The sequence below is a fragment of the Hemitrygon akajei genome, chromosome 11 (assembly GCF_048418815.1).
Source record: "Hemitrygon akajei chromosome 11, sHemAka1.3, whole genome shotgun sequence".
NCBI lineage: Eukaryota > Metazoa > Chordata > Chondrichthyes > Myliobatiformes > Dasyatidae > Hemitrygon > Hemitrygon akajei.
In genome coordinates this window covers 167,030,250-167,174,428 of record NC_133134.1, presented here as the reverse complement: position 1 = coordinate 167,174,428, position 144,179 = coordinate 167,030,250, and the positions used below count along the sequence as shown (strand labels likewise).

The 144,179-nt window shown below is 43.0% G+C and overlaps 1 protein-coding gene and 1 long non-coding RNA gene across 2 annotated transcripts in view; one reads left to right on the top strand and one right to left on the bottom strand.

The window, feature by feature from the left end:
* Window positions 1-12,851, bottom strand: part of LOC140735207 (uncharacterized) — a 14,425-nt gene extending 1,574 nt beyond the window's left edge. The window contains exons 1-2 of the long non-coding RNA XR_012100725.1: window positions 12,663-12,851; window positions 2,147-2,449 (exon numbers count right to left, since the gene is read on the bottom strand). This is a non-coding gene — a long non-coding RNA (uncharacterized lncRNA). The remainder of the gene's footprint in view (window positions 1-2,146; window positions 2,450-12,662) is intronic.
* Window positions 12,852-56,857: 44,006 nt separating this feature from the next.
* eif2s2 (eukaryotic translation initiation factor 2, subunit 2 beta) lies at window positions 56,858-143,680 on the top strand. Its single transcript, XM_073062181.1, has 9 exons — window positions 56,858-57,008; window positions 63,105-63,288; window positions 70,813-70,907; window positions 102,904-103,039; window positions 106,290-106,390; window positions 114,558-114,706; window positions 127,541-127,597; window positions 138,088-138,173; window positions 143,006-143,680. The coding sequence occupies exons 1-9, from the start codon at window positions 56,994-56,996 to the stop codon at window positions 143,179-143,181; spliced, it is 999 nt and encodes a 332-aa protein (XP_072918282.1). The 5' UTR covers window positions 56,858-56,993; the 3' UTR covers window positions 143,182-143,680.
* Window positions 143,681-144,179: the final 499 nt, after the last annotated feature.

Here is a 144,179-nt window from a genome sequence, read left to right as displayed (position 1 = left end):
CTTGCACCTTTCTGTATATATGTCCATGATGATGGGTAGGCTGCTGTGGGTGATGCATTGGGCAGTTCTGACTACCCATTGTGGAGCCTTCCTGTCCTGTACCATGCAGTGAAAAAGTTTGTTAGGATACTTGCAACTGCACATCTGTAGAACTATGTTCAAAGTTCCAAGTAAACGTTATTATTAAAATGCATATATGTCACCATATACAACCCTGAGAGTTATTTTCTTGTAGACCTACTCAATAAATTTATAACAGGATAAGTGAAAATCTGCCCAACTAGGGCATTCAACCAGAGGGAGGAAGACAACAAAATGTGCAAATACAGAAGAAATAATCATCATCATAATAATAGCAATAATAATAATAATAACAACAATAATAATAATAAAAAATAAGCAATAAATATTGAGAACATGAGATGAACAGCCCTTGAAAGTGAGTTCTTTTCAAGTGGAAATATTTCAGTGATGGGGCAAGTGAAGCTGAGTGGCTCAAGAGCCTGATGGTTGAGGAGTAATAACTGTTCCTGAGCCTGGTGGTGTGACTCCTGGTGCTCTTGTACCTTCTTCCTGATAAATGTGTGTACAGGTATGCAATTTTATAAACCTCTCCCTTTATTTTGCTGTTATTTTTAATATCTCATCTTGGCCATGGCCATGAACAATTTCACATGTTGAGTTTTTATGCCTAAAATGATTGTGTCCTCTGCAGATCATGTATCATTTCTTTAAATACTAAGTTGTCTGTCGATTGTCAAACTTTTCAACACGTTTTTCCAATAAACCAGTCAGTTCCCCCTCATACATTCATAGGCTCTTTCATTTAGATTTAAAACCCTTATTTTATATTGAACTACATCACTTTCAAACCCATGGTAAAGGTTGATTATATTATGATCACTCTTCTGCAAAGACTCCCTGTGTCATGGTTCTGGTTGGCTGTTCCCCTTTAACACTCCTTTCTCCCTGATTATGCTCTAATTTCAGTTATTAGATTTCCAATTGCTGCTAGTTTACTTAATTACTGTACACCTGGTTTTCATCAGAGACTGTGAAATAAGTACGATGGCGTCATTATCACAGGTTGTCAGTTTGTTGGTCTATTCTCGTGTGATACTTTGTTCCCTTGTCTGATTAGAGCCATTAGTTCTAAGTTCACCTCAGTTTCAAGATAGTCCCTGTAAATATGTGAGCGATGATAAACCTGATTCTGATATGGATCTCTATTGTGGACTGAGAGTGGGAAGGGGGCAGGGAGAGGGAGCACCAGAGAGACTCTGTAATGATCAATAAACGTGTTGTTTGGAATCAAATGGCCTTGTCTGGTGTCTCAGGTCTGGGTATTTTTGCATCCGTGCCACACCCCACCCCAGCAATCCTTCTCTGCCATCTGTCCCACACCCCACCCACAGTGCTCCACCCTCACAATTCCCAACACCCTTTGCTCCCACCAGATTTACAAACTTGCTCTCCACTCCACATTGACAAACACAGTACCGTACTGTGCAAAAGTCTTAGGTACCCTAGCTATATAGCTATACTTTTGCACAGGACTATATATATATCTTTTTGAAATTTATAATTTCATTGCAATGTACCACTGCCACGAAACAACAAATTTCATGACATATGCCAGTGATGTTAAACCTGATTCTGATTCTAATGTAGTATCCAAGAATGATTATGGATTGCTGAAGGAAAATGAAGAAATACTTTGCTCCAAATCCGAGTCCGCTGGAGGCAGGAATCTTAGTGTGTGTGTGTGTGTGTGTGTGAGTGGAAGGGAGAATGGGGGCTTGTTTTATTGTTGTTTGTTACATTCTGTGTTGTTCTGCCAAGCATGGTGGGCAAACTATGATGGCGCTAAAATGTATGATGACCCCCCCCCCCCCCAACACACCCTCAGCTATTAATGCAAATAGTATATTCCACCGCAGGTTGCTGGCACTGTAAAGTGTTATGCTAACAAATATGCTAGTTTACTTTATGACTTGCTCCTGAGGATGTCAGAGACTGTTGAAGTAAATCTTTTGATCTGAAAATAGTACATGTCAGTCATATCTAAATTAGCCATATGATCTCAAAATAAAGTATTCTCAAAAGTTAATGGTAAAGAAAAATAATAGTATCTGCAACTAATTACCTTCTCACTTGTTATAAGAGACAGCATCACGGTAGCATAGTGGTTAGCACGACACTATTACAACTCGGGACATCGGAGTTCAGAATACAATCCCAGTGTCCTCTAAGGAGTCTCTGTAATCTTTCCCTGTGGAATGTGTGGAATTCCTCCGGGTGCTCCAGTTTCCTCCTGGAGTCCAAGGACATACTGGTTAGTAGGTTAATTGGCCATTGTAAACTGTCCTGTGATTAGGCTAGGGTTAACTTGGAGATTGCTGGGCAGCACGGCTCAAAGGGCCAGAAGGGCCTGTTCCACATTGTATCTCTATAAAGAAAATTAAATTTTAAAAAGGCATTAGTGGACAAATAGTGTCTGTTATAATCTAATAATGTACAGTGTCATATCCAATAAAACCTTCTAGTCTAGATGTGCAACATGCTTCTAACCAAATAACAAACAGCATGAATATCTTGATTATGTGTTCTTTGCTTAATATGTATGGTCTTACGAAGGCCCTATACAAATGCAAGAAGACTTCCATGCTCCAGTACTTAACTCCTCTTGTAATAAAGACCATCTGCCATCTGCCTTTCTAGTTGTTCAGCCTGTCCAGCCTGTGGAATGCAATTGTTCCACTTCTTTCACCTTACTTACTCAACTAATAATATCCCAAAAGAAACTTCAGCAGAATGGGCTTTGGAAAGTTTGGAGAGGCTGCAGAAGAAGTTTTTTTTGTATTTATTTAGAGCAGGTGTTCCCAGCCTAGGGTCCAAGGATGCCTGGGTTAATGGTAGGGAAATGTCCTTCCAGCCCAATGGACCATGCCGTCAGCAATCCACCAATTTAACCCTAGCCGAAATGTAGAACAATTTACAAAGACCAATTCACCTACTAAGCAGTACGTCTTTGGAATGTGGGGGTAAACCGGAGCAGTCACAGGAAGGATGTACAGAGGACACCAGAACTGGACTCTGAACTCTGATGCCCCAGACTGTAATAGTGTCACGCTAACTGCTTTGCTACTGTAGCTCTCCAGGGTGTGGTCTGATTTGGAGACCATTAGCTACAGGAGACTGGATAAACTTGGAGCATCAGTGGCTGAGGGCACGGCCTGTTAGAAGTTTTGCAGAATGATGCGATGCAAGAGTAGATAGGGTAGAGTCAGAGGCTTTTCTCCCAGGATTAAATGCCAAAAGCTAGGAACATGGGTGTTGGGAGTTTAAAGGAAATTTCTGACCATAAGACATAAGAGCAGTAAAAAGCCATTCAGCCCGTCAAATATGCTCTACCAGTTTATCATGGCTAACTTATTTTCCCTCTCAGTCCTGTGTGGTGTTATAACACAGACAGGTGACAGTGAAAGAGGGATAGTGAATTAAATAAGGTTGAAAGATTACAGTGAATACTTACAAGGATGTTGTCAGGACTTGATGACCTGATTTATATGGAAAGGTCGACCAGGTTAGGACCAAGAACATAGAAGTTTTGAGAGGAGATTTGCTAGAGTTATACAAAATTATGAGAGATATAGATAGAGTAAATGCAAGCACGTTTTTTCCACTGACGTTGGGTGAGACTAGAACTAGAGGTCATAGGTTAATGATGAAAGGTGAAATGTTTAAGGAGAATCTGAGGGGAAACTTTTTCACTCAGAGTGTGTGTTTGGAATGAGCTGCCAACGCAAGTGGTGGATGCAGGTTTGATTTCAACTAATTAGAGAAGTTTGGATGTACACGGATGGGAGGAGTATGGATGTTATGGTCTGGGTGTGGGTCAATGGGACCAGGGAGAAGTTTGGATGTACATGGATGGGAGGGGTATGGGGTCTATGGTCTGGGTGTGGGTCAATGGGACCAGGGAGAAGTTTGGATAGGTACATGGATGGGAGGGATATGGGGTCTATGGTCCGGGTGTGGGTCGATGGGACCAGGGAGAAGTTTGGATAAGTACATGGATGGGAGGGGTATGGGGTCTATGGTCTGGGTGTGGGTCGTTGTGACCAGGGAGAAGTTTGGATAAGTACATGGATGGGAGGGGTATGGGGTCTATGGTCCGGGTGTGGGTCGATGGGACCAGGGAGAAGTTTGGAGAGGTACGTGGATGGGAGGGGTATGGGGTCTATGGTCCGGGTGTGGGTCGATGGGACCAGGGAGAGGTTTGGATAGGTACATGGATGGGAGGGGTACGGGGTCTATGGTCCGGGTATGGGTTGATGGGACTAGGGAGATTAATGTTCCAGCATGGACTAGGTGGGACAAAGGACTTGTTTTTGTGCTGTAGTGTTCTATGTCTCTATGAAAACAAGCTGCTTGGAGCAGTCATGTGGATTGAACATAAGTGCCTCTCAAAGTGATTAGATTTGCTTTATTTATCACGTGTACATCAAAACACACAATGAAGTGCACCACCTGCATCAACAGCCAACACAGCCCGAGAATATGCTGGGGGCAGCCCGTAGGTGTCACCCTGCTCCTGGCATATGCCCACAATTTACTAATCCTAACCTGTACATCTTTGGAATGTGGGAGAAAACTGAAGCACCCAGGGGAAACACACAGGGTCATGGGGAGAACGTACAAACTCCTTATAGACAGCAGCAGGAATTGAACGGGTCACTGGCACTTTGCTAGCCCTTCCATTACTGTCATGTGTTGTAAATTAAAATGGCAGATAACCAGCTGCCCAGAGTCACTAAAGTACACTGAACATAAATGCTTGTCAAAGTGATCAATTAGTCTGTCTTCTTGTTTCACACCTCTATGAATTCCCCTGTGTCTAGGGCCCAATTTGTCCTTAACAATCTTTTCCTTTTTATGTACCTGTAAGCAATCCAACAGTCTATTTATAAACTTCTTGCTTGTTGCAACATGAGCCTGGTCATCGAGTATAGAACATAGAATAATACAGCACAGTACAGGCCCTTAGCCCACAAGGTTGTGCTGACATTTTAACCTACCTCATGATCAATTTAACCCTTCCCTCCAACACGGCTCTCTATTTTTTCTATCATTTATGTGCCATATATAAGACTCTCCTAAATCTCCCTGATGCATCATTTGTTTTGAAGTAAAAATGCAGACTATTGTGGTAACTCAATGTCACCTAACCCTTCTACTGGTTCTCCAGAACTTCACCCTACCCTGACCCGTGGATACCATTGAATTGATTGCTTCATGCCATCTTTGATTAGGATCACATGGGGATCTCTGTCAGACAGATTGTTCAGGGTTTTCATGTGGATTTAGCTGTTCCCTAGTCACTAGATTGTAACAATGAAGCCTTGTGTTAGTACTACACTTTTATACCACCGCCTCTCATACAATCCCAGTGGACTTCAACCCTTGGGCTGCTATGGACTCCTCGAATCAATTTAACTTGCAGCTCATAGAAGGTGAAAATGGAACTCCTGAGAAATAAACTAAACACAAAACAGGTTTCTGGCTTGGCTAAAAATAAATTCAAGCCCTTTGAAGAATTCAGGATCATACTAATTATACTGGGTAATAATGCTGAAATCAGCCTCTGAACTGTTCAATGTCATGTCAACACACAAAGACGAGAAGCTCAGAATCAGACTCTCATGATTAAATTTCCAACCTTGACTGGAAATTTAACACCTCTAAAACTTGAACTCACCTAAAATCAGCTATGAAGCCAAGCTCTACTCTCTGCTATTAATTGTCGTTGGCATTTGCTTTAAATTCCTGTTGATATTTTCAAGCTTCTTTAATGAGCTGCCTGGTTCACCTTCAGATCTGCCTGACATTTATGTGACATGGGGAGGGGAGAATTTGAAGAAGAACACTGAAGCAGGCTGGTGGGAAATGCCTTGGCAAAGTTAAAATGGGAATATTGTTTAGAACAAAGATGACATTGATACACAGGTCCCTATAGTTCAGCACCATTACAGCTATGGAAATGTCAGAACAGAGTTGGAAATAGACTCCTTTTTGCAATAGAAGGACATTTAGCAATTACTTAGATTGTGCTGTTGTCTGAGGAACAGCGCACAAGTAAAATTGTCCGATTCAGAATCAGTTTAATATCACTGATACATATTGTGAAACTTGTTAGTTTGTGGCAGAAGTACATTACAATTCAAAATAATGAGAAGCTATAAATTACAGTAAGAAATATATATTAATAAGTAGTGCAAAAAGTGCAGATAAAAGGGAAAACTATCATGACGTAGTGTACATGGGTTCATTGTCCATTCAGATATCTGATGGTGGAGGGGAAGAAGCTGTTCCTGAATTATTGAGTGTGTCTTCAGACTCCTGTACCTTCTCCTAGAGAAGAGGGTGATGGAAGTCTTTAATGATGGATCGCCTTTTGAAGATGTCCTCGATGCTGGGGTGACTAGTACCCATGATGGAACTGGCTCTGTTTCTCTGATAAGGGGGAGACTAGTGCCCATGATGGAGATAGATCTGTTTCTCTAATCAGGGAGAGTCTAGTGCCCATGATGAAGATATCGCTGTTTCTCTGATCAGGGGGAGTCTAGTGCCCATGATGGAACTGGCTCTGTTTGTCTGATGCTGGGGAGTCTAGTGCCCATGAAGAAGATGTCTCAGTTTTTCTGATCAAGGAGAGACTAGTGCCCATGATGGAGATGGCTATATTTCTCTGATGTGGGAGAGATTAGTATCCATGATAGGAATAGAATGCGATAGCAGATAAATGAGTGGCTGAAGAATTGGAGCAGGGGGCAGGGATTCAGATTTCTGTATAATTGGAATCTCTTTTGGAGCAGGTGACACCTGTAGAAAAGGGATGGGTTGCACTTGAATCCAAGGGGGACCAATATTCTTGTGGGCAGGTTTACTAGAGCTGTTGTGAGTGGTTTAAACTAATATGACGGGGGATGGGAACCAGGATGATAGAGCTGAGGATCAGCCAGCAGGTTTACAAGTAGATGATGGGTGTAACATGAATGTAAGGAAGGATAAGTCAATGATTGGGTAAAATTGCAGACAGGAAAAAAAGTTAAATTGTACCACAGAGGCATATGTCATAAAGGCAAAGAAAGCAGGACTGACGGTTCTGTAATTAAATGCGTATAGCATTTGAAATAAAGGTGGACGAACTCATGGCACAATTAGAGATTGGTCAGTATGACAATGTGGACATCACTGAGTCGTGGCTGAAAGAAGGTCATAGTTGGAAGCTTAATATCAAAGGATATACTTTGTGTCGAAAGGACAGGCAGGAAGGCATAGACAGTGGTGTAGATCTGTTGGTAAAGATGGAATTACATCTTTAGAAAGAGGCGACATGGGATCAGAGAATGTTGAATCTTTCTGGGCGGAGTTAAGAAACCGCATGAGTAAAAAAAGCATTATGGGAATCATATATAGGCATCCAAATAGTAGCCAAGATGTGGGGCTGAGATTGCAAGGGGAGCTAAAAGGTATGTAATAAGGGTATTGGCACAATTGTAATGGGGAACTTCAATATACAAGGGGATTGGGAAAATTAGGTTGGTGTCAGATGGCAAGAGAGGGAATTTGATGAAAGCCTACGAAATGGCTTTTTAGAGCAGCTTGTGTTTGAGCCTACTTGGGGAAAGACTATCTTAGATTGGGTGTTGTGTAATAACCCAGATCTTACTAGGGAGCTCAATGTAAAGGAACTCTTAGGGGACAGTGATCATAATATGATTGAATTCATACTGCAGTTTGAAAGGGAGAAGCATAATCCACATGTATCAGTATCACAATGGAATAAAGGGAATTACAGAGGCATGAGAGAGAAGCTTGCCCAGCTAGATTGGAGGAAGATACCGATAGGAATGACGGCAGAACAGTGATGGCTGAAATTTCTGGGAATAGTTCCCTAGGCATAAGATAGATACGTCCACAGAAAAAGAAGTTCTCAAATGGCAGGGGTAGGGAACTGACTGACTAGGGAAATTAAGGACTGCATAAAAACCAAGGAAAGGGCATACAAGGTAGCAAAAGAGAGTGGGAAGTTGGATGATTGGGAAGCTGTTAAAATCCAACAAAATGTAACTAAAATAGCTATACGAAGGGAAAAGATTAAATATGAGGATAGTCTAGCCAATAATATAAAGCAATATACTAAAAGTTTTATCAGTTATATAAAGAGTAAAAGGGAGGTGAGAGTTGATAATAGACCACTGGAAAATGATGCTGGTGAGGTAATGGGGGGCAATGAAATGGAAGATGAATCTAGTAAGTACTTTGCATCACTCTTCACTGTGCCAGAGGTCCGTGAGTGTCAGGGAGCAGGGGTAAGTGCCATTGCTATTACAAAGGAAAAAGTGCAACACAAACTCAAAAGTCTTAAGATGGATAAGTTAGCTGGGCCAGAAGAACTACATCCCAGAGTTCTGAGAGAAGCCTTTTCTGCTTTTCTGGTTAGCTGCCAGTGACTAGTGGTGTTCCTCAGGCGTCAGTATTGGAACCGCTATTTTTTACATTGTTTGTCAATGATTTAGGTAATGGAATTGATGGCTTTGTGGCAAAGTTTGCTGATGATATGAAGATGGGTGGAGGGGTAGGTAGTACTGAGGAAGCAATGCAATTGCAGCAGGACTTAGACAAATTGGAAGAATGGGCAAAAAAGTCACAGATGGAATGCAGTGTTGGGAAATGTATGGTAAAAGGAACATTAGTACGGACTATTATCTAAATGAGGAGAAAATTCAAACATCAGTGGTGCAGAGGGATTTAAGAGTTCTCATGCATTTAAGAGTTCTCATTCTCTTAGGATCTACAAGTATTTGGATGGACAGGGACTTATTAGAAACAGTCAGCATGGCTTTGTGCATGGTAGGTCATGTTTAACCAATCTATTAGAGTTTTTTGAGGAAGTTACCAGGAAATTGGATGAAGGGAAGGCAGACCTACACAGAACTACATAAAGTGCACAAAACAGTGCAAGACAGTTGGATAATTAATAAACAATAGACACAGTAAAGGGCAAATTACAATATAATTATAAAGTATGTAAATATAAACAATGTTTTAGCAAGAATTGAAAAAGAAATGAGCAAAAGTTGCAAAGGGAGTGGAGTGGTGTTCAGGAGTGTGTGTGTGTGTGTGTGTGTGTGTGTGTGTGTGTGTGTGTGTGTGTGTGTGTGTGTGTGTGTGTGTGTGTGTGTGTGTGTGTGTGTGTGTGTGTGTGTGTGTGTGTGTGTGTGTGTGTGTGTGTGTGTGTGTGAGAGAGTGAGTGAGTGAGAGACTAGACTCTTGGAATTGAGGAGTCTAAATGCTTGGGGGAAGAAACTGTTGCACAGTCTGGTCGTGAGAGCCCGAATGCTTAGGTACCTTTTTCAGGACGGCAGGAGGGAGAAGAGTTTGTATGAGGGATGCGTGGGGTCCTTCATAATGTCTGTCAAAAAATTATTTAAGATTTTGTGAAATCTTGTCCAATAGTTTTTGTTTCTTTTTGATAATTGTAATATTTTAAAAATACATTACATAGAAAAATACTGTGAACAGATAAAGGAGAGATCTAATTGGAACACACTTCCCAAGAGATTTCTAGAGTAGACTGGATCCTTGGCTAGTAAATAATGCTTCCAATCCCCGTTGGCAAATTGCAGTTTTTTATGAAATTTTAAGCCTTTGCAAAGTTTGGAGAACTGGCTAATTGACGGACATCAGAAGTGAAGTTATTGCCATTAAGTGAACCCCTACTGACAAACGACGGAAGTTTGGAATTCATGCAGCAAACAGCGAGGATCTGAACTTGCAGAACGGCGGTTCGGAAACGGGCAGTAAAGATGAATGGTGTTTGCAATGAGAGAGAAAACAGATTATTGTTGCAGCGGAATGACTGCGGGGACTGAGTCCTTAAGGTCGGGGTCGGTGATCGCAAGCGGGCTTCTAGATCCCGAGAAACCTGCTAAATTTTATTTGCCAGTGGTGACATAATTCAGCCACATTTCCGCCTTGCATTGTTGGTCCCACATCTTATTGGGGAAAAAATTAATATTCAAGGCGAAGCAATTGTCTGTTAGTAAATTCGTTGTCAGAGGAATTCCGCAAATATTGTAATATTATTACCTAACTCAAGATTCAAGATTGTTTGTCATTTCCAGTACACAAATGTAAACGTGTCTGGTATTATTCGTTTGATAAAAGCTCTAACTACGTTGGCTATTGGATTATATTTGCGTCCTGTGCGACCCATTCCCCACGGCAAATCAACGAAATCAGGAAAACTCCGCAGCTCCTTCCACCGATGGTGATTTGATTTACTTTAAATGCACAATAAATTCGTGGGCAGCACCAAAAGTCGGTGACTTGCTGTAATAACCGCTAATTCTTTCTGAACGAACGAACAATCCACAATATTAAACTGCGTTAAACTGAGAGTCTGATTGTAAAGCGAATCCGCTCTTCCGTCTAACCTGGAATTGAAATTCACAACTTTGCAAATCTTTGCTTTCTCTCCCGACCTCTCAAATAACTTAAACCGCGAACAAAGTGGACTCAATAATGAGAATATGAGCGGGACTGTTTTCTTCGTATTGTTTGTCTGTTTATTTATTTTTGGGTTTGCACAAGGGTTGCTTGCCAGTCCTTGTGTGCAGTTTTCCATCGATCCGCCTCTTTCTCTGCCTGCTCTACTGCGAATGTCAGCTGCAGTGACATATTCGCACCTTGATAATAAATTTATTTTGAACTTTGAAGCTTATCAATTTAAAATATCGATTTGTTTAGGAATATAAGGACGTGTGTTACGCTTTTATACAGTTGTTTCACGGAACGAATTAATGGTTTTTTTTTGCCTTGTGCCTCTATAATTAAAAAGAGTTTCCGAGACAGGGCGACAAAAGGGAATTTGTTGTGCATGGGTTTAGAAATTCGAAATTGCAAGGCCGAGCTTTCAGTGTAATTCAACAAAGAAGCTAAAGGCAGTTTGCGATGTTCGCAAATGTTTTAAACGTTATTTTTAAAAGAGTAAGGTTTGTTTGTTGGGGAGACCATAGTGGGGTGTGTCAGGAATGGACAGGAGGAGGAGTATAGGAAACTGATACAGGACTTTGTGATATGGTGCAACTCAAACTACCTGCGTCTCAATATCACCAAGACCAAGGAGATGGTGGTGGACTTTAGGAGATCTAGGCCTCATATGGAGCCAGTGATCATTAATGGAGAATGTGTGCAGCAGGTTAAGACCTACAAGTATCTGGGAGTACAGTTAGACGAGAAGCTAGACTGGACTGCCAACACAGATGCCTTGTGCAGGAAGGCACAGAGTCGACTGTACTTCCTAAGAAGGTTGGCGTCATTCAATGTCTGTAGTGAGATGCTGAAGATGTTCTATAGGTCAGTTGTGGAGAGCGCCCTCTTCTTTGTGGTGGCGTGTTGGGGAGGAAGCATTAAGAAGAGGGACGCCTCACGTCTTAATAAGCTGGTAAGGAAGGCGGGCTCTGTCGTGGGCAAAGTACTGGAGAGTTTAACATTGGTAGCTGAGCGAAGGGCGCTGAGTAGGCTACGGTCAATTATGGATAACTCTGAACATCCTCTACATAGCACCATCCAGAGACAGAGAAGCAGTTTCAGCGACAGGTTACTATCGATACAATGCTCCTCAGACAGGATGAAGAGGTCAATACTCCCCTATGCCATTAGGCTTTACAATTCTACCGCCAGGACTTAAGAACTTTTTAAAAGCTATTATTAATGCTTTATGAGATAGTGATTTAGATGCATATCATATTTTTTACTGAGTTAAGTATTGAATGTAATTAGTTTTGCTACAACAAGTGTATGGGACATTGGAAAAAAGTTGAATTTCCCCATGGGGATGAATAAAGTATCTATCTATCTATCTACTAAATTGACCATATATCACATCGAATCCTCAATTCTCAAACACAGGAGATTTCGCGGATGGTGGACATTCAGAGCATTCTTAAAGTTCCGTCGAAAGGAAAATATATTTGTCAGGACATTTTCAAAGTTTGATTCTCATTTATGATCAGCGCATTGCTCGCGGCGGCAGTCAAACTACTCCAATTCTCAACGTTACTTCAATATGATCATTCAAAAGTTTTAGAGCTTCACTCCTGAAGCAATCACCTTTATTGGTGTAAATCATCTTTCACTTCAATTCGGTAGTAAGTAGTAAATATATCGACTACTACATCGGGACGGTTTATCCCGGATAGATAATACCCCTTTGCAGTCTATGTGAATTGTTTAACGATCTGCGTGCGTTCTTTGCCATGACCTTTTGCTGTGCAAGAGTTCGCATAAATAATAAAAAGTCCAAAGTAAATGTATTATCAAATTACATCTATGTCACGACATACTCCCCTGAGATTCATTTTCTTGTGGGCGTTCACAGTAAGTACAGAGAAACAACAGAATCGATGAAAAACCTCACACGGCAGAGACGGACAAATGTGCAAAAAGACGTCAGACTTTGCAGGTACGGTCAGTAACCGGTATTACAGATAGGACAATTCATAATAACCGTCCGGATATAATAACACAGGATAAACAAACAAGAACAACTTATTTAATTGATATCGCCATTCCAAACACACACAACTTACAGAAATCAATAGTGGACCCTGGTCCCACGGAGAGTACTGCGCTCAGTTCTGGTCGCCTCACTGCAGGAAGGATGTGGAAACTATAGAAAGGGCGCAGAGGAGATTTACAAGGATGTTGCCTGGATTGAAGGGCGTACCTTATGAGAACAGGTTGAGTGAACTCGGCCTTTTCTCCTTGGAGCGGCGGAGGACGAGGGGTGACCTGATAGAGGTGTATAAGATGATGAGAGGCATTGATTGTGTGGATAGTCAGAGGCTTTTTCCCAGGGCTGAAATGGCTAGCACGAAAGGACACAGTTTTAAGGTGCTTGGAAGTAGGTACCGAGGAGATGTCAGGGGTAAGTTTTTAACGCAGAGAGTGATGAGTGCGTGGAATGGGCTGCCGGCGACAGTGGTGGATGGAGACAGATACAATTGGGTCTTTTAAGAGACTCCTGGACAGGTACATGGAGCTTAGAAAAACAGAGGGCTATGAGTAGCCCGAGGTAATTTCTAAAGTAAGGACATGTTCAGCACAGCATTATGGGCCGAAGGATCTGTATTATGCTGTAAGTTTTCTATGTTTCTATGTAAGTGGAAAAATACAGAAATATGCTGAAGTGAAAGAGGAAATTGAAAGACTTTGGGACATGAACAGAGTATGCATTGTCCTGATAGTAATATCTACAAGTGGCACTACACAAAGGCATTAAACAATTAGGGCTACACAGTAATATTTATGTAAATCTTCAGAAAGCCAGAACACTAAACATCACTAGAATAGTATGGAAGTTCCCAGCAATTGACAAATGAGCATGATTGGCTATGCCCGTAACTCAGGTTTTACCAGCTTGAGCTGAGAAAAAAATAAATGAATAAAACAAATAATTAAGCAATAAATATTGAGGTAACACTTACAAAACGCTGGAGGAACTCAACAGGCCAGGCAACATCTATGGAGACATTTATGGAGACAGTCGACATTTTGGGGATTTCTTGCATCTGCAGATTTTCTCTTGTTTGTGAATAAATATTGAAAACATGATTTGTATTGTTCTTAAAATGGAATTCATAGGTCTGTAACTTACCTATCGTAATTACAGGCATTGCTCATGTTCAAAGAGAGATTTTGAATCACCCCAACAGGTCAAAAGTTAATGTGTTTTTACAGAAAGGCTAATAATATTATGAAAACATTTTTGTTACCTTTATTTTCCATTTCTCACTAATCAAACTTGCATTAAGGTCAGCCTAGTGTGTGTATTCTGATAAATTGCCACTGACTTTGAGGATGCCATTTTAAACTGTCGAAACCCTTCCGTGCAAGATTTGACCTTACAATTTTACGATAGACAGCATCACATTCTCAGGCCAGGCCACTCAGGGACTTGTGATCATGTTATTTTGTGACTGTATGTGCTGGATTGTACTGTGTGACTGCATCTACTGTTTTTTTTGTACCTGGGCCTCTGTTTTGTTTAGCTGTATACGTGCATATGGTTGAATGACAATTAAATTTAAAATTGGGTCACCATGCCAAATTGGCACTTTGAATGGCCTGTCTAATTAGTCACACACACACTGCACATAAACTCTCATTTTCTGCATACCAATTTAATTTCCAAATGTTTGAAATTGACACATATAATGTTCTTTTATAAATGCCACATGTATAGCTCTTGGAACTGATTAAGCTGAATACTGTGAAAGTCCAGCTTGCTTGTTTTGCTTCAGTGTCTTCTGCGGTGCTTTGTGAAAAGCATGTAAACATGGCTCAAGTCTTTGCAAGAGTCTACCCAAATGCACCACCCCCTCACCCAACTCTTAGATTATCCTATACCTCACTCAACAACATTTTGAACAAATATTCTTTACAGACATAGAGTCATAGAACACTACAGCACAGAAACTGGCCCTTCAGCCCATTTAGTCCATGCTGAACCATTAATCTGCCTAGTCCCATCACCCTGCTCTACAACACAGCCCTCCATACCTTTCCCATCCATGTACCTATCCAAATTTCTCTTTAAGTGTTGAAATCAAATCTGCATCCACATGAACAGCTCATTCCACACTCTCACCATCCTCTGAGTGAAGAAGTTTCTCCTCATGCTCCCCTAAAACATATCACCTTTCATCCTGAACCCATGACCACCTGTTGTAATCTCACCCAACTTCAGCGGAAAAAGCCTGCTTGCATTTACCCTATCTATACCCCTCAGAATTTGCATACTTCCATCAAACCTCCCCACAATCTTTTACATTCTGGGGAAATACAGTCCTAACCTTTTCAATGTTTCCTATTAACTCAAGTCCTGGCAAAATCCTTCTAAATTTTCTTTGTACTCTTTCAATCTTATTTATATCTTTTTTGTAGGTTGATGACCAAAATTGTGTACAATACTCCAAATTAGGCCTCACCAACATCCTATACAATTTCAACATAACATCCCATCTTCTGTACACAGTACATTGATTTATGAAGGCCAATATGCCAAAAGCTCTCTTTACAACCCTATCTACCTGTGACACCACTTTCAACAAATTATAGATTTGATTTTCCCAAACTCCTCTGTTCTACCACATTCCTCGGTGCCCTACTGCTCACTGTCTAAGACCTACACTGGTTGAACCTCCCAAGTTGCAACATCTCATACTTGTCTGCATTAAATCCCATCTGCCATTTATCAGCCCATCTTTCCAGCAGATCTAGATCCCATAGCAAGTTTTGATAGTCTTTCTCACTGTCCACTACACCCCAGTCCTTTTTTAAAAATAATTTTTTTATTGAATTTTCAAATGGTTACAGAAGGAAAAAAAATTATCAACCCTTCCCCCCTCCCCTTAACCCCTCCACCCCAACATATCCCTGTAGAAAGAGGAAAAAAAGAGAAAAAAAAAGAAAGAAAGATTACCTGGATATCGGAAGATCCCCACATGCTCCACAGAGTTCATAATAGCTTTAGTATATATATTTATTTCTTTCCCCAAATAACCAATAATTTATCTTCAAAGCACCTATATATTTAATCCTATCTTTTGTAAATAAGGGCGCCAAATTTTCAGAAATATTTCATATTTATCTCTTAAATTATAAGTAATTTTTTCAAATGGAATGCAGCTAAAAGCTATATCTATTTTCATTTTCTTAATGTATGTTAAAATTCTTTTTCTTTTCACCAGTCCATTAAGCCCATTAACATTAAAACTTTAAAAATTCAGTAAATTAGTCATTATTTTTAACAGGGTTACTCCAGTCAATAATAATACCTAACTTTTCAACTTTCGTAGTACCTTGGGGAATCTTTTTAAAATTCTCCGTGTTGCTACGTGTCTCCCCCCCCCACCCCGATTGTCCAGGCAAAGAAAGAAAGATTAAAGAAAAATAGATTATAAAGAAAAAAATAACAAAATACCCCCCTACTAATGTTGTGAATAAAAAAAAAACACAACATTACCCCCCTCCATTGTACGGGTCATGGCAATCACCATGATTACACATGTGAATCCCGCAGCAATCGATCCAAAGTTCCCCCAGCTCCCCTGTAACATAAAAAAGTATATATAAGAGAAGAAAAAATAATATCACTACTCTCGATTAATATTTCTCAAATTTTTACCTTTCTCCCCCGTATCATATAATTAAGAATATATTTAAATATTCTTCTGTCCTTAAACATCCATCAACTCCATTCACTGTCCTTGTCTTCATCTTTAATCCGTTTCACTTTTAAATCTTTGGCTGTGGTTAGCAAATATTTGGGAGTTCTTGTGCAAATTCTGATAATCAGTAAAAGATCTTTTTCCGTCATCCAAAAAAATTATCAGGGTTGCCGGGTGGCGCAATATAAATTTATAACCCTTTTCCCATAAAACTTTTTTCGCTGGGTTAAATTCCTTCTTTCTCTTCAAAAGGTCATAACTTATAGCAGGGTAGAAAAGAACTGTTTTCCCTTCTATCATCAATGGCCCGTTTCTCTTTCTGGCACGTTGGGCAGCCGCCTTCAGGATCTTTTCTTTAACTTGATATCTTAAGCATATTATCAACATTGATCGTGGGTTTTGATCAGCTTGAGGTCTTGATCTTAAGGCTTTGTGAGCCCTTTCAATTTCAATTAACTGGGTTCCTTCTTCCATTTCCAAAATTTCCGGAATCCATTTTTGAAAAAAAATTTATTGGATCCTCTCCCTCTATACCTTCTTTAAGTCCAACAATCTTAATATTATTTTGTCTGCTAAAATTTTCAAGTACATCCACATTTTCCAACAACCATTTTCTTTCTGATGTCCAGTCAGAAATATTATCTTCCATTTTATTCACTCTATCGATGGTGTCTCCCGTTGTTTCTTCCAAGTTTTTAATTTTCTTGTCCATTTTGTCCTGTCTTTTCATCATTTTATCAAACATAATCTTCATATTTTTAATATATTTTTTATTACTTTTAATGCTTTTAATTCATGCATTATTTGCCCCAAAGATTTTTTTATGTCTCCAATATCACCTCCAACCTCTTCCTGTTGCTCTTCTTTGTTTGTCTCTTCATCTTCATCTGATTTATCCAGAGAATCTGATTCCACCTGATATTCACTTTCACTTTCAGTTCCGATCATAGCTGGGATTTGTAGTTTGGGTCGCTCGTGTTTGCGCATGCGCAAATTGCATCCGCAATTCCTGTTGCTCTTTTTTTTGTAAACGGTTGATGTTGCTGCAGTTTCCTGTTCTGTGTCGCCGGAGGTAAAATGCACTTGAGCCCGAGGCTCTTTCATGGCGGCCGGCCTTGATTCTTTTCCAACTTGTGTTGTCTTCAAAGTAGTAGTTTTCTTCTGCTTCTGTTTAGGAGACATATCTTAAGACAATCCTGAGTAGTTTATAAGTAATTTTTAAAAAGTACTTACTAACTTTTCTTCACTTAAACATTATTTTACTGGTTTTTTACGGGAGAGCTGGATTTCCACGTCTCGATCCTACGTCATCACGTGACATCCCTGCACCCCAGTCCTGTTGTCATCAGCAAATTTGCTGATCTCGTTTACTACATTTTCATCCAGATCATTGATATAGATGACAAATAATGATGGAGCCAGCACTGATCCCTGTGGCACACCTCTAGTCACAGGCCTCAGGCTCCAACCGTCTACTGCCTCTCTCTGGTTCTTCCACAAAGCCAATGTCGAATCCAATTTACTACCTCAGTTTGAATGCTAGGAGACTGAACCTTCTTGACCAACCTTCCATGCGGGACCTTGTCAAAGGCTTTGCTAAAGTCCATGTAGACAACATCCACTGCCTTGCCTTCATCAACTTCTTTTGAGTTGCACTTCGCTGAAATCTCATTTCAGCTTTCTGGAAAATCATTCAATGAGTTTTGCAAAATTTAGCAGTAAAATTTAAGTCAAAGTTAAAGTAAAATTTATTATCAATATGGTGGTATTGCGATCACTCGAGTCGCGAATGATGTTCTCCTAAGGGTTGTCTATTGCTGTAGAGGCCGATCCGGGATCCAGCCCTGCCCCCTTGACCACTTGCTGATCACAATGGGATGTCAGGGTGAATTCCCCTAACAGAGAAAACCTGTGCATGACTTTGTTTAATGTGAGGAGGCTGATGCACGGGCAGCCACTGCATGGTCATTGGCAGATTGCGGTCGGGGCCCAGTGGCACAGAATGCAAGTTGACTGGGGACCCTTCACTGCCATTGTGATGTGTCATCATCTTCCACCAGCTCCTCCAGTGAGGCCTCAGCTGGATCCCACTTTGCCTGGAAGCTCTACCTTGACCTTAACGCCACATGTGACCCTATCAGGAGCTAAGCACCAGATGGCAAAACTCCAGACAGCACCGTCCTCGGGATCTCAGGAACTTGCACCACAGCATGGTGATGATCCTCAGAGAAGAATTCCTGAAGTATGTGTACGTCGACATATGCCACCTTGAGATTCATTTCCTTGCATTTATTCACAGGAAAATAAAGAAGTAGAATAACATTTATGAAAAGCTATACATGAACTATGGCTGATGAACAGTCAATGAGCAAAAGAAGACAAATTACGCAAATAGAAAAAGTAATAGAACACAAGTCCCTAGCGGGCTGCCCCCTGCATACTTGGGTTGTGTTGGTTGTTAATGCAAATGACACATTTCACTGTGTGTTTTGATATACAATGATAAATAAAATAAATCTTAATGTGAGTTGACTTTCACTGTTCAACAAAATGAACAAAAATCACAGGGATTTTTGCAATTCTTCAAAAATCTTCAGGTTTGGATCAAGCCACTTCTGAGATTAGTTCTGAAGGCCAATTGTAAACTACCAAGTGGGAAATTGCCCTGTTTCTGATTAAAAGAGGAATATGAGAATATTTGGATGATAAGATCTCTTTGGTTCCATTTGTTAAACTATGATACTATGTTGACACTGAAGTTAGTGGGAGAGAAGGTTCTACTAAACATTGGTTTAACTGCTCAGAGAAGGTTCCACTGATCAGTCATATCAAGGGTTAACTGCGAGCTGGGCAGCTCACAGCACCTAAATTATCATTAGTCATTAACCTGTCAGTGCAGAAAGGTAATTTCAGTTTTCTTCTTGTTAGCAGTTTTCATTTCACCGCCCCCTCCCTGAACAATCCCTGAATCTCCAAGTAGGACTCACTATTCAAACAAGCAATCAGCAAAAATACTTTTGTTGAAATGTAATTTTCATTTTAGCTCCACAGGGTTTTGTCTGTAAATGCACAGATTCAATTCTGGGGTGCAGATCAGTTTCAAGCACTGTTGCCCCCTCCTCTGCCCACTCCCATAAGCTTGCTGTCAAATAAAACAATGAACCCAATGGTGTTCCTGTTTAAATGTGAAACACTGCGGCAGGATCAGAGTAAAACTGGAGCCGGACGGAAGCTGCTCAGAAAACAGCAACCTCAGTTTGCTTGTTGCTTTCTGCAAATTGCCTTTTCGATTCATCTTTTTGCAAACTGCACTGCCAGGACCCACTCAGACCCACATGCACCTGGAAAGTATTTGACAGAGCAGGCTATTCACCCCAACAAAAATATCAAGGAAGCATTTGGCATTGTTTGTGGGAAAACACAAGGTAAATAAACATTGTCCTTCAATCAGCTTTCAAAACAAAAGAAGATATGGAAAGGTGGATGTTTTGAAGACACGGTTCATTTGAGTGGTTTGCAAATTGCATTCTTCATCTTAGCCCCTCACCTGTAATGGGATACAGGCTGCCGACAGCAGCTCGCCAGAGTCCTCTGTCCCGGGCTGAAGGTTGATCGGCCCTGTGGCTTTCACTTTCACCACACAACATATACATCTTCAAGCGAAGATCCTTTCTCTCCCAGGGATGAGAACTTTGGAGCTTCTGATGACATTTCTGTAACTCTGGGTTTTTACCCAGATGGGGTTCGTAGCCCCAAGTCCAACCATCTTCCTTATGCAACCAGGCTTGGGACTGTCCATGATGGAATTAAATTGTATTGAATGATTTTTTATTATTGAAGAGCAATATTGCAGCCTTGACCAGAATCCAGTTGAGATTCTCTCTTCAGAAGGATTGGATTTAAGTCCCAGTGCAGGGGTTTTAACCTGGGGTCCAAGGATCCTTGGTTAATGGCATGAAAAAGGTTGGGAGCCCATGCTCTATTGTAAAAGCATAAACACAGACTAACTGTCGGAGCAACGTAGCTCAGTCAGACATCTCGACAGGGTGCAAAAAACAACTTGTAACCCCTCCAGTGCAGAAATCTGAGGTGGCTAACATGTTGAATTGACTTTATTATTTATTCCCTCACATACATGAGGAGTAAAAATCTTTATGTTAAGTCTCCGTTCAAATGTGCAATGTTCAATTATAGTAATTTATAATAAATAGTATGTACAACAGGATAGTCAATATACATAGAAATACAGTTGTGTCAGCATGAGTTAAGCAGTCTGATGGCCTGGTGGCAAAAGCTGTCCTGGAGCCTGTTGGTCCTGGCTTTTATGCTGTGGTACCATTTCCCGGCTGGTAGCAGCTGCAGAGTCCTGCAATTGAGAGATGTACAGTTCCCATACCAGGTAGTGATGCAGCCAGTCAGGATGCTCTCAATCGTGCCCCTATAGAAAGTTCTTAGAATTTGAGGGGTCACAACAAACTTCTTCAGCTGTCTGAGGTGAAAGAGCTGCTGTTGTGCTTTTTTCACCACACAGCTGAGGCAGAAAATAAACTCCCTTTCCTCTGGCTGGGCAAAAGCCCAATCAAGATCAGTGCAGTGCAGAAATTCTGAACATCTTTATCTGATCAAGGTAATAGAAAGAAAGAGTACGAAATATTCGGTGGGTCAAATCACCTCAGGAGATGGAAATGTTAATCATTCAGGTCAGTGGCCTTCGGTCAAAACAAGGGTAACAGAGATCTGTGGCTCCATCCTGATGGGGGGGCTGAATACTCTGGACTGATTATTGAAAGCCAACGATCCCAGGTTTGGTCAGACTGCAGATAGCCAAGCAACACACACAAAATGCTGGAGGAACTCAGCCGTCCAGGCTGCGTTTCCAGAAAAGAGTAAACAGTCAACGTTTCAGGCCGAGACTCTTTGGCAGGACTGGAGAAAAAAAGCTGAGTAGATTTAATAGGTGGTAGAGGGGAGGGAGAAACACAAGGTGATAGGTGAAACCAGGGGCAGGGGGAGGGGTGAAGTAAAAAGCTGGGAAGTTGATTGATGAAAGAGATAGAAGCCTGGCGAAGCGGGAATCTGATAGGAGAGGACAAAAAGCTATGGGAAAAAGAAAAGGGGGAGGAGCACCCAAAGGAGGTGGGAACATAAGGTGAGAGAGGGAAAAGGGGAATGGGGAATGGTGGTGGAGGCATTACTGGAAGTTTGAGAAATCGAAGTTCATGCCATCAGGTTGGAGCCAGATGAATTATAAGGCGTTGCTCCTCCAAATTGAGTGGGACCTCATCGTGACAGTAGAGGAGGCCGTGGACTGACATGTCAGAATGGGATGTGGAATTAAAGTAGATGGCCACAGGGCTGAATGGAGCACAGGTGCTTGGTGAAGCAGTCTCCCAATTTATTTCAGGTTTCACCAATACACAGGAGGCCACACCGGGATCACCAGGTACAGTAGATGACCCTAACAGACTCAGAAGTGAAGTGTCGCTTCATCTGGAAGGACTTTTTGTGGCCCGAATGGTAGTGAGGGAGGAGGTGTAGGGGCAGGTGTCGCACTTGAGCTGCAAGGTTAAGAGCCAGGAGGGAGATCAATTGGGGGGGGGGAACTAATGGACAAGGGAGTCGCATAGGGAGTGATCCCTGTGGAAAGCAGAAAGTGGGGAGGGAGGGGAGAGAAAGATACCCTCTTACATCTACCTGGACTATACCTCTTCCCAACTTGTTACTTGTAAAAATGCCATCCCCTTCTTTCAATACCTCTGTCTCTGTCGCATCTGCTTTCAGGATGAAGCTTTTCATTCCAGAACTAAAGAGAAGTCCTTCTTCTTCAAAGAAAGGGGCTTCCCTTCCTCCACCATCAATGCTGCCCTCACCCCATCCTCCCACCACCCCACCAGGGATACAGTTCCTCCTGTCCTCACCACCACCCCACCAGGGACACAGTTCCTCCTGTCCTCACCACCACCCCACCAGGGATACAGTTCCTCCTGTCCTCACCACCACCCCACCAGGGACACAGTTCCTCCTGTCCTCACCACCACCCCACCAGGGATACAGTTCCTCTAGTCCTCACCACCACCCCACCAGGGATACAGTTCCTCTAGTCCTCACCACCATCCCACCAGGGATACAGTTCCTCTAGTCCTCACCACCACCCCACCAGGGATACAGTTCCTCTAGTCCTCACCACCACCCCAGCAGGGACACAGTTCCTCTAGTCCTCACCACCACCCCACCAGGGATACAGTTCCTCTAGTCCTCACCACCACCCCACCAGGGACAGGGTTCCTCTTGTCCTCACCACCATCCCACCAGGGATACAGTTCCTCCTGTCCTCACCACCACCCTACCAGGGACAGGGTTCCTCTAGTCCTCACCACCACCCCACCAGGGATACAGTTCCTCTAGTCCTCACCACCACCCCACCAGGGACACAGTTCCTCTAGTCCTCACCACCATCCCACCAGGGATACAGTTCCTCTTGTCCTCACCACCACCCCACCAGGGATACAGTTCCTCTAGTCCTCACCACCACCCCACCAGGGACACAGTTCCTCTAGTCCTCACCACCACCCCACCAGGGATACAGTTCCTCTAGTCCTCACCACCACCCCACCAGGGACACAGTTCCTCTAGTCCTCACCACCACCCCACCAGGGATACAGTTCCTCTAGTCCTCACCACCACCCCACCAGGGACACAGTTCCTCCTGTCCTCACCACCACCCCACCAGGGACAGGGTTCCTCTAGTCCTCACCACCATCCCACCAGGGATACAGTTCCTCCTGTCCTCACCACCACCCCACCAGGGACAGGGTTCCTCTAGTCCTCACCGCCACCCCACCAGGGATACAGTTCCCCTAGTCCTCACCACCATCCCACCAGGGACACAGTTCCTCTAGTCCTCACCACCATCCCACCAGGGATACAGTTCCTCTTGTCCTCACCACCACCCCACCAGGGATACAGTTCCTCTAGTCCTCACCACCATCCCACCAGGGACAGGGTTCCTCTAGTCCTCACCACCACCCCACCAGGGACACAGTTCCTCTAGTCCTCACCACCACCCCACCAGGGATACAGTTCCTCTAGTCCTCACCACCACCCCACCAGGGACACAGTTCCTCCTGTCCTCACCACCACCCCACCAGGGACAGGGTTCCTCTAGTCCTCACCACCATCCCACCAGGGATACAGTTCCTCCTGTCCTCACCACCACCCCACCAGGGACACAGTTCCTCCTGTCCTCACCACCACCCCACCAGGGACAGGGTTCCTCTAGTCCTCACCACCATCCCACCAGGGACACAGTTCCTCTTGTCCTCACCACCACCCCACCAGGGATACAGTTCCTCTAGTCCTCACCACCATCCCACCAGGGACAGGGTTCCTCTAGTCCTCACCACCACCCCACCAGGGACACAGTTCCTCTTGTCCTCACCACCACCCCACCAGCCTCCATGTCCAGCGCATAATTCTCTGAAACTTCTGCCACCGCCAATGGGATCCCACCACCAAGCACATCTTTCCCTCCCCCTACTTTCTGTTTTCTGCAGGGATCGCTCCCTATGTGATTCACTTGTCCAATCTTACCTCCCCACTGATCTTCCTCCTGACACTTCTCCTTGCAAGCAGAACAAGTGCTACACCTGCCCCTACACCTCCTCCCTCACTACCATTCAGGGCCCTAAACAGTCCTTCCAGGTGAGGCGACACTTCACCCGTGAGTCTGTTGGGGTTATCTACTGTATCTGGTGCTCCCGGTGTGGCCTCCTGTATATCGGTGAGACCTGACATTGATTAGGAGACCTTCTTGCCGAGCACCTACGCCCCATCCACCAGAAAAAATGGGACCTCCCAGTGGCCACCGATTTTAATTCCACTTGCCATTCTCATTTCGATATGTCCATCCCTGGCCTCCTCCACTGTCACAATAAAGCCACACTCAGGTTGGAGGAGCAACATTTTATATTCCATCTGGGTAGCATCCAAACTGACAGCATGAACGTGAATTGCTCGAACTTCTGGTCACCACTCCCCGTTCACCACTCCCCATTCCCATTTCCCTCTCTCACCTCATCTCCTTGCCTGCCCATCACCTCCCTCTGGTGCTCCTCCCATTTTTCTTTCTTCCATGGCCTTCTGCCATCTCCTATCGGGTTTCCCTTCTCCAGCCCTGTATCTCTTTCACCAATCAACTTCCCAGCTCTTTACTTCACCCCCTCCCCCTCTTGCTTTCACCTATCACCTTGTGTTTCTTCTTCCCCTTCCCTCACCTTCTTACGCTGACTCCTCATTCTTTTACTTCAGCTCTGCCGAAGGGTCTTGGCCTGAAAGGTCGACTGTACTCTTTTCCATCGATGCTGCCTGGCCTGTTGGATTCCTCCAGCATTTTGTGTGTGTTGTTTGGACTTTCAGCATCTGCAGATTGAAATAGCCAGGCTTGGTGCGGGGAAATTGTACCTGACACTGTCAGAAAGCAGCAAAGAATTGCAAAGCCAAAGGTGTCAATGCCGGAGGGTGGCAGATCATTTCCCCACTGTAACTCAGGTTCTTTCTCCATAAATGCTGCCTGACTTTTTGCATATTTCCAGCACTGCTGCATGTTCTTTGAAAGATTAGCTTTACTTGTCACACGTACATGGAAACATACAGTGAAATGCATTGTTCTTGTGTCAATGATAAATACAATCTGACGATGAGCTGGAGGCAGCCTGTAAGTGTCAGCATGCTTCTGGTGCCAATGTAACATGCTCACAATGTATTAAACCTATGCCTTTGTAGGAGGAAACTGGAGCACCAGGAGGAGACCTACATGGTTACGGAAGGTCATGTACAAACTCCTTACAGACAGTGGCAGGAATCAAACCATGATCAGTGATCGCTGGCGCTGTAAAGCAATTACGCTAATCACTAGGCTACCGTGCCAACCCGCTTGATTTCAGTTTGGGATGGTGCTCTAGTTCTTCCTATGAAGTCCGCTCTTCAGTTGACTTGATGCAAAATTAACTTTCACATCAAGTCAACCACAGCATGGTAGCGTAGGGGTTAACACAACGTGTTCAATTCCCGCTACTACCTGTTCTTCCCGTGACTGCATGGGTATCCTCCAGGTGCTCCGGTTTCCTCCCACAGTCCAAAGGCTACTTAGTAGGTTAATTGGTCATTGTAAATTGTCCTGCGATTAGGCTAGGGATAAATTGGGGCATTGCTGATTGGCACAGCTCGAGGGGCCGGAAGAACCTATTCCACATTGTATCTCAGTTAATTAATTAACTAATTAATTAATTCAGCATTCTGCGCCAAAGCCCTGAGAATCTTCTGCCAAAGATTACAAAGCTCTTTACCACGGGATCAGACAGGGGAGAAAAAAATTGTTGAATTGGATATTTTAAGTGGAGTAGAGACAGTCAACTGATTTTAAAAAATGCAGAATTGATCAGAATCAGGTTTATTATCACTGACATAAGCTGTGAGATTTGTTGTGTATTTCTTTAGCCGCAGTACAGACCAAAACACAAAATAGACTATAAAATTACAGTAAGAAATATGCAATCTGTGTTGTGTATATACAGTAAACAGTACAAAGAGAAGAGCAAAAATAGTGAGGTAGTGTATATGGGTTCATAGACTGTTCACAAATCTGATGGTGGAGGAGAAAAAGCTGTTTCTAAAATGTTGAGTGTGTGGCTTCAGGCCTCTGTACATCCTCCCTGATGGTAGCAATGTGAAGAGGGCAAGAGAATTCTTAATGATAGATCCCATCTTCCAGATGCTTTTTGAAGATGTCCTTGATGCTGGGGAGACTGGTGCCTGTGAAGGAGCTGGCTGAGCTTCTGCAGCTTTTTTCTGATCTTTTGTAATGGCCAAACAAATCTCTTGGGAGGTACTCGGAGGCAATTTTAAATAATTAGTTCCTGAAGTTCATTTTAAAGGCATCATTTAAAGCAAGAAAATATGTCTTCCTTGTTGCGTGTTATGACCTTGTACAGTGTAGCCCAGCCCTTGGGACTGTTCAGTATGGGGCGAAAGTATCCATCAAGCCTTTGAAAATGACTGAACAAGTGAAACTGGGGTTTTTTATGGACTGTTATAAACAAAATGTTTTCAGAGAAATGGCAACTGTTATCCTCTACTGTTTATTATAAATGCTTAGGAGACTATTTCTTTGCTTAAGTAACTGCAGATGTGAGTGACTTCAAATATCAGAGTGGATGTATTATAAGGAATGAGGTTTATTAACATATAGTAAGGCAAAACACATTAGCCCTGCTTTTTATTTTGTTGAAGTTTATTCACCTGGGGTCAGTAATTATCTGGTAACATGTATTGGGATCACAATAATGAGATATGCATACTTTTAGTAATGATAACTCCCAGCTGTAAGATCTGGGTTCGATTCCTGCCACTTCCTGTAAGAAGTTTGTACATTCTTCCTGTAATCTTGTGGGTTTCTTCTGGGTACTCCAGTTTCTTCACCCATTCCAAAGACGACATTTGCGGCCTGTGTTGGTTGTTGATGCAAATGACACATCTCAATGTATGCTTTGATGTACATCTGACAAATAAAGATTTAGATTGAGAAGCAGCATGGCTACACTTGCAGCCTGCCCAGCACAATCCTTGCTGACTGATTTTATGGAAATAATCCATTTCACTGTATGTTTGAAATGTTTGTAATAAATAAAACTAATCTTTATATGTATTATTATCTGAACTTTCTAACAGAGAATTCAGTGAGAACATAGTTAAATGGCGCAATATTTTATGTCCAATAATTTAAGGAGCAGATGATATATGCAGAATAGTTCTCATTTTTGTTGAAAGTGTGCATTGCGGAAGTGGATTCTGTTCATATTTTTAAAATATGGCATAACTGGGAGTTTAAAAATTGGGTGATTTCTGCAAAATTTCTGAATGTTTAAGTGCTATTTTCCCTTCCAAAACAAGTATTTCGAACGTAGCCACCACCCAGTAAAATGAACAAGACCTTGCGTGATTGAACACACAAAACAAAGCCTTCTGGCTTTCATGAGCCCATGAAATGACCATCTGTAGATTGGTCATGATATTGTGCTTAATTGACTGCAGCTGAATGACGAAATGGGTGTCAGCAGCAGCTTCTTTTAATGCCAATCCGCACTGAGATTAAAATGGGAAAATTTCACTAGTCTGTAAAAATGGGAACTTTAACTTTTTTTAACCAGGTTTGGCAGTATTGCAATTAGCCTGATGTTTTACCATGCCAACAATGAGAGTTCAGTTCCCACTGCTGTCTGTAAGAAAACTGTTTACTCTCCCTACTTCCTCTGAGCCTCCAGTCTCTTCAGCAAATTCCAAAGGTCTACAGTTAGATTGAGTAGTTAGCTGAGAATTAACCGTTTAGACTGATGTGTAAAGTGGGCTATTGATGGATTCCACTTTCTTGAGGCATCACCTTTCGAAGATGTCATCAGCAGTGGAGAGGCTAGTGCCTGTGATGGAGCTGGCTGGATTTGTAACCCTCTGGAGCTTTTTCCAATCCAGTGCGGTGGCCTCACCATACCAGACAAATTTCTGGTTAGAATGCTCTCAAAACTTGAAAGATTCAAAGTAAATTACTTGTCTAAGTACATATGTGTACAACCTTGAGATTCATTTTCTTGTGGCCATACATAATAAATCCAAGAAACATGACAGAATCAATGAAAGATTGCACCCAAAAAGATGGACAACAACAACTGTGCAAAAAAAACAACAAACTGAGCTTAGAAGGCGATGGCGCCTAATGGTGAGTCCTTTGTTTGCATCTTTGGAAACAGCTCTATTTCTATCTTTAATATCTCTATTCTTCCCTTTCAGGGTTCTTTTGAAGACCCTGACCTGGAGTTACACGCTGACTTCAGTTCTTTACAGGAATGGGACCCGCTCTCGGGGTCTCACGACTGGCCGCTCTTCGATATACCAAGGACGTGTCTGAGAAGACTAGCGTGCCTTCAGAGTTCTGGGATTTCATGGCTTTGAAGGCGGGCAGACTCGAGGTCGGTGCCTCTGCAGGAATTCGGTGTATTGTGAGAGATGGAAGGCCTGAGAAATCAGTTTGTCGTGGGAGACGGAAGGTCATAAGCCGCAAGCTGGCTGCTGGCTGTGTGCCCAGAGACCTGAGTCCTTTGGACACAGAGCTCGGAAAAAGTGATGCAACAGATTTTTAACATCATAAACCAGTGTGTTGTTTGTTATGTCTGCCCTCTCACTGTGAAACAGAGCCACCCCATTTTCCCTTATTAGGGAGAGAGAGAGAAAGCCTGTGGTATGTCGAATTACCAGGTGAATGATTAGTTTCTGGGGCACTGCAAGTCTGTGTCTTTATTGTTGCTTTGCTGCACGCTTGAGTGCTCAGTGTGGGGAGCTGATGAATTTTTGCTGGTGAGGGAGGGGGGATCGTTGATTTGCCGCTGCTTACATGTGGGGGGGGAGCTGGGGGGTGGTTGGGGTTCTAACATTTAACTATCATTCCTTGGGGCACTCCTCTGATTTTGTGGATGGTTGCGAAGAAGAAGAATTTCAGGGTGTATATTGTATACATTTCTCCGACATTAAATGTACCTTTGAAACTTTGAAAATACAAAAGGAAAAAAAATGATAATGATAATAGATAAACAAGCAACAAATATCTGTAATACATCTGTAGAGATTTGATCGAACCTTTAGTGACATACCAAATGAGAGATGCCCTCATTGCCACATTTGAGATTTTGAACGTCCTGGACAGGTTCAGTGCTGAGAAGTTGCTCCCAATAACAGGAAAGCCTTAAACTTAAAATAGGATTTCTTCCCTCAGAAGTTTGGAGATCCTTGGCTTGTCTTTCGAAACAACATGTATGACCCATCTTTGAGACGACAAATAAAAACAAGGGCTGAAGCCAAAAAAGAGCAGAGAGAAAACTGTTAGTTTTATTTCAGCTTCCTGAAGAAAGAGAAGATAAATATTCAAGAAAAAGTAAAGAAAGATTAGCTTTATTTGTCACATTTGTTATTTCTTCAGCCGCTTGAAGGGGGCACGACTGCGCAAGCACGTGGAGGTCGGCCAGTGAGAACAGCGGGAAGAGTTTAAAAGGAAGACAGATTTACAGAGCAGGTGTCGGAGGAGCAGACGACAGAGTAGTGGAAGAAAGAGTAGGAAGGCTTTGGCTCAATGGGGCTTTGATGATAAGGGGTTGAGGCCAGGTAGGTTATCTGTTTAAAATAAAGACAAAGAGTTTGTGTGTGAGGTCGGTTTTCTGTGCTCGGTGTCAGATGTGGGAAGTCCTGGAGACTCCCGGCCTCCTGGACAACCACATCTGCACCAGGTACGTCAAGACTGCATTAGGGAACTGGAGCTGCAACTCGATAACCTTTGTCTGGTCAGGAAGAGTGAGCAGGTGATAGAGAAGAGCAATAGGCAGGTAGTCACACTGGGACCACAGGACACAGAGAAGTGGGTAACAGTCAGGAGAGGGAAGGGCAAGAAGCAGGTACTAGAGAGCACTCAGTGACTGTTCCCCTTAACAATAAGTACTCCTGCTTGAGTACTGTTGGGGGGATGGCCTACCTGGGGGAAGCAACAGTGGTCACACCTCTGGCAGAGAGTCTGGCCCTGTGGCTCAGAAGGGTAGGGAAGGGAAGAGGATGGCAGCAGTGACAGGGAACTCTATAGTTAGGGGGTCAGATAGGCGATTCTGTGGATGCAGGAAAGAAATACAGATGGTAGTTTGCCTCCTAGGTCCAGGATCTGGGATGTTTCTGATCGTATCTGTGATATCTTGAAGTGGGAAGGAGAACAGCTAGAGGTCGTGGTACATATTGGTACCAACGACGTAGGTAGGAAAAGGGAGGAGGTCCTGAAAAAAGACTACAGTGAGTTAGGAAAGAAGTTGTGAAGCAGGACCTCAAAGGTAGTAATCTCGGGATTACTGCCTGTGCCATGCGACGGTGAGTATAGGAATAGAATGAGATGGAAGATAAATGCGAGGCTGAGGGAGCAGGGATTCAGATTTCTGGATCATTGGGACCTCTTCTGGGACAGATGTGACCTGGACAAAAAGGACGGGTTGCACTTGAATCCCAGGGGGACCAATATCCTGGCGAAGAGGTTTGCTAAGGCTATTGGGGAGAGTTTAAACTAGAATTGCTGGGGAGTGGGAACTTAACTGAAGTGACAGAGGAAAGGGAAGTTGGCTCACAAACAGAGAAAGCTTGGAGACAGTGCAAAAGGGAGGATAGGCAGGTGATAGAAAAGGGACGCACTCAGTCTGATGGTTTGAGATGTGTCTATTTTAATGCGAGGAGTATCATGAATAAAGCGGATGAGCTGAGAGTGTGGATCAGTACTTGGAGCTGTGATGTTGTGGCCATTACAGAGACTTGGATGGCTCAGGGGCAGGAATGGTTACTTCAAGTGCCAGGCTTTAGATGTTTCAGAAAGGATAGGGAGGGAGGCGAAAGAGGTGAGGGCGTGGCACTGCTGATCAGAGACGGTGTCATAGCTGCAAAAAAGGAGAAAGTCATGGAGGGATTGTCAACAGAGTCTCTGTGAGTGGAAGTAAGGAATAGGAAGGCGTCAATAATTCTACTGAGTGTTTTTTATAGACCACCCAATAGTAACAGGGACATCGAGGAGCAGATAGGGAGACAGATTCTGGAAAGGAGTAATAATAACAGGGTTGTTGTGGTGGGAGATTTTAATTTCCCAAATATTGATTGGCATCTCCCTAGAATGAGGGGTTTGGATGGGGTGGAGTTTGTTAGGTGTGTTCAGGAAGGTTTCTTGACACAATATGTAGATAAACCTACAAGAGGAGAGACTGTACTTGATCTGGTATCAGGAAAAGAATCTTGTCAGGTGTCAGATCGCTCAGTGGGAGAACATTTTGGAAATTCTATCTCCTTTACCATAGCATTGGAGAGGGATAGGAACTGACAATTTAGGGAAATATTTAATTAGAGTAAGGGGAACTATGAGGCTATCAGGCAGGAACTTGGAAGCATAAATTGGAAACAGATGTTCTCAGGGATACGTACCGAAGAAATGTGGCAAATGTTCAGAGGGTATTTGTGTGGGGTTCTGAGTAGGTACGTGCCAGTGAGACAGGGAAAAGATGGTAGGGTACAAGATCCGTGGTGTACAAAGGCTGTTGTAAATCTAGTCAAAAAGAAAAGAACTTACAAAAGGTTCAAAAAACTAGGTAATGATATGAATCTAGAAGATTATAAGGCTAGTAGGAAGGAGCTTAAGAATGAAATTAAGAGAGCCAGAAGAGGCCATGAGAAGGCCTTGGCGGATAGGATTGAGGAAAACCCCAAGGCATTCTACAAGTATGTGGAGCAAGAGGATAAGATGTGAAAGAATAGAACCAATCAAGTGTGACAGTGAAGAAGTGTGTATGATAGCGGAGGTACTTAATGAATACTTTGCTTCAGTATTCACTACAGAAAAGGATCTTGGAAGGCGAGGGAGGAGATTGCTGAGCCTCTGGCGATGATCTTTGCATCATCAATGAGGATGGGAGAGGTTCTGGAAGATTAGTGGGTTGTGGATATTGTTCCCTTATTCAAGAAAGGGAGTAGAAATAGCCCAGGAAATGATGGGCCAGAGAGTCTTACTTCAGTGGTTGGTAAGTTGATGGAAAAGATCCTGAGAGCCAGGATTTATGAACATTTGGAGAGGTATAATATGATTAGGAATAGTCAGCTTGGCTTTGTCAAGGGCAGGTCATACCTAATGAGCTTGATTCAATTTTTTGAGGATGTGACTAAGCACATTGACGAAGGTAGAGCTGTAAATGTAGTGTATATGGATTTTAGCAAGGCATTTCATAAAGTACGCCATGCAAGGCTTATTGAGAAAGTAAGGAGGCATGGGATCCAAGGGGACCATGCTTTGTGGATCCAGAACTGGCTTGCCCATGGAAGGCAAAGAGTGGTTGTAGATGGGTCATATTCTGCATGGAGGCCGATGACCAGTGGAGTGCCTCCGGCATCTATTCTGGGACCCCTTCTCTTCATGATTATTATAAATGACATGGATGAGGAAGTGGAGGGATTGGTTAGTAAATTTGCTGATGACACAAAGGTTGGGGGAGTTGTGGATAGTGTAGAGGGCTGTCAGAGATTACAACCGGACATCAATAGGATGCAAAACTGGGCTGAGAAGTGGCAGATGGAGTTCAACCCAGTTAAGTGTGAGGTGTTTCATTTTGGTAGTTCAAATATGATGGCAGAATATAGTATTAATGGTAAGACTCTTGGCAGTGTGGAGGATCAGAGAGATCTTGGGGTCCGAGTCCATAGAACACTCAAAGCTGATATGCTGGTTGACTCTGTGGTTAAGAAGGCATATGATACATTGGCCTTCATCAATCGTGAGATTGGGTTTAAGAGCCAAGAGTTAATGTTGCAGCTATATGGGGCCCTGGGCAGACCCCTCTTGGAGAACTGTGCTCATTTCTGGTCACCTCACTATAGGAAAGACATGAAAACCATAGAAAGGGTGCAGAGGAGATTTACAAGGATGTTGCCTGGGTTGGGGAGCATGCCTTATGAGACTAGGCTGAGTAAACTTGGCCTTTTCTCCTTGGAGCGATGGAGGATGAGAGGTGATTTGATAGAGGTGTACCAGATAATGAGAGGCATTGACAGACAGACAGACAGACAGACATACTTTATTGATCCCGAGGGAAATTGGGTTTCGTTACAGTTGCACCAACCAAGAATAGTGTAGAAATATAGCAATATAAAACCATAAATAATTAAATGGTAATAATAATAAGTAAATTATGCCAAGTGGAAATAAGTCCAGGACCAGCTTATTGGCTCAAGGCGTCTGACACTCCAAGGGAGGAGTTGTAAAGTTTGATGGCCACAGGCAGGAATGACTTCCTATGACGTTCAGTGTTGCATCTCGGTGGAATGAGTCTCTGGCTGAATGTACTCCTGTGCCTAACCAGTACATTATGGAGTGGATGGGAGACATTGTCCAAGATGGCATGCAACCTGGACAGCATCCTCTTTTCAGACACCACTCTCAGAGAGTCCAGTTCCACCCCCACAACATCCCTGGCCTTACGAATGAGTTTGTTGATTCTGTTGGTGTCTGCTACCCTCAGCCCGCTTCCCCAGCACACAACAGCAAACATGATAGCACTGGCCACCACAGACTCGTAGAACATCTTCAGCATCGTCCGGAAGATGTTAAAGGACCTCAGTCTCCTCAGGAAGTAGAGATGGCTCTGACCCTTCTTGTAGACAACCTCATTGTTCTTTGACCAGTCCAGTTTATTGTCAATTCGTATCCCCAGGTATTTGTAATCCTCCACCATGTCCACACTGACCCCTTGGATGGAAACAGGGGTCACCGGTGCCTTAGCCCTCCTCAGGATAGTGATCAAGTGGATAGTCAGAGACTTCTCCCCAGGACTGAATTGGCTAGTACGAGAGGGCATTGTTTTAAGGTGCTTGGAAGTAGGTAGAGAGGAGATGTCAGGGGTAAGTTTTTTACGCAGAGAGTGGTGAGTGCATGGAATGGGCTGCCGGCATCAGTGGTGGAGGTGGAAATGATAGGGTCTTTTAAGAGGCCCCTGGATGGCTACATGTAACTTAGAAAAATAGAGGGCTATGGGTAAAGCCTAGGTAGTTCTAAGGTAGGGACATGTTCGGTACAGCTTTGTGGGCCGAAGGGCCCACAGCTATACAAGGGTATACAAGAGTTTGGTAAAACCACATTCGGGGTATGCCCTGCAGTTCTGGCTACCTTGCTATAGGAAGGATGTTGTTAAACTGAAGAGGCTGCAAATAAGATTTACGACAATGTTACTGGGACTGTATGGGTTGGGTTATAAGGTGAGGCTGGATAGGCGGAATTTTCTCCCCTGGAGTAGAGTAGATGGAGGGGTGAACTTAATGAGGTTCAATTAACCATGCTGTATGTTTTCTGTTTTTATGTATGTCGAAACATCAAAACATACAAAACATGACTGTTTGCTTCAATGACCAATGTCCGAGATGCCTGTGTACAGCCTGCCAGGTGTCGCTACGCTTCTGGCATCAAAATAACGTGCCCGCAACTCACTAACCCTAACCTGTACGTCTTCGGAACCAGAGAACCCAGAGGAAATGCACATGGTCACAGGAAGAACATACTTATGGGAGTTTGAACTGTAGTCTTATAGCTGATAGTTCCACTATCTGCTACACTATCCTGACATCCTTAGTTTGGCAGTGGACTAAAGAATGCCCAGGAATATATAACAAATAACAGTACAAGTAACATTGTCACCATGTTGCTTAAAGATAAATATAAACACAAAAATGTATGCTGTGCAAAAAGGAAGAGGAAATGGGGTTTTAAAATTTGATTGAGTGCAGGAGTTAGGACATTATATTACAGCTATACAAGAGTTTGGTAAATCCACATTTGGAGTATGCCCTGCAGTTCTGGCTACCTTGCTATAGGAAGGATGTTGTTAAACTGAAGAGGGTGCAAATAAGATTTACGACAATGTTACTGGGACTTTATGGGTTGGGTTATAAGGTGAGGCTGGATAGGCGGAATTTTCTCCCCTGGAGTAGAGTAGATGGAGGGGTGAACTTAATGAGGTTCAATTAACCATGTCGGGCATAAATAAAGTGAATTTTAAAAGTAATTTCCCCCAGAGTGAGGGAGAGAGAACCAAGCAGGCATGAGTTTAAAGTGAGAAAGTGAGAGGAGAGGGATTTTAAATGGAGCAGAAAGGCAATTTCTTCTTGCAGGCAGGGTGGAATGTGAGGGTAGGGGGTAGATGCTGCCTGAGAAGTGGTAGAAGTGGTAGAAAGTTGTAGAGTACAGTTATTGCTTTAAGAAGGCCTGTAGTGTTCTCACATAGGTATAAAAGAACTCTGAACTAAACACCAAGCTTAAACCAATCAATGAGGCGGTCCCAGTAATATTAACCATTTACTGTTCACTCTTCCACATTAACGTATGGTGAAAACTGTTGATAAAGCAATACAAAATATATATAGTATTTGTTTCCTTCTTGATATCACATTTACATCATAAATACTTGCAAAAGTAAAACTACAACAACTATATTACATTAAAGTGCAACATACAGTCAGAATCTACCTACGCCATCGACTGCTTTAAGTACACTTCAACATAAACTATCCACAACTCTTTAAATAACAAAAACATAAACCTTATCAACCGTCATTACTTTTAACAGAATCAGCGTTAACATTTTTAATTCAACATATCAATTATCTCATGAACTTACGGCGTTGCTTCACTGATGTTTCTAGTGCGTAGAAAGAAAACTTTTCTCGCGCTGATCCTGCACATGTGAGCCAAACCAGTTTCTCCAAACCGGTATTTTCCCACAAGACGCGGCGAAACCGGGTGTGACGTCATTGCATGCCGCGATATATCACAGACAACGAATTTACTTTAAACAATCTTAACTTTAACTAGAAAATGATAACAAACGAATTACTAAAGCGAAAATATAATAAACTAAACAAATGCCATAAAGGCAACACACTCCCCGCCTGACCTTCGTAGGGTCACAATGAACATAATACAAACTTCAGTCTCTAAATCAGTCCTTAGGTAGAAGTAGAATGACTTCTGTAACTGGCCTTTGGTAAATTTTCACATCACCTTGGTCAGAAGTTTTCAACTCAATCTTCCTGATGTGTCCATCCCTACTAGGGAATGTGGCAGTGATTCTGGCCATTGGCCAGCTGTTGCGGGCGATTTGCTTGTCCCTGAGCAGGACTAAATCTCCAGCTTGAAGATTCCTGCAGGGTTCTGTCCACTTTTGTCTGTGTTGCAACAAAGGTAGATATTCATGTCTTCAACGAGACCAGAACCGATTTGCCAGAGCCTGGACCTGTCTCCATTGCTTTGTGTACAAATCCTTATCAGAGAAGTCCCCAGGTGGAGGGGGAGCTCCTGCCTTCTGTGTAAGGAGCATTGATGGCGAGAGTATGAAGGGGTTTTCCGGGTCTGAAGACACAGGTAGGAGTGGTCGTGCATTTATAATGGCTGTGACCTCTGCCATTAGTGTGCACAGTACTTCGTGGGTCAATCGGGTGTGTTGCTGCAGAAACATTGAATCAAGAATTCTTCTGGCGATAACAATCATCCGCTCCCATGCGCCTCCCCTGTGAGAGGTGTGTGGTGTGTTAAACTCCCAGTTGCATCCCTGCTGACTGAGGTACTTTTGCACCGTTTTGTCCATCCCCAGCTCCTTTGATGCTCCAACAAAGTTCATGCCGCAATCAGACCTTAACTGTTTTGCTGGGCCTCTTAGTGCAAAGAAGCGCCTGAGAGCGTTAATGCAGCTGGATGTATCCAAAGATTCGATTACCTCAATGTGTACCGCTCTTGAACTCATGCAGCTAAAATTGATGGCCCACCGCTTGCTCTCTGCTTGTCCTCCTCTAGTGCGTCTCGTAGTGATAGTCCAGGGACCAAATACATCGAGCCCCACATATGTAAAAGGAGGGCAGGCTTCGAGGAGTTCTGGTGGTAGGTCCGCCATACGTTGAGCTTCCAACTTGCCTCGCAGTTTCCTGCAGGTTACGCATTTATGGAGTACTGAATTGATCAGTGTTTTACCTCCCAAGATCCACAGTCCCGCTGCCCTTATTGCTCCTTCCGTCAGGTGGCGGCCCTGATGCGTTACCTGTTCATGGTGATGGTGAGTGAGCAGTAAGGACACATGGCTGTCTTCGGGCAGGATTACTGGACTCTTTTCTGCAGCTGGAAGTTGGGAGTGTATTAACTGGCCTCCAATGCAGATGATATCGTTCTTCAGGATCGGGTTGAATTTCCTCAAAGGGCTGTCCTTTGGTATTGGTTTATTAGCTTGGAGAGCTGAAAACTCCCTTGCAAAAGCTGCTCTTTGAGTTGCTTTAAAGATGACGTCCTTTGCCTGGGCCAATTCAGCCGCAGTGCGAGGTAAGTTACATTTGTGCCATAAGAAACGGAGGAAATTGCGATGGTCCTCCTGTACTAAGAAGCAATGGAACATCTGCTGGATGTCCGCTAAGATTGCGACCTTCTCCTTCCGGAAGCGCAGCAGGACCCCGAGAAGGGTATTGTTAAGGTCGGGGCCTGGAAGGAGCACGTCATTAAGGGAGATACTAGCGCACTGAGCACTGGAGTCAAAGACCACCCTGATCTGATTGGGCTTTTGTGGGTGGTAAACCCCAAATGTTGGGAGGTACCAGCACTCCTCGCCTTCCCTCAGTGGCGGTGCTACTTCAGCATGTCCATTAGCGAAGATCTTCTCCATAAATGCTACGTATTGTTGCTGCATCTCAGGTTTCCTTTTCAGGGTTTTTTGCAAGGACGTGAACCGCTTGACTGCCTGCTCTTTGTTGTTTGGCAAGCGCTGGCGTGGTTCTCTGAAAGGTAGTGGGGCAACCCAATTATTTGCTTCATCTCTGAAGACCTTGGTGTCCATTATTTTTAAGAAAATGGCGTCTTGAGCTGATGGAGCAAGTTTATTATCATGCTCAGTTTGAGCGAAGACTGACTGACCCAGTGTCTTGTCGGTTACTTTACATTTGTTAAAGCCTTGTCGTGCTTCCTTGATACACATGAAACTGGTGCAGGGTTGAAAAATTGAATGGCAGCCACTCTCTAGCACATTGGTCTTGAGTGTGTTAACTGTCGGTTTGTGTACATTGCCAAGGCACACCTCTCCTATCACCACCCAGCCCAGATCCAGGCGTTGCGCAAAGGGGGCGTTGTGTGGTCCATTGACCTGCTGCCTAACCTTGTGCACCTGGAGAACATCTCTTCCTAATAGCAGGAGTATTTCTGCTTTTGGATCCAGTTCTGGGATGTGTTTGGCGATGTGGTGGAGATGTGGCTGGTGTAGCACTGCACTTGGCGTCGGGATCTCAGTGCGGTTATTCAAAATTTCATTGCACTCTAAGAGTGGAGGGAGACAGATGACAACTTTACCATCCAGGGACTCGAGCTGGAAGCCTTCTGCCTTCCTTCCATAAGTTTCCACGCTGCCTGAGCAAGTTCTAAGGTAGTATGGGAACTGATTACTCTCAATGTTGAACAAGTCACAGAACTCTGGTCTGACTAGTGAGCGATTGCTCTGATCGTCCAGAATTACATAGGCTTTGATGGCCTTGTCTTTGGCTCCCTTAGGGTACACCTTAGTGAGGCAGATCTTTGAACAAGAACGGCTTGACTGAGCTTGACCGCAAACTTCTATGCAGCTGGAGCTGACAACAGTTGTCCTGGAGTGAGCCTCTCCCTCCCCGCCGTCCTGTTGTGAGGGTGAAGGAGCTTTGTCGGTTTGCAGTAACGGGCCGGGATGCATGGCCCCATCGTGATTAGTGCTATTACATTCCGGGCACTTCACGGAGATCATACACTCTCTAGCAAGGTGAGAGGTCGAGGAACAGCATTTAAAACATATTTTTTTCTCCTTGAGAAGGGCCATCCTCTCTTCAAGGGGTTTTTTCCTAAACGTTCTGCATTTTTTGAGGGGGTGGGGTTTGTTATGCAATGGACAATTCTTGCTAGGGTCATTGTTAGTTGTGAAGACTTCAGTTTTACACACTGAGACAGGTTTATTAATGTTGAAATTATTCGAAGTGGATTTAACTGGCTTGGTGTAAATTGTACTGCTACCTGGACTCATGAAGCTAGGGTCGTTTTGCTTCTTCACCTCCTTGCACACAAACCTAGTGAAATACTCAAAGGGAGGAAATCGACCATCGTTCTCTTCCTTGTACTCTGAGCCAACAGACACCCACCTTTCCTGCAGCCCAAATGGAAGTTTGTCCACGATTTGTCTAATCCCGTATGAAGTATCTAGGTGTAATAGACCAGTTAAATAGCCATCTTCTTTGGCGCCTTGAATCTCCATGAGTAAATCTCCGAGTTCTCTTAACTTAGTGTGGTCCTTGACTGACACCTTAGGAAAATTTTCCAGACATCGGAATAGTGCCGATTCAATAATTTCGGGGGCCGCATAGCCCTCCCGAAGTCTCTCCCATGCTTTGCGTAAGGCTAGCTTGGGGTTGTTAATGTACACTGAACGTATGTGTCTCACCTGTTCGCATGATTCTTTTTCCAGCCATTTCGCCATAAGATCCAACTCTTGGGTTGCTCCGAGCTGGACTCCGTGGATAGCGTTGGCGAATGAGGAATACCATGCACGGTAATTTTCAGGTTTATCATCGAACTGGTATAGTCCTGAAGTGACGAGATCTCGTCGTGCTAAATACTGTGCCATGGGTTCAACTGCAAGTGGCATGCTGGCTGGGGGAATATGTCGGCGGGTATATGACTGAGGGTGTACATCTGTTCTGGAATTTGCTGTTCTGAATTCAGCCTTTGCCTGTCTTCTCGCCAAATCTGGTAAGTTTGGTGTCGAGAAGTATTTGTCATCAGCCCTTTCATTCTTGAATTCATTGCGGAGTTGCAAGGGTAAATTGTCTTCCTCGGATGGATGTGATGCAATTGGGCCTCTCTGAGACTCCTCATGAAATGGGACGTTAGCATATAAGTATGGAGAGGAAGAATGAATCTTCAAGTCCATTTGAGATCGGACATAGTCGCTTGTGCGTTCCAATCTGATCTTTTCTGAAGTAGATTTTACGTCATCCAGAACATGCATTTCTTCAGCATTTTCTATTATCTCTGCTTCCACCCTGGCAGCTTCAGCTTCTCGGTGTAGTATCAGCACTTCTAACTCTGACTCTATCCTTACCTTTTCCATTTGGTTTTTGGCTTCTCTGGCAGCCGCTTCCCTTTTCAATTTTGCTTCTTGTTCGGCGTACAACACTCGCACCTTGGTGGCTTCTGCCTTAGCTCTTGCATGGGCAGCCTTACTTGTTGATGCCCTACTGCCCCTGGCGCTGGATGGCAGCGACTTGATGCTGGATCGAGTTGTCATTGCAGCACTTGAAACACCTGGTAATGCCGCCTTTTCACTGTAGTGTTCTCGCACAGGTATAAAAGAACTCTGAACTAAACACCAAGCATAAACCAGTCAATGAGGCGGTCCCAGTAAGATTAACCGTTTACTGTTCACTCTTCCACATTAACGTATGGTGAAAACTGTTGATAAAACAATACAAAATATATATAGTATTTGTTTCCTTCTTGATATCACATTTACATCATAAATACTTGCAAAAGTAAAACTACAACAACTATATTACATTAAAGTGCAACATACAGTTAGAATCTACCTACGCCATCGACTGCTTTAAATACATTTCAACATAAACTATCCGCAACTCTTTAAATAACAAAAACATAAACCTTATCAACCGTCATTACTTTTAACAGAATCAGCGTTAACATTTTTAATTCAACATATCAATTATCTCATGAACTTACGGCATTGCTTCACTGATGTTTCTAGTGCGTAGAAAGAAGACTTTTCTCGCGCTGATCCTGCACATGTGAGCCAAACCAGTTTCTCCAAACCTGTATTTTCCCACAAGACGCGGCGAAACCGGGTGTGACGTCATTGCATGCCGCAATATATCACAGACAACGAATTTACTTTAAACAATCTTAACTTTAACCAGAAAATGATAACAAAAGAATTACTAAAGCGAAAATATAATAAAAAATACCATAAAGGCAACACAAGGCCGTTGGACAATTTTTAAAAGAGATACAGCATGGAACACGCCTTCAAGGTCCAACGAGAGGCACCGCCCAGCAATCCACCGATTTAACCCTAGCCTAATCACAGGACACGGACAAGAGAAAACTTGCAGGTGCTGGAGATCCAAAGCAAACTCACAAAATGCTGGAGGAACCCAGCAGGCCAGGCAACATCTGTGGAAGACAGTCAACATTTCATGCCAAGACCCTTCAGCGTGACAATTTACAATGATTAAACTAGCCAGTTTGTCTTTGGACTGTGGGAGAAACCTACAAAACCCAGGGGAAAGCCATGCGGTTCACGGGGAGAACGTACAAATTCCTTAGAGATGTTGCCGGGATTGAAATCTGATCTCCAGAGCACCCTGAGCTGCGACAGCACCACACTAGCTGCTACACTACCGCGGCGTGAATAGGAAAGGCTTAGAAGGATATTGACCGAACGGAATGAAGCAGCACAGACAAATTAGGCTGAGGGACCTGTTTCTGTGTTGTATAACTCGGTATCTCTAATTAGCTAAGCAAACAGAGGGCTTGAGAAATTTCTGCAATTTAAATCAAAGAAAATAAGATATTGTCTAAGTACATAAAGTGTACAGAGATTATTTTTAAACATGTAGCAATGTTCCCTCTAATCTTTAGAAGTCAGTGTGCACAAAAATCTTATGTTGTGCAAATTTTTTTCCTGTGACAAAAGTATGTGCACACTGAATGCACACATGGTACAATTTATGTAGGTTTACAAAATACTTGAAATAAAACTGCACAGAATAACAACAAAATAACATACATATTTAAGTCACTCAGTTATTTTTCTCTCTCCTGTCTTTGGCATTTACCCATTCTTTGTAAGCTCTATCTAGACTAATAGAACTTCCATCCAATTGATAGCTTTTGATTCATTGTTCAATTTCTGAATCTAGTCAAGACTTTCAAACATCATGGGGACCATTTTTGAACTATTTTCCAAACCTTTGATTTGCTCTTAAAGTACAGATGTTGGTTGATAACATATTTCGCTATATGATAAGGATTTTTTCCTTTTTTCTTTCTTTACCAAACACGGTCTTGGTAGTGAGATTAGATTCTTTTGTTTGTATAATGAAATTATCACATTTCAATAGTACGATTTAATTTAATTTACATGAATATAGGGTAATGAGATTCCAAGTGTGATTCAAATATAATGTGCTGTAGCGGTGTGCTACACGCAGCACTGAAATAACGACACGGAGTCGGTGAGCTGCAGTTGCAAAAGAGGTTTATTCAAACTTCGCGGCCTCGCTTTAAAGCCTTCCTGATCCCGCCATCCCTGGGCGGGAATGCTGTAGGGAGCGCGTATTCACAGTCCCGTCCCGCGCGCGGGCTTTTCCCCTTGCTGGTGAAGCAGGCTTGGCGCCCTCTTTGGGACCGGCCTCAATGCCGGCGCACGCCACTTTGTGAGCCGGTTCAAGTGCGCTGGGAAGTGGGTCGCCACAGTACTTGATATATTTAATCCTTTTTTTGACTTATAATATATCTTATTTTACCCTGTATTCTTCTATATAAAAAATTAATAAAAACTGTCTAACTATTACAGTATTTTCAGCTAGAAAATCATGATATTTTAGACATAAGGCATCAACTTGTTCATTGCCAAATGTGAAGTCACAATCTGCAATTGCAGAGAAATCAAAAGCTGAACCATTCTTGTACCTCATCTTCAGGAAAGCTTTCTTCTAAGTGAACACAAAGACAATTTATGGAAGTCAACAGCGACCTTGTATCTACTGTGACGTTTTCTTCACATTGTTGGCTTAGCTTAGACTTTGTCACTCCACGAAATATTGTCTCCCAGATACTGCTTTCTTATCTTGTTAATTTTGCTTCTCGGCCCGAAACATCAACAGTGCTTCTCCCTATAGATGCTGCCTGGCCTGCTGTGTTCCACCAGCATTTTGTGTGTGTTGTTTGAATCAATTGGTGTCAGGCTACTCTTGCAGAATATTGCAGTGCAGCCAATTCATCAAAGACATCACTTAAAACCTGTAAAGCTACTTTGTATGTGATGTTTATCAATTTCTTCTGACAGTATTTAGCCATAGGGTCATTTGACTGATTTTCTTCAAAGTATGTCATCAGTGCCTGATAATTTTTTATGATTGCCTGCAATGCAAAGTGTCTAGATAACCATCTGACTTCATTAAGTGGTCTGAAAACAACAGCTTCATTTTCAGAGGTCTCTGCAATTTCTTTAAACTTCGCATCTTTTAACTGCAGATCGAGAAAACATTGTATATTTGTTCTCATGGACTTCTTTCCATGCATTACAAATCCCCAGATCTTCAAGAAAGGTGAGGTGACGTAAATTAGGGACGCGCATTGTGGGTTTTGGAAAACCGACTAACTAGTTAACAGAAATATCTAGCTAAGAGATTATTTTCAGTATAATTATTAATTACTACATTATTTTAGGTAACTAACCTTTTGTGCATGCACTAATTTCCTTTGTGCGCTGGTTGAAAGTCGTGTGCGTGTGCACAGCCTTAGAGGGAACATAGATTAGGAGGGAGTTTTGTCACGTAAGTCTACACTTTACAGAAGAAGAGTATGTTTCAAATTCTGTAAAGTATATGGCAAAAATCTACCTCTCCAAAACATCCTGGTGACATTCCCCACCACCATCAACAAGAGCATCCTCACATCAGCCATTACTGTCAGGTTTGGTGCAGCATCCTCTCACCAAGAACAAAAACTACAGTGAACTGTCCGGTCAGCAGAAAAGTCACCAGCTGCAGTCTACCGTCACTACAGGACTTGTGCTGCAGACACTACCCACTCTACAAATTACCTTTTCCAAAAGCTCCCTTCTGAAAAGCATGATAGGGCTACTGAAACAAAAAACTTCACGCCACCTTAAAAGTTTCTTCCCCTGGGCATTTAATCTGATCAACCATTCTAGTTGCCCCTCCCTCACCCCTCTATCTATTACCCCATCACTGCACTGTAACCACCTTATATGATGCTGTTTACATTGTAAATACATACAGCTATTGATATACTGTACAGTATTTATGCACATTTTATTCCATATCCATCCTTTAGCCTTTATTTTTATATAAATTCTTTATTCTATATAATTGTTGAATGGTGTTGTTTTTTGTTGTGTGCCACACCAAAATACTACAACAAATTCCTAATGTATATGGCAGATAAAGTTGATTCTTGATGTATACACTATTTCATTAGAAATTCGTAGTTTAATGAGGGAGTTGCAACTAGTTGAAAGTAGATAAAACCAGAAGGTGTCGGTTCTGCTTTGTAACTTCAAAACATTAAACTAATTCAAAGGAAGACACGGGAGTCGGAAATGTGAGTCTAACTTCGGGTTTACTTCAGGTGAGAAATGTACGCAATTTGTGTATTTTTACATATAACTCATAATTAATTAATTAACCCATAATCAATTAATCAAAGCTTAGTCAACCAAGATTACTCAAATATTAAATAGACAACAGTGTGGATGATGTATATTTTAGAGTTTAAAGAAACAAGGAAGGATGTTGCAGAGGCTCTAGTCGCCATTTCGCTCATGTCTCTGGTGGATTAAGGCCTGTTATTGTTGGATTGTCCTGAAGAAGAAAGGAAAGGATAAAACCAACAAAGCCCAAATGATAGGCCAATTATTTAACCTTCTTATGGCGCGAGAATCATTGAAACTATTTGCAGGAACACGATAAACTTTTATTAAGAAACTGGTTTGGTCAGCATGGTTTTGCTCAGGGGAGGTTGTGTCTGACTAACAACTGATTTTTTTGAGGGGGTAACACGGATGTTTAATGAGGGAAGTGCATATAATGTCCTCTGTGCATATTTTTGCAAAGTTTTTAAAAATACCTCACCTGTGAGTAAAGTGAAAGCTCCTGGGATCCTTGGAAAAGCATAAAATTGGATCCAAAATGGGCTCAGTGGCTGGAAACAAAGTCTCATGGCTGTGCTGGAGACCAGAAGGCGACTACTGACAGGGATCCGGACCTTGGTTCCCTTGCTCAATGTAAAGTGCATATTGGATTTTGATCTAAATGCAGGGGGCATGGTAAAGAAGGACAAGTTTTTGGGAAAAAGTGATCAACTACATAATAGTGGGGAGAAATAGGAACAGGAAACACTGAAGCATTTCAACAGTAGTTCAATTGTATTGCTGTTTTTGAGTTTAAAAAGTATGAAAGCATCACAACAAATGGACATTCTTTTGGAAATCCCTTAATGGAATTTCTTCAAACATAAGGTACAGTAAGTTTTATTATCTTAAGAACCAAGATAACATATAATATCTACCAGTGCCTTGCTTAATCCAATATGCTGTGTATGACAAATGGTTCCAACAGACAGACAGACATACTTTAATGATACCGAGGAGAATTGGGTTTCGTTACAGTCGCACTAATCAAGAATAGTGTAGAAATATAGCAATATAAAACTGTAAATAATAATAAGTTAATTATTCCAAGTGGAAATAAGTCCAGGACCAGCCTATTGGCTCAGGGTGTCTGACACTCCAAGGGAGGAGTTAGTTGTAAAGTTTGATGGCCACAGGTAGGAATCACTTCCTATGACGCTCAGTGTTGCATCTCGGTGGAATGAGTCTCTGGCTGAACGTACTCCTGTGTCTAACCATTTCATTATGGAGTGGATGAGAGACATTGTCCAAGATGGCATGCAACTTGGACAGCATCCTCATTTCAGACACCACCGTCAGAGAGTCCAGTTCCACCCCCACAACATCACTGGCCTTACGAATGAGTTTGTTGATTCTGTTGGTGTCTGCTACCCTCAGCCTGCTGCCCCAGCACACAACAGCAAACATGATAGCACTGGCCACCACAGACTCATAGAACATCTTCAGCATCATCCAGCAGATGTTAAAGGACCTCAGTCTCCTCAGGAAGTAGAGACGGCTCTGACCCTTCTTGTAGACAGCCTCATTGTTCTTTGACCAGACCAGTCTATTGTCAATTCGTATCCCCAGGTATTTGTAATCCTCCACCATGTCCACACTGACCCCTTGGATGGAAACAAGGGTCACCGGTGCCTTAGCCCTCCTCAGGTCCACCACCAGCTCCTTAGTTTTCTTCCACATTTACAATGGCATTGTTACAGTGAAACTGACTGGCGTCCCTGCATCTACAAACACCTTTGCAGGGGCAATGTAGCTCACATGGATGGTCCAAAAGATTTGCTTACAAGTCAGGCAAAATTAGATCCGATTAGATTAGCTGTGTTTGTCACATTGAAACATATAGCTTGTGTCAACGACCAACACAGTCCGAGGACATGCTGTGGGCAGCCTGCAAATGTCACCACATTTCCGGCACCAATATAGCATGCCTGCAACTCACTAACGCTAACCCATACATCTTTTTCGGAATATGGGAAGAAACCCACATGGTCACGAGAGAACGTACAAAGTCCTCACAGACAGTGGTGGGAATTGAACCTGGATTGCTGGCACAGATTCTAACTACCACAACTCCTCTTATCAGGGATATCCTCTCTCTTCTACCCAGATTTCTTACCATATGTTAGGAATTTTCTGTGGTGTGTTGGTCAGGGTGAGATGAGCAGCAAAAAACAATTGTAATGAGTAAGGTATTATATAACAATAGGTGAGCTTGCCGCTATTACAGCACAGTTTTGAAGTTCAATTCCAGTGACGTATGTAAGGAGGTTGTCGGTTCTGCTGTAATGACCTGGGTTTCCTCTGGGTGCTTGGTTTCCTTCCACAGTCCAAAGACATACCGTTTTGTTGATTATTTGGTCATTGTAAATTGTCCTGTACGTAGGCTAGGGTTAAATAGATGGTTGCTGCACAGTGTAGCTCATTGGGCCAAAAGGGCCCATTCGAGTCATAGGAAACTACAGCACTGAACAGGCCCTTCAGCCCATCTAGTCCAGCCAAACCATTTAACCTGCCTAGTCCCATCGACCTGCACCTGGACCATGTTCCATGATGTATCTCCAAATAAATAAATAGGTCAGAGATTAAAATACAGATATGGAATAAATTGTGCAGAAATACATAAATGCCAGCATGTATTTACAACACAAACAGCATTATAAAAGTGTTTGAATGTGTTCACAGTGACTGAGGTAATAGATAGAAGGTGTAGTGGTTAAACCAAACCTTACCACTGATAGACTGAGCCAGGGTAATCGACACCATGTGATGTGCTTCCAAATAACAAATTTCCAAATCAGAAAAAGGATGGCTCAATCCTTTATTATGAAATCAGCAAAGACGAATGATCCTGTAGTGATAAAAAGCTAACAAAACTAAAGTAGTGACATAACGGTCTAAATTGCAGTCAAATAGCGATATTAGTGTTTGAATAGCATAAGTAAGCATTCCAATTAGCACTCCAATTAGTGATCTAGTTAGCATTCCAATAACCTTGGCCTACTGTCCTGTTTATTATTCATTGTAATGCCTGCACTGTTTTTGTGCACTTTATGCAGTCCTGTGTCGGTCTGTAGTCTAGTGTAGCTTTCTCTGTGTTTTTTTACTACGTAGTTCAGTCTAGTTTTTGTACTGTGTCATGTAACACCATGGTCCTGAAAAACATTGTCTCATTTTTACTATGCACTGTGTTACGTTCCCCAGTAACCGGGTGACTGACCAGCAAAGATAGAGAGGTCCGCTGAAGCCTGGTGCTACTATTTTCAAACGTTTTTATTTATAAAGGGGCACAAACGTATGGTTAATAAAAAACATTCAGATCATATACGTCGTCACAACTCAATCTAAAGCACAGGTATAGTAATAATCAATCAGAAATAAGCTCTATCGTTGTCTAGGGGTAATGTATATATTGTTCGCTGTATATCTGAAAGTCTCTTGCGGCCACTGCAGTTCCACCAGCTGCCGTCTGTTGTGGTGTCGCGTTGGTGCACTTTTGTTAGAAAGAGAGAGAGAGATTGAATGAAACAGTTTCCCGACAGGTTTTCCAACCTGTAGGAGTTCGGTTCGTCGGAAGTCTCGTTGGGGAATGGACTCTCATCTGTGGCCTCCCCTGTAGCTAAGCCATTCTTCCGTGGTGAGGTCGCCAATCCCAGGCAAGGAAAAGACGCACACGAACCCCGCCACCAGCTGTCGCTATCAAAACGCTGTCGCAGGATTTCTAGCGTGTCTACTGGTGTGTCTGAGGCCCCGCCTCGGCAGCCCACCTTTTATCTGGACTGGCAGGGTTGTCGATGTCCATCAGGGTCGGGGGGACGAGGCAATCGTTCCCCCATCACCCATCTCACCTTGCCCTGAGGGTCTGCACGTAGGCCAGTTCCTTATTCCACAAAGGTGTCTCCCAAGACAATGGCTATGTCCAAGGCTTTTGTCTTGTTGAGCGACCAGCCCACATTCCAAACCGTAAGGCTCTCTCTCTTTCTCTCTCTCTTGCGATTCTCACAAAGGAGGGGGCTGAGGTCATAACAACTGTAACAGCAGTTACGGTCGAAATGACAATAAAAGTTGACTTGACTTGATTAGTGGTCAACAAAAAATATCATTTCCCCAACTCACTGCCCCAACTAGACTAACTGACTAAGCGTGAATGCGTAACTATACCCATTTGCTTCTGCCACGCAACAACTCTCGTGACAGATTACCATAATAATTGCACCACAAAATACCACACAGATGGAAAATAGATACTATACAGGGCTCCTATGGGGGGAGGGGAGGCTAACTCGAGTGGTCGATCAGATTAACCACCTGGGGGAAGAAACTTTTAAAATGGCGTGAAGGTTTTGTTTTAATAGCCCTCTAGCACTTTCTGAAGACTAACCTGTTTTCTCTCTTTCCCAGCTCTGATTTCAAACCTGAAATATACACGCAGTGGCCACTTCGTTAAGTACCTCTTGTTCCGAATAAAATGGGCATTGAATGTATGTTCGTGGTCTTCTGGTGCTGTACCCATCCACTTCAAGGTTCGAGATGTTGTGCATTCAGAGATGCTCTTCTGCACAACACTTTTGTAACACATGGTTATTTGAGTTACTGTTGTCTTCCTGTCAGCTTGAACCAATCTGGCCACTCTCATCTGACCTCTCTCATTAAAGGAGCATTTTTGCCCACAGAACTGGTATACACTGGATGTTCAAAGTTCATTGTGAATTTATTATTAAAGTACACATATGTCATTGTATACAACCCTAAGGTTCATTTTTACAGGCATACACAGTAAATCCAAGAAACATAATAGAATAAATGAAAGACTGCACCCAATTGGATGGACAAACAAAACAGACAAACAATGTTGTTTGTTTTACACACTATTCTCTGTAAATTCAAGAAAATCCCAAGAGATTAGCAGTTTCTGAGATACCCCATCTAGCACCAACAATCATTTCACAGTCAAAGTCACTTAGGTCATATTTCTTCCCCATTCTGACATTTGGACTGAACGACAACTGAACCTGTTGACCATATCTGCATGCTTTTATGAAAAAATTTGCTGCCACATGATTGGCTGATGAGATATTTGTGTTATGTGAAGATGTACAGGTGTACCTGATAAGGTGGCTGATGTGTGTAAACTCTGCTCTTGTCTCCTCAGATGCTGAGCAATTTCCAGCATTTTTACCTCAGATTTTCAACACCTGCAACTTTTTCATGAAGAGCGGAGGAAAGCTGGTAGATCACGAGGAAGAGATATGGATGGTCCAGTCAGTTGGCAGAAAAGTGGCAAATGGAGCGAAATCCAAAGATGTGTAAGGTGGTGCAGTTGTGGTAGAACGAGGCCATGTAGCAGACAGTTTGCAATAGGAACTGGCAAGTTGAGCAAGGAAGGAAATGTGAGATTCAGGAGTTTCACGGTTGTTTAATGTAATTTCCATTACACAAGTGTAACAGAAAATGAAATAATTGTTATTCTGGATCCGATGCAGCACAAAAAAAACTATAAGATAAAGAGCACATTAATATTAGAGGGTGGAGATGTTGATCTGCCTTACTGCTTGGGGAATGTAACTGTTTTTGAGTCTGGTGGTCCTGGTGTGGATGCTACGTAGCCTCCTCCCTGATGGGAGTGGGACACACAGTCCGTGAGCAGGGTGAGTGGGACCTTTCACGATGTTACTGATGTTGATGCTTCAGGTCGAGACCCTGCATCAGGACGTTGGGTTCCGATCCAATGTTTTGATTCAAACCTTCAACAGTTCTTTTCTAGTGCCTACCCAGAGATGCTGCTCGAGCAGCTGAGGTCCTCAAGCAGACTGCTTGTTGCTCTGAATTCCAGCAGCTGTGGTCTCTTGTGTCTCCAAGGGAAGATAGAGTGAGTGAGAAGATAGTGAGGAGTGCGTGGGATTCTTCTCTGAGGGTCGTCACCTTGTCGTGGTGGAGAGGCTAGAGTGATCACTCTACAGTGGGATCCAGGAGAACCCACTGTGCTTGCACAGATCCATAAAGGTGAGAGGTTAGCTTTACTTGTACAGTACATCGAAACATACAATGAAATGTGCCGTTTGGGTGTGGGGGGGGGGGGGGGGGAAGAGAAAAGTGACTTTTTTGCATTGTTCTGCTGTATTGTGGGCATGCAATGCTGGCACTGAAATATATGTCGAGATGTGTGGGCTGCCCCCAGCACGTCCTTAGATTAACAGAAATTATATATTTTACATTTCTGTATGTTTCGATGTTTCTAATCCATAAATACATCTGAAATGAATCTGAGGGACACACACAAAATGCTGGAGGGACTCAGCAGGCCAGGCAGCATCTATGAAAAAGCACACAGTGGACATTTCAGGCTGAAACCCTTCATCAGGACTGGAGAAAAGAAGTGAGGAGTCAGAGTTAGAAGGTGCGGGGGTGGGGGGGGGGGGGGGAGAGAGGACCACAAGGTGATAGGTGAAACCAGCAGGGGGAAGGATGCAGTAAAGTGTTGGGAATTCAATTGGTGAAAGGGATATAGGGCTGGAGAAGGGAGAATTTGATAGGAGAGGACAGAAGGCCATGGAAGAATGAAAAAGGGGGAGGAGCACCAGAGGGAGGTGATGGCCAGGCAAGGGAATAAGGTGAGAGAGGGAAAAGGGAATGGGGAATGGTGAAGTGGAGGGGGGGCATTACTGGAAGTTTGAGAAATCATTGTTCATGCCATCAGGCTGGAGGCTACCCAGACGGAATATAAGGTGTTGTTCATACAACCTGAGTGTGGCCTCATCGTGACAGTACAGAAGGCCGTGGATGGACATGTCAGAATGGGAATGGGACGTGGCATTAAAATGGATGGCACCTGGGAGATCCAGGTTTTTCTGGCAGATGACGAAGCTGTCTCTCAATCTTCGTCGGGTAGGCTATTTGTCGGAGGGAGACTATTTTCATCAAGAGATTGCTTGGTACCTTGAAAAGAATGTACTGCCCGAGAGAGTGGTAGAGGCAGAATTAATGACATCATTTAATTGGCGTCTGGACAAGGACTTGAAATGCCTGGGTGTTGAAGGCTGGAGGAGGCTGAATGAATATTGAATTGAAAAGCTAGAGGCTTATAAGATATTACTCAGATCACACTTGGAGTATTGTGAGCAGTTTTGGGCCCTTTTCTAAGACAGGATGCGTTGGCTTTGGAGAGGGTCCAGAGGATGTTCACGAGAATGATCCTGGGAAAGAAAGGGGTAATGTACGAGGAATGTTTAATGGCTCTGGGTCTGTACTTGCTGGAATTTAGAAGAACGAAGGGGAATCTCATAGAAATGCATGGAATATTGAAAGGTCTAGATAGAGTAGATGTGGAGAGTCTAGGACCAGAGGGCACAGCCTCAGAATAGAAGGACATCCCATTAGAAGAGAGTTGAGGAGGAATTTCTTTAGCCAGATCTGTGGAATTTATTGTCATGGATGGCTGTGGAGGCCAAGTCATTGGATATATTTCAGGTGGAGGATAATAGGTTCTCAATTAATAAGGGCATCAAAGGTTACAGGAAAAAGGCAGAGAAATGGGGTTGAGAAGGATAATAAATCAGACATGATGGAATGGAGGAGCAGACTTGATGGGCTGAATGGCCTAATTCTGCTCCCTGTCTTATAGTTTAATATACTTTGTAGATTGTCTCTGATTGTCATGGATGATCAGCATTGTTCTGTTGCTGGAGGTACACCCTTCTGTTAAATGAATGAGACGTTCAGGGTGTTAAACTGAGATACCATCTGGATTCACAGCTCAAAAAGAGCAACAGGGACTGTTCTTGGTGGTTTTTTTTACACATTATTTAAGAGCTTATTTGGTTATCATCTCATTTCTATTTTGGGTGTTTGCTGTGTACGATTAGCATGTGGTATTTCCTAGAACTAATAATGTTGGCACTTTAAAAGCACCAGCTATAATATGTGGTTCAGACACCCGAGGCAAGTCCAGCTAAAGCTCTGTTAAAATGCCAGTCTCGTTCAGAATCAGGTTTAATATCACTGGCAGATGTTGTGAAGTTTGTTTTGTGGCAGCAGTTCAATGCAACACATAATAAAAAAAACTATAAATTATGATGTATATATTAATTTAAAAAGCAGTGCAAAAAGAAAGTCAGGAGCTCTGAGGTAGAGTTCCTGGGTTTATCTCTCATTCATAAATCCTGAACAGCTCTGGGCCCAGCACTGACCCCTGAAGCACACCGCTCACCACTGATAGCTAACTAGAGTAACACCCATGTATCCCAACTCTCTACTTTCTATTAGTTAACCAATCCTCTATCCATGCTAATGCATCAACCCAACTCTATGTATCCTTATCTTATGGATAAGTCTTTTGTGTGGCACCTTAACAAACGCCTTCTGGAAATCCAAGTAAATAACATCCATCTGTTCCCCTCTTTCCACTGCGCTCATTATATCCTGAAAGAACTCCAGTAAGTTTGTCAAACAGGACCTGCCTTTGCTGAATCCATGCTGCATCTGCCTGATGAATCCATTTCTTTCCAGATGCCTCACTATTTCTTCTTTAATGATAGCTTCAAACATTTTCCCAACTACAGATGTTAAACTAACTGGCCTATAGTTAGCTGCATTTTGCCTACATCCTTTTTTGAACAGTGGCACGACATTTGCCGTCTTCCAATCTGCGAGGTCTTGCCAAGAGTCCAGAGAATTTTGGTAAATCATCACCAAAGCCTTCACTATAACTTCTGCCATTTGTTTCAGTACCCTGGGATGCATTCCATCAGGACCAGGGGACTTGTCTATCTTCAAGCCCACAAGTTTGCTCAGCACTACCTCTTTAGTGATAGCTACTATATCGAGGTCCTCACCTCCCATCGCATCCATAACATCCCTCTTTAACAGGTTAGACGTGTCCTCCACGTGAAGACTTACACAAAATAGTCATCCAAAGCCTCAGCATTTTCTCATTACCCAACATCACTTCCCCCTTCTTGTCTTCCAAAGGACCTACATTCACTTTAGCCACCTTTTTCTGCTTTGTAAAATTATAAAAAACTTTTACTATCTGTTTTTATATTTTGTGCTAGTTTATTTTCATAACCTAGCTTCCCTTTCTTTATTACTCGCTTAGTGGTACTTTGTTGATTTTTAAAGTTTTCCCAATCTTCCAGTTTCCCATTGCTCTCGGCAACTTTGTACACACGAGCTTTTAGTTTGATGCCTTCCTTTATTTCCTGAGTTATCCAAGACTGTCTCTCCCCACCCTTACTGTCTTGCATTTAACTGAAATATACTTCTCTTTGAAAGTCTTCCACTGTTCCTCAACTGTCCCACCATATAGCCTGTGTTCTCAATCATCCCATTGTTTAGGCATAATACACTGGTTTTAGATTGAACTATTGCACCCTCCATTTGTATGAGAAACTCTTTCCAAGATGATCCCTAACTACAAGATCACTAATTTTACACCGTCTCATTGCTCAGGACCAGATCTAAGATAGCACGATCCCTTATAGACTCACTAACATGCTGTTCAAGAAAGCCATCATGGATGCATTCTATGAATCCTCCTCAAGACTGCTCAAACCAACTTGATTCACCCAATCTATGTGCAAGTTAAAGTCTCCCATGATAACTGCTGTTCCATTTCTTACATGCCTCAGGTATTTCCCTGTTTACTGCCTGTGCCACTGTAGTGTTAATATTCAGTGGCCAATAGACAACTCCCACTACTGATTTTTTCCCTTTGCTAATCCTAATCTCTACCCAGATGGATTCAACATTCTGCTCCTTAGATCTTATATTGTCTCTCACTATCACCCTGATCTCATCTTTAATTAATAGCACAACCCCACCTCCCTTACGAAAGTTGTCCTTCCACATTACCTGATATCCTTGGATATTTAATTCCCAATCCTCTCCACCCTGCAGCCACGTCTCTGTAATGGCCACTAAATCATACCCCTTTGTACTGATTTGAGCCACAAGTTCACTGACCTTGTTTCGAATAAAATGAGCATTGAGATAAAGTGCCCTTACATCATTATGCTTTTAAAATCTAGTAATCTTTGTCTCTTTTGCACTTGACTTTTCTGCACCCCACCCTTACTTTTCTCTTTTTTATCTTTTGCTTTTTTCTTTATCTTTATCCACATTTTTCTCTTTTACTTTATCCATACCTCTCCTATCTGTTGAACCCAACCCTCTACTATTTAGTTAATGCCCTATCCACAGTCCTAGTTATGCCATTCACCAGGATCCAGGTCCCATCATGGTTCAGGTGGAGCCTGTCCCATTGGTACAGCTCCCTCCTTCCCCAATGCTGGTGCCAATTTCCCATGAATTCAAACCCACTTCTCCCACACCAATCCTCGAGCCACACATTTAACTCTCTAAATCTTCTTGCTCCTATGCCAATTTGTATGTGGTTCAGGTAATTACCTAGAGATTACCACCTTTTTGGTTCTGCTAATTAATTAGTCCCTAGCTGCTCAAATTCCCTCAGCAGAACCTCCTTCCTCATTCTACCTATGTTATTGGTACCCACATTGACCACAACAACTGGAACTTTCCCCTCCCACTACAAATTCCTCTGCAGTCAAAGAATTGTGACAATACAAGATGGGGCCATTCTATTGTTGTGTCAATGGCAGCTCAAAGTAACCAATGCAAACACGAGGAAATCTGCAGATGCTGGAAATTCAAACAACACACACAAAATGCTGGTGGAACACAGCAGGCCAGGCAGCATCTATAGGGAGAAGGACTGTCGACGTTTCGGGCCGAGACCCTTCGTCAGGACTAACTGAAAGGAAAGATAGTAAGAGATTTGAAAGTAGTGGGGGGAGGGGGAAATGCAAAATGATAGGAGAAGACCGGAGGAAGTGGGATGAAGCTAAGAGCTGGAAAGGTGATTGGTGAAAGTGATACAGAGCATTTTGTGTGTGTTGCCAGAAACAATCAGCAGGTTTTCAGAGAGACACAGAAGCAATACATGAGGTTGAAGACCCATTTTGCTCAAAGGGTTTTTGACCAGAGGCAGACTGTCCTGGAGTTGGAGACCAGCATTTTGTGTGTGTTGTCAAAGTAACCAATGGTCAGTTTTACCGCAATCATTTTGCAAATGTGTGCAGTTTTTCTCAGATTGATACATCATCATCATTGCCATTATATGCCTTGTCTTATGATGTGAGTGATCGTGGTCTTTCCGTGACCATGGTTGCTCTTGGCAATTTTTTCTAAGAAATGGTTTGCCATTGTCTTCTTCTGGGCAGTGCTTTTATAAGACAGCTGACCCTGGCCGTTATCAATATTCTTAAGCGATTGTCGGCCTGGTATCAGTGGTCACATAACCAGGACTTATGATATGCAGTATCTGCTCATACGACCATCCGCCCACCACCTGCTCCTGTGGCTTCACATGACCCTGACTGGGAGCGCTAAATAGGTGCTACACCTTGCCCAAGGATGATCTGAAGGGTAGTGAAGTGAAGGATCATGTTATAGCTTCTTTGGTAGAGATCTATCTCCACCCCACCACTCAACAGTTTGATTATTGCTTTATAATTCATTCTACTTCTATTATCCTTACAGTAAGTTCCAAATCATAACAATGATGTAAGATGGCATTGTCAGGATAGGTATGTTAAAGATGATCACTGACCTAGAGTAAAGCTGAAAGTATTCCTGCTCCTTGTATTAATTCCCCAACTGCAGTCTAGGTTATCATTAATAAATGCAATTATAAAGAAGTTACGACAGCAGCTAGTAGGAAGTTGAGGAGACTTCACAAGTGACTTTCACAAATTTCTACAGATGTACTGTGGAGAGCATTCTAACTGGTTGCATCGCTGTCTGGTATGGAGAGGTCACAGCACGGGATTGGAAAAAGCTGCAGGAAGTTGTGAACGCTGCCAGCTCCACCACGGGTGCTACCTCCCAGCTTCCCAAGCATTCAGGACACCTTCAAAAGGTGAAGGCTCAAAAACGCGACATCCCATCACCCAGGACATGCCCTCTTCTCATTGTTTCCATCAAGGAGAAGGTACAGGAGCCTGAAGACCCACATTCAAAGTTTCAGGAACAGCTTTTTCATCTTTGTCATCAGATTTGTTCATGGATAATGAACCCATAATCCTCACTAGTGTTTTCTTCTCTTTTTGCACGATTTATTTTTAATATACACTTATTGTTATATATAGTTTATTCTATATGTGTTGCAATGTACTGCTCTCGTAAAACAACACATTGCACGACGTATCCCAGTGATATTAAACCCGATTCAGACTTTTAAGTTTACTCATTCAATAAATACTGTAAACTACGATGTTACATGTGCGCATGCGTCTTAACATTTAAATTTGGCACATGCGCAGTAGTGGTTTGAATTGCAGAGGAAAGATGATGCAATGGTAGTGGATCCCGCATGATGGCTGTCGCCTGCATGACGTAATTCGGCTGGCAAAACATTTAACCAATAGAAATGGAAATTTCGGTAAAACTGGCCAATGGTGGAGCATGACAGGGAAAGAGGGCGGGGCGAAGAGGTTGTCCGGTTGGGCTGCGGGTGTTGCACTCGTTCTCTGGTGGTGACAGGAATCGGGCAGCGAACCGGGGGTTTTTAACCAGAGACGCCATCATGTCTGGAGATGAGGTAGGTCCTGGTGTGGCGGCGCCGCCGGGAGGTGTGGATGGATAGGGAGGGGGCTACTAGCTCCGTGCGCTGAGCGCGTGTGTGAGGCGGGCCTGAGGCCTACCCGGGCCGCGTGCCGCCCGACACCCCTCCCGGCGTTTGTGGCCTGGACGATGGGCAGTGATATGGGTGGGGGTACCCTGACAGAGGCCCCGGGGAAGTGGTTAGCCTAATGGAGAGGGTTCCTCGTGGGGTGGGAGTTGGAAGTGCTATGTAGTGGGGGAATCTTGCGGGGAGGTGCCTAAATGGTGAGGGAGGGCCTCTGTGAGGATGTTAGGGCTTTATTTGTGGTAAGTGGGGGTAGGAGGGGAATCCTGTGGGTAGGTGTCCCCGTGAGGGAGAGCCCTGGTGAGGTGATTGGGGGTTTATCTGGGGGGAGAGAGGTGTCCCTAGGTAGGGGAATCCTGTGGCTGGGTGTCCCTAGTGAGGATGTTGGGGGAGAGGGAGATGCTCCTAGGAGTGGGAGATCCTTGCGGGGAGGTGCCCCCGCGGTGAGGGAGGACCCTTGGGTGCTAGGGAATCCTGCCAGGAAGTACCCCCATGATAAGTGGGGTCTGGTGAGCTTGTTGGTGGAGGAGATCTGGGGAGGTGCCTCAGGGTAGTGAGAAACCCTTTTGGGGGTGGGAGGGGGAGGTGCTCCTGGGTAGTGGGGGACCCAGCATGAAGCTGCCACTAGTGTGACTGTGATGGGGTGGGTGGAAGAGGAGCATCAAGTTGGAGGGGTGGTCCCTGAGGTGAGGGAGGTTTGCCAAAGTCCAATGCAAATAAAGAAATAACTATTTAAAAACTACAAATGAAGTTAATGAACCTGAAAACTGATTTTTCTATCAAAGTGGTTCAAAATTTCCAGTCTGACAGCACAGTACAGTACAGACCCTTTGGCAAACAATATTGCTTCATTTAACACAGGAGTTCTTAATCTTTTAATCATTGCAGACCCCTTTGGCAGCCCGGTGAAGCCTACAGACCCCTTCTCAGAATATATATTTAAATATTGTCAAATAACATATGTAGGATTACAAAAGAAACCAACTATATTGAAATACAGTTATCAAAATATATTTTAAAATTCTGATATAGTAACACATGTGCTACATTAACACAATGAGGATTACATTCCTGGACTTCTCTAGTGCCTTTAACACCATCCAGCCCAAGATCTTAAGGCACAAACTAACGGAGATGGGAGTAGACTCTCACATGGTGGATTGGATAGTGGACTACTTGACAGATAGACCTCAGTATGTGCGGGTGGGAGACTGTAGGTCTGACACGGTGGTCAGCAGCACAGGAGCGCCGCAGGGGACCGTGCTCTCTCCGGTCCTGTTCACCCTGTACACATCAGACTTCCAATATAACTCAGAGTCCTGCCATGTGCAGAAGTTCACTGACGACACGGCCATAGTGGGGTGTGTCAGGAATGGACAGGAGGAGGAGTATAGGAAACTGATACAGGACTTTGTGATATGGTGCAACTCAAACTACCTGCGTCTCAATATCACCAAGACCAAGGAGATGGTGGTGGACTTTAGGAGATCTAGGCCTCATATGGAGCCAGTGATCATTAATGGAGAATGTGTGGAGCAGGTTAAGACCTACAAGTATCTGGGAGTACAGTTAGACGAGAAGCTAGACTGGACTGCCAACACAGATGCCTTGTGCAGGAAGGCACAGAGTCGACTGTACTTCCTTAGAAGGTTGGCGTCATTCAATGTCTGTAGTGAGATGCTGAAGATGTTCTATAGGTCAGTTGTGGAGAGCGCCCTCTTCTTTGTGGTGGCGTGTTGGGGAGGCAGCATTAAGAAGAGGGACGCCTCACGTCTTAATAAGCTGGTAAGGAAGGCGGGCTCTGTCGTGGGCAAAGTACTGGAGAGTATAACATCGGTAGCTGAGCGAAGGGCGCTGAGTAGGCTACGGTCAATTATGGAAAACCCTGAACATCCTCTACATAGCACCATCCAGAGACAGAGAAGCAGTTTCAGCGACAGGTTGCTATCGATGCAATGCTCCTCAGACAGGATGAAGAGGTCAATACTCCCCAATGCCATTAGGCTTTACAATTCAACCGCCAGGAGTAAGATATGTTAAAGTGCCGGGGTTGATTGTATTTAAGTAAACTACTTAAGAACTTTTTAAAAGCTATTATTAATGCTTTTTGAGAGAGTGATTTAGAGGCATATCATATTTTTACTGAGTTAAGTATTGTATGTAATTAGTTTTGCTACAACAAGTGTATGGGACATTGGAAAAAATGTTGAATTTCCCCATGGGGATGAATAAAGTATCTATCTATCTACCTATCAATTGACAAGACTATATGTTTAAAATGTAGGCAAGTTAAAATTTAATTTTTAAAAGTCTTAGTGTGAAGGCTGCTGTTGCTTAGCTTGAATTGGAACATTAAACGGTGGGCTGGTCTTTGACAAAGCAACATGCATGTCATGTTGGACGTCCAATCGCAGGGCTGCCGGATAGTCGGCCAACTCGTCGTATAAGTGTCTGCAGCCAGGAAGACTGCAATCACATTTGATCTAGCAGCAGGTCTAATTGCATAATTTCGAAATAGCTATCATACACATATCTCAAATTAACCTTTTGAGATATCTGTAACAACTGTAATGTGATGTGAAAATAACTGATTTATATTAGTGACAAAGTCACAGTTACTGCTAATACTACTGTGGTTTGTTGCCTATGCTCATAATTGAAGAAAATGCTAAGTTTCAGTTGGAGGTTAGTGAAAATAAAGGTGTAAATTTTTCCCCCATCCAAGTTCATGGACCCCTGAAATCCCAAATTAAGAAACCCTGCTGTAGCATGTCTGTTCTCTTGAAATCTTTTTGATTCTTTATCTCACACACACATTCCTGCTTATTTTTGCATCATAGTCATGCAGGCAGAAACAGATTCTTTCATTTCACTGCATCTACACCAACTGTCAAGAACTCATGAATAATCTTATTTACTTAAGTTTGGTCTATGACTTAGTGAAATGTTTTGGTGACCATTGCCTATGTCAGTGCATTCCAGTTTACAATCTTCCTGGATGGAAAACAAACACATTTATTCAGATTCAGATTTATTTATCAGATGTATATCGTTTGCAACCAACCCATCCTGGGTGCAGCACTCCAGTGCCAACATAGAACAACATAACAAAAGATAATAACAGCAAAACAAGCCACTTCCCACGCAGATGCCTGTACAGGCCTCCAACCCCAGGGCAGGTTGCCTCCGGGTCTCCGTTCATTCTTTCTGAATTATTTTCCCTTTGTCCTCACCTTATGTCCTCTGTTTTTAGACATGTCTGATTTGGGGAAATGTTTCTCATTTTCTATCTGTTCGCTTCAATTTCGTTTACTTTATTCAGTATTCACCTTTGTCTTCCTTTCCTAATGAAGAATAGACTGGCTTTTGAGGAAATGAAGAATCACCAGAGAGATACAAGACTGCAGATACTGGAATCTGCTGGAGGAACTCTGCTCATTCAGCAGCATTGTCACTCTTTCAGGTCAAGGCCTACATCAGAGCTTGATACAGGGTTTCGACCTAAAACATCAATGATTCCATCATCATTTGAGCTGTGTGGTATCACGTGGACAATCATGGTCTTCCATCTTTCCTTAATCTGCTTATTCTTTTCTCTATCCTCCACCATGATTGTTTTGGTAAATTTTTTTTGCAGAAGTGGTTTGCCATTGTCTCCTGAGCAGTGTCTTTACAAGATGGGTGACCCCAGCCTTTATCAATACTCTTTGTCTACCTGGTGCCAGTGGTCGCATAATCAGGATTTGTGATATGCACGATCAGCTCATACGAACCATCCACCACCTGCTCCTGTGGTTTCAAGTGACCCTGATCAGGAGGGCTAAGCAGGTGCTACACCTTGTCCGGGGGTGAGCTGAAGGCTAGTGGGGGGAAGGGGCACCTTCTCTACAAAAGGATGTGTAAAGTGCACATATGCTGCTCAATTTGCTGAGTGACTTCACAAGATGGTGTGAGGATGAACTCATTGATGGAGCAGACTTGAGCAGCTAAATAGCTTGCTCCTTTTCCAGTGGCACTGAGGTCACTGATGAAGCAACTAACAATGATTGAGTCTCATATTGAAATCATATTTTTTTTTACTGAGTTAAGTATTGTATGTTATTAGTTTTGCTACAACAAGTGTATGGGACATTGGAAAAAAAGTTGAATTTCCCCATGGGGATGAATAAAGTATCTATCTATCTATCTATTGCCCTGCTGAACTCCTGCAGTGATATTCTTGGGCTTAGATGATTGACTTCCAATGAATAAAAGAATCTTCTTTGGAGGAGTATGACTCCGGTTATCTGTGAGCTTTATCCTTGTTGATCCACTTAGTTAGGCTCCTTGATGTTACACTTGGTCAGATGCTGCCTTGATAGAAAGCAGGTCGAGCTTCATAATAGGGAGACAGAATATTTCACAGCATCTTCAGTTTTGCTTCGATCACACCTCACTTTTATGGTCACCACCAAGCCTCTGGGTCCATGGCTCTGGTCTCTGAGTCATCAGGCCTCCCACTTAGGACTTTGCCTCAGGAGTCTGTGGTAATGGATCTGACCTTTGAGCCTTGACTTCTGGACTCGCACAGACCTCTGAACCTAGTGATTCCTTCAGGTCTCTGTTTTTGGTTTTTGGCCTTCAGGCTTCTACCTCTGGACTCAGTGTGCTGTGGACTTACTGAGCTAGGACTGCCCCCAGTTTAATTGTAACTACAAATGGTGTTGCTTCACCTTCTGCTGATGAATGCCTACAGTACCTTGTGGATACCTTGTTCTGATCAGTGTCTGTCCCATTTAGCACAATGATGGTGCCACACAACTTGAACTTTTGCTGTGCTGTAATGGAGAGAGATCCATCATTGGTGAGAGCAAGGTTGAGTAGTTTCAATCTGTGACCTCTCAGGATCAGATCATGTTCAGAAATCCTAGGCCTGTTTCTCCTGCCTGCATATCTGTTTTCTATTGCAACTAAGATGCTCAATGGGTAGTTTATGACATTTCAATTAATTCCCAACTGTGAGAATATATGCTGTTAACTAACCAACATCCCTCAGGTTATTGGCTTCAAGAACAACAAATCAATTGTCATTTAAATGATTTTTTTTAATAAATCAATTGCTGCAAAGTTATTTTCTTCTAAAGAGGTGAAATACAGACCTTGTCTGCATCATTTTCTTGTTTCCTGGAGTGCACCTTCTGATGATCATATACTATATCAAACATGAACAATGACTGGAAAATCCATTTGTCTTGCATTTTCAGTCAGTCTCAATCTCTGAACAAGGTTCCCTACTTTTATCACACCACTGTTTCCCTTGATAAAGTTTAAATGGTGTCAAGCGCTGTTCCTGACTGGAGATCCTTCGTGGTTCAGAAATGGTGCTGATTTTAAAAATCATTTTTTCTTATTGAGATACAGTGCGGAACAGGCTCTTCTGGCCCTTCAAGCTGCACCGCCCAGCAACCCCCGATTTAATCCTGGACTAATCATGGAGCAATTTATAATGACCAATTAACCTATCAACCAGTACATCCTTGGACTGTGGAAGGAAACATGAACACCCCGAGGAAGCCCTTGTAGTCACAGAGAGAACATACAAATTCCTTACTGACGGCAGCAGGAATTGAACCCAGCTTGCCTATACTATAAAGCGTTGGACTAAACACTGCACTACCTTGCTGCCCCATTGTTAAATGATCTGTCTAATGCCATTCATGATTTTAGACAGATTAAGAATGGAATTAAATTGTATATTTATAGAAGTCTTTAAACTTTGTCCTATTTTGATGGTTGCAAAGTATGGGAATCAATGACAAGTATCAACAATCACCTTTAATTTATTTGCTGCAGCTTCCTTTCTCCGGAGTTTTAAGTAATATTTGAGGAAAGGTACTAAGCTTTAGTTCAAACTTTGTTAATCTCAATTTGTAACATGCTTAATTCTTTCTTGAGTGAATAATAGAGAAAATAATTTTAAACATGCTAACATTTGTTCTGAAGCTTTGATTGATGTGCTGTCTTGAACAGATGATTTTCGATCCTACTATGACCAAGAAGAAGAAGAAGAAGAAGAAGCCTTTCATGTTGGAGGAAGATGGCATGGAACAGCAAACGGAGGAGGCGCCGGCAACGGAATTCAAGGAAGCCATGATAACTGAGAACTTGGAGGAGAAAGTTCCAGAAGCAGATGATGAGGACAGTAAGAAGAAAGGTAGTTCAATATCTTTAACTTGTTATTTGTGTTGAGCAGAATGACAATGGATTAAATGTTTTTAGTGAGCCAAGTTGGCCATGGTGCATGCTGAGCAACTTGGCTGCTGAGATGAAAAATGTGCACTTGAAGGTGGCAGATAGAATACAATGTTGATAATTGCAAAGTCATCCAATCTGGAAGGAAAATGGAAGAGCAGATTATTATTTAGATGGTGAATTGCAGCATGCTGATGTGCAGAGGAACTTGGGAGTGTTTGTGCATGAATCACAAAAGGTTGGTTTGCAGGTGCAGCAGGCTATCAAGAAGGGAAATGGGGTGTTGACCTTCATTGCTAGAAGGATTGAATTTAAGAGCAAGTGTTTATGCTGCAAATGTATAGGATACTGGTGAGATCATACCTGGAGTACCGCGTGCAGTTCTGGTCTTCTTGAGGAAGGATATACTGGCTTTGGAGGCAGTGCAGAGGAAGTTCACCAAGTTGATTCCAAAGATGAGGGGGGTTAGACTATGATGAGAGATTGAGATGAAAGACTGTCAATTCCAACGAGTACAGTCCTAGACAAGAATGAGAGGAGACTTGTAGAAACATATATAGAGGCAGGAAAATTATTTCCAGTGGTAGGTGAGATTAGAACTAGGGGACACGGCCTCAAGATTCAGGGGAGTAGATTTAGAATGGAGATGAGGAGGAACTGCTTTTCCCAGAGGGTGGTGAATCCGTGGAATTCTCCACCCAATGAAGCAGTGGAGGCTACCTCAGTAAATACCTTTAAGACAAGGTTGCATAGTAGGGAAATAAGGGTTATGGGGAAAAGGCAGGAAGGTGGAAGTGAGTTCATGGCCAAATCAACTAAGATCTTATTGAATGACGGAGCAGGCTCAACGGGCTAGATGCTCCTATTTCTTACGTTCAAAGAGAGAGCGAGCCTTCCATAGAGGCCCAGTCGATTCACCCTTATTAATCATCCGCATGCGTACTTACTACATTCACATAATCAATAGGAAGCTGTTCAGTGTTCAAACCTTTTTTTTAAATTGGAATTAATCTTGGAAACTTGAATGAATAATTGGGTATTGGTGCAGGATATTATTTTGAATACTTAGTTGGTATATATTTTGGTTATAAAGTTGCTCTATGACAGCTCTGGAGCCATTATAAAGCTTTGGCAAAGTTTTGAAGGGAATGTGAGGCTTTTGAAGAGCGTAATAACTTTTGATGGAATGGAATTTGTAAAGTGGTATGCCATCCTAACACCATCAAGGCAAAACAGCACACTGGATTAGCTCCCTGTTCACCACAGTAAACACAGTCCCTCCTCGGCTGCACTGCGAATATGCAAAATGCACTGAAAAACCTTAATAACACACACACACACACACACACAATGCTGGAGGAGCTCAGCAGGTCAGGCAGCATCTAGGGAGGTGATAAAGTTTAAGGGAATTGGGGGATTCTCGGATTCCTATAAACAATGGGTTAAGTACCGACTATGTCTGTATTTTGTGGGTGACTGCAGTGGGTTTGAATAATGTCTCTCAGCTGCTTTCTTTGGAGCAAGATAAGGGTTAAAGTTCACCCAGATCCACATAAGATGTCTCCTGGCTTTTCACACCTTTTGTTTGACAAAAGGCAGTACCTGATGGAAATTATACAGGACATTCCTTTCTTAATTAAAGCTTACATTTAATGGATGTTCTTATCTTTGTACTTAAGTTGTGGCTCCAACAAACCAGGTAGGACATTCCTTTCTTTAATTAAGGTGGCTGGAGTGTCTATCAAACTGATTAGTTTTTTTGTATCAATAGTCCATTGACTTGGCTGGAATGCTTATCAAACTGATTGTTCTTTTGTATCGGTGGCCTTGTAACTTCTAACAATTCTGACATCAGGCAGTGAACTTGTTGAACCACCGGAGGGATGAGAACGCTTCTCCCCTGATGTCGGGACCAAGTTCACTCGCCGGCTGAGCTCGAAGAAATAAACGGGTGAAAGAGATAAGTAACGATCTTTTTGTGCTGTCGTTATTTGATCCAGCAAATTTACGTTTACAGAGGGGAATAAACAGTTGATGTTTTGGGCCAAGACCCTTCATCAGGACTGGAAAGGAAGGAGAAAGAAGCCAGAATAACAAGGAGGGTGGATGGTTAGGGATACTGTGATGTAAAAAGCTGGGAAATATTAGGTGAAGAGGTAAGGGCTGAAGAAGGAGGAATCTGATAGGAGAGGAGATTGTAGCATGGAAGAAAGGGAAGGAGGAGGAGAACCAGAGGAAGGTGATGGGCAGGTGAGGCGAGAAGCAGTAAGAGGGGAGCCAGAATGGGAAATGAAAAAAGCGAGAAGATGGAGGGGGGAGGAAATTACCGCAAGTTAGAGAAATCGTGATTCATACCATCAGGTTGGAAGCTACCCAGCCTGAGTGTGCCCTCTTTGAAGCCGCAGAGGTGGCCATGGACAGACATGTCAGAATGGGAAGCCAAATTGAAATGGATAGCCATCTGCAAGATCCTGCCTTTTGTGGTAGATGTTGTGAAAGTGCATAGGAATCCTGACCCTTGCAGATTCCCTCCATGTCACACACCATCCTAACCTTGGAACACATCACTGTCCTTTCATGGTCACTTGGTTTAAGTCCTCAAGTATCCTCCCTTAGTGTTGTAGGTGTAACTTCACCAGAAAGACTGGAGTAGTTCAAAAAGGTGAAATCACCACGTACCCTCAACAATGTGTCAGCCTCGCAAAGCCCAAATCCCAGAAAAAGAATAAATAAAATATCAAAATAGAAATTACACTGCAGCATTATCTTCTCAGTGCCAGTTTTTATCTTAAATGAAATGTGTGGTTAATCCAATTTATGAGCTCTTGCCCATGGGAAAATTAAGTTCAGTAACATCGGGTGCTAATGGTTATTGCTTCTTTTGGTCATTGAGTTCTCAACAAATCCCAGTAACTCCCCAGCACTTCTTGGGTGGAAAATAAATTCCCTCCATTACTTTTACCCACAACCTTAAATTTGATGTCATTTACAAGTACTGAAAGTATTGGCCATTAAAGACTTTCATCTGCTGATATTTCACCTTCGGTGGGATAAACTGTCAGTCAAATCATTCAATGCCAATCTGATTTCCATGTTGGTGCAGTTTGTTTAGGGACTTGGTTTTGAAAAACAGTTGGTTTTTTCCCCCAGTTAGAACCTGCTGTCCTAAAGATTAACAGTTAAGATTAAATATCACCTTTATTTGTCGAATGTACATTAAAATGAAATGAAATGTGTTCTTTTCGTCAACAACTATCACAGTCCAAATCCAGTGGTGGGGGCAGCCCACGAGTGTTCATGTGTTCCTGGCGCCATTCCTAACTTGTATGTCTTTGGAATGTGGGAGGAAACTGGAGTACCGGGAGGAAGCCCACACAGTGAAGAGGAGAATGTACAAACTCCTTACAGTCCACAGTGGGAATTGTGTCCTCATTGCTGATGCTGTAAAGCGTTACACTGATTACTGTGCTACCATGCTACTTAAAACTCCATACAGAGCCACTTGAGTTGAATTGACATCCTTCATATACATGAGGAGTAAAATTCTTTGTTACGTTTCCATCTAATGTGCAATTTATAGTAATTTATAATAAATATGTACATCAGGATAGTCAGTATAACGTAGAAATACAGTTGCATCAGCATGAATCAGTCTGATGGCCTGGTGGAAGAAGCTGTCCCCACCTGTATGCTGCGATACCATTTCCTGGATGCTAGCAGCTGGAACAGTTTGTGGTTGGGGTGACTCGGGTCTTTTTTACACATATGTCTTTGTAAATGTCCTGAATAGTGAGAAATTCACACTGAATAGTGGCGCCTTTGTAGCAGTTAGCATAACACTTTACAGTGCCAGCTTTAAGATCAGCGTTCAAGTCCCACTGCTCATATTGTTTGGGACAAGTAGAGCAACTTCTACCAGTGCTCTTGGTTCTTCACAAATTCCAAAGATGTACGGGTTAGTAGGCTAATTGGTCACATTGATGTAATTGAGCAGTGTGGGCTTGTTAGGTTGGAAGGGCCTGTTAGAGTCTACATAATAAATAAATTACTAATGATGTTTCTGTGGGAGGTTGAACCTCATCCTGACAGTTGGAAGTTAAGACTTTCTGCTGTGGATCTGCAGTTTGCATCTACACATTAGCTGCATGCAATAAAAGAAATTTTAAGCCGTGTACCTCTGTGACCATGTGGGTTTCCTCTGAGGGCTCTTGTTTCCTCCCACATTCCCAAAGACTTGCAGTTAGGGTTAGTGAATTGTGAGCATGCTACATTGGTGTCAGAAACATGATGACAGTTACAAGCGTCCCAGCACAATCCTCCCTGATTTGATTTGACCCAACCAATGCATTTCATTGTGTTTCAATGTACATGTGACAAATAAAGCTAATCTTTCTTTATAAAGCCTGGGTGAAATGCACAAAAGATCTTTTGGTACTGTCTATTCTTCTGGGTTCAGTGGTGTACTAATACTAATACATTATGATGAGAAATCGGTTTGCAAGTTAAAGGTCACGCCAATGAATCCATCAGAAGCGGTTTTATTTTCACTGAATTATATGACAAGAAAATTGTTTTTTACATAGAAGTACAGTGCAAAGATGTAAAATTACTATAAATCACAAAAATGGTGCAAAAAGGAATAATGAGGATACCTTTCGGAAATCTGGTGAAGGGCAAGAAATTGAGTCTGAATCACTGAGTGTGGGTCCTCAGGCTCCTGTACCTCCTCTCCAGTGACAGTAACAGGAAGGCGGCATGTACCAGAAGATGAGGGTACTTTGTGATAAATACCATTTTGAGGCACCGTCTCTTCAAGATGATCTCTGGTAGGGAGGATGCTCTCCACTGCACTTCTATAGAAAGTGCTTGTTGTTATTTTTACTTAGCAATACAGCATGTTATCAGGCTCTTCTGGTCCAATAAGCCTGTGCCACCTTATTACTCCTACTAACCTGTGTGTCCTTGGGCTATGGGTGGAAGCTAGAGCACCTGGAGGAACCCAAAGTCACAGGAAGAATGTACAAACACTACAGACAGCAGCAGAATTAATCTTGGGTCGCTGCTACCATAGTAGTATTATGCTACTTTGACTGTCAGCAGAGGAAAGGGAGAATGTCAGATAGTGGAGAGCATCCCTGTGGCCTTCCCCCTCAACAATAAGTGCTCCCATTTTGAGTACAGTTATGGGGGGGGGTGCGACCTACCAGGAGGAAGCAACAATGGCGTGCCATTGTCCACAGGGTTTTCATGATTGCCAGGCCTTTCTTCTGCATAGATACTGCTGCTTGCCCGGGCTGGGTTCGAACTCAGGACCACCTGCCTTGATGAAATCTAGTGCTGATGTCACTACACCATCGACCGGCCTGGTGGCATGCGTGCCTTCAAACCACTATAGGATATTCTAAAGTAATATACTGATTGGGTTCGATGATGGGTCATGGAGTAGGAATTAGACCATTTAGTTCAAATGCCCTAAATTGATCAGTCAAATGTAGGCCAATTGAACTGAATGGTCTGATTCCAATTCTGAAATTTGTGATTAATTTATTAGTGATAAAATAAAAATTTTAAATGGACTGTGGGAACTATTGGTGTTATTTGGTCAGAAATGGAGGATAATAAAATAAGATTGATTACTGATTTAATTGGTTTGGCACAACATTGTGGGCTGAAGTGTTGTAAACTTCTTTTAGTCTACCTAATGCAAAGACACCATGTACCACGGTGAAAGTAACTCTAACTCTTTATTAGCAAGTTACTTGAGAGAACCCTCCTTAAGCACTCTCTGTCGGAGGCTGCTTCGAGGGTCTCTGTCTCCTGAAGCAAATACAGTTCTTTTTATATACATGCAGTCACGTACAGAGATACACGTGGGTTCACCCCCTTAGTTTCTGTACAGATGAATATTGTTAACTTTATCAATCATAAATTGTTCGTATAACAGTTTTAGTTGCTACTATGTTTGGATACAGACAGGCACAGGCGTACCATCCAAAGCTTCCTGCCCTTGAAAATAGCTGCTCTTTTTTATGCATATCTTGCAAGTGCCATAACGAATACAAGGCAAAATAGGTTTCTCACAGCAATTAATCAAGCAATGATACAAGTTACTCTAAGCAAAACTGAAGTTAAGCGCAGATCGCATACCAAGGATGATGTTACCCACTCAGCTTATCTTATGAGAAAGCATTTGGGGTTCTGTAGTTTTTTCTCAAGCTCTTAGCTGCTGTGACCCTTACAAAAAATAGCCAGGGTCACAAGTGGCCTACGAGATGCTAACTTCTTAATATTTCAGAAGGTCCTGTACCTGTGCTATACTGTACTGTTCAAAGTACATTTATTATCAAAGAATGTGTGCAATATACAGCTGGGAGGGATCTGCTGAAGGGTTTCGGCCCAAAGTGTCGACTGTACTCTTCTCCTAGATGCTGCCTAGCCTGCTGAGTTCCTTCAGCGTTTTGTGTGTGATGCAATATACAGCCCTGAGATTTGTCTTCCCCCCCCAGACAGCCACAAAACAAAGAAAACCATAGAACCCATTCAAAGAAAAACATCAAACTCCCCCCCATGCACGAAAAAAATATTGTGCAAACGGCAAAAGAAAAAAAGTGACAAACACAATATGAAACACAAAATATCAAGAATGTCCAAGCAAATTCAGTTCAGTTAATTTTAGCGCTGTTTCATTCATTACCTACAGGCTGCCCTGATCAACATCGCCCAAAATAGCAGCAAAGGAAGGAATGAACCGAAACACATCATAACGTGAACTATGGAGTCCAATCCACAAACCGTGTTCATTAAACTTGCCTAAGACCCGGGAATCCTTTGGCAGGCTTGAGGGAGGGGGAAAGAGAGAGACCATTTGAACGCAGGGACTTTTGTCTGGGAGCAGTGAGAGAGAGGGGAGTGTGTGTCACAGACAGACATCTTCCTCTGGCAGCAGTGAGCAAGAGGCTGGTAGATGGTGCTGAACACCTACTCGCGTTCTGCTCTCGCCTCGATGACTACAATCTGCCTCAACACTTTAATCAGAGAAATTGAGGAATAAAGTCGATCATGAGTTCACACCCTATCTCCAGGCTTAGTCCAGAGGCTGCATACTTTGCTAGAAACCTCACAGAACACCCTCGGAGATGTCAAAGCGCCAGATCGCTCAAGCACACCACCGAAATGTAGATCACAGGCTCCAACAGTAGCAGAATTATAGTTGTAAAAGAAGTAGTTTTGTGAACCATCTGGAGGATGTCACCCTTGGTTGCATTGTTTGCTGGCCATTTTCATTATAAGATTAGTTCTTGAATGGTTGGCTTTCATGAAAGTATGATTGCATATATTTACATTCATTTGGAACAGCTTTTTGGAGTATAAATCATCATGTGGGTAGCTGCGGGATTTCTTTTGTGTTATCATATGTGTTTGCATTAACTTTCCAAAATGTATTTGATGTACATGAGCAACTAAGAATATATTTGCTTAATCATAGATACAACAGATGATTTAGATGATCTGGATTTCTTCAATCAAAAGAAGAAAAAGAAGAAGCCCAAGAAAGCTTTTGATATTGATGATGGTATTAAGGTTAGTAATACAGGTCCAAAAAGTCCTTTACATTGACTTGTGGATTTTGTCGTGGTTTCTCGTGCCCCACAAATGACCAGGAGACGCAGAAGATTCTTCAAGAAGGGTTAAACTTTAATTTGCAAATCAAAGCTGAGACAGTCATTGAGCTAGTTGCTGATTGCCCACCAATCCTTGGACACAGCATTCTTTATAGCAATCTCCTGGTCCAGTTGCATTAGCATATGCAATTGGTCTATAGTTGCGTATCACACGTACATCCTGCCACTATTGTTTCTACCCATTGACTTAATCATGTTCTAATCTACATCTCTTAGCTACCTCTCATTAACACACCATTGTCTTCTACATTCTTAGGATTTCATTCTCCAACTAAATTGGGTACATGCATAGCAAATAGCAAGTTTCAAAACTGACTACATAGTTTTGGTTACACAGCAAAATTTCAACTTTTATACTCCAATATATCCCCCCTTTGAGACCCAAAGGGTCTCACACAGAGAAAAGACTAAGAGTCTGCGCACAAAATCCCCAGTAAACTCAAGCACTTATTCCCAAATCTCGGGTTAAGCAATAATTTTCTGCGCCAAGACCTCAAAGTATTCTCTCCCTGTTACCCTGGGCCGCTGAGCCAAAAACCTGTCCCTCTGTACCTGAGACAGGGAAAAAGACTCAGAAGCCCTTACAATCTACTCCCACACTGTCGTTTTGCTCTTGTTCATCCTGCAGATGTTGTAGGCTGTAACGATACATTTTCGGTGTTTCTTTCTCCACTAAGCTTGCTTCAGTAATTGCCACGAGCATTGGAAATTGTTTGGCTGCAGCACGCACTACAAGAGGTTTGAGACAAGGAAGAAAACAGCACAGCTCAACAATATAATACTGACAGTTATTGCTATTTTAGTCAGCCATGCTCCCCATCCTCCGAGTCTACTTTCTAACCAATCAAAAACTGATGTCCGAACCCTGCATTCTGCATTCTGTTTGACCTCCGTCTGCAGTTTCTTTAATTTATTCATTGCTCTGGTGAAAGACCCTTCTGGGCTAGTATTGTTCAGTATGAAAGTGCAGCATTGTTCTCCAAACATTACACACACACCCCCTCTTTCTGCCAAAAGCCAATCAAGTACCTGTCTGTTTTGCCACACCATCCTGCTAGTTGCATCCAGCTGTTGCCCTAAGGCCTCCAGTGCATCATCGGTGTAGTTGATCGACCTCTGTTGATTGTAGTATATATAGTTTATCCATTCAACATTTTTGCTTACCCCTATCACAGGTATGATAGCTTCCCAGTGAGCATCTCATGCGGTGTCAGGCATGTCATTCGATTAGTTTGCATGCGGTAACTCATCAATGCTAACGGTAAAGCATCGACCCAATTAAGTTTAGTGTCTGCACAAATTTTGTTTAGTTTGGCTTTCAGGGTTCCATTAATTCTCTCTACCATGTCCTGCGATTGAGGGTGGTATACACATCCAAATCTTTGCTTTATCCTCAGCGCCTGTAGTACCAGTTTGACCACTTTCTGGATAAAAGCTGAACCATTGTCTGAGCTAACTTCTGTAGGTATTCCAAACCTTGGGATCACTTCATTTGTCAGAAATTTTACCACTGTCTTTGCCCCTTGATCTCTTGAAGGTACCGCCTCCACCCATCTGCTAAATCGATCGATTACTACCAGCATGTATCTTTTCCTGCTCACTGTCTTTATCACGTCTACGTAATCGATCACTAGATGTTTAAATGGTCCTTCAGGTACAGGAATGTGACCTATTGGGGTGGTAATTCCCTTCTGAACATTATTCTGTGCGCATACCTCGCACTGTGACAAGACAAAGTCCACTGAAGCCTGTAAATAAGGTGACCAAAAACCATCCTTCTTTATTTTCTTTATCACTTCCCCCCTTGCACAATGGTCCATCCCATGCGCTTCTGAAATCAGAATCGTCAGTAGAGGGGTGGGCACTACCAACAAACCGTCTTCCGTGCTCCACAAGCCTTCCGGGTTCTGCTTGGCCCCCCTTCGTCTCCACATTGTCTGTCCTGCCAAAGTTGCCTTACCTTGTATTTCAATTAGCTCCTCTACCTCAGGTTCTGGAGTTAGGCTTACCTGGGGGGCAATGGCAGCTGATGTGTCTCGTCCGCAGCTTGATTTCCCTTTGTTATTACATCATTTCCCTTTTTGTGTGCCTGGCATTTTGCTGTAGCCAATGCTTTAGGTTTCATTATGGCTTTTATTAAGTCTAGAATTTGCTGACAATGTTGTATGGGATCTCCATTACTTTTTTAAAAACCTGTCTGCTTCCACACTGCCCCGAACAAATGGCATACTCCGTGAGCATATGCCAAATCAGTATAGATGTCTACTTTCTCACCTTCCATCATTTCACATGCAGCTGTCAGGGCTTTGATTTCTGCTAGTTGGGCGGAACACGGTTGGGGACAGGACTCCATCCTAATAATCTTATAGCTCGACTGATCCTGCTGCACTACTGGGAACCCTGCATGATTTCCATCATAATCCCTATAACAAGAGCCATCTACGAACAGAACCTTTTCCTCTAGTGGTTTTGACCGTAAATCTGCTCTCAATTTGGCAAATGCCATTGTCTTCCCTACACAATCATGGGGTTCTCCTTCACAGTCCAAAGGGACAAAATCGGCTATATTACTGGTAGTGCATCTCTGTATAGTTATGTCAGGAAATGTCACTAGCATCTGATACGCTGCTATCCTGGCTGGCGTCAGCACAAATTTCCCTCTTTCCAGCAATTCTGCTACTTTGTGGTGTGTGTACAGAGTCACAGGATAGCCCAGGGTTACAGATGATGCCTTTCCATATGCATAGTACAGCGCTGCCAATCCCTGATAACAGGTCACCTCATCTAGTCTCGTACTGTAGTATGCTATCGGCTGCTTTGCTTTTCCTGTGCCTGTCTCTTGTGTTAGAACCGCTGTGACATAACACTCCTGTCGGTTAGATACATACAAATGAAAAACCTTCTCGTAGTCAGGCAAAGCTAATGCTGGTGCTGACTGCAATTCCTGCTTAATAGTATTGAAAGCTATCTCCGCCTCTCCATTCCACTGTAAGCCGTTCTTCAAATTTGTATGTCCTGCTTCTTTCATTATCTTTCTCAAAGGTGCCACAATCTCAGCATATTCTCCTATCCATTCTGAGCTTTACCCTGCCATTCCCAAAAACGTCATCATCTGCCCTACAGTCTGGGGTTTTGGGGCCTTAGTTATTGCCTCAATCTGATCTGGTGCTATCACCTTCATTCCCTTGGATATTACCCTGCCTAAGTATTCCACTTGCTGCGTGCAAAATTGCAGTTTCTTTTTGGATACTTTATGTCCTCCGTGCGCCAGCTTCTCTAACAGAGTTATAGTGTCCTGCTCACACTGTTCCTTACTGTGGGAGCAAATCAACAGGTCATCCACATACTGTAACAATGTACTTTCCAATGGCATGCCCTCTAGGTCTGCCTTCAGTACCTGATTAAAAACGTGTGGTGAATGTTTAAATCCTTGCGGCATTCTGGTATAGGTATACTGAGCACCTCTGTAAGTAAATGCAAACAAATACTGACACTGATCGGCTAGAGGAATGCTGAAGAAAGCCGAACACAAATCAATCACTGAAAAGTAACTTGCTTCTTGGTGGAACATTAGTCAAAAGCGTGTGTGGGTTGGGGACTAACGCTGGCCAGTCCTCTACCACATCATTTACCGCTTGCAAATCATGCACCAATCTCCACTTAGATTTATCTGCTTTTCAGACCGGCAGTAACGGGGTATTGCATGGACTGTTTGTTCCGTTAAGCACTCCTATTTCAAGCAACCCTTGCACTGTTGATGCTATTCCCTCTTCTGCTTCTGGTCTTAGAGGGTATTGTGGTTTCCTGGGTGGAATAGCTCCCTTTTTCAGCCTTATTTCCACCGGACTAGCTGTTTTTATTTTCCCGACGTCCGTGTCATGCTGTGACCACAGAATAGATGGCAATTCATCTAACCTTTTATCTTTCTGCTGGCCTCTTTCCTTTCCCAGCAAGGGCAGGTGTGGTTGGGGAGTTATTTCGACCTCTCTCACTGTCCCTACCATATCTACACTTACCATTATTTTAATGCAATTGTTGTCTTCTGATATCCACACCTCTGGCGTGATTTTCCTCCACACTGTTACGGTTTCAGGCACTCTTAACTAAGGGTCTTAAGTCTTTAGACTGATATCCCTTGTTTACCAACAACGTTACGTGGGGCGCAGCCTCCGGTATCCTGTACCATTTTTCTAAAAAGGTGTTCCACTTAACTTGTAAAGCTGCCCCTTGCTTTCCAATTATCACAGCCTCCCCTTCCAGGTGCTGTTGGGTACATGCCTCCAGGTGCCATCTCTCCTCTAACTCCCTGTTCTGAGTCTCGTCAAAAATCACTGTACAGTGTAGCTCAGATTTGGGGATTACAGCCCTGGGTAATATAGCCTGCACGCCCTTTTTCCATTTTTCCCAGGTTTCCTGAATCTGATCTGTGATGTCTCCTATCCAAAAGACATTAGCCTTCTTGTCTTCTCGCACTATCAATTGAGCCCCTGCTCTTTCCACACTCAGCCCATTTCTGGTGCATTCTAATTTTAATTCCAGTTTCAATAAGGCATCTCTGTCTAACAAATTAATCGGAGTTCCTTTAAATACTAGCACCGGCAAAACAATTCCTTTATTTCCCATTCTCAACCGCACTGGAGCCGTGCACTGTGTCAACTGTGTTTTCCCCGAAAACCCTACCGTCTTAATAAACTTTCCTGACATGGGAAGGTGAAGGGCATACTGTGGCTGTACACAAATGTACGTGGCTCCAGTATCTATCATCATTGGTGTCAGTTGCCCTTTTAACATAACCTGAACAATGGGTTCCTCATCTGCCTCCCTTGTTATCATTGGGTAATGTCCCTTCGCACTCGAGTTCTCGGGGCACCCCTAATACCTCGCATAGGGGTTCACAGGTCCGCTTGGGCCTGTGGGGGCTGGTCCTTGGCTAAACTTTGGTTCCCTTCTTATCGGTTCCTGCTGGTGTGTGACAGGCCATGGTGTAAACAGACAATCTCTTCTCATGTGACCTGGCTGATTACATTCCCAGCACAATCTCTCTACCTCTCTTTCCCCCTGTTTCCTCACTGGTCCCCTCTGCCCAAAGCTCCTCTGTCCCCCTCCTTGGGACTTCCAGTCCTGTCTGGGCTGTTTGAATTTAGTCTGTTCCTGATAGGGCATTTGTGGGAATGCTCCCCCAAGACGATTATTGGCATGGGATTTTCCAGCCCTTGTCTTACAGTATGATCGGTCCCTCCATATAGCAGTGCTGTGTCCAGTTCTATGGCTGTACTCAAACCAGTGGTTGCTGGCAGCATCTTTTTGTTTTTCTCTTTTTCCTTCTTTTTGAGTTCTTCGAGCTGCATTTGTATTAACTTTCTTTGCACCTCTTCCTGCTGCTCAGCCAACCTTTGTTTGTCTTTCCGGTATTTCTCAACCGCATGGACTACGTGGTCTCTAAATTCTTGTGGGGTCATTGACGTCAGCCCAACCACTTCCTCCAGTTTGGATTTTACTTGTGGAGGCATTGCATCCAAAATGCTATGTCGTAACAGTGAGGTCATAAATAAGCTATTCTCCACCTCTTGCTCAGTCTCCAGTCTCCACCTTTTCAACTGGTTTTCTACGTAGGCTGCTGGGTTTTCAGTGTCTCTCAGTGGATCACCTTTTAAGGCTTTGGGGTCCACTTTGGGTGGATAAAGCTTTCTGAGGGCCTGCCATACCCTCTGCCTCACTCTGTCAAACCCATCTCCATCAGTTCTTGGGTCATTTGAGTTTACTATGCCAGCCATTTCCATTAGTTCGTTAAATTTGGAGGTTCCCGTCAACCTTATCAATAGTGCCTTCAAATCTCCCATAGCCAATAATCGTCCCGCTGTTTCTTCTTCAAAGGCTCTATCTAATCCATTTCTTCAAAGGCTCTATCTAATCCATTTCCCTGCTCCTTCATGTAGATTGGGCAGAGTGTTTTTCAGCCCTTCTAGGTCCTGGGATCCCCAAGGGATGTACTGCACTTGTCCTGATCCTTTAACTAACAACGGCATCATTCTTCCACCTTCTTCCCACCTGCCCTGGCTCTCCTCCTCACCTGACTCCCCATCTGTCTCAGGGTATGTCTTTACTGCCTCCCACAGAAATGTCTCTGGGGTCCTCTTCTTCCCTCGGTCTCCCTGTGGAGTCCTTCCTTTCTGTCTTGATTCAGTACTTGGTTGGCCCCTGGAGTATTTTTCGCATCTCCTCTGGCAATCCCCTCTCAGTAACTTATCTAGCTCTCTACTTCCGCAAGTCGCTCCCCTACTGCCTCCTTCTGCTCTTCTAGGCTTCTGCCTCCTACTTCTTCCCCACACATTCTCACATCCTCTCTCTCTGTCCACTTTACTCTTGCTCCTCCAATGAGTCACCTTCTCTTTCTTCCTGTCTGTGTCTGTACACCTGTGGCAGGGACTCCTCATGATCCTTACTCGTGCTTGATTCCCTTCTCTCGTGTTTCTCCAAGACACTCATCTCCTATCTTTTTTCCAACTCTTCTTGAATGCCTCATCTCTTCCTGCCCTGATGAGCCACTTTCTTCTCTAGTCTGTTTATTTCTATAGTATAACCAATACTCCTCATACTCCTTTTCCTCTCGCAAGTATTTCATCCGTTCAATCCCTTCTTCCATTTCTCTCTGTGCCTGTTCCACCTTTATCCTTTCTGCCTGTATCTCCTTCCGTATCACCGCTTTTTCCTTCTCGTATTGTTTTTTTTCCTCCTCATTATCCCAAACTTGTACTTCTCCCTGCATGTTTACTGTTCCCGTCAGCAGGGGGCACTGCTTAGGGGTTCCTTCCTCATTATAGGGTGGGGGTCTTTCTGCTTTTCACATCCGGGTACGGATCTGAAGCCAGCTTCTCACCGTACCCTCCTCTCTAACAGGCTGTTTCTTCAGCACCTTAGTGTCTTCCTCGCTTGTAATCAATATTCTACCTGTCCTCCTCAGCCTTTCTCCCTCGGGTTCTGAAGAGTTTTAGCACTTCTATTTCTCGTTCTCTTTTTTGCCTCTTAGATTTATCTTTTGGTTTGTAATTTTTAATTAGTCCCTCCATTACTTCGCACAAACTTACATCAAACGTTCTTTCTCTTGGCCACTTTGTGACCAGGTTTTTGGTTCTTTTTCCCCATTTTTCTTAAGTTTTTGTGATCTCATATTTAACTAACGGGAATTTTTTGCTCAGAATCTCTACTGCCGTTCCTTTACCTGTCATGTTATTCTCTCTTTTTAAGGTATTTCAGACATTCACAGTTCGCTTACTGGATAATATTATTTACCCTAATTCTATGCCTAGTCTATTCTGTTCTGCCCATGCAGATCTCTATTCAGAGCGGACCCACAGAACTTGCTCCTTGCACCTCGTCTGTTCAGACTCTTATCTCTTAAGGCGGTATCTACGAGGATTTTCTCTATTTTCCTTTCCCTGCCCGTTCAGCCCTTCGTTTCATACGAAGCGGTACCCACAGGGATTTACCAACACCACGTGGACTTTTTCTTAATTTATTAACTTATTTGTACTTACCCTCACTGCAGTGTTCTTGATCAATCCTCTGAGCCTCCTGTTAACCCCCAATACTGCCAGATTCTTTGGACCGGAGAGACACTTTGTCAGTGGTTCCACACTTCTGAGACTCCAAGACCTCCCCAAAGCCAACAGAATTCTTAGTCCAAATTGTCGCAAAAAGCGCTTACCTTTTGTTTGGGTGCACCCTTAATTCTGTTAGCCTTGTGGGGGTCCCTAGAGGACTGGGAAGCGTCCCCAATCTGCCGTTTCCTTTCCGCGGGTCTCTTTCCGGTCCTGCCGCGGTCGCCAATTTTGTCGTGGTTTCTCGTGCCCCACAGATGACCAGGAGACGCAGAAGATTCTTCAAGAAGGGTTAAACTTTAATTTGCAAATCAAAGCTGAGACAGTCATTGAGCTAGTTGCTGATTGCCCACCGATCCTCTGATACAGCATTCTTTATAGCAATCTCCTGGTCCAGTTGTATTAGCATATGCAATTGGTCTATAGTTGCGTATCACACGTACATCCTGCCACTATTGTTTCTACCCATTGACTTAATCATGTTCTAATCTGCATCTCTTAGCTACCTCTCATTAACACACCATTGTCTTCTACATTCTTAAGATTTCGTGACTTAATCATGTTCTAATCTACATCTCTTAGCTACCTCTCATTAACACACCATTGTCTTCTACATTCTTAGGATTTCATTCTCCTACTAAATTGGGTACATGCATAGCAAATAGCAAGTTTCAAAACTGACTACATAGTTTTGGTTACACAGCAAAATTTCAACTTTTATACTCCAATACTTGGAATACTCTTAACTTGCGTAGTGAATGTTAACATTGGACCTATAGAGAAAGGGCACCACTGTGCAGGCAAGTACTGCTTCAGTTGTCAGCCCAGTGCTATCTTTGCTCAACGGTGACAACTTTTGTCAATGCGTTTCTTGTACAATTTCAGATGAACTTTCCCGGTCTGTACTAATTTAATTTGATGTTTTCATTTTACTATTTCTGTTTCCCAAGTATCCCAGAGAATGGGGTAATACAAACGAAATGAGTGCTGCAGTAGTGTAGCAATTAGCATCATGCTATTACAGCTCGGGGGCGTCAGAGTTTGGAGTTTAATTCTGGTGTCTTCTGTAAGGAGTTTGTACGTCCTCCCTGTGATACTTTTGGGTTTCCACCAGGTGCAGAAGTTTCTTCCCATAGACTTGCCAATTAGTGGATTACTGAATCCAGTGATTAGCCTAGGAGTAGTAAATGGAAAGGGCCTGTTCTGCACTGCATCTCTAAATGAATAAAATTAAGAAATGCAACTTTGAAAATCTGAAATAGAAATGTAAACAAGGCACCTACCTTTTTCCCCCCAAAGTGGGCCCCAAGGAGTCCCGTTAACTCCAGCACACTCAAGCTTCTTTCACTGTGATGTGCTGCTTCACTTCTCTGATATTTACAAAGGTGATTAGTTATGACTGTTTCATTTAATGTATTTTAAGTAATTAAAATGAGGTATGTATGTTGATGGTTCTCATCTTATGCGGAATATATTTTGGGGAGAATAAAGTTTGTATTAGGGTGAATCTCGACAGAAATACCTTGATCTGTTTCTAGAGGAACAGGAATTCAACAGGGAATAGGGACGGATACTTCAGAACAGGTTTAAAATACTCTTTAGGCCTCTTTAAGTAAATTACTCTTTAAGTAATTTAGCCTACTTTGGAGTTGTAAAATGGGAATTTTTCACAAAGTATGATCAACAGATGGAGTAGGCTCTGGAATGTGGTAATGAAGACAATACACAAATCATTTCAAAAGCAATAGACTGCTATATTTAAGACTGAAGTTATTTGGATGGATGTGAGCTGAATTGAGAACACATGTTCATCTTCGGATATCTTTGAAAGTAATAAAGGCATACTTTTCAAAATAAGGGATCACCCTTTATCGTGGTGATGAGCAATAGCTATTCTGGGGGTCAGGAATCCCTGGAATTCTCTGTTCCAGAGTGCTGTGGAGGCTGAGTTTCTGAATATGTTCGAGGCTATGGTTTTTCAAAGTAAATTTATCATATACTACCTTGAGATTAATTTTCTTGTGGGCATTCACGGTGGAACAAAGCAATACAATTGGTATCAATGATAAATGACAAAGACTGACAAAACAACCATTGTGCAAAAGGCAAACTCAACAAATACAAAAGAAGTAAAATAAATAAGACCAAGAACGTGAGTTGTAAAACCCTTGAAAGTGAGTCTCTAAGTTGTGCAGTGTTAAGTGTGGTGGTTTCTCGTGCCCCACAAACGACCAGGAGACGCAGAAGATTCTTCAAGAAGTATTAAACTTTAATTTGCAAATCAAAGCTGAGACAGTCATTGAGCTAGTCGCCGATTGCCCACCGATCCTTGTACATAGCATTTTTTATAGCAATCTCCATATCCAATTGGTCTACAGTTGCGTATCACAAGTACATCCGCCACTATTGTTTCTACCCATTGACTTAATCATGTTCTAATCTACATCTCTTAGCTAGCCTCTCATTAACACACCATTATCTTCTACATTCTTAAGATTTCATTCTCCTACTAAATTGGATACATGCATAGCAAATAGCAAGCTCAAAGCTGACTACATAGTTTTGGTTACACAGCAAACAATGCAACTTTTATACTCCAATATATCCCCCCTTTGAGACCCATAGGGTCTCACACAGAGAAAGACTAAGAGTCCGCACACAAAAGCCCCAATAAACTCAAGCACCTTCTCCCAAATCTCGGGTTAAACTATAATTTTCTGCGCCAAGTCCTCAAAGTATTCTCTCCCTGTTACCCTGGGCCGCTGAGCCAAAAACCTGTCCCTTTCTACCTGAGACAGGGGAAAAAACTCAGAAGCCCTTACAATCTACTCCCACACTGTCGTTTTGCTCTTGTTCATCCTGCCGGTGTTGTAGGCTGTAACGATACATTTTCGGTGTTTCTTTCTCCACTAAGCTTGCTTCAGTAATTGCCACGAGCATCGGAAATTGTTTGGTTGCAGCACGCACTACAAGAGACTTTTTAATTTTTTAAAATTTATTTATTAAATTTTTTAGAAAATTACGAAGAATAAATGTGATGATAAAAAAGTAAAAAAAGAAAAATAATATTAACCCTCTGCCCCCCAACCCTAATCTAAGAAAAGGAAAAGAAAGAAGAGAAAAATTGCCTGGATATTGGAGGATCCCACATGCTCCATGGAGTTAAAAATAATTTTAATATTTATTTTTACTTTCCCCAATTACTTTATAATTTTATCTTTAAAGGACCTATGTATTTAATCCTATCTTTTGTAGGTATGGGAGCTAAATTTTCAAAAATATATCATATTCATTTCTTAGATTGTATGTAATTTTTTCAAGTGGAATACAGCTGTGTATTTCATTATTCCAACGATCCATAGTTAAACATAAATCAGATTTCCAAGTAACTGCTATAACTTTTTTGGCTACTGCCAATGCAATTTTTATAATTTTTTTCTGATACTTATTGAATTTAAGTTTCGGTATTGTCCCTTCAATGCCTCCTAATAAAAGTCTTAGATTTATCCAAAATGGTTGAATTTTAAAACAGGACCAAGTAGAATGTAAAAAAGTACCAATTTCTTGATTACATCGAAAACATTGGTCAGACATATTTGAATTTAATCTATTTATTTTCTGTGGTGTTAATATATAATTGATGTAAAAAATTATATTGTATTAATCTAAGTCGAACATTTATTGTATTTATCATACTATCAGAACATAATCTTGACCAGTTTTTTCCATCAATTTTAACATTCAAATCAGATTCCCATTTTTGTCTTGATTTATGAATTCCTGATTTAATTGTCCTTGAATCAAATTGTACATACAAGATGTAAATTTTTTTATTTTTCCTTTTTGAATTAATATTTCTACTTCACTAGGTTTTGGCATCAACATTGTTTGACCCAGCTTTTCTCGTAAATAAGCCTTTAATTGAAAATAACAGAAAAGAGTGTTATTTGATATTTTATATTTATTTTTTAATTGATCAAATGACATCAATATACCTCCTTCAAAACAATCACCTATATATTTAATCCCCTTTTGGAACCAATTATGTAAAAGTTTATTATCCATTGTTAAAGGAATAAGCCTATTTTGGATTAAGGTTCTTTTTGCTAATAAAGATTTCTTTATCTCATCGTCCATATTTACCTTATTCCATAAATCAATCAAGTGTCTTAATATAGGAGATTCTTTTTTTTTCCCGTAACCATTTAGATTCCCATTTATATATAAAATCTTTTGGTATGTTTTCTCCTATTTTATCTAATTCTATTCTAATCCATGCCGGTTTTTCTTCATCAAAAAAAGACGCAATAAATCTAAGTTGATTTGCTTTATAATAATTCTTAAAATTTGGAAATTGTAACCCTCCTAAATCAAATTTACATGTCAGTTTTTCCAATGATATTCTTGACATCTTTCCTTTCCAAAGAAATTTCCTTACATATTTATTCAGTTCTTGAAAAAACTTCTGAGGTAATTGTATTGGTAAAGTTTGGAATAAATATTGCAATCTAGGAAATATATTCATTTTTACAGCATTAACTCTACCTATTAATGTTATTGGTAACATCATTCATTTATCAAGATCCTCTTTTATTTATTTTAATAATGGCAAATAATTTTGTTTATATAAATTTTTTACATCGTTATCAACTCTGGTAATACCCAAATATTTTATCCCATTTATTGACCATCGAAATTGAGTTACTAATCGACATTGATTATAATTTCCTTTGGTAAGGGGTAAAATTTCACTTTTATCCCAATTTACTTTATACCCTGATACTTTCCCATATTCTTCCAATCTAAAAGATAATCTTTGCAAAGATTGCAATGGGTTTGTTAAATAAATCAAAACATCATCAGCAAATAAATTAATCTTATATTCTTCTTGATTAACTCTAAAGCCCCCAATGTCTGAATCTGTTCTAATTAATTCAGCTAATGGTTCTATTGCCAATACAAATAAAGCAGGTGATAATCGGCAGCCTTGTCTAGTTGACCTCGTTAAGCAAAATGGTGTTGAAATCTGACCATTTGTAACTACTTTAGCTTGAGGATTAGCATTTAAGGTTTTAATCCATTGTATAAAAGATTTTCCTAACTCATATTTTTCCAATACCTTAAATAAAAAATCCCATTCCAATCTATCAAATGCTTTTTCTGCATCCAAAGCAACTGCCACACTCATTTCCTCTCTTTTTTGTGCCAAATGAATTATACTAAGTAACCGGGTTATATTATCCATTGATTGTTTTTAATAAAACCTGTTTGATCCATATGTATTAATTTTGGTAAATATTTAGATATTCTATTAGATAAAATTTTTACTATTATTTTATAATCTGTATTCAACAAAGAAATAGGCCTATATGATGTTGGTTTTAAAGGATCTCTTTTTTTGGCAATACAGTTATGATCGCTGTTAAAAAAGATTGTGGGAGTTTAGGCATTCTTTCCACTTGATATATTAATTCCATAAAAGGAGGAATTAATAAATCTTTAAATTTTTTATAAAATTCAGGAGGAAAACCATCTCCTGGGGATTTATTACTCTGAAGTGATCCTAAAGCTTCTTCAACCTCTTTTAATGTAAAGGGCATATCTAATCCTTTCTGTTCTTCCAAATTTAATTTTGGAAGGGTTATTTGTGATAAAAATTTATCTACCTCAGCAATCTTATTTTGTGATTCTGATTGATATAGTTCAGTATAAAAATTTTTAAAAGTTTAATTAATTTCTAAAGGTTTATAAGTAACCTTATTTACACTTGTTCTAATTGCATTTATTGTTTTAGAAGCCTGTTCTGTTTTCAACTGCCAAGCAAGAATCTTATGTGATCTTTCACCTAATTCGTAATATTTCTGTTTCGTTCTCATAATTACTTTTTCTGTACGATATGTCTGGAGTGTATTATATTGTAGTTTTTTATTTACAAGTTGTCTTCGTTTTTCTTCTGTCATATATCTTTGAGATTCTTTTTCTAACTTTGTATCTTTTTCCAATTGATCTATTTCGACCATGTATTCCTTCTTAATTTTAGATGTATAACTTACAATCTGACCCCTTAAATATGCTTTCATCACTTCCCATAATACAATTTTATCCTCAACTGAATGTAAATTTGTATCCAAAAAAAATTGAATCTGTTTTTTCATAAAATCACAAAAATCTTGACGTTTTAATAAAATTGAATTAAATCTCCATCTATAGATCGATTCCTCCTTATGCATCATTATCATTGTCATTATCAAGGGGGAATGATCTGACAGTATTCTTGCTTTATATTCCACACTTTTCACTTTATCTTGAATATTTTTTGATAATAAAAAAAATCAATCCTTGAGTAAGTTTTATGTCTATTTGAATAAAATGAATAATCTCTCTCTTGGATTAATTTTTCTCCATGTATCAATCAGGTTTAAATCTTTCATTAATGATAAAGTTAGTTTTATTACTTTTGATTTTGTAGCAACTTTAGTTGACCTATCCAAAACTGGATCTAAACAAAAATTAAAATCTCCACCTATTAATATTTTATCATGTGCATCAGCCAAGTTAAAAAAAACTTCTTGTATGAATTTTATATCATTTTCATTTGGTGCATAAATGTTCATAAAAGTCCATAATTCTGAAAAAATTTGACAATGTATAATCACATATCTCCCCACAGAATCAATTATTACATTTTGTATTTTAATTGGTAAAGATTTATTAACCAAAATTGGAACTCCTCTCGATTTTTAATTAAATGAAGCTACAATGACATTTCGAACCCAATCTCTCTTTAATTTCTTATGTTCTGTTTCTGTTAAATGTGTTTCTTGTAAAAAAGCTATATCTCCTTTCATTTTCTTAATATATGTTAAAACTCTTTTCACAGGTCCATTAAGTCCATTAACATTAAAACTTAAAAAATTAAGTAAATTAATCATTCATAATACTTTGGGAACTCTTTAAAATTCTCCATGTTGCTATGAGTCTCTCCCCAACCATCCAGGCAAAAAAGAAGAAAAATAGAAGAAAGGTAACTAATATATAAGAAAAAAAACCAAAATACCCCCCCACTAATGTTGTGAATAAAAAGAACACATTACCCCCCCCCCCCATTTTACGGGTCATGGCAATCGCCATGATTGTACACGTGAAACTCGCAGCCATTGATCAGGAGCTCCTCCAGCTCCCCCGCAAAAAAAAAGAAAATATATTAGTGAAGAAAATAAAGAAAATAATTAATGTCTCTACTCCCAATTAATACTCCTCAACTATTTTTTTTCCCTTATAAATGTCCGTCAAGTCAAGCCTTGTTTCAGTCTTCATCATTAGTCCACTTCATTTCTATAATTCTTTACTCTTCGTGGACATCAGGTAATTCTTGTACAAATTTCTCCGCTTTCCGGTAGTCAATGAAAAATCTTCTTTCTTCGTTATCCAGGAAAATTATCAATTTTGCTGGGTAGCTCAATAAAAATTTATAGCCCTTTTCCCATAAGTATTTTTTCACTGGATTAAATTCCTCACGCCTCTTCAGAAGATCGTAACTTATGTCTGGATAAAAAAAAACTTTTCCCTTCTATTATCAATGGCCCATTTCTCTGTTTAGCACCTTGAGTAGCTGCCTTCAAGATCATTTCTTTACCTTGGTACCTTAAGCATTTTATCAAAATTGATCTTGGGTTTTGATCTTGTTGAGGTCTTGGTCTTAAAGCTCTGTGTGCTCTTTCAATTTCAATTACTTGGCTTCCTACTTTCATTTCCAAAATTTTCAGAATCCATTCTTGAAAGAATTTTATTGGATTTTCTCCCTCTGTACCTTCCATAAGACCAACAATTTTAATATTTCATCTACTAGAGTTTTCAAGCGCATCTATTTTTTCCAACATCAGTTTTCTTTCTATTGTCCAGGCAAGATTATTGTCTTCTATCTTATCTATTCTTTTAGTGTTTTCTTCCACTTTTACTTCCATCTCTTTAACTTTATTATCCATCATCTTTTGTTTTTGAATACCACACTATCGAGTGTATTCTGCATCCTTCTTATATCTGTTCTTATAGTTTTTAATTCATTCATCATATATTTCAGGATATCTCTTATGTCTCCTTTAATCTCCTCCTTCTTTTCCTCTTCTTCCTTTGAATTTCCCAAAGAGTCTGATTCCACTTCCGATTCACTTCCAATTTCACTTCCAGCCGTAGTTGGGATTTGTAGTTTTGTTAATATCTGTTCATGCATACTTGTTTCTTCGCGCATGCGTTGTTCTTGCCGTTTCTTCTTAGAGACCGCCGACATTGCTGCAACTTCCTGTCCCGCATCATCAGAAGTGCCATGCACTTCGCTGGGAGGAGATCCAACTTGAGTCCGAGGCTTCGCCTAGATGGTTAGACCTTTCTCCCCGCCGATTTGCGCAGTCTTCGAAGTAGTAGCTTTCTTCTGTTTCGGTTTAGGAGCCATATCAAAAAATAATCCTGAGTTGCTTATAAATAGTTTCTAGTAGGTATTTGTAACTCTTCTTCATTTAAACCCTATTTCATTACTTTTTACGAGGGAGCTGGATTCCCAACGTCTCGATCCTACGTCATCACGTGACGCCCCCCCCTCTATAAGAGACTTGAGACAAGGAAGAAAACAGCACAGCACAAGCGTACAGCTCAACAATACAATACTGACAGTTATTGCCATTTTAGTCAGCCATGCTCCCCATCCTCCGAGTCTACTTTCTAACCAGTCAAATAACTGATGTCCAAACCCTGCATTCTGTGCGCATACCTCGCACTGTGACAAGACAAAGTCCACTGAAGCCTGTAAATAAGGTGACCAAAAACCATCCTTCTTTATTTTCTTTATCACTTCCCCCCCTTGCACAGTGGTCAATCCCATGCGCTTCTGAAATCAGAATCGTCAGTAGAGGGGTGGGCGCTACCAACAAACCGTCTTCCGTGCTCCACAAGCCTTCCGGGTTCTGCTTGGCCCCACTTCATCTCCACATTGTCTGTTCTGCCAAAGTTGCCTTACCTTGTATTTCAATTAGGTCCTCTACCACAGGTTCTGGAGCTAGGCTTACCTGGGGGGCAATGACAGCTGATGTACATCCAGACGCTTTTCTGGCTGCCTCGTCCGCAGCTTGATTTCCCTTTGTTATTACATCATTTCCCTTTTTATGCACCTGGCATTTTACTATAGCCAATGCTTTAGGTTTCAGCATGGCTTTTATTAAGTCTAGAATTCACTGACAATGTTGTATGGGATCTCCACTACTTTTTTTAAAACCTCTCTGCTTCCACACTGCCCCGAACAAATGGCATACTCCATGAGCATATGCCAAATCAGTATAGATGTCTACTTTCTCCCCTTCCATCATTTCACATGCAGCTGTCAGGGCTTTGATTTCCGCTAGTTGGGCGGAACACGGTTGGGGACAGGACTCCATCCTAATAATCTTATAGCTCGACTGATCCTGCTGCACTACTGAGAACCCTGCATGATTTCCATCATAATCCCTATAACAAGAGCTATCTACGAACAGAACCTTTTTATCTGCATCCTCTAGTGGTTCTGACCGTAAATCTGCTCTCAATTTGGCAAAAGCCATCGTCTTCCCTACACAATCATGGGGTTCTCCTTCATAGCCCAAAGGGACAAAATCGGCTATATTACTGGTAGTGCATCTCTGTATAGTTATGTCTGGAAATGTCAATAGCATCTGATACGCTGCTATCCTGGCTGGCGTCAGCACAAATTTCCCTCTTTCCAGCAATTCTGCTACTTTGTGGTGTGTGTACAGAGTCACAGGATAGCCCAGGGTTACAGATGATGCCTTTCCATATGCATAGTACAGCGCTGCCGATCCCTGATAACAGGTCACCTCATCTAGTCTCGTACTGTAGTATGCTATCGGCTGCTTTGCTTTTCCTGTGCCTGTCTCTTGTGTTAGAACCGCTGTGACATAACACTCCTGTCGGTTAGATACATACAAATGAAAAACCTTCTCGTAGTCAGGCAAAGCTAATGCTGGTGCTGACTGCAATTCCTGCTTAATAGTATTGAAAGCTATCTCCGCCTCTCCATTCCACTGTAAGCCGTTCTTCAAATTTGTATGTCCTGCTTCTTTCATTATCTTTCTCAAAGGTGCCACAATCTCAGCATATTCTCCTATCCATTCTGAGCTTTACCCTGCCATTCCCAAAAACGTCATCATCTGCCCTACAGTCTGGGGTTTTGGGGCCTTAGTTATTGCCTCAATCTGATCTGGTGCTATCACCTTCATTCCCTTGGATATTACCCTGCCTAAGTATTCCACTTGCTGCGTGCAAAATTGCAGTTTCTTTTTGGATACTTTATGTCCTCCGTGCGCCAGCTTCTCTAACAGAGTTATAGTGTCTTGCTCACACTGTTCCTCGCTGTGGGAGCAAATCAACAGGTCATCCACATACTGTAACAATGTACTTTCCAATGGTATGCCCTCCAGGTCTGCCTTCAACACCTGATTAAAAACATGTGGTGAATGTTTAAACCCTTGCGGCATTCTGGTATAGGTTTACTGAGCACCTCTGTCAGTAAATGCAAACAGATACTGACACTAGTCGGCCAGAGGAATGCTGAAGAAAGCCAAACACAAATCAATCACTGAAAAGTAACTTGCTTCTGGTGGAACATTAGTCAAAAGCTTGTGTGGGTTGGGGACTGCCGCTGGCCAGTCCTCTACCACATCATTTACCGCTCGCAAATCATGCACCAATCTCCACTTAGATTTATTTGCTTTTAAGACCGGCAGCAACGGGGTATTGCATGGACTGTTTGTTCTTTTAAGCACTCCTATTTCAAGCAACCCCTGCACTATTGATGCTATTCCCACTTCTGCTTCTGGTCTTAGAGGGTATTGTGGTCTCCTGGGTGGAATTGCTCCTTTTTTCAGCCATATTTCCACCGGACCAGCTGTTTTTATTTTCCCTACGTCCGTGTCATGCTGTGACCACAGAATAGATGGCAACTCATCTAACCTATCTTTCTGCTGGCCTCTTTCCTTTCCCAGCAATGGCATGTGTGGTTGGGGAGTTATTTCGACCTCTCTCACTGTCCCTACCATATCTACACTTACCATTATTTTAATGCAATTGTTGTCTTCTGATATCCACACCTCTGGCGTGATTTTCCTCCACACTGTTATGGTTTCAGCACTCTTAACTAAGGGTCCTAAGTCTTTAGACTGACATCCCTTGTTTACCAACAACGTTACGTGGGGCGCAGCCTCCGGTATCCTGTACCATTTTTCTAAAAAGGTGTTCCACTTAACTTGTAAAGCTGCCCCATGCTTTCCAATTATCACAGCCTCCCCTTCCAGGTGCTGTTGGGTACATGCCTCCTGGTGCCATCTCTCCTCTAACTCCCTGTTCTGAGTCTCGTCAAAAATCACTGTACGTTGTAGCTCAGATTTGGGCATTACAGCCCTGGGTAATATAGCCTGCATGCCCTTTTTCCATTTTTCCCAGGTTTTCTGAATCTGATCTGTGATGTCTCCTATCCAAAAGACATTAGCCTTCTTGTCTTCTCGCACTATCAATTGAGCCCCTGCTCTTTCCACACTCAGCCCATTTCTGGTGCATTCTAATTTTAATTCCAGTTTCAATAAGGCATCTCTGCCTAACAAATTAATCGGAGTTCCTTTAAATACTAGCACCGGCAAAACAATTCCTTTATTTCCCATTCTCAACCGCACTGGAGCCGTGCACTGTGTCAACTGTGTTTTCCCCGAGAACCCTACTGTCTTAATAAACTTTCCTGACATGGGAAGGAGAAGGGCATACTGTGGCTGTACACAAGTGTACGTGGCTCCAGTATCTATCATCATTGGTGTCAGTTGCCCTTCTAACATAACCTGAACAATGGGTTCCTTGTCTGCCTCCCTTGTTATCACTGGGTAACGTCCCTTCCCACTCGAGTTCTCGGGGCACCCCTAATACCTCGCATAGGGGTTCACAGGTCAGCTTGGGCCTGTGGGGGCTGGTCCTTGGCTAAACTTTAGTTCCCTTCTTATCGGTTCCTGCTGGTGTGTGACAGGCCATGGTGTAAACGGACAATCTCTTCTCATGTGACCTGGCTGATTACATCCCCAGCACAGTCTCTCTACCTCACTTTCCCCCTGTTTCCTCATTGGTCCCCTGTGCCCATAGCTCCTCTGTCCCCCTCCTTGGGACTTCCAGTCCTGTCTGGGCTGTTTGAATTTAGTCTGTTCCTGATAGGACATTTGTGGGAATGCTCCTCCAAAGACGTTGATTATTGGCATGGGGTTTTCTGGCCCTTGTCTTACAGTATGATCGGTTCCTCCATATAATGGTGCTTCATCCAGTTCGATGGCTGTACTCGGACCGGTGGTTGCTGGCAGCACTTTTTGCTTTTCTCTTTTTTCTTCTTTGTGAGTTCTTCGAGCTGCATTTGTATTAACTTTCTTTGCACCTCTTCCTGCTGCTCAGCTAACCTTCGTTTGTCTTTCCGGTATTTCTCAACCACATGGACTATGTGGTCTCTAAATTCTTGTGGGGTCATTGATGTCAGCCCAACCACTTCCTCCAGTTTGGATTTTACTTGCGGAGGCATTGCATCCAAAATGCTATGTCGGAATAAGCTATTTTCCACCTCTTGCTCAGTCTCCAGTCTCCACCTTTTCAACTGGTTTTCTACGTAGGTTGCTGGGTTTTCAGTGTCTCCCAGTGGATCCCCCTTTAAGGCTTTGGGGTCCACTTTGGGTGGATAAAGCTTCCTGAGGGCCTGCCATACCCTCTGCCTCACTCTGTCAAACCCGTCTCCATCAGTTCTCGGGTCGTTCGAGTTTACTATGCTAGCCATTTCCATTAGTTCGTTAAATTTGGAGGTTCCCATCAACCTTATCAATAGTGCCTTCAAATCTCCCATAGCCAATAATCGTCCCGCCGTTTCTTCTTCAAAGGCTCTAATCCATTTCCCTGCTCCTTCATGTAGATTGGGCAGAGTGTTTTTCAGCCCTTCTAGGTCCTGGGATCCCCAAGGGATGTACTGCACTTGTCCTGATCCTTTAACTAACAACGGCATCATTCTTCCACCTTCTTCCCACCTGCCCTGGCTCTCCTCCTCACCTGACTCCCCATCTGTCTCAGGGTATGTCTTTACTGCCTCCCACACAAATTTCTCTGGGGTCCTCTTCTTCCCTCGGTCTCCCAGTGGAGTCCTTCCTTTCTGGATTCAATACTTGGTTGGCCCCTGGAGTATTTTTCGCATCTCCTCTGGCAATCCCCTCTCAGTAACTTATCTAGCTCTCTCTCTACTTCCGCAAGTCGCTCCCCTACCGCCTCCTTCTGCTCTTCTAGGCTTCTGCCTCCTACCTCTTCCCCACAAATTCTCGTATCCTCTCTCTCTCTCCACTTAATTCTTGCTCCTCCAATGAGTCACCTTCTCTTTCTTCCTGTCCGTGTCTGTACACCTGTGGCAGAGACTCCTCATGATCCTTACTCGTGCTTGATTCCCTTCTCTCTTGTGTTTCTCCAAGACACTCATCTCCTATCTTTTTTCCACTTCCTCTTGAATGCCTCATCTCTTCCTGCCCTGATGAGCCACTTTCTTTTCTAGTCTGTTTATTTCTATAGTATAACCGATACTCCTCATACTCCTTTTCCTCTCAGTATTTCATCCGTTCAATCTCTTCTTTCATTTCTCTCTTTGCCTGTTCCACCTTTATCCTTTCTGCCTGTATCTCCTTCCATATCGCAACTTTTGCCTTCTCGTATTGTCTTTTTTCCTCCTCATTATCCCAAACTTGTACTTCTCCCTGCATGTTTACTGTTCCCGTCAGCAGGGGGCACTGCTTAGGGGTTTTTTCCTCATTATAGGGAGGGGGCTTTTTTGTTTCTTTCGCATCCAGGTACCGAGCTGAAGCCAGCTTCTCACTGTACCTTCCTCTCTCTCTAACAGGCTGTTTCTCCAACACCTTGGTGTCTTCCTCGCTTGTAATCAATATTCTACCTGTCCTCCTCAGCCTTTCTCCCTCCGTTCTGAAGAGTTTTAGCACTTCCATTTCTCGTTCTCTTTTTTGCCCTCTTCTTAGATTTATCTTTTGGTTTGTAATTTTTAGTTAGTACCTCCATTTCTTTGCACAAGCTTACATCAAACGTTCCTTCTCTCAGCCGTTTTGTGACCAGGTTTTTGCTTCTCTTTTCCCATTTTTCTGAATCTCATATTTATTTACCTGGATTTTTTTGCTCAGAATCTCTACTGCCGTTCCTTTACCTGTCATGTTCTCTCTTTTTAAGGTATTTCAGAGATTCACAGTTAGTTTACTGGATAATAATATTTACTCTAATTCTATGCCTTTAAACTATATATTGGACTGTCCTTGTTTCCTATTCTGTTCTGCCCGTACAGACCTCTACTCAGAGCGGTATGCACAGAACTTTCTCTTTGCACCTCCTCTATTCAGACCCTTATCTCTTAAGGTGGTATCCACGAGGATTTCCTCTATTTTTTCTTTCCCTGCCCGTTCAGACCTTCGTTTCATACGAAGCGGTATCCACAAGGACTTACCAACACCACGTGGAATTTTTCTTCACTTAACTTCTTATTAGCTTATTTGTACTTACCCTCACTGCAGTGTTCTCGATCAATCCTCTGAGCCTCCTGTTAACCCCCAATTCTGCCAGATTCTTTGGACCAGAGAGACCCTTTGGCAGTGGTTCCACACTTCCGAGACTCCAAGACCTCCCCAAAACCAACAGAATTCTTAGTCCAAATTGTCGCAAAAAGCGCTTACCTTTTGTTTGGGTGCACCCTTAACTCTGTTAGCCTTGTGGGGATCCCTAGAGGACTGGGACGTTTTCCCTTTCTGACGTTTCCTTTCCGTAGGTCTCTTACCGGTCCTGCCGCGGTCGCCAATTTTGTCGTGGTTTCTCGTGCCCCACAAACGACCAGGAGACGCAGAAGATTCTTCAAGAAGTATTAAACTTTAATTTGCAAATCAAAGCTGAGACAGTCATTGAGCTAGTTGCCGATTGCCCACCGATCCTTGTACATAGCATTTTTTATAGCAATCTCCATATCCAATTGGTCTACAGTTGCGTATCACAAGTACATCCGCCACTATTGTTTCTACCCATTGACTTAATCATGTTCTAATCTACATCTCTTAGCTAGCCTCTCATTAACACACTATTATCTTCTACATTCTTAAGATTTCATTCTCCTACTAAATTGGATACATGCATAGCAAATAGCAAGCTCAAAGCTGACTACATAGTTTTGGTTATACAGCAAACAATGCAACTTTTATACTCCAATGTAAGGAAGTTGTTCAAACTGGTCAAGGAGCCTGATGGTTGAAAGATAATTGTTATTGAAATTGGTGGTGTGGGACTAGTAAGGATGCTCTGTACTGTAGATCTATAGCTGTTTGGTGGTATGCCACCAGGCAGGATGTTTCCCACTGCATCTTCAGAAGTTTGTCAAAGTTGTAGATGACATCCCAAATCTGTGTAAATAATGAAAGTAAGAGGCGCTGTTGTGATGCCTTTGAAATTAGTTGCAGGACAGATCCTCTGAAATGATAATGCCATGGAATTTAAAGTTACTGCCCCTCTCTGGCTCTGATCCCCTAATGAGAACTGGCTGATGGACCTCTGGTTTCTTCTCCTGTAGTTAACAATCAGCTCTTTTCGGCCCCGTATGGGAATAGAGAGTTATGGAAACAGCCGGGACAGGATGCATGGCTTACAATTTCTTCTCTTACTGCATACAACAAATGATGCCAATGTTTTATATATTCTATTGAATAGGAATATAGAAGGTATTGTAGCGGTGTGCTACGCGCAGCGCTGAAATTACGACACGGAGTCGGTAAACTGCAACCACGGAAAAACTTTATTTCACAAACACAGTCTTGCTTAAAAGCCTGTCTCCCCCCACTCGATACTTGGAGAGGCACGTAACTGAAACTCCCTGAGGCTATGTATCTTTGTCTCTGGCTCTGGCTAATTGTCAGCCGGTTCGAGTGTGCTAGTAATTGGGTCGCCACATAACCCCCCCCCAGAACCGGCGGTACACCCCCCAATGTCCACAGTCTGGGCTGGGCCCTGTTTGGGAGGTCGGCCTCTGCGCCGCGGTGCCGGAAACTCGACCGGTTGCGCCAAGTCCACGTGGGCCGGTTTGAGTCGGTCCACCGTGAAAACCTCCTCTCTCCCCCCAACGTCCAGCACGAACGTGGACCCGTCGTTTCTGATCACCGTAAACGGCCCCTCGTAGGGCCGTTGCAGCGGTGGCCGATGCCCGCCCCGGCGTACAAACACAAACTTACAGTTCTGCAGATCTTTGGGTACGCAGGTCGGGTGCTGCCCATGCTGCGAAGTGGGCATGGGGGCCAGGGCACCGAGTCTCTCGCGTAGTCTGCCCAGGACCGCTGCGGGTTCTTCCTCTCGCCCCCTTGGGGCTGGTATGAACTCCCCAGGAACGACCAGGGGCGCGCCGTACACCAACTCGGCCGACGAAGCGTGCAGATCGTCTTTGGGCGCCGTGCGGACGCCGAGCAGGACCCAGGGAAGCTCGTCCGCCCAGTTAGCTCCTCGCAGGCGGGCCATGAGAGCCGACTTCAGGTGGCGGTGGAAACGCTCCACCAGTCCGTTCGACTGTGGGTGGTAGGCAGTGGTGTGGTGCAGCTGAGTCCCCAACAGGTTGGCCATCGCTGACCAGAGGCTGGAGGTGAACTGGGCGCCTCTGTCGGAGGTAATGTGGGCCGGGACACCAAAGCGGGACACCCAGGTGGCGATCAGCGCCCGGGCGCAAGATTCGGAGGTGGTGTCGGTGAGCGGGACCGCCTCTGGCCATCTTGTGAACCTGTCCACGATAGTCAGGAGGTGCCGCGCCCCGCGTGACACAGGCAGGGGGCCCACGATATCCACATGAATGTGGTCGAAACGCCGGTGGGTGGGGTGGAACTGCTGCGGCGGGGCCTTGGTGTGTCGCTGCACCTTGGCCGTCTGGCAGTGCAGGCACGTTCTGGCCCAGTCACGGACCTGCTTGCGGAGTCCGTGCCAAACGAACCTGCTGGAGACCATCCGGACGGTAGTGCGGATGGAGGGGTGGGCCAAGTTATGAATGGAGTCGAACACGCGTCGTCGCCAAGGTGCCGGGACGACGGGACGGGGCTGGCTGGTGGCAGCGTCACAGAGTAGGGTCCTCTCACCTGGGCCTACGGGGAGGTCCTGGAGCTGCAAACCGGAGACTGCGGTCCGGTAACTCGGGATCTCCTCATCTGCCAGCTGTGCCTCTGCCAGCGCCTCAAAGTCTACCCCTTGGGAAAGGGCGTGAATGTTAGGACGAGAGAGCGCATCCGCCACGACATTGTCCTTACCCGAGACGTGCCGGACATCCGTCGTGTATTCAGAGATGTAGGACAGATGGCGCTGCTGGCGGGACGACCAGGGATCGGACACCTTTGTGAATGTAAAGGTAAGCGGTTTGTGGTCCGTGAACGCGGTGAAGGGCCTACCTTCTAAGAAGTACCTGAAATGCCGGATTGCCAGGTATAGCGCCAACAACTCCCGGTCGAAAGCACTGTACTTGAGCTCGGGTGGCCGCAGGTGTTTGCTGAAAAACGCCAGGGGTTGCCAGCGGCCCGCGATGAGCTGCTCCAGTACCCCACCGACTGCCGTGTTAGAGGCGTCCACCGTGAGGGCGGTAGGGACGTCCATTCTGGGGTGCACTAGCATCGTGGCATTCGCCAAGGCATCCTTCGTTTGAATGAAAGCGGCGGCGGACACCTCGTCCCAGGTAATGTCCTTGCCCGGACCGGACAGCAAGGCGAACAGGGGGCTCATGATCCGGGCAGCTGAAGGGAGGAAGCGGTGGTAGAAATTGACCATACCTACGAATTCCTGCAGGCCTTTGACCGTGGTGGGTCGGGGGAAATGACGGACCGCATCCACCTTAGCGGGCAGAGGGGTTGCCCCGTCTTTAGTAATCCTGTGGCCCAGGAAGTCAATGGTGTCGAGCCCGAACTGGCATTTGGCCAGGTTGATCGTTAGACCGTAGTCACTCAGCCGGGCAAAGAGCTGTCGGAGGTGGGACAGATGCTCCTGACGACTGCTGCTGGCTATGAGGATGTCGTCCAAATAGATGAATGCGAAGTCCAGGTCGCGTCCCACCGCGTCCATCAACCGCTGGAACGTCTGTGCGGCATTCTTCAGGCCGAACGGCATGCGGAGGAACTCGAAAAGGCCGAACGGGGTGATGAGAGCCGTTTTGGGGATGTCGTCTGGATGCATCGGGATTTGATGGTATCCGCGGATTAGGTCTACCTTGGAGAAGATCTGCGCGCCGTGCAGGTTGGCTGCAAAGTCCTGAATGTGCGGCACAGGGTAGCGGTCCGGTGTTGTAGCCTCGTTCAGCCTGCGGTAGTCGCCGCACGGTCTCCAGCCCCCTGTCGCCTTGGGCACCATGTGCAGGGGAGAGGCCCATGGGCTGTCAGACCGCCGTATGATCCCCAATTCCTCCATCCGTGTAAACTCCTCCTTCGCCAGTCGGAGCTTGTCCGGGGGAAGCCGCCGAGCGCGGGCATGGAGGGGTGGTCCCTGGGTCAGGATGTGGTGCTGTACACCGTGTCGGGGCATGGCTGCCGTGAACTGTGGTGCCAGAACCGATGGGAAATCCGCCAGGACCCTGGTGAAGTCGTTGCCAGACAGCGTGATGGAGCCGAGGTGAGGGGCTGGCAGGGGGAATGTCTGAAAGGTCTCGGCATGAACCAGTCTCTTCCTGGGCAGGTCGACCAGTAGGCTGTGAGCCCGCAAGAAATCCGCACCCAGAAGCGGTTGGGCTACGGCGGCCAGTGTGAAGTCCCACGTAAACTTGCTGGAGTCGAGCCGTAGCTGCACCGGATGGGTGCCATAAGTCCTTATTGTGCTGCCGTTCGCGGCCCGTAGGGGGGGACCCGGCGCCCTGCTGCGGGTGTCGTAACTCGTTGGAGGTAAGACGCTGATCTCGGCACCGGTGTCGACCAAAAACCGGCGTCCCGACTGTTTGTCCCAGACATACAGGAGGCTATCCCGAAGGCCAGCCGTCGTAGCCATCAGCGACGGCTGGCCCTGGCGTTTCCCGTGGAATTGGCAGGGCGGGCGACAGCGGCGGGCATCTGCGCCCCACCGCTGGTGGTAGAAACACCAGTGTTCGTTGGGCTCCACAACCCGGCCTCTGGGTTTAGCGGGCTCTGCGGCCGGGCCTGGACTGGTTTGCTGCTGGGATGGCCTGGTGATCTGTGCGATGGACATCCCACTCACCTTCTTGGCGTTCCACAGCGCGTCCGCCCGGGCTGCCACCTTCCGGGGGTCGCTGAAATCCGCGTCGGACAGCAGCAGGCGTATGTCCTCGGCAGCTGCTCCAGGAATGCCTGCTCAAACATGAGGCAGGGCGTGTGTCCGTTGGCCAGAGACAACATCTCATTCATCAAAGCCGATGGAGGCCTGTCTCCCAAGCCATCCAGGTGCAGTAAGCGGGCAGCTCGCTCGCGGCGGGAGAGCCCGAAAGTCCTTATGAGCAGGGCTTTGAATTCCGTGTACTTGCCGTCTGCCGGGGGAGACTGTACGAACTCTGCGACCTGGGCCGCTGTGTCCTGGTCGAGGGAGCTCACCACGTAGTAGTAACGGGTGTCCTCTGAGGTTATTTGCCGAACATGGAATTGGGCTTCTGCTTGCTGAAACCATAGGTGAGGTTGTAGCGTCCAGAAGCTTGGCAGCTTCAAGGAAACCGCGTTAACAAACGCAGCGTCTGCCATCTCCGGTCCAAAAAAACGGTTGGACCGTCGGGGTCACCAATGTAGCGGTGTGCTACGCGCAGCGCTGAAATTACGACACGGAGTCGGTAAACTGCAACCACGGAAAAACTTTATTTCACAAACACAGTCTTGCTTAAAAGCCTGTCTCCCCCCACTCGATACTTGGAGAGGCACGTAACTGAAACTCCCTGAGGCTATGTATCTTTGTCTCTGGCTCTGGCTAATTGTCAGCCGGTTCGAGTGTGCTAGTAATTGGGTCGCCACAGTATGATTAATAAGTTTGGTGATGCAAAATTTGGCAGTATTGTGGATAGTGTTGGATTCTGATGTGTTTGATCTGAGGATCTTCAAAAACAGGTTGCTTATGATCATTTATTAAACATTGCGAGAGAGAGTGTGGAGTAGGAAAGAATGTGGTCTGGTCATTTTGTACCAGACTGTGAATTCTTTGAAATTTCCATAGATAAAAGTTAACCAATAAGATAGCCCCTGTTCAAGAAATTCAACACCCACCTCTAACACTAAGTTGTTTCCAGAAAGTGGCAACGGCAGCCACTAAAAACATACTGAACAAATTCATGTATATAGGTAGTTATAGAACAATTCAAGTAAGTTCAATAAAATTAAATTCTTGAGGCTCTCTGTTGGTCGAAGTAGACCATGGATATCTGTCTTAGTGATACGCAAGCTGGGCAGTACAATATGGAAAGCAAGCTGTAGCACATGTGACAGGCTCCCCTCTCCATCCAGCTGATGAATCCAAAGGACCGACAAATCTGATACAATTTGGCACCGCTGACATAGCAGGAGGACTGCCTTAGGGACTCGAGTTCCAAATTTTTCCAGAAGATTTGCTCCTGAAGCCTTCACCTTGAGGGGGTATAGTCACAAGGCAGTGGAGATTTGAGATCAGTTTACCTACTCCAACTACGATGAGCTGCCAACTGTGTCTGACAAGCCCCATCTGCCCGAAGAAAGTTAAGTTATAAGGAAAATAACAATAATACAATCAAAAGGAAGGTTGTCTACAGTAGGATTTAGAGCAATGGAATATTGGCAGTTAAAATTTGATCTTGACAAGGATGCATTTTGGGAAGTCAGCTCAATGTAGGATGAAAGCAGTTGATGGTGGGATGCAAAGGAATGTTGATAAACAATGAGACCATTTCAGGTCCTTGAAAGTAGCAACTCTGGTGAAGGCAGCATGCAGCATATAGCATACTTGCGTTCATAGGTGGTACATAGAATAGTTAGGATGCTATATTGCAGTTAGACTATTGTGTGCACTTCTGGTCAGCCTCACTATAGGAAGGATGTGATTATGCTGGGAAGAGTGCAGAGGAAATTAGTACGGATGTTGCATCGCTTGGTAGACTTGTTGACTATTCACTCAACACTGGAGCATCTGGACAACAAAGGTGCATACATCGGGATGTTCTTTATCTTCTATAGCTCTGCATTCAATTTCATCACTTCCTCAATAATCTTAAAGACCTTGACCTCAATGCCTCCTTGTGCAATTGGATCCTCGTATTTCCTTATTTACAAACACCAGTCATTTTGGATTGGCGATAACATCTCCATCAGTACAGGTGCACCACAATGGCTTATGACTGTTGCTAAGCACAGCTTCAGTGCCATATTCAAGTTTGCCGATGACACCACAGTCTTAGGCCGAATCAAAGGTGGTGGTGGTGAATCAGCATGTAGGAGGGAGATTGAAAGTATAGCTGAGTGGTGCCATAACAATAACATCTTACTCAATATCAACAAGACCACAGAGCTGATTATTGACTTTGGGAGGAGAAAACCAGAGGTCCATGAGCTCGTCCTCCTCAGAGGATTAGAGATGGAGAGGGTCAACAACTTTACATTCCACGGTGTTATCATTTTGAAGAACTTGTCCTGGGCCCAGCACATAAGTGCCATTATGAACAAATCAGGCCAATATCTGTACTTCCTTAGGGCTTTGTGATGATTTGACATAACATCTGAAACTGATAAATTGCTATAGATCTGTTGAGAGTATATTGACTGCATCACAGCCTGGTATGAAAACACTAATGCCCTTGAACAGAAAATCCTATTAAAAAGTAGTGGATACAGTCCACAGGTAAAGCCCTCCCCACCATTATGCACATCTACACAAAGCGTTGAATGAAAGCAGCATCTATCATCAGGGGTGTCCACCACACTGGTCGTGCCATCTTCTTGCTGTTGCCATTGGGAAGGTACAGGAGCCTCAGGACTCTCACCACCAGGTTCAGGAATAGTTATTTTCCCTTAACCATCAGGCTCTTGAACCAAGGGGGAGAACTTTACTGAACTTCACTTGCCCCATTATTGAAATGTTCCCACAACCTATGGACTCTTCATCTCATGTTCTCGATATTTATTGCTTATTGGTTTATTATTATTTCCTCTTGTATTTGCACAGTTTGTCTTTTGCAGACACTCATATTAGTGTAGTCTTTCCTTGATTCTATTATGGATTTATTGAGCATGCCTGCAAGAAAATGAATCTCAGGATTGTATGATAGCTTATATGTACTTTGATAATAACTTTACTTTGAATTCTAGTCATGAGGAGAGATTGGCTAGGCCGGCTTTTTTTGCCTTGCAGGCTGAGAGGATGCCCTGATAGAGATGTAAATTTGTGACAGTGATAGATTGAAACATAGGAGCAGACTAAGGCCATTCCGTTCATAAGTCTATTCTGCCATTCAACGTGACTGATTTATTTTCCTTAGCCCCAAGGGAAAGGGTTTCAAAAGCGAGAGCATAGATATAAAATGAGAGGAAGGAGTTTTAAAGGGGGTCTGAGGGGAAAAGTTATTTTATAAAGTGACTGATAGCTGGAGTGTATTGTAACGGAGGTATGGAATCAGATCTAACTAGTACATTAGATGGATTTATGTAGGTAAGATAGAAGGATACAGATTGAATATGGGCGAAAAGATATAGTGTAGATTGGGCTAAAGGGTAAGTATGGATTTGAATGTCCTTTATGTTGTGCAACTGACTCATTCAATGGTAAGTTTTATGGCTAACACCACGTACTGTAAATTCATGTGTATAAACCAACCCGGAGTATAAGACGACTCCACATTTTCAAGGTTTAAAAAAAGACTTTTTCATGTTACCTTTTTTCATGTTACCAACCCCTTTTGTAGAGGTTTTTGATTTAACCAGAAAAGATCACAAGATCTCACATGCTTTGCCAGATCTGGAACCTGGAAATTTTGTGAAACAGTACCTGCTAAGAAAATAGGCCTACACATTGTAGAGCGTTATAAGCAGATTCTTAATATATAAATCAGGGAGGGAAGTTTTGGATTAGGCTCACAATGGTAAAGAATCTTCTGAAATGTAACCCCCGTGAAACCATTTAGCACCCATCGTAATCTCGTTAAAACATAACACGGGGTGGCGGGATCAGTATGTGTACTCAGTATTGAGTTTGCGACCGCCATGTACAAAAGATTAAAACAAATGCGATATGATGCTGGCTTCAAGTTGAAGGTTGTTGATTTTGCTAAAGGAACGTAAACAAGAAAGTGGAGAAAGGCAGAGGACACACTGAGGGAAATGCCAAAAACAAAATGTGCAAACTGCGGGAAAACAGGCCAGTGACCAGAACTGGAAGAAGAAGTTTTAGAGTGGGCGAATCACCAGCGATCGTCTGGATACATTGTTACCAGAGAAATGATTTGAATTCAAGCGTTGAAATGGGCTGGAAAACATCGTGAGGTCAGCGCAAATTTCAAAGCTACGCGAAGTTGGTGCCCCCGATTTAGGAATAGACGTGATCTTGTGTTGACAAAAAACAAAGATTGCTCAGAAAATTCCCGCGAGGTGTTGTTTATGTTCAAGAATGCGGCTGAATGGACGAAGCGGGTTGCTTGAAGTGGGTGAAAGAGGTGTGGTGTCGATGTTCCGGAGGTTTCAGGAGGAAAAGTCACTACTTGTCTGGGACATGTTCAAAGGGAAGTTGTCAGGTGAGACAAAAGCAGCATTGAAAGCTGAAAGTACGGACATTGCAGTCATCCCCGGTGGTTTGATGTCCGTGCTCCAGCCACTAGATGTGAGTTTAAACAAACCATTCAAAGAATTCATGAGTTGACAGTGGAACGAATTTGACTCAAAAACAGCCAATAAATACAACCTGTCTTCCGTGTGTTCGTTTTTTCAATAACCTGACTCCCTAATTTTAGGACCAACATGTAAGGTGAAATTCTTGGCTTATACACAGGAATTTATGGTATCCTCTGAAAAGCTTAGGATCATGACATCCCTTTGCTCTCAATGTACTCTTCATTTTAAATGTTGTGTTCTAGTTGCATGCAGACGGCTGACAATATAAATTACTTGCAGATGTTCCCTAATTTCCTTAAACTCAGATGAGACAATGTGGTACCTTAAAGGCAGTTGCTAACATATCTAAGCTGTTTTGATCCCTGTTGGTGTCTTCTATAATGGTGTGGGGTGCTTAATTTATGGGAGATTTGGCTTTTATTTCTAGGACTTGAAGATTGAAAATGAGCTGCCTGAGCAAGGGGAAGATGATGATGACGCTTTTGACATCAGCATGATGAAAAAGAAGAAACCAAAGCCTGTAACCTTTGAGGATGAGAAAGTAAATGAAAGGACAGATGGCTGTGAGTACAAGCTGCCCTCAGTGGTCTTCCCCGCCCTCTCCAGTCCCCCACATGTCATGGGTATCAGATAAAACATAAGACTGGATTGCGGTGGGTAAACAGAGCCCTGTTGGGAGAAGTGGGAGGATGGGATAGGGCGGGGTGAAAACGATGGGAAGTGTAATACAGGTTAGGATTGAAAACACTTTAGTCAAAAGTTCATGTTAATTTTATTATCAAAATACATATATGTTACCATACACAACCCTGAGATTCATTTTCCTATGGGCATACTCAGCAAATCTATTGAATAGTAACTATAACAGGATCACTGAAAGATCAACCAGAATGTAGAAGACGACAAACTGTGCAAATGCAAATATAAATAAATAGCAATAAATAATGTGGACATGAGATAACAAGATAGTGTCCTTAAAGTGAAATGATTGGTTGTGGGAGCATTTCAATGATGGAGCTAGTGAGTAGTTATCCCCTTTTATTTGAGAGCCTGATGGTTGAGGGGTATAATCTGTTCTTGAACCTGGTGGTGCAAGTCCTTTAAGCACTTGTATCTCCTGCCTGATGGCAGCAGTGAGAAGAGAGTAGTCTGACCACAGAAAGAACTTGCTGAATAGAGCAACTGTTCTTTTTAAGAATGGTGGGACAGTGGGAATTGGAAGCTGAAGGTTTCAAGAACTGTCTGCAACTCAGCAGTCAGAAACACTGTTAGCTGATATCACCAAAGTTGTACTGATAGGTTAAGAACTGTAGATTAGTACTTGAGGTCTTAGTTAGAATTAGTTTGATAGCACTTCTTCAAGGGTAGTCATCTTGCTGTAGTGGGGAGGCTTGTGAGTTCCTGAGATTCCGAGAGCCATGCTGTGCTGGTAGTGTCACCCATGGTGGTAAGGTCAGGGAGGGAGGGAGGGGTTCCAGGCAATACAGCCAAGACCTCAACTGTGGAGCTGACGGAAGATGATGACACTTCTCAGTGACCGTGAAGGCTGTAGCAGTCTTGCAATCCACGCCGCTGGACCCTGGCCATGATCTGTCAAGGACCGTGGTGAGGCAGCCTTCCCACATTAAACAAAGTCACACGCAGGAGTTCTCTATTAATAGAATCGATCCGAATGTCACAGACTAAGTCCCTTAGTGATCAGCAGGTGGCAAAGGGGGCAGGATTGAGAGGTTTGGAAGCCCACGCTGCACCAGGATATATGGATCCTGGATCAGCCTCTTGAAGACCCACTAATAAACAACTCATTTGGAGAATATCATACTCGACTTGAGTGATTGCACTACAACAGGTAGTTAGCACAGATCAGTACTATTGATTCAAAACATGTTACAACCATTAACTTGGTGCACTGTTATTGTCACTGTAAACTGTGCATGTGTAACATTGCTGTCATTGGTGTGAGTTTCCCCTGGACTACCTGGAATCTCTGCACTCTCAAACGTTTGCTTGCAATAAATTATTTTTGACATCAAAGTATTTAAGTACCTCAAAATTGTTGGCCACATGTTTATACTGGGGGGGATAATATGTCTTCCTGTACTTATACTACATAGTCTTAGTAATCAAAGTCACTGAATAAGCTCCCATTTGCAATGCTTCTTTACTTTTCCAAGATTAAAACCCTCAAGGTTATCCAAAGAATTTCAAAAGATTGACAAACCTAATGCTTTTTAGTAAAGTAAAAGTACAGAACTAAAATACACAAACTTATTTTGGAATGTTGAAGTGTAGTGCAGATTTTAAATTGTTGCTTGATAATTTAATTTGCTGGAATTCTGAACATATTTTTCATATAAGCACTATTTTCCTTTGAAGCCAAGAGTCCATATGTAGTTTGAAAAGCCCAGGCAACTTATGATAAGCCAAGAATTTATTGCATTAAGTATTGAGAATCTAATGAATCATTCCATATGCCTGGCTTTCCTTCCCTTTCTTTCCCCAAGAAAGAGCTTTTGAAGGCGTCAATTTACAGACATGGGTACTTGTCCATATGAGCTTTCTTTGCCAGATTACTTGGTCACAGTCTTCCTACATCTGTGCATGTGTATGAAATGGCAATGTTATTGAGCAGAGTTGGACCATTCAAGCCAACTAGTCTGTAGCATGTTTATGCCCATACAAGACTCCTGCTGTGACTGAACAAAGTCATTAGAGACAACTGAAGCTGATGGACATAGAAGTCTTTATTCAGCAAAACAAGCAGCGGACATCATAAGCGAATTACTCTTGAAAGAAGAGGTTTCCCTGACCCAATATTGCATGACATTTTTATATGATGTAGGTCAAAGGTAATAGCAGGACAATCCCATAGTTACAAAGTATCCACAATGCTTTGTTTGATTTTTCAAACACCTCCATTTTCACCCCAGCATTCCAGACACGCAAAGTGAATGTAAATCTGCACTGACTCTAGCTGCATTCATGCATGTGCAAGTGTCTTGGGTGAATGGGTGTTTCCTGGTTTCCAAACAACCTCAGTCTGCAGCTCCAGGAAGACCATTGTTCAGAGCTACATTTAAAATTGAATCTACAATCCACTGGTTGTTGTTGAAATTGGTATTTGCGATATGCCATTGCTCCAGAATACAGTCTTACATCCTCCAGCATCATCTGGCAATTCATTACCAGAAGTAAGCCCTGGTGCTTTAATTTTCTCTTAAACTGGAGGTGTTGAGGCTAACAAGCAATCTGCTGTTGCCTGCATGCTAATTAGCTGGCACAGCACTGAATGAACCTAGATTTGAATGAAACCTGACTTTTAACATATTTTCCTTCAAGTTCACTTTATGCTATTCTTTCTTGAGTTAAATTATGATGGGTATAGACAGGGTAAATGCAAGCAGGCTTTTTCCATTGAGATTAGGTGAGACTAGAACTGGAGATCATGGGTTATTGATAATATCTGAAATGTTTAAGGGGAACATGAGGGGTATCTTCACTTCGAGGATGGTGAAAGTGTGGAATGAACTGCCAGCAGAACTGGTGGATGCAGGTTTGATTTCAGCGTGTAAGAGAAGTTTGGCTAAGTGTGTGGATGGGAGGGATAGGTAGGGCTGTGGTCTGGGGGTAGGTTGGTGAGATTAATAGTAAACTCAATGGGCTAAAAACCTTTTTCTCTGCTTATACTTCATATTATACTTCACAGTATTGCCCACATTTGAGGAGAAAGTTTTAGTGAAAGCCTCTCCACCTTTCTTCCCCTATTGTTTTGGAGGTTAACATCTTCCTCAAACTTGTGATTTATTTCTACAGTAATGGACGATGATGAAAACAAAAGGGATGATGGTATTACTTTCTCCTCTTCGAGTGGCCCAGCTTGGGCAGGATCAGAACGAGACTACACTTACGATGAGGTAAGAATGCCTACTATTTATTCATTGTTTGTTTGTTTATTTATTTAGAGATGCAGCATGGAACAGGCCCCATCAGCCTAACGATGGCACCATTTGGCAACCCACTTATTTAATCCTAGCCTAATCACAGGACAGTTTACAATTACCAACTAACCTACTAACTGGTATGAATTGGATTGTGGGAGAAAACCAGAGCACCCAGAGGAAACCCACATAGTTCACAGTGAAAACCTACAGTCTCCTTACAGATGGCGTCAGAATTGATGTATGAAGTCCAGAACAGCCCGAACTGTAATAGTGTCATGGTAACCACTGCGCTAACATGTTGACCTGTACTTCATTATCTTTCCGTTGCCCACTACTTGTGGAATGAAGGTGAAGAAACACAATTTCTTCAGGGTGAAAGAGTAGAGGACTTTTATTCTTTGGTTTATTTCCATTTTTTTAAAAATACATTCAAGGAATGAATATGGTTAAGCTAACCTTTCATTGCCCTTTGAGGAAGGAAGTATCAAAGATTCCTAAACATCAGAGAAAATAGACACCTAAATTGTCTTTAAATGTAACCCCTAGTTCCAGATTTTCCCTCAATAAAACACTTTCATTATATCCAAGAAGCTGCAGATGTTGGAATGTGAAGCCGCAAACAATGTATACATCTATATACCACTGTTTACATTTATATATTGCAGAAAAGGTTACCATGTTTTACGAAAACTTTGTTTTTGAGTGTACCATAAATGTCAAAAAGGAATGTATTCCATGATTAATTTACGCCAACCAAAAAGTCCAGGGGCCTTATCGGATATCCAACAAAGTAAAATGTTCTTCCTTGCACAAAAAGTCAGGAGGTTAAAAAGTTTTTTCTGATCTGTATTAATAATACGACTGCTGGGTAAACCTAAGAGAAAAGACACTGGGTCCATTTCAAGCTCTGTCTTCAGAATCTTTTCCATTTCACCCAAAATATCACTCCAGTATGCCTGAAGTTTGGGACAAGTCCAAAAACAGTGGGCGAAAGTTCCAGTATTTATTTTACACTTGGAACACCTTGGAGAAAACCCGTTTTAAATTTCGAGAGACGATCTGGAGTCACATGGGCTCTATGCAGAATTTTGAGTTGCAATGCTTTAGTTCTATTACAAATTGAAATCTTCTTTGCATTATCACAGATGTCTTCCCATGTTTCAGCTTTAATTTCTACTCCCAGCTCTTCCTCCCAGACCCTTCCCAGCTGCTCAGTCTCTCCACAAGAACATTCCCTCAGGATGCTGTAAAAAGTACTGTTACGGATTCAAGCAACAATAAATTTATGAGTTAGGCAGGGGTATTTATAACAAATAACACGTTTATTAAACACTGAAAACAAACCCCCCAAAAGTAAACAAAATTGCTAACGTAACCGGAAATCAGCTGCTGTGCGGCAGCTTAAACAGTTCTTAAAGCGATGTTGCAAAAACAGTTCTTCAAAGTAGTATTGCAAAAGTTCAAAATGCTTACAGTCCATTTAAGGGAGAGACTTTTTAAGACGATTTAAATTCTCTTTCATGTCGTGTTGCGATCCCCAGTCGAACTACTTTTCCCACGGAGAATTTACGAAGATTAAATGTAACAGCTTAAAGGCACTGAACTTTCCTTTACAACACTGTACTCAATCCTTTCTGCTATTTCACAGGGATTAACACGAGCACAGTCAACGAATTCCTTCCGAATAAGGATCAAACAAGGTCGAACCTGTTTCACCGTCGAAATCGACTTCCCTCGATCTTTTAACTCCCAAACTCCGATCTTCACTCTCCACTGATTCTCAACTAGCAGTATTATACAGAAACTGCTGGCAATGACCTTTTAAACTTTAGGCATTAGATAAAACTTCATCTTTCAACTAAACTGCGTCATAACATTAAATCATGCAGTGGCATGAAGTCAACATGGCAAATCCAGCCACGAACTGCCCCTCCTCACAGGGAGGGGTCCTCCTTTTATACCCTGTAAAAAAAAACCTGTCACATGACCTCTACTGGCGGGAAAATGACATCACTCCACCATCACAAGACCATTACCTCAAGTCCAGTATAGCTTCAACCCCAGTCACGTGACAAGGGTACCACTGTCACGTGTCACGGGTACGTAACAGTACTAATGGAGACTTCACCCTTAGAACAAAACACCTTCTTTTCTATGTCAGAACTATAGAAATCAGTTAACAATGATTTTTTTTCTGTATATAATCTCTTATCTGAAAGATACGAATAAGATCCTTGTTGGGTATGTTAAATTTCTGTACTATTTGACTAAAAGACATCATCGTTCCTTCATCAAACAAATCTCCTAGATGGAAAATACCCTTAAAATCCAGAGTTTAAATACGGAGTCCATTATGCCAGGCTGAAAATCTGGACTGCAGGTTATTGGAGTGAAGGGTGATATTTTCGCTGCGTTGCCCTCAATTTATCGCACTGCCCTCCAAGCCCTGACCGTTAATTGTTATTGGATTGCGACAATATTCCTTAACTAGTTTCATTTTATTGAGGAAAAGCAAATTAATAAGAGGGCATTTTGCTTATGAAGTTTCAATGTCTAGCCAAATTGAGGAGAGGTTCCTGGAAACCCAGTCAACCACATAAGATAAAAAGCAACTTAATTGATATTTTTTTGATGTCAGGAAAATCCAGACGCCCTAGACTACTGGGAAGCTGTAAGTTAGGCATTTTAATACCGGGTCTTTTTTTTCCAGATGTAAGAAACAAACCAGCCATTTATTTTTAAGAATTTGTTGGATAAAAATGACTGGAATCATTCGTATTGGGCAGAGCAGATGAGGACAAATGTTCATTTTGAGCAAGGATATCCGGACAAGCCAAGAAATGGGAAGAGTGCTGCATCGCTCGAGATCCTATTTGATTTTGTCAAATAACTGTGTTAAGTTAGCTTTGAACAATTGATCAAACGTAGGTGTGTTAGATATGCCTAAGTAAGGCGATCATTTAAAGGGGAAAACACCCTGAGTGTCAGGTACCTGCTGCAGATTCCCCAGAGGAATAGCTTTTTATAACCTGAAAAGGCGCTAAATGAATTGATGCATTGTATACGGTCATGCACTGATAAAGCAGGGCTTGATAAGAAAATTAGAACATCATCCGCATACAATGTAATTTTATGTGACTTTAGTCCTATGTCTGGAGCAGATATTTTGGGGTCTTGCCAAATAGACTCAACCAGTGGCTCGATCACCAGTGTGAAAAGTAGTGGTGATAAATGGCAGCCCTGCCGGCTGCCCCTCAGAATACTAAAATTATCCGTCCTAATACCATTAGTGAGAATCACAGCCAAAGGGTCATTATAAATATTCTTTACCCGCTAAATAAAATTATTGCCCAAACCAAATTTTTCTAAAGTGAAAAAAAGATACGGCCACTTGGCATGATCAAAGGCCTTTTCTGTATCTAAGGAAACCACCGAGCCGTCCACTGCCTGTTGCTGACATGCCTGAATCACGTTAAGTAATCTTCTGATATTGTTAGATGATCTACGGCCTTTTACAAAACTCATTTGATCCTCTTTTATGATAAAAGGTAACACAGTTTCTAATTGCAACGCTAAGGTTTTAGATAATATTTTAAAGTCAACCTTTAACAATGAAATAGGCCTGTAGGAGGCACAATCTTCAGGGCTCTTTCCTTTCTTAAAAATTAGGGAGATTTTAGCTTCTCTCAATGTTGGTGGGAGAGACCACAATTAAATGCATGATTGAACATGTTTAGAATAGGCCCTGATAATAACCCTGTGAACTCTTTATAGAATTCACTAGTGAGTCCATCAGGACTAGGGGCCTTCCCACTTTGAAGCTGTCTCACAGCTTCCTGTATCTCATGTATAGATAACGGGGCATTGAGGAGGGACTCTTGTTCAGAAGAAAGGCCTGGGAAATAGATCTAGATTCCTGAAAAAGGACTCCATCCTAGATTGTCCATTATTACATTGCTCAGATTTATACAGTTTAGAATAAAAATTCTTAAACACATTAATCATTTTAGAATTACTAGTGAGGGCTCCTGTCCCATCCCTAATTGAAGTTATAGTCTGCGAGGCGTTTTTCTTTCTAGTTAAATAAGCCAAATACCTGTCTGGTTTTTCACCATGTTCAAACAATGGTTGTTTAGTTATGATTTAATTGTTTTGGTAACCATTCCTTTAACTGGACCTTGTTGCCTTGCTCAGTTCTTTATTATGAAAAACCTATGTCTTCAATGTTCATATTATTGGGATGTTTACCATACTGTCCATACAGTGTTATCATGGCACAGTACCATAGCAGTTAGCATAATGCTTTACTGCGCCATCTGTGAGACTCCCATCACTGTCTGTAAGGAGTTTATATGTTCTCCCTGGGACTACACAGATTTCCTCCAGGTGCTCCAGTTTCCTCCCACATTCCAAAGAAGTTTGAGTTGGTGTTAATGAGTTGTGGGCATGCTATCTAGTCTGGGAAGCATGGCGACAATTGTGGGCTGCTCCCACCACATTGGCTGTTGACACAAATGACACATTTCACTGAATGTTTTGATGTACTTGTGACAAAGCTAGTCTTTTCTTTGATTAGATTATATAAAGCTATTTCATTTATTTGGGGGGTGGGCAAGTACTTGTTTGTGTGTTTTTCTCATTAGAATGGAATTAATTTAAGTGTTGCAGTACAACCTCAGGTAGTCAGAGTGGGAACCAAGAAGACATCATTTGTGAATTTCATTGATATCTGCAAACTGTAAGTTGTCAGCACTACTTGATCATAGATTTTTAGTCCCCTTTCTCATCTCAGCTGAAAGACTGATTTTAATCAGTTAAGTATAAATGTCAAATCCACTGCACTTTCTAATTTTCTGGCTATTTGACTGTTAACAGCAAGAAGCTTGCTTTGTTTTGAGTTTTAACAACACTTCCAACTGAAATGAAATGCTGCCTCTTTTTATTGCCAAGTAGCAGAAGTTGTGCCATAGTTTATACTCATCACAAAAGGTTTATATGACTTGTCTGCTTGTCTATGAGCATAATTTGAGATGAGACTTCAAGGGCAGCAGTTCTTGCACTTCCCAGTTAACCTTGAGAAAGTGGTGGTGGGCTGTCATTTTAAATTGCCATGGTTTTGAAAGGACTACCTTGGTGTTAGGAATTCTGGGTTGCTTGAAGGCTACAGTGCAGGGTTCATCATAACTTTCTTATTTAGAGAATTGACTTAGAAGTGGAACCCTTTTCCAGCTCACATTGGCCTTCTGGGCTGCAGATGGGTTTGGAGGTGTCAGTCTTTTGCTTCTCTACCTTAGAAATCAAGTGTATCTGCAACATTTGCAGTTAGAGTTTCACTGTTCACAGGCTTCCAGACAGAGAGACAACCATCTAGTACTACTCTCTGGCTTCTCCAGTGAAGCTAATATCTTTTGATACTACCTGCAAATGCAGTGAACACTGTTCACTCAGAGCTGCGTGGCCAAGCAGTGACTGAAATGCTTTTGTTACTGCACAGCTGGAGTTTTCTTTTATGTAATGTTAATATAATTTTTAAATTAGGCTAATATAATTTTAATCTGTTAATATAATTAAATGTATTGTATTATGTATTAATAAATATCCATAAATTTTCATACTACAGATTTTACTTTGAAGCATTTTAGAGCTTTAATGTGTTTACATTGGGGGTGTTTGAAGTTGTAGCACTGTTACAAATTGTAACAATAAACCCAGAATATAAGTTGGTAGCTGATTGTTAATAAACTGTCAACCCGCTCAATGCCGATGCCATCTAGTCAAAACATTTTACTTTTGCCATTGTGTCTGTTGGTTGTTTTGACTGCCTGAAGTAATTTATTTATGTTGTGGGTTGTATTTGTTACACAAAAAAATTAGTGTCATATAGTTTTTAGTTGTGATTCTCCAAGACAGCAGTATTTTATGCTGTCATTTAAGACATTTCACTTTGTCCTAGCCATTTAATTTGCAAATGTAGAACAGCTTGGAAGTATTAATCTTTGATGCAAACATTCAGCTTGCTTTTAGCTTATAATTGGCTAGGTTTAACCTAGCTAGCAGTATATCTTTAGTCAAAAGAGAGTCTGGATGTGCACCCTATAATTTTGTTATTCTACCTTGCATCCGTAAATAATATAACTGAAACCAGATTGAGTGGTTTATTGAAGAATATGTCATACTGTGCCTTCACAGCAGGAATGCACTGTAGCTGAAGCAGTTTACACGTGATGTAGTAATTGAATTGGAAAAAATGTTAACTTAATTTGGACAGTTTTTGACATCTTAGTAGACTTTAATCTGATGCAAAATGTGTGCATATATGAAATAACATCTGTGTGCATGTCCTGTCATATTCGGCTGCTAATTCTATCAAAAAAAGATTGGCCTTATTTGTCAAATGTACATTGAAACATAAAGTAAAATGCATTGTTTGTGTCGAATCAAATCAGTGAGGATTGTGCTGGGCAGCCCATAAATGTCATCACGTTTCTGAAGCCAGTACAGTGTGCCCTCAGCTCACTAACACGATGTCAGCCTCCAATAGCTTCATTTTCAAGGAGTTTCTATTGTAGGATGGATTTTTACTTCAATTACTTGCCATTGGAGGAATTATAATGTTGCTGCTATAATTAAGTACTGCCTGGGCTCTTGCATATGTGTTATGACTGGAATTTTGATCATGAATTCCTGAGTGATGAATATAAAGTGGGGTTAGAATCATGTCATGACTATGTTCTAGAAACACAGAAAAACTACAGCACAATACAGGCCCTTTGGCCCACAATGCTATGCAGAACATGTATGACCCACCTATTTCCCATCTGTTAACCCTTCACCTAGTGCTACTAGCTATCTGGGATCGTTCTACAAACTCCCAAGAATTGCAAGAAACCAATGAGGTAGTATTTGTAATTGTTATTCTTTGGACATGCAATTTTCATTTTCTAAAAAATAACATTGGGAGAAATTTGTTTGCCTGGTCACAGGGCATTTGAAGTCAATGATGACATTCTGCCTGACCAAGCCTGTGTCAAGTCTAGCTCACAAGCTCTATAGTACCAGGGGAGATGAATCCATAAAATAAAGCATGGTTTGACTGCTCCAAGGAGAAGTTTAAAGTTGGAGAGAAGACTTCACAGAGGCAGATGGGTGTGCACTTTAGTAGAATGAATAAAGGCATTTTCTAAACAGGGAGCAAATTTAGAAAGGGACTTGGGAGACCATGGAGATTCCCTAAAGGTTAACTTGTAGGTTGAGCCAGTAGTAAGAAAACCAAATGCAATGTTAGCATTTATTGCAAGAGGACTGGAATGTAAAAGTAAGGATTTATCCTGAGGCTTTATAATATGCATTTGGAATATTGTGAACAGTTTTGGCCTCTTATCTAGGAAAGGATGTGCTGACATTTGAGAGGGTTCAGAGGAGATTCACAAGAATGATCCCAGAAATGAAAGGTTTAATATATGAGTAACATTTGGTGGCTCTGGGCCTGAACTTGCATGAGTTTAGAAGATGGAGATGGGGGAATCTCATTGAAAGGCCTTAACAGAATGGACATGGAGAGAGACTTTCCCAATAGAGCGCAAGTCTGGGACCAGAGGACACAGCTCAGAATAGAAGACAGTCTTTAGAGATGAATTTCTTTAACCAGAGGGATGGTGAATTGGTGGCTGAGAAGGCCAAGTCATTGGGTATATTTAAAGCAGAGTTTAATAGGTTCTTGATTAGTAAGATTGTGAGAAGAATGGGCTTTGGCGATGGATGCGGAGCAGACTCAATTGCTGAATGGCCTTATTCTGCTCCTATGCTTTATGGTCTTTATTGATATAAATGTTAGGCACATATCTTAAATCTTCAGTGTTATATTTCTGTCCCGTTGCATGTGCATTTTGCATGTATGTATATGTATATATGACGGCATTCATTTACTTTTACAATGTGTTTTATAGGATTGCTTTTATATTTATATTTATTGTGTTTTTTTGCAAAGTGTTCTTATGCTATGTTAGATCCAGAGTAACAATCAATTTGTTCTCCTTTGTATTCGTGTACTGAAGAATAACAATAGACAATCTTGAATCTTAAATGTATTTCTAGGTCCTGCTCAGAACAGAAGTATTTATATACCTTTTTTTTCCTTTAGTTGCTGACCCGTGTATTTAATATAATGCGAGAAAAAAATCCTGATATGGTGGCTGGGGAGAAGAGAAAGTTTGTTATGAAACCACCTCAGGTGGTCAGAGTGGGAACTAAGAAGACGTCATTTGTGAATTTCACTGATATCTGCAAACTGTAAGTTCTCAGCACTTTCCAGTCCCCTTTTCATCTTAGCTGAAAGGCTGACTTTAATCGGCCAAGTTAATTAAAATTTGATGGGAATAGTGAACAGATTGCAAAGATAATCAACTGTAGAAATTTGCGGCTTAAACTTCTCTCCTGTTATGATATTCCCGTTATTGAAATGATTACAATCTTAACAGAGGTTTTGAGGTGATTGGGAGAGGGGCGGTGAGTAAGTTTGACATAATCTGTGGAAAAGTCCAAGAAGCCATAATTGTTTTTCAGAAGTCTTTCTGGACACCTGTGTGCTATGTCACACTTATTACTCAATTAACTATATGTGCATTTATTATCCAAAGTTGAAAGGCTGGCAAATGACTTTTTTTCAAGTTATGAGTGCTATGTGATTTTTGAGGTTCTGATTGGATCCTGAAGCATTTGGTAAAGATCAATTTCAGGTGAAACTCACATTGTACTTGGAGTTCCAATTGTACAAATCCATGATTCACAAATTGTGTTACTATACAAGCACAATGTTATAATTACTTAAGCACTACACGTTATAGCCTGAAAGTCAAATCCACCATGGCAACATGAAGGATGGGTTTGTGATGTTTGGATGAAAGTGAAACCTCGTTGGCCCTTCACTAACAGCCACTGGACTCAGAAGTGAGAAACCCACCTTTCCTACACTCCATATGTCTAGGGTAGATGTGACTTGTGTCCCGCCAAATCTGTGAGTTTGGGATGTCTCGCCCACCTAAACCCTGGTTTGTGTGAATACTATGTAACTTGTTGCTCCCATGCAGTCACCTGGCGGCAAGAAATAACAGGCTGTGCACTGCACACAACTATAAGGAAAGTATATTTATGAATGTTAGCTTAACCAAAGAGTTATTAAAGAAAAAAAAACATAAGGGCCCATCATAATTAAAACAGTTAAATGCGCACAGTTTGGAGCTCAAATCTTCCAAAAGCCATTGTGTCCAATGTACTCTTGGCACCAACTGCTATTCACTGATTCCCAGTAGAGTTCCACCTCTTGAATTCCAACAAATTTCTCTCAATCTCCTGTGGAAAAAAAAAGACCTCAATCCACCTCAGTGTCCATCACAAAACCTCCTCCCCAGTGTTCTCTTGAACCTTCTCCCAGGTCCACCATCCTGATTGGATGATACAAAACACCTAAGCATCCCTTATCTTTAACGGTAACCCAAACACTACCAGCAGACCACACTGCTTCTACAGAAAACCATTATGTGAAATATCCTACAAAGTTAGTAGTAAAAATCTTTACCAGGGCATTACAAAAGCATAAAATGCAGTTTGTTCTTCTAGTGTTCCCAAGGATATTCTATTGCTTTTTTTCCCCTGAAATTTTGAACTTTGGACATTGCTCTCAAGACTAACTTCATCCATAGCTTTATAAGTTGGATGACGATACCATTGTAGTAGTGTGCATCTCAAATAACAATAAGTCAGAGTACAGGCGGGAGATAGAAGATGGAGAGCTTAGTGAGTGACACTGTGTCATGACAATAAGTTTTCCCACAATGTCAACAAAAGAGCTGGTCGTTGACTTCAGAAGGGGGGGGGGGGGGGGTTATGGCGGTGCACATGCTCCTGTCCATATCAGTAGTTTTGAGGTTGAGAACTTCAAGTTCCTACGTGTGAATATCGCCAATACCCTGTCATGGTCCAACTATGTTGATGTCACAGCCAAGAAAGCCCAGTAACATCTCTACATTCTCAGGATGCTAAAGAAATTAGGCATGTCCCTGTTGACGTACCAATTTTTATTGATGCACCATAATTCTATCTCCTTTACAGTAGCATTGGAGAGAGATAGGAACAGACAAGTTAGGAAAAACGTTTAATTGGAGTAAGGGGAATTATGAGGCTATCAGGCAGGAAATTAGAGGCTTAAATTGGAAACAGATGTTCTCGGAAAAGTACGGAAGAAATGTGGCAGATATTCGGGGGATATTTGTGTAGAGCTCTGTATAGGTACGTTCCAATGAGACAGGGAAGTTATGGTAGGGTACAGAAACCGCATTGTACAAAGGCTGTAATAAATCTAGTCAAGAAAAAAAACTTACAAAAGGTTCAGAGAGCTAGGTAATGTTAGATTTAGAGGATTATAAGGTTACTAGGAAGGAGCTTAAGAAGGAAATTAGGAAAGCCAGAAGGGGCCATGAGAAGGCCTTGGTGGGCAGAATTGAGGAAAACCCCCAAGGCATCCTACAAGTATGTGAAGAGCAAGGGGATAAGATGTGAAAGAATAGGACCTATGAAATGTGGCAGTGGGAAAGTGTGTATGGAACCGGAGGAAATAGCAGAGGTACTTAATGAGTACTTTACTTCAGTATTCACTTTGGAAAAGGATCTTAGTGGTTGTAGTGATGACTTGCAGCAGACTGAAAAGCTTGAGCATGTATATTAGTGGTCACCAACTTTTTTAAGCCCAAGATCCTGTACCTCAGACTTAGTGAAAGGCAAGATCGACCTACTAAATTGTTTAGAGAAAAAACAGCTCAGATTGTACTTACAACTTGAGGCCTTTTATTTGGGCTAATTGTATTTTAATTACGTAAAATGCTTTTGTCAAACTTTCAAATTAATTCAACCAAGAAAACACTAACTAGCATATCAAACAGGCCATAGAGGCATCAGGCTCATCCAGTAACGCCTTGAATAAGCAGTGCTGAAGTGCTTTTGCTCGAATCAAGTTATATCAGTTTGACCACCAGTGTTGTTACATGAGAAAAGTCCATGACCTTCCCAGCCAAGGCCTGCTGATGATAATCCAGGAAGTCAGGAAAATCAGAGTCATTACGGCACAGTGCTATAAAACCAACGCACGCACTGCACATTGCTGGGGCCCCATCAATAGTATTGCCACCAGTTTATGAATGGGGATGTCATTTTCACGGACATTTTTTAAAAACTCATTGTAAATATCCTCACTTCTAGTTCTCTCCTTTAAGTGCAAAAGAGTGAGGAAGTCCTCCTTTGTTGTAAAATCCTGGAAAGCCATTCTGACAGATACAATGAACTGAGCTGTTTGCCTTACATCCAGGGATTTATCAAACTGTCGTGAAAAATATTCACAGAGTGACAAGTCCTTTAACACTTGTTGATCCATGTCCTCTGAGCCTTCAACCCCGATTTCAGCTCCTCAACTTTCCTGGTATTGGTAAACTGTTACTGAGATACTAGTATAAATTTCAGGGGTACGCAAGCTAATGACACCACTTGTTTTTGTTTCCCATTTCTTTACATTTGGGGAATGTTGGATTTTAAAGAAGTGTTGTAATGTGAGCATTATAAAGATAAGTTAATACCAGTTAGGATCACAGTAAAGCTGTTTGCAAAAGAGAGATTGTTTCTGGGGTTGTGGGGTTTTCTTTCCGGTCTTTTCTGCCCAGTGCGCATTAGTGAAAACCTCTGTATGCAAATATCGTTTTACCATCCTAGATAAAGTTGTTCTTTTTGGGCATGAAGTTGTTGAGTGGTCCTTTTTCAAAGTAGAAATTACTACATATTTGCATCAAAAGGTTTATCAGGCATAATGTATTTGTGTATTTATTTTTCTTTTCTTTCTGGATCTACTGGGAAAGTCTCAAAGATCGACCGGTCGATGGCAATCGACTGGTTGGCAACCACTAATGTAGATATTAAGAAAGAGGATGAACTGGAGCTTTTGGGAAGCATCAAGTTGGATAAGTCGCCGGGACTGGACGAAATGTACCCCAGGCTACTGTGGGAGGCGAGGGAGGAGATTACTGGGCCTCTGGCGATGATCTTTGCATCATCAATGGGGACGGGGGGAGGTTCCGGAGAATTGGAGGGTTGCGTATGTTGTTCCTTTATTCAAGAAAGGGATTGAGATAACCCAGGAAATTATAGACCACTGAGTCTTACCTCAGTGGTTGGTAAGTTGATGGAGAAGATCCTGAGAGGCACGATTTATGAACATTTGGAGAGGTATAATATGATAAGGAGTAGTCAGCATGGCTTTGTAAAGGGCAGGTCACGCTTTTCGAGCCTGATTGAATTTTTTGAGGATGTGACTAAACACATTGATGAAGGAAGAGCAGTAGTTGTAGCGTATATGGATTTCAGCAAGGCATTTGATAAGGTACCCCATGCGAGGCTTATTGAGAAAGTAAGGAGGCATGGGATCCAAGAAGATACTGCTTTGTAGATCCAGAACTGGCCACAGAAGGCGAAGAGTGGTTGTAGACGGGTCATATTCTGCATGAAGGTCGGTCACCAGTAGAGTGCTTCAGGGATCTGTTCTGGGACCCTTTTCGTGATTTTTATAAATGACCTGGATGAGGAAGTAGAGGGATGGGTTAGTAAGTTTGCTGATGACACAAAGATTGGAGGTGTTGTGGATAGTGTGGAGGTTACAGCGGGACATTGATAGGATGCAAAACTGGGCTGAGAAGTGGCAGATGGAGTTCAACTCAGATAAGTGTGAAGTGGTTCATTTTGGTAGGTCAAATATGATGGCAGAATATAGTATTAATGGTAAGGCTCTTGGCAGTGTGGAGGATCAGAGAGATCTTGGGGTCCGAGTCCATAGGACTCTCAAAGCAGCTGCGCAGGTCGACTCTGTGGTTAAGAAGGCAAATGGTGTATTGGCCTTCATCAATTGTGGAATTGAATTTAGGAGCTGAGAGGTAATGTTGCAGCTATGTAGGACTCTGGTCAGACCCCACTTGGAGTACTGTGCTCAGTTCTGGTTGCCTCACTACAGGAAGGATGTGGAAGCCATAGAAAGGGTGCAGAGGAGATTTACAAGGATGTTGCCTGGATTGGGGAGCATGCCCAATGAGAATAGGTTGAGTGAACTTGGCCTTTTCTCCTTGGAGCCAAGGAGGATGAGAGGTGACATGATAGAGGTGTACAATAATGATGAGAGGCATTGATCGTGTAGATAGTCAGAGGCTTTTTCCCAGGGCTGAAATGGTTGCCACATGAGGACACAGGTTTAAGGTGCTGGGGAGTAGGTACAGAGGAGTTGTCAGGGGTAAGTTTTTTACGCAGAGAGTGGTGAGTGTGGAATGGGCTGCTGGCAACGGTGGTGGAGGCAGATATGATAGGGTCCTTTAAGAGGCTTTTGGATAAGTACATGGAGCTTAGTAAACTAGAGGGCTATAGGTAAGCCTAGTAATTTCTAAGATAGGGACATGTTTGGCACAACTTTGTGGGCTGAAGGGCCTGTATGGGTTTTCAATGTTTCTATCAAAGAAAGCATTCTGTCTGGATGCATAGTGATTTGGTATAGCAACTGCTCTACTTGTGATCGCAAGAAACTGCAGGGAGTTGTGGACACAGCTCAACACATCACAGAAACCAGTCTCCCCTCTATGGACCTTGTCTACCCTCTTGATGCTTCAGTAAAGCAGACAGCATAATCAAAGACCCCATCCACTCTGTACGTTCGCTCTTCATTCTTCTCCTATCGGACAGAAGATACAGAAGTCTGAAAGCACATACCACCAGGCTAAAGGACAACTTCTACCCTGCTGTTATCAGACGATTAAATAGACTCTTGTCCTCACACTTGTTAGATTTTGCATTTAGTTTATTGCACTGTGCTTTCTTGTTCATATGGATCTGATGACAGTGCATTGAGCTCAAATAACGTAAACGGTAATGATGCAGAATAAAGTGTAGCTTTTACGCTTTATTCTGCATTATTTTACCATGTTCTAGCTCAATACACTGTAATGTTCTGATCTGAATAAACAATATGCAAGACAAGCTTTTCACTGTATTGGTGGAGCAGACTCAATGGGCTGAATGACCTAATTCTACTCCCATGTTTTATGGTCTTTTATGGTATCTTGGTACATATGATAATAATAAATCTATTCTGATACCAATGCTAAGTGGTCCTTCATCAGTGTTGTTGAGCCCTCCTCTTTAACAGCTGAAGCTTGTTGATTGACAGTATGATCCTATAATGGTGCTCAGAGGGAAGTTGTTAACACTCGAAGCATGAGGCAATGAAGAAAGCACCAACGTCTGGAAGGTGTGATACTTGAAGCTGATGACATCGTAGAAAGTGGATCATTGCTTTTCAGCAGAATCATTGCATTCTTTCTTCTTGGCTTAATAGCTTTGTGGCTAGTTCTAGCATCTCTGTTCTGGCTGATATACTGCGTTACAGAGTATTTAACCTGGGATTTTAAAGTTCAAAGTAAATGTGTTATTAAAGTTCATATGCGTCACCACATACAATACTATCCAAAAGTCTTGGGCTTATGTATCTAGCTAGGGTGCCTAAGACTTTGCACAGTCCTGTATATTGGTTAAAATAGAAAGTGGTTGGGAAATAAGCAGTAAGAGCACTTAGCTTTGTACTAGCTCAGTAAAATTCAGTGTTATTTGGTAACTGGAAAGACATAAACAGTACAATATAAAGTGTTATATATATCTTGCAGGCATTCATAAGAAAATAAATAGAATTTATGAAAAACTATACAGAAACAATGACTGAAAAACAGCCAGTGTGTGAAAGAAGACAAGTTGTGCAAATAAAAAAATGAATAAATAATACTGGGGTCACGAGTTGTAGAGTCTGTAGTTTGTGGAATTAGTTCAGTGTTGAGGTGAGTGAAGTTAACCACTTGAATATCCTTGGAGTTCCTGAATCTGGTGGTGTGACTCCTTCCTGTACCTCCTGCCTGATGGTGGTAGTGAGAAGAGAGCATGACCTGGATGACGGGGGTCTTTGATGATGATGATGGACGCTGCTTTATGCCAGTGCTCCGTGTAGATGTGCTCAGTTGTGAAGGCTTTGGCTGTGATGGAATGGGCTGCATTCACCACCTTCTGCAGGCTTTTCTGTTCCTGTACATTGATGCTTCCAGACCAGGCTGTGATGCAACCAGGCACAATACTCTCCAGTTAACGTATCAGATCAATGCCTCCAACTATTGTCAAAGGAATCATTTAGTAACAGGCAGTTTTTGCCCCTGCGCAGTCTATACATACCTTTGCATTTTGTTCTTTGATGCTATAAGAGGTGGTGATTTCATTTTCCCCGCTTGCACTAGCTTCAAATTCAAAGCAATAAAAGATGATTGAAGGAGAGTTTTGCGCAGAAATGTCCTGCATGCTGCCTATATAGAAAATGAAAACTTCTGGCAATTTTTTTTTAATGATAATAATTCAACAAAGCATGTCCCATAAACTGCTGCCAACCAGCTGGAGCTCTGGTTAATGCAGCTGGAATCTACATCGGATTTCTGCCTCAGACAAATAAAGCAGGTGCTACTAGCACTAAGAATTAAAGGGACATGTTTTATTTTGTCTACCTCATTACAAATCTTAATATTCCTATTAGTTTATCTATATTGGGGATGGGTAGCATTACTAAAATCTCCCCATCATTGCTGTGCAGGTGAAGCAAGCTTTTCTGCTTAAAATTCTCAAAGGACCTAAAACATCGCAGTTGCATTAACCAGAGTAACACTGGAGGAACTCATCATGTCAGGCAGCAGCTATGGAGGGGAAATAAACAATTGGCCTTCCATCAGGGGACCCTTCAATAAGACGAAAAGGAAGGGGGATAGCATTCTCTTCACCTGATTGTCACCCCCCTCTGGTGTGCTGCCTCCTTCCTTTTCTCTCATGTCTACTGTCCTCTTCTATCAAATTCTTTCTTTCTCGCTCCTTTTTCTCTTCACCTCTCCCTCCCAGCTTCTCACTTCATTCGCCCTCTCCCACCTAACCACCTTCTCACTCACCTTGTCTCACCTATCACATGCCAACGTATTCTTTTCCCTCCCCTCACCACCTTATTCCGGCTTCTTCCCCCTTTTTTGCCCAGTCCTGATGCAGAGTCTTGACCCGAAATGTCAACTATATATTCCCTTCCATAGATGTTGCTGACCTGCTGAGTTCCCCTGCATTTCTTGTGTTGCTTTGAATTCCTGACATCTCTTTTCCTTATGAATTACAATATCCAGTGTCTTTTGTAGGCTCAGGGCATCTTGGAGATCTGCAGCCATTGATGTGCCCCGACGTTTAGTTAGTATTGCTGAGGGCAAGCTTAGGAACCAATCTGCATGAATTACAGTACTAAAACACATCTGGCACAAGGGAAAGATGGATAATTGACAACCACCAAGTGAATAAATGTTTCTGGTGCGATGCTGACAGCTTTAAAATTTGTTTCGAAGGCACTTGTGGAAGCTCATCAGTCAAGCATGCCATTATGGTTTCATTGGGCTGAAGCACAGAGATTCATGCCATAAATACCTTGGCCGCATTTACATTTAAAATCTTAGCTAAATGATCATAGACTGGGGCATACAGTTGTAAGAAAAAGTTTGTAAACTCTTTGTAATACCTGTTTTTTTGCATTAATTACCCATAAAATGTGGTCTGATCTTCATCTAAGTCACAACAATCGACGAACACAATCTGGCTAAACTAATAACATGAACAATTGTACTTTTCATGTCTTTATTGAACACATTGTTTAATCATTCATAGTTACCCTTGTATTTAATAACTGGTAGAAACTCCTTTAGCAACAGTAACCTCCACCAAACATTTCCTGTAGCTGTTGACCAGACTTGCACAACAGTGAGGAATTTTAGACCTTTTCTCCATAAAAAAACTATTTAAGTTCATCAATACTTTATGGATACACTGCATGAACAACCCTCCAGTTCACACCACAGCATCTCATTTGGGCTAAGATCTGGACTCTTGTCTTGGGCATTCCAAAACATCAATATTCTTTTTAATTGTTGTTGACTTACTCTTGTGTTTCGGATCATTGTCTTGTTGCATCATCCAACTTCTATTAAGCTTCAGGTGATGGACCAGTCCCTGACATTCTCCAGTAAAATATCTTGATACAATTTTGAATTCATTGTTCCCTCAATGATTGCAAGCTGTCCAGGCCCTGAGGCAGCAAATCAACCCTAAACCATGATGCTCCTTCCACCGTGCTTCACAATTGAGATGAGGTTTTGGTGTTGGTGTGCAGTGCCTTTTTTCTCCAAACATAGTAGTGTGAATTTCTGCCAAAAAGTTCAACTTTTGTCTCAGCTGTCCATGGAACATTGTCCCAGAAGCATTGTGCAACATCCATGTAGTCTTTTGCAAACTTGAGACGTGCAGCAATGTTTTTTTTTTGGAGAGCATTCATCCTCTGTGGTGTTCTTTCATGAGCGCCATTCTTGTTCAAAGTTTTTCTTATAGTGGGCACATGAACAGAGACTTTAGCAAGTTTTAGAGATTTCTGCATGTCTTTTGTTGTTACCCTTGGGTTCTTTATCATCTCTTTCAGCATTGCATGTTGTGCTCCTGGTGGAATCTTTGCAGGATGCCCACTCTTAGGGAGAGTAGCAACAGTACTGAATTTCCTTCATTTGTAGACTGTTATCCTTACTGTGAACTGATGAACACTCAGGACTTTAGATCTGCTTTTGTAGCCTTTTCCAGCTTCATGCATCTCTACAATTCTTCTAAGGACCTCTAAAAGTTGTTTTGATCAAGGCCTGGTGCACATAAATGAGATATTTCTTGAGAAGAACAAGCTCTGTCAGTAACCTGACTTTGTGTGTCTTTTTTGTAGGGCAGGGCATCTCTACGACCCACACCTCCAATCTCATCTCATAGATTGGAACAACCAACTCCAAATTGCTTTTGTAGAAGACATTACCCCAGAGGTTCAAATCCTTCCATAAAGCTAGACAGTGATTGTTGGTATATTCAGTATTAACGAGAAGTACAATTGTTTGTGTGTTATTAATTTAGGCAGATTGTGTTTGTCTATTATTGTGACTTGGATGAAGATTAGACCACATTTTGAGTAGTTGCAGAAAACCAGCTAACTGCAAAAGGTTCACAAATTTTTTCTTGCAACTGTATGCCAGAATCTGGGATTGTGTGCAGAGCTCTCTTTTGGAGAATGAAAATCAAAGAAAGATAATATCTGCCTGGCCAGAGTGTGTAACATTTCACTTCACACAAAATATGGGTTACCATCACATTGCTCTGAGTGGAAGCCTGTTATTTAGAGATTGGCTATTTTATTAAAATAGTGATTTTTGACCTCAAAATGCAATAATTAGTTGGAAAGTTTGAGACACCCAGTAGTTATAAAATATCCTAAGTATTTAGGCAAGATGGCACCAGTAAACAATGCGACCAATGGTGACGTCCTGCAGCAATTCACAAAACTACTTCATTTCTTCTTTCAAATATAATATTACTAAGCTGTGCGCGATTGGAACCTGGGAGTTACATTTCAATGTGTTTTGGGGACTGATTGCGTAATTTGACGCTTTGCTGACTCAGGGATTTTGATGAGGTTTGGAACAGAGTGTGCATCCTGGAGACAGGATGTGAGCCCATCATCGACTCTTGCTTCTCTCCGATTGACGTGTTGAGCAAGGTTGAAGCCGCAGAGGACGGGCGGGTGTTTGGCGCGTCTGTCTGCGTTTGACTGGTCTTTTTCTCCTCCTCGCTAGCTGCTGTCGGAGGAAAGTGCAGGAGGCTTGGGTTCTTTGTGCGAGGATTGATTGGCGTGGCTGGGGACTCATTTTGTAGGATATTGAGGTTCATGGTGCATGCATTTCTGGATTTTGGTTACTTTTTTAAAAACTATTTTTGAACAGTTTGATTGATTCAGACTGGAATGATTTGGCAAAGAATGGTTCTGCATGCAGCCTACTAGCGCTGTGGTGTAAATTAAATGGATTCTTTGATATTCTATGTGTTGTTCGCTTGCTTTTTGCTGTTTGTACTGTTTGTTCTTTTTTGCGCATTGGGTGTTTGATACTTTCTTGAATAGGTTCCATGGTGTTTCCTTTTTCATGGCTATCTGGGAGGACAAATCTCAAAGAGTTGTATTCTGTATACATACTTTGATAATAACTGTACTTTGAATCTTTGAATCTCACACTCTCTCTCTCTCTCTCTCACACACTCACACACACACACACACACACACACACACACACACACACACACACACACACACACACACACACACACACAGTGCTGGAGGAACTCAGCAGGTCAGGCAACATTCATGGAGAGGAAGAGGCTGAGACACTTACTCAGGACTGAAGAAGAGGGAAGAAGCCAGATGCTGGTGATTTCCCGTCAAGTCCTAATGAAGTCACTCAACCCAAAATTATGGTTGTTTATTCCTCTCCATAGATTCTGCCTGACCTACTGAGTTCCTACAGCATTTTGTGTGTTACTCTGGATTTCCTGTATCTGCAGAATACAGATATTCTGTATTCTTAGACACAATTACTCTTGTGTCTAAGTAATTATAAGCCTCTGTTACAATACTTTGTTAGTAACAATACCAAAAATGTCTTGTGATCAAGATTATTTTTACTTAAAAAAACAAAATGAAATAATGGAAAACAATTAGTTCCCAGATATTACTGGAAATTATACCAGAGATAAACCTTCTAAGAGCTATTAGAAATTATAAAACAGCTGTAATCACAGGGGACTTTAAGCCTGAACAGTTATTTAATTCAGAGTTTTGTGTTTCTTTCTCTCCAAGGTATCATCAGCTGTTTTTGTTTAAATATGACACTGGTAATAGGGCTGATTAAATTATAAATGCAGAAACATTAGTAGCAAAACAATCTTTTTTCAATTCTCTTGTTATTTTCTTGAAATTATTACATAAGAACATTAGAAATAGGAGCCCGAGTAGGCCATCTGGCCCGTCGAGCCTGCTCGGAATCAGGTTTATTACACTGGCTCATCTCGTGAAATCTGTTTTGAAATTTGCTGTTTTGTGTTGGCAGTATAGTGCAATATAGTGCTATGTTACAATGCGAGATATAAATAGTGTAAAAAGAGAACAAAATAATGAGGTAGTGTTCATGGACCATTCAGAAATCTGATGGTGGAGGGGAAGAAGCCTCTTGAAGATGTCCTTGATGGGATGGTTTGTGCCTGTGATAGAGCTGGCTGAGTCTACAAGTCTCTTTCGTTCCTGTGCATTGGAGCCTCCACACCAGGCTGTGAAACAACCTCTCCACCATACAGCTTTGGAAATTTGTAAGAATGACAGTATACCGATTCTCATCAAACTTGTAATGAAATAGAGCTGCTGGAGTGCCTTCTTCATAGTATTGGGCCTGCGATAGATTCTTAGAAATAGTGACACCCAGGAGCTTGAAGCTGCTTATCCTTTTTACTACGGAGCCTTTGATGAGTGTGTACTTTAAACAAAAAGCAAACTATGGAATGATTATGATGTTGCATATTAATATTGTTACATGCTTCTCTTCGTTATAGGTCCTGTTAACCCATCGCCCCTATTGGGCATAGGCCACCGACAGTAGTTCTGTAGTCTCCTTTGTCCCGTGCCAGTCTTTCACGTTGTCTCCAGGTGTAGCCCATCTACTAGATATATCCTTCCTCCCCCAAGGATGAGGTCTTTGGAGTTTCTGTTGGCTTTTCTGTAGCACTGGTTTTTTACAGGATGGGGTTGCTAGTCCCATGCTCAGTCTTCCTCCTCTCAGAGTCAGAATCAGGTTTATTATCACCAGCGTGTGTCATGAAATTTGTTAACTTAGCAGCAGCAGTTCAATGCAATCCGTACTTTAGAAGATAATACAGTGATGCAACCTCACAGCTAGGGTTGGAACCATCAGAGTTCCTCTTATCTGAATTTTGCATTAATTTCTGGGGGAGCCTTGAATGTTTTGTCACCTTGTAGCAGAAATATTCCCGCTTACCAAAGATGTTTTATTACCTTGGTGTTTAAAACTAACTTGTGTTAGTGTAGCAATAAAATTTGCAACTAACGTCTCATTTTCCCCCCTTTTCTAGGTTACATCGTCAACCTAAACATCTCCTGGCATTTTTATTGGCTGAGTTGGGTACAAGGTAAGAGTGTAGTCTTAATAAATGTGTAATTGATTATTAACTGTAGGAAAAGTACAAATCCTCCCTTATTGGAAGCTTGACCAAATTATTGAAACTCTAGCCCTTTGAGTCTGCAGTACACCTCTGGGCTATTTTACTGAAAATGTCTGAATTCAGAGATCTTAATCAGCTTGAAGGAACGATTGAGACTAATGCCTGATCCCTTTGCTGTTTAAGTTTATTGTCATTCAACTGTACACATGTAAACAGCCAAACAAAATAACATTCCTCCGGACCAAGGCACACAACACAATACATATAGTTCACACACTCAACACATTAAATAATATTACCACACATAATAAAATTATTAAATATATTTTAGACAATTAACTTTTAGCATAAGGTGCATTTATGACACAATATTAAATTAATTTAGGTGGCAAAAGTTTAAGGGTAACACGAGGGGGAATTTCTTTACTCAGTGGTAGCTGTGTGGAATGAGCTTTCAGTAGAAGTGGTAGAGGCAGGTTCAGTATTGTCATTTAAAGTAAAATTGGATAGGTATATACCTATAGGAAAGGAATGGAGGGTTATGGGCTGAGTGCGGGCCAGTGGGACTAGGTGAGTGTAAGCGTCAGCACGGACTGGAAAGGCCGAGATGGCCTGTTTCCGTGTTGTAATTGTTATATGTTTATATGGTTATAAACAGTAGAATGATATTTGTACTTCATAAGCAATGAGACCCGGGTTGGCAGTCTCACAGCCAGGAGGGAAGTAGCTGTTTCCCATCCTAGCAGTCCTTGTCCTAATGCCATGGTATTTCCTGCCTAATGGTTGGGTGTCAAAGAGATTGTGAGACAATCGAGAGGGATCCCTGACAATGCTAAGGGCCCTATAAAATACCTCTGGGTGGAAGAAAGAGCCTGTCCTTCAGTTAACAACAATTGGTGTGTCTCAGTACTTTGCTTTGTCCCATTACCTCCTCCAATGCTGCCCTTCTAAGCTCGCTGCTTCTCTGTTTAAAATAAAACCAGCTGCAATACACAGAATAGTTAGGGGCAGTGTGTGTTTTGTTTTGTGTTTGGAGTCACTTGATGAAATCATCTATTTGTATCTGTAGTAACTCTTAGCCACAATTTGCTAACTTTTTGGTAAGTTATTTAGTGGAAAGTTTAAAGATTCATCATCATCATTATGTGCCTTGTCTTGTGACATTGGTGATCATGGTCTTTCACCATGGTTGTTCTTGGCAAATTTTTTTCTACAGATATTTTTTGCCATTGCCTTCTGAACAGTGTCTTTACAAAACGGGTGACACCAGACATTATCAGTACTCTGCCTGGCATCAGTGGTTGCATAACCAGAACTTGTGATATGCATCAGTTGTTCATCATCCTGATCGGAGAAGAGAGGCTAAGCAGGTGCTACACCTTGCCCAAGGGAGACATGCAGGCTTGTGGAGAAAAGGAGTACCTCACACCTCCCTGCATTTCCACCCCGCTACCCAATTAGATTATTTCCCAATTTTAATTTTTAGACTTCTAATTTTGCAAAGTATCTGTTCCACAATCCAGCTTGATGCTCTTCTGCACATTATTGTTGTAATGTGTGGTTATTTGCTTTCCTGTCAGATTGAACCAGTCCGACCATTCTTCTCTGACCTCGTTCATTTGCAAGGCATTTTCGCCCACAGAGCTGCTGTCCACTGGATTTTTTTTGTTTTACACAATTCTCTGTAAAGTCTAGAGACTATTGTTTGTGATAATCACAGGAGATCAGCAACTTCTGAGGTACTCAAACCACCCCTAAATAACCCTAGATAATTTCTAAAGTAAGGACATATTCGGCACAGGTTTGTGGGCTGAAGGCCTGTATTGTGGCCTGTAGGCTTTCTATGTTTCTACCCCATTTGGCACGAATAATCAGTCCATGGTCAAAGTCATGTTACATTTCTTTCCATTCTGATAGTTGGTCTAAACAACAACAACTGGACCTCTTGACCATATTTGCATGCTTTTATGTATTGAGTTGCTACCACGTGATTGGCATTAATGAGCAGGTGTACCTAATAAAGGACACTGAGCATACAGTACAGTATAGGCCTTCTAGCCCACAGTTTGTGTCAACCTTTTAATGCATTCATAAGATTAATCTGACCCACCCTCGCACAAAGCCCTCCATTTTCCTATCATTTATATTTTAAGAGGTAAATTGAAATTCTGTTGTGAGTTAAGACCATAAGATAAAGGCACAAAATTAGGCCATTTGGCCTATCGAGTCTGCTCCATGATTTCGTCATGGCTGATCCAATTTTCCTCTCAGCTTCAATCTCCTCCTCCCTGTATCTTTCATGCCCCGACCAATCAAGAATCTGTCAACCTCTGCCTTAAATATACATAAAGACTTGGCCTCCACAGCTGCCTGTGGCAAAGAATTCCAATGATTTACCACTCTGGCTAAAGAAATTCTGCCTCATCTCCATTCTAAAAGGCCTCCCCTCTATTGCGTCCTATGGTCTTAGACTCTCCCACCACAGGAAACATCCTCTCCACATCCGCTCTATCAAGGCCTTTCACCATTTGATAGGTTTCAATGAGATCACCCCTCATTTTTCTGTATTCTAGTGAATACAGGCCCAGAGTCAGCAGACGCTTTTCTTATGACAAGCTATTTACCTCTTAAACTATTTTCATGAGCCTCCTTTTAACACTCCCCCATTTCAGCTCATCCTTTCTAGATAAGGGGCACAAACCTGCTCTCAGTGCTCTAACTGAGGCCTCATCAGTGCTTTATAAAGTTTCAACATTACATCCTTGCTTTTATATTCTAGTCCTCTTGAAATTAATGCTAACATTGCCTTTGCCTTCCTCACCACTGACTCAACCTGTAAATTAACCTTTTGGGAGTCCTGCACAAAGACTCAAGTCTCTTTGTGTCTCTTTTTTTTTAGTATTTTCTCTCCTTTTAGAATAGTCAACCCTTTCATTTCTTCTACCAAAGTGCATGATCATATGCTTCCCAACACTGTATTCCATCTTCCATTTCTTTGCCAATTCTTCTAATGTCTTTCCTTCTGTAGCCTTCCTACTTCCTCAAAACTACTTGTACCTCCACCTATCTTCATATCATCTGCAAACTTTGCAGCAAAGCCATCAATTCCATCATCCAAATCATTGATATGTAACATAAAAAGAATCAGTCCCAATACAGACCTCTGCGAAACACCACTAGTGATTATCAGAAAAGGGTCCCTCTATTCCCACTCTTTGCTTCCTGCCAGTTAGTCACTGCTTTCTGCATGCTAGAATCTCTCCTGTAATATCATGGGCTCGAGGCTTGTTAAGCAGCTTCGTGTGGCATCTCCATTTGTCTACCACTATTTCTCCCTGGCACTCTCACCCTGCTTAGCACCAGGGTGACATCTCTCGGCTGTGACTCTTCCTATTGTGGCGACCCACTTCCCAGCGCACTCGAACCGGCTCACAAAGTGGCGCGCGCCGGCATTGAGGCCGGTCCCAAAGAGGGCGCCAGGCCTTCTTCACCAGCAAGGGGAAAAGCCCGCACGCGGGACGGGACTGTGAATATGATCCCCCTACAGCATTCCCGCCCAGGGAGGGCAGGAACATGAAGGCTTGAAAGCGAGTCTGCGAAGTTTGAATAAATCTCTTTTGCAACGGCAGCTCACCGACTCCGTGTCATTGTTTCAGCGCTGCGTGTAGCACACCGCTCCAGTTGGTGACCCCGACGGCCCAAACAATGTTTGGACCGGAGATGAACGTCGCCGCATCTGTTCATGCAGTTTCGTTAAAACTGCCAAGCTTCTGGACGCAGCGACCTCACCTGTGGTTCCAGCAAGCAGAAGCCCAATTCCACATTCAGCAGATAACCTCGGATGCCACACGTTACTACTACGTGGTGAGCTCCCTCGACCAGGAGACAGCTGCCCAGGTTGAGGAGTTCATACAGTCGCCCCCAGAGGACGGCAAATACACTGAATTCAAAGCCCTGCTCATAAGGACTTTCGGACTCTCAAGGTGTGAGCGAGCTGCCTGCTTACTGCATCTGGATGGTTTGGGAGACAGGCCGCCGTCGGCTTTGATGAACGAGATGCTGTCCCTGGCCGGAGGACACAAACCCTGCCTCATGTTTGAGCAGGCGTTCCTGGAGCAGCTGCCCGAGGACATATCCCTGCTGCTGTCTGACGCGGATTTCAGCGACCCCCGGAAGGTGGCGGCCCGGGCGGACGTGCTGTGGAAAGCCAAGAAGGAGAGTGGGGCGTCCGTCGCACAGATCACCAGGCCACGCTCCCGGCAGCAGACCAGACCAGGCCCGGCTGCAGAGCCCACTAACTCCAGAGGCAGGAGTGAGGAGACCAGCGAACAATGGTGCTTTTACCACTGGTGCAGAAGCCCGCTGCTGTAGCCCGTCCTGCAAGTTCCCGGGAAACACCAGGGCCAGCCGCCACTGATGGCTACGGTGGCTGGCCATTGGGATAGCCTCCTGTATGTCTGGGACAAGCAGTCAGGATGCCGCTTTTTGGTCGACACCGGAGCAGAGATCAGCGTCTTACCTCCGATGAGTTACGACATCCGCAACAGAGAACCGGGTCACACCCTGAGGGCCGCGAACGGCAGCACAGTAAGGACCTACGGCACCCGTACGGTGCGGCTACAGTTCGGCTCCAGCCGGTTCACGTGGGTCTTCACACTGGCCGCCGTAGCCCAACCGCTCCTGGGAGCGGATTTTTTGCGAGCTCACAGCCTACCGGTCCACGCCGAGACTTTTCAAACGTTCTCCCTGGGTGAAGCCCAGTTGCCAGCCCCACACCTAGACTCCATCACGCTGTCCGACAAAGACTAGACCAGAGTCCTGGCGGATTTCCCATCGGTTCTGGCACTGCATTTCACGGCGGCCATGCCCAGACACGGCGTACAGCACCACATCCGGACACAAGGACCACCCCTCCACGCCCGTGCTCGAAGGCTTCCCCTGGACAAGCTCCGACTGGGGAAGGAGGTGTTCAAGAGGATGGAGGAATTGGGGATCACATGGCGGTCCGACAGCCCATGGGTCTCCCCCCTGCACACGGTGCCCAAAGCATCAGGGGGCTGGAGACCATGCGGCGACTACCGCAGGCTGAACGAGGCTACAACACTGGACCGCTACCCTATGCCGCACATTCAGGACTTTGCAGCAAACCTGCATGGCACACGGATCTTCTCCAAGGTAGACCTCGTTCGGGGATACCATCAAATCCCGATGCATCTGGACGACGTCCCCAAAATGGCACTCATCACCCCTTTCGGCCTTTTCGAGTTCCTCCGCATGCCGTTCGGCCTAAAGAATGCCGCACAGACGTTTCAGCGGTTAATGGACGTGGTGGGACGCGACCTGGACTTCGCTTTCGTCTATTTGGGCGACATCCTCATAGCCAGCAGTAGTCGTCAGGAGCATCTGTCCCACCTCCATCAACTCTACGCCCGACTGAGTGAATACGGCCTAACAATCAACCCGGCCAAATGCCAGTTCGGGCTCGACACCATTGACTTCCTGGGCCACAGGATTACTAAAGATGGGGCAACCCCTCTGCCTGCCAAGGTAGACGCAGTCTGCCATTTCCCCCGACCCAACACAATCAAAGGCCTTCAGGAATTCGTGGGTATGGTGAATTTCTACCACCGCTTCCTCCCCTCAGCAGCCTGAATCATGCGCCCCCTGTTTACCCTGATGTCGGGTAAGGGCAAGGACTATACCTGGGATGAGGAGTCCGCCGCCGCTTTCGTTAAAACCAAAGAAGCCTTGGCAAACGCCGCGATGCTAGTGCACCCCAGAACGGACGTCCCTACTGCCCTCACAGTGGATGCATCTAACACGGCAGTCAGTGGAGTGCTGGAACAACTCATCGAGGGTCGCTGGCAACCCCTGGCGTTTTTCAGCAAATACCTACGACCATCCGAGCTCAAATACAGTGCTTTCGACCGAGAACTGTTGGCGCTATACCTGGCAATCTGGTATTTCAGGTGCTTCTTAGAAGGTAGGCCCTTCACTGCGTTCACGGACCACAAACCGCTTACCTTTGCGTTCACGAAAGCATCCGACCCCTGGTCCCGCCAGGAGTGACATCTGTCCTACATCTCCGAATACCCAACGGATGTCCGGCATGTCTTGGGAAAGGACAATGTCATGGCGGACGCCCTCTCCCGCCCTAACATCCAAGCCCTGTCCCAGGGGGTAGACTATGAACCGCTGGCGGAGGCATAGCATGCAGACGAGGAGATCCCTAGTTACAGAACTACAGTCTCCGATTTGCAGCTCCAGGACCTCCCCGTAGGCCCAGGTGAGAGGACCCTACTCTGTGACGTTACCACCAGCCAACCATGCCCCATCGTCCTAGCAGCCTGGCGGCGGCGCATTTTCAACTCCATTCACAACTTAGCGCACCCCTCCATCAGGACAACCGTCCGGATGGTCTCCAACAGGTTCATTTGGCACGGACTCTGCAAGCAGGTCAGTGACTGGGCCAAAACGTGCATGCACTGCCAAACAGCCAAGGTGCAGTGGCACACCAAAGCCCCGCCGCAGCAGTTCCATCCCACCCGCCGGTGTTTCAACCACATTCATGTGGATATCGTGGGCCCCCTGCCAGCGTAGTGAGGAGCGCGGCACCTCCTGACTATCGTAGACCAGTTCACAAGATGGCCAGAGGCAGTCCCGCTCACCGACACCACCTCCGACTCCTGCGCCCGAGCACTAATCACAACCTGGGTATCTCGCTTTGGTGTACCGGCCCACATTACCTCCGACAGAGGTGCCCAGTTCACCTCCAGCCTGTGGTCAGCTATGGCCAGCCATTTGGGGACACAGCTGCACCACACAACTGCCTACCACCCACGGTCGAACGGACTAGTGGAGCGTTTCCACCGTCACCTGAAGTCGGCTCTCATGGCCCACCTCAAAGGGCCTAACTGGGTGGACGAGCTTCCCTGGGTTCTGCTCGGAATCTGCATGGCGCCCAAAGAGGATCTGCACACCTTGTTGGCTGAGTTGTTGTACGGCACACCCCTGGTCGTCCCAGGAGAGTTCATACCAGTCCCAAGGGGGCAAGAGGAAGAACCCGCAGCAGTCCTGGGCAGACTATGTGAGAGGCTCGGTAACCTGGCCCCCATACCCACGTCACACCATGGGCAGAACCCGACCTGCGTACCCAAAGACCTGCAGAACTGTTCGTTTTTGTACGACAGGGCGGACACCGGACTCCACTACAACAGCCCTACGAGGGGCCGTTTACAGTGATCAGAAACAACGGGTCCACATTCGTGCTGGACATTGGGGGGAAAGAGGAGGTTTTCACAGCGGACCGACTCAAACCGGCCCATGTGGACGGCGCAGCCGGTCGAGATTCAGGCACCGCAGCGCAGAGGCAGACCTCCCAAACGGACTGACCCAGACTGAGGACATTGGGGCGTGTATCGCCGGTTCTAGGGGTGGGGGTTATGTGGCGACCCACTTCCCAGCGCACTCAAACTGGCTCACAAAGTGGCGCGTGCCAGCATTGAGGCCGGTCCCAAAGAGGGCGCCAGGCCTTCTTCACCAGCAAGGGAAAAAGCCCGCACGCGGGACGGGACTGTGACCAGGGAGGGTGGGAACAGGAAGGCTTTAAAGCGAGGCTGCGAAGTTTGAATAAATCTCTTTTGCAACTGCAGCTCACCGACTACGTGTCGTTATTTCAGTGCTGCGTGTAGCACACCGCTACATTATTACCTTATGTCCTTCTCTGTTAAGGATACTACTGCACAACACTCCAGTGGCTCTGGATCACTTTCTGCCGCTGTCTCTAAGTTATGTTCTTCTGTGACTGGGCATTTCCTCCGGGTGCTCTGGTTTTCTCCAACATTTCAATGACTTACGGGTTAGTGTTATTAAGTTGTGGGCATGCTATGTTGGGACCGCTTGTGGGCTGCCCCTAAGCACATTTTTGGATTGTGTTGGTCATTGATACAAATTACAAATTTAACTTTTCTGTTTTGTTTTACATCTGACAAAGCTTAATTTTTAAGAATCTAATCTTTAAGGAGAACACACAGATTCTGTTACTGTGCATGAGATTTCAGGATGGTACATTGCATCCCTGGTGCCAGGGTCAAACTCTCTCTGGTTCCAGAACTTTCTCAAGGGGAGGGCAGCACTGTAGATCACAGACCTCCATTTTAGAACATAGAAATCTACAGCACATTACAGGCCCTTTGGCCCAATGTTATGCTGACCATATAAGCTAGTCTAGAAACTGCTAGAATTACTCTATCATCTACTCTGATAAAAGTCTCTTAAAAGACCCTATTGTTAAACCACCCTGCATGATCATCTCTTTCAACCATTCAACTCTCTATCCATTTGGCTAGCTTATCCTAGATGCCATATGTTCTGACCTTCGGGAGCAGTCAACCTGTTCCTAGCTACCTCCTAGAATCCATTAAAGGAGTTGACATTCAAACTGTTTCAAGCTTTGTAGAGTACCAGTAAACATCTGCTCACTGACCATTCTAGCCTTTGATACAAAGCGTTGGGTTTCACCCTGACAGCACCATAAACAAGCTAAAGGAGGCTTACAAATCTTGCCAAAAAGCTGCTTTTAAATGTCATCAGAATGAACAAAAAAGTGAGGTGGAATGTCTCTGGAGCACATGAAAGGAATGAATTTGATGAAGTGTAATAAATTGTCCGGTTATTTATTGACCATTACCTATGATTACTTTGTGGAAAGTTGTAATTCTGTAAAATGTATGCAGATGGTAGTTGCCAGCTAGAGCATTGAAAGCAAAATTGTGTGACTTATTTTTTTAATATAAACAAGTAAATTTAATCAGTTATGGTGTTTTAGGCCAAATACTGGCAGCAAGGATTGAACGTTCTTATGTTCAAAGTGGGGAGAGGGGTTTTGTTGATAATACTGTGAACCTCATGTCGGTGCTTTAGGGGCACAGAAGCCCATTGTAACCAACTGAAGGAGCTTGCTACCTGCCCCTATCTGTAGAAGAACCTGGAGTCCCCACACTGACTTTGTCATTCCACAGAACCAGAGTTGGAAGCCCATTATCCCTGATCCTGAGGGACAACAACTGCCACTATAGTGTAGCAGTAATTGCGACGCTATTATAGCCCTGCGTGTCGGAGTTCAATTCTGATGTACTCTGTAAGCAGTTTGTAAGTCCTTTCATTGGGCGCATGGGTTTCCTCCAGGTGTTCTGGTTTACTCCCACATTCCAAAGACATGTACCTGTTGGTAAGTTAATTGGTCATTGTAAATTGTCTTATGATTGACCTAGGGTTAAATAGCTGGTTTGCTGGGCAGTGTGATTCGTAGGGCTGGTATTTCTAAGTAAATAATTTGGAAGAGCTTGCTGCTTCACTGGGCCAACCAGTCTCAGTGTTTTTAAATACTATTCCATTAATGCAAGTTTACTATATCTGGTGTGTAGGATGTGTTGTCTGTACACTGGAGAAAACTCTTTGATAAACATTGTATTTGCACACTTTGCTGTTTGTACATAGGTTGTTTGTCAGTCTTTGTGTGCAGGTTTTCCTTGGTTCTATTGTATTTCTACTATGAATGCCCACAAGAAAATTAATCTCAGAGTGTTATCTGGTGACATATATGTAAATTTGATAATAAGCTTACTTTGAGCTTTGCGTTATGTCCCCAAGGGTGACTCTGGCCGCCTTGTGACGTGTCACTTCAATTCCCCACCACAGTCCCACCCTTGCCTATATTCAGCCTACCTTGCCCCAGTATTTCCCTGCATGTGTTTTTCCATCTTGGTCTTTAGAAGTCCTTGAAATTTCAGGGAATCATTCTGATTTGCTTTTCCCCAACCAAAATCCATGGATGTATCTTTTTCTTACCTGTTTTCAACTACTGATTTTGCAAATAATTCCAGGAGGAATTCACCAGGTCAGCAGCTATATTTCATCAGGAGTTTGAAGAGACTTGATATGTCACCAAAGACACTGAAAATTTTCTATAGATGTACCATGGAGAGCAATTTAACTGCATCACCATCTGGTATCGAGGGGGTCACTGAACAAGATCAGAAAAAGTCCGCAGAGGGTTGTAAACTCAGCCAGCTCCATAATGGGCAATAGCCTCCCCAGCATCCGGGGAATTTTCAAAAGGGCTGCATTCATCATTAAGGATTCCCATCACTCAGGACATGCCCTCGTCTTGCTACGTACAGGAGCCTAAAGAGACACAGTCAATGGTTTAGGAACAGCTGCTTCTTCACTGCCATCAGATTTCTGAATGGACAATGAAAATGTACACTTTTTTCCTTGTTTTGCTCTCTTTTTGCACTAATTTAATTTAAATATCTATATTGTAACTTTATTATATATTGCACTGTACTGCTGTTGCAAAACAGCATTTGACAGCATATACCAGTGATATTAAACCTGATTCTGATTTTGAGGTACCTCATTGATTGTAACTTGGGCTATTGTTTTTCTTTTAATAGTGGATCCATTGATGGCAATAACCAGCTCGTAATCAAAGGAAGGTTTCAGCAAAAACAAATAGAAAACGTGTTGAGGAGATACATCAGTGAGTATAGCAAATGAGCATGATTATGTGGTTATGCAAATCTATGTTACCTTGTGGAGCACCACCATCATGAATATCTTAAAAAGACATGAAGCCATAGGACATAGGAGTAGAATTTGGCCCATTGAGTCTGCTCCTGCTTTCTCTCTGTAACCTTTGACACCCTTACTAATCAAGAACCTATCGACCTCTTCCTTAAATATAGCCAGTGACGTCGCCTAAAGAAATTCTTTCTCATCTCTGTTCTAAAGGGTCATTCTTGTATTCTAATGCTGTCCCCTCTGGTCCTAGATTCCCCCACTGTAGAAACATCACGTGGATCAGGGGTTCCCAACCTTTTTTATGCCATGGAGCCTAACCGTTAATGGAGGGGTCTGTGTTGGGAACAGTGTAGATGTTTGTTAGAGACTGCAGAAGCTTGGATCTGGAGTAACAGAGAAGGTGCTGGAGGAACTCAGTAGGCCAGGCAGCATCTGTGGAGGAAAGGGACAGTTGACATTCTGAGACTATTCATTTGAGCTGCATGGAATGCCAGTGATAATGAAGGGTCTTGATCCAAAACATCAACCATCCATTTCCTTAAGTGGTCTGGCCAACTGAATTCATTCAGTGCCTCTGGGTGGCTACCTTCTACCTTAGAAACACAAAAAATTTCTGCAGAAGCTCGAAATCCAGAGCAACATACACAAAACATTGGAAGAACTCAGCAGGTCAGATAACATCTATTGAAATGAATAAGCTGTTGATGTTTCGGGCCGAGACCCTTCTGCAGGACTGAAAAGGAAGGGGAAAGATGCCAGACTTAAAAGGGGGGTGGGGGGGGGGAGATGGCAGACAATCTAGAAGGAGATAGGTGAAGCCAGGTGGGTGGGAAGGGTAAAAGGCTGGAGAAGAAGGAATCCAATAGCAGAGGAGAGTGGACCATAGAAGAAAAGGAGAAGAACCCAAACAAGCAAAAATCTGCAGGTGCTAGAAATCAAGGTAATACACACAACATGTTGGAGGAGCTCTGCAGGCCAGGCAGCGTCAGTGGAAAAGAGTAAACAGTTGATATTTTAGGCTGAGACCCTTCATCAGGACTGGAAAAAAGAGATTGGAAGTCAGAGTAAAGAGGTGTTTTGGGGGCAGAGGAGAGGAAGAGGCACAAGGTAGTGGCTGATAGGTGAAACCGGGAGAGAAGGAGTGAAATACGGAGCTGGGAAGTCGATTGGTGAAAGTGTTAAAGGGCTGGAGAAGGGGAAATCTGATGGGAGAGGACAGAAGATCATGGAAGAAAGGGAAGGGATAGGAGCACCAGAGGGAGATGATGGTCAGGTAAGGAGATAAGATGAGAGAGGGAAATAGGAATGGTGAAGAAGGATGGGGGGCAGTTAGCAGAAGATCGAGAAATTGATGCTACCCAGATGGAATATAAGGTGTTGTTCCTCCAACCTGAATGTGGTCTCATTGAAGCAGCAGAGAAAGCCACAGACTAGTGTGCCGGAATGGGAAGTAGAATTGAATTGGGTTTGTCGGGTGGAGCTCATTGAAGCGGTCTATGTCGGGTCTTGTCAATGTACAGGAGACCACACTGGGAGCACCTGATACAGTGAATGACGCCAACAAACTCATAAGTGAAATGTCGCCTCACTTGGAAGGACTGGGGCCCTGAATAGTAGTGAGGAGTTTGATGGGGTGGTATGTGACGATAAGAGGAACCCTTTCTCTGATGGGCTGGCAGGAGGATGGGGTGAGGGCAGATGAGTATGAAATGGAAGGGATGCGTGTGAGAGCAGCACTTATGGTGGAGGAAAGAGAGCACCTTTCTTTGGAGAAGGAGGACATCTTACTGGTTCTGGAATGAAAAGCATCTTCCTGAGAGCAGATGCAGCAGAGACAGAGGAATTGAGAGAAGGGGAGGGTATTTTTACAAGTAATGGTGTGGGAAGAGATGTGCGAATCAGTGTGTTTATAAAAGATATCAGTAGATGAATTGTCTCTAGAGATGGAGAAAGGTGAGGGAAGTGTCAGAAATAAAACAGGTAAATTTGAAGGCAAAGGTAAATTTGAAGTTGGAGGTAAAGTTGATGAAGTCGACTAGCTCAGCATGGGTGCAGGAAACAGCACCAATGCAGTTGTTGGTGCAGTGTAGAGAAAAGTTGGGGTAGGCTTGGAACATTGACTGTTCCATATAGCCAACAAAAAGGCAGGCTAGCTGGGACCCATGCAGATACTCATCCAAATGCCCATGGTTACCCCTTTTGTTTGAAGGAAGTGGGAGGAGCCAAAGGAGAAATTATTGAGAGTGAGGACCAGTTCGGCCAGACGGAGGGGAGTGGTGATGGTGGGGAACTGATTGAGTCTGGTGTCCAGAAAGAAGCAGAGGGCTTTGAGTCTTCCTGATGGGGCATGGAGTGTATATCCGTAGTGAAAATGAGAAGACCCGGGGCAACGGATCTTGAAGTTATTGAAAAGATTAAGAACGTGTGAAGTGTCACAGACGTGGGTAGAAAGGGACTGAACCGGGGAGATGAAACAGAGCCAAGGTATACAGATATAAGATTGGTGGGGCAGGAACAAGGAGAAACAGTGGGTCTACCTGGACAAGCAGGTTTGTGGATCTTGGGTAGGAGGTAGAAACGGGAGGTGCGGGATGAGGGAACTATGAGGTTGGTGGCAGTGGATGGGAGATCCCCAGAGCTAATAAGGTTGGTGATGGTGTGGGAGACAATGGCCTGGTGCTCCTTAGTGGGGTAAGTAAGAGGAGGTGTCTTGATAGTTGTCACTGGGCCTCAGCAAGGTAAAGATTAGTTCACTGGACTACTTATCAGCACCCCCCCTTCTCTGCAGGTTTGATGGTGATGTTAGGATTGGTGTGGAGAGCAATGGTTTTGGAAGGAGTGAGGTTAGAATTGGAGTGGTGAAGTCAAGATGATTGATGTCTCTTTGGCAGTTAGCAATGAGAAGTTCCAGAGCAAGCAGAAGTGGGGTGTCCAGGAAGAGGAGGAGAGTTAGAGATGGCAGAAGGGGTCATCAGCGCAGTCTGGAGAGTCCTTGCCAAAGAAACTCAGAGACAGCTGAAGAAGAGCTCAGCATCATAGTGGGCGTGAAACTCACTGAAGTGTGGGTGCAGGGGAACAAAGGTGGGGCCCTTACTGAGGACAGAATATTCTGCCTTAGAGAGGGGAAGGTCAGAGAGAATTGTGAAGACCGAGCCTGGATGAGAGGGTGAAAGAGGGTTGGTAATATCTGAGGAGAGGGGAGAGGTGGGGTGAGAGGAGGATGGATTCTCTGAGGATCCAAGAGCTGGCATTGGGACCTGAGTGGTGGTGGAGGAAGAGAAGACTGGGGTTCCAGCAGCAGTACGTAAATACCCAGCCCGGAGGTGCTGTCGATCGAGGTCAAGGCTGGAGTTAGAGTTGGAGGTTGTGCAAAAAGCACTTTGGTGTCTGAGATTGTTGGAGGTCGGCAACAGGGATTGTAATCTGGGACATCCGTGGCTTCCAGCATTGGAGATGGCAGGTTCTATAGTCTGTTGGCAGTGATCTTCCGATCCTTGCTGGACTTGAGGAAGGGGAAGAATTGGCTCTGATGGAGAATAAAATATCGGACAGGTCCATTGCAAGGGGCGGGGAGATAATCCCAGAGTTGTGGAAGCCACTGGGATAAGGTCCCCAGGTATCTCCTCATGCCGTGGTGTGTAGAACGTGGCAGGAGAAGCAGTTGATTAAATGCATGTTCCGGGGATCTTCAGAGGGTCCAAATCTGAGAATCTTGAAAACTGATCTGGAAGCCATGTGGCACAAGATAAGCCACATGAAGACGAAGGTGTGCCAGTGAGATGTGGAAGGCAGGTAAAGAGAAGTAAGAGGGGGAAATTCTCCAGAAGGAGAAATCGATGCTCATGCTATCAGTTTGGAGGCTACCTGGACCAGAATATGAGGTGTTGCCTCTCCAATCTGAGAAGGGTCTCATCATGGTGAAAGAGGGGTCCGTGGACCAACATGCTGTTGGAATGGTAATGAAGTTACCGTTAGATGGAGTGGAGGTGCTTGACAAAGCAGTTCCCCAATTTGTTGGGTCTCACCAATATTAGAGGAGGCCACATTGGAAGCACCAGATACAATAGATGACCAATAGGTTCTCAGATGTAGTGTTGCCTCACTAGAAGGACAGATGCCTTTTTCCCCAGACTTTTCCCTTTTCCACCCAGCAGCCCTCTTTTTCTAGCTTGTTGCCCCTCCCCTTTCTAGTCCTGATGAAGGGTCTCGGTCCGAAACGTTGACTGCTCATTCATTTCCATAGATGCGCATGCCTGACATGTTGAGTTGCTCCAGCATTTTGTGTTGCCTCTACCTCACAACTAATTTCCTGTGTGCTCAACCCAAAATGTCAACCATCCCTTTGCCCCTGCACATATGGTTTGAGCTGCTGAGATTCTTTTTTTTGTACCCAACTCCATTATCTACTGTCTTTCAAGTCCCCCTATGTCCCCTGAAGTCCAGAAATCTATTAATCTAGTTTTTAATGAACACAACAACTGACTGTCCACTACCCTGCAGAATTGCAAAGAGCCAGAACTCTGAGTGAAGAAATTTCTCCTGCTCTCAGAGCTAAACTGCATATTCCTTGATCCAAAGCTGTGCCTCCACTCTCATCCAGGGGAGAATTCTTTCCAGCTGATATTAATTGTCCTGTTTGCCCCCAAATGTATTCTCAAATATAACTGAACTTTAAAATCATTTTTAGAATGTACAGCAGATAAAAGATTACCATTGATTTGGGTTTTCTGTGTAGCTCTTCGACATAACTGACCTGTATTTTTGTTTCCTTCATCCCCCCCACATTCACAGAGGAGTATGTCACCTGTCATACCTGCCGGTCACCGGATACCATCTTGCAGAAGGACACACGCCTGTATTTCTTGCAGTGTGAAACCTGTCATTCGCGCTGCTCTGTGGCCAGCATCAAAACCGGCTTCCAGGCCGTCACCGGGAAGCGAGCACAGCTCCGTGCCAAAGCACATTAGCCGAAACCCTAACCACTGGAGAAGATGGGAACTGAGGATCGTTGTCACAGAACTGTTTTACCAAACAATGGGGTGGGTTTTAAGTGCATCAGAAGTTTAAGAATTGCGGACAGCTCTGCAGAAGCGAGCGAGAGTGGCCAGCAGTAGGCTTTCCAAGTTCCAGAGCTCATTGTGACATATCCTGTTCCACTGCTCTGCTTCTGACCTGTTCCAGTCGCCGGTATCAACAGCAAAGGCGGTTTCCCTTTAGCCCATCAACGTTCACCAGGCTGCAGAATTTCTTAGAGTCGTGGGAATGATCCACTGAATGTTGATTCTTAGAGTCCATAGCTCCTTGTTGTTGAACATACCTCACCTCAGTGTTTGGCTGTTCCACTGCCTGACTTTCAAACAGAAGTTGGGTAGGACAGGAGGGTTGGGGTTGTGGGAGGCAGTGGGGTGCTGCCTAAATTGTGCTAAGTGAGTTTTGGAAATTTATTAAAACAAATTCCCTGCAAAACTGTTGACTTTTTCTTTATGATGGCATCTTTATAAACCATAACCTTTTCAAATACCAGGGTGAGGTTTGTGCATGGAAGCTAATGTTGCTGATTTTTGCAGCAGTTCTGAGGGAGTAGTTGGGAAAGGTATGTGGACTGACGGCAGCCTCGGAGCTGTAGACCAGTGGGTGAAAGTGCGCCAGTAAGATGTAATAAAAGTAGTGGTTAACACAGCCATGCTGCTCTCTCCTGGTAATGTTTGCACTAACAGTTTGGTGTGTATTTAACAGAGAGCACATGACTAACTGCCCTGTACACACACTCTGTATATGTTTCACTTGGTGGGACGAAAAGAAACTACAGGTGCTGGAAATTTGACAAAAATCTAAGCTGGAATTAGTCTTGGTGCACACAGAAACAGGCCCTTCAGCCTATCTGGTTCATGTTGAAGTGTTATTCTGCCCTAGTCCAATCGACCTGCACCTGGACCATAGCCCTCCATATCTCTTCCATCAATGT

Excerpts from the sequence above, each read along its gene's own strand:
- eif2s2 (XM_073062181.1), top strand. Across the intron at positions 70,908-102,903 it reads ATATTGATGATGGTATTAAG|GACTTGAAGATTGAAAATGA; the intron begins GTTAGTAATACA and ends TTTTATTTCTAG. Across the intron at positions 103,040-106,289 it reads AAATGAAAGGACAGATGGCT|TAATGGACGATGATGAAAAC; the intron begins GTGAGTACAAGC and ends TTATTTCTACAG.